The sequence below is a fragment of the Parasteatoda tepidariorum genome, chromosome 3 (genome assembly GCF_982258835.1).
Source record: "Parasteatoda tepidariorum strain Cologne lab strain chromosome 3, Ptep-v5.0, whole genome shotgun sequence".
NCBI classification, from domain to species: domain Eukaryota; kingdom Metazoa; phylum Arthropoda; class Arachnida; order Araneae; family Theridiidae; genus Parasteatoda; species Parasteatoda tepidariorum.
The window spans coordinates 87,125,043-87,269,221 of NC_141757.1; the positions used below are offsets into that span (position 1 = coordinate 87,125,043).

At 28.8% G+C, this 144,179-nt stretch overlaps 4 protein-coding genes across 7 annotated transcripts in view; 2 read left to right on the forward strand and 2 right to left on the reverse strand.

Annotated features, from left to right (window-relative positions):
* The first annotated feature begins 9,205 nt into the window (after positions 1-9,205).
* Positions 9,206-15,081, forward strand: Nup160 (nuclear pore complex protein Nup160). Its single transcript, XM_016054127.4, has one exon. It carries the CDS (start codon positions 9,343-9,345, stop codon positions 13,537-13,539), a length of 4,197 nt encoding a protein of 1,398 aa, XP_015909613.1. The 5' UTR covers positions 9,206-9,342; the 3' UTR covers positions 13,540-15,081.
* Positions 15,082-18,851: 3,770 nt separating this feature from the next.
* On the reverse strand, positions 18,852-52,037 carry mys (position-specific antigen beta subunit myospheroid). The gene is made up of 21 exons (XM_087159766.1): positions 51,802-52,037; positions 50,658-50,717; positions 49,145-49,278; positions 48,178-48,285; positions 47,037-47,121; positions 46,193-46,421; positions 39,774-39,945; positions 38,129-38,212; positions 36,339-36,602; positions 34,965-35,041; positions 32,807-32,858; positions 31,872-32,027; positions 31,652-31,794; positions 30,662-30,734; positions 30,377-30,458; positions 27,531-27,640; positions 26,159-26,257; positions 25,942-26,071; positions 23,580-23,699; positions 22,856-23,022; positions 18,852-21,862 (listed from the first exon to the last, which is right to left on the reverse strand). Exons 2-21 carry the CDS (start codon positions 50,707-50,709, stop codon positions 21,794-21,796), a joined length of 2,406 nt encoding a protein of 801 aa, XP_087015892.1. The 5' UTR covers positions 50,710-50,717; positions 51,802-52,037; the 3' UTR covers positions 18,852-21,793.
* A 2,831-nt stretch (positions 52,038-54,868) lies between these two features.
* Positions 54,869-87,877, forward strand: LOC107441002 (uncharacterized). Its single transcript, XM_087159765.1, has 9 exons — positions 54,869-54,978; positions 57,395-57,486; positions 59,221-59,740; positions 67,385-67,695; positions 74,334-74,540; positions 78,185-78,298; positions 80,951-81,016; positions 81,305-81,370; positions 85,051-87,877. Exons 2-9 carry the CDS (start codon positions 57,403-57,405, stop codon positions 87,346-87,348), a joined length of 3,666 nt encoding a protein of 1,221 aa, XP_087015891.1. The 5' UTR covers positions 54,869-54,978; positions 57,395-57,402; the 3' UTR covers positions 87,349-87,877.
* Positions 87,878-93,756: 5,879 nt separating this feature from the next.
* LOC107441008 (uncharacterized protein ZK1073.1) overlaps positions 93,757-144,179 on the reverse strand; it is a 128,720-nt gene continuing 78,297 nt past the window's right edge. For 3 of the 4 annotated variants that reach the window (XM_043043899.3, XM_043043911.3, XM_043043918.3), the window contains exons 2-13: positions 143,773-143,823; positions 119,291-119,354; positions 117,631-117,748; positions 117,363-117,425; positions 115,615-115,675; positions 112,253-112,339; positions 111,205-111,282; positions 103,052-103,161; positions 102,057-102,095; positions 100,514-100,649; positions 99,269-99,320; positions 96,437-98,169 (exon numbers count right to left, since the gene is read on the reverse strand). In XM_043043899.3, the coding sequence (XP_042899833.1) occupies positions 98,012-98,169; positions 99,269-99,320; positions 100,514-100,649; positions 102,057-102,095; positions 103,052-103,161; positions 111,205-111,282; positions 112,253-112,339; positions 115,615-115,675; positions 117,363-117,425; positions 117,631-117,748; positions 119,291-119,354; positions 143,773-143,823 (1,017 nt within the window). In that variant the 3' untranslated portion in view covers positions 96,437-98,011. Of the gene's footprint in view, positions 98,170-99,268; positions 99,321-100,513; positions 100,650-102,056; positions 102,096-103,051; positions 103,162-111,204; positions 111,283-112,252; positions 112,340-115,614; positions 115,676-117,362; positions 117,426-117,630; positions 117,749-119,290; positions 119,355-143,772; positions 143,824-144,179 lie in introns of all 4 variants that reach the window. The other variant, XM_043043903.3, reaches the window with a different exon arrangement.

Sequence of the window (144,179 nt, forward strand, 5' to 3'; positions counted from 1 at the left end):
TGCGAGATATTCTAAGACATTTGTTATTTTCTATAATGATTTTCCTCAGTTTTTGCAGTGAATTTACCAGAATTTAAAACTATCATCGAAATGCCAGTTTGCGAGATTGCAACTTGCAAAAATTCTGATACAAAAACAAAAGGAAAAAATATAATTTTCCGCGTCTTCCCTAAAGTAAATGAACAACTATGTAAAGAATGGATTTCGAAATGACGCAGTTAATATTTAGCAGCAATACGTTTATTCGGTCGTTAAAAACTTTTATAAAAATTCATTATCTAAATAGAAACCGCCTCGTTACTTCAAAAAAAAAAAAAAAGACAAGTGAAAAGAATTAAAAAATGGATAAAGTCAAAGAAAATTAAAATGTAAATAAAAAGTATAAATAAAATATATAATATACAGTTGAAATTCTCCTAATTTCATAACATATTTTTTAATATAGTTATTCTAAATATTTATGATTTTTTTTAAAAATTATATTCTCTTCAATTTAAATATCTATAAATCATATCATCGTAAATTTAAATATCTATAAACAATTGTAAAATTTTTAATGTCATTATGAACCTAAATTATTATTTTGTTTCAGTAATTAGCGTTTAAGGTTGATGTTTCCTAATGATTAAGTATGAACAAATTGCTATTAACGACATATTTTAAAATCAGGGATTCTAAATTTAACTCAATTTATCGTTATAAAAGAATGTATAGATAAAAAAAGTGTCGATATATGCTTTCTTTTTTCTTAATAATTAAAGTTAAAACTGAACTTTTCAAAATAAAGTATTTATAATGTCATTTTCGCCAACTAGTAAAACATTTTTATAAGTTTAAAATGGGTTTTTTTTTAATATAATAACCAAGAAAGTATTTTTGAACTATGTTTATGAACGGAAATAATGTGTTAATTACGTAAAGTTTGAAAGCTAATAACCAGAAAAAGTCTAACTTATTTTTACAAAGAGAAAGATGCAAAGTTATCATAATATCTTTGCTTGCGATCGCCGAGATCTGTGGACACAGTGACGTCATGAGGAGGGAAATCGTAGCTTCAGCTCTAAGAGCGGAGTGAACTAGCCCTTCTATTCTCTTTAGCCCTGCTATTCTCAGTTCTATAGGAATGTACTACGTTTTCCCTTTTCTTAATATTTTTAGCATTTACCTTTCAAAAATATTTTTTTTAATTTCCGCAATTTTTTTTCTTTTAAAACTATGTTTAAAGTAGTTTTAAGTTCCATATAGTTTCCTAACTTCAAAGTTTTATGACTCTCCACACATTAACGGTGAAAGCATATGTGAAGTGTTACCATATGTAGAGAGTTCTGCTCCCGGCTACTATTTATTAAGTTTCTATTCAGTTCCACCAGAATAAGTGCATAGGCAGGGCATGTTTTTTCCACCCACCAGCAAATCGAAAGCAAAATTTCTAAAAGCTGAAGTGAAACAATAGTAAAAAGCTGAAGAACTTGACAAAGTGATCTAGAACATCGATAAATCTTTTTGAAACAGGACGCAAACATTTCAGGAGCATTTCTATCGTAACTGTTTTCCTTACGAACTTCCAACATCGCTTCGGTGAGCTGAAAACTTTCGATTTATGATCGCATACTATCACGGATATTTATTATGGTAAAATAAAATTTTGAATGTTCAATTCATTGTAAATTAAAATAAAGAAAGTCCCTTGTCTACTTCATTTCTACGAATAAATGTGGTTTAAGAACGTGCAGAACTGAAACAGTTCTTGAACATTCTTTTTCTTTATGAAATAGTATATATTTCTAAATATATAAATTTCGGAAAACAACAGAAAAGGATTATTATATTTAGTTGAAATAGCACATTTGCGTTGATTATTAATGAACTTTTTCTCGGTAAGTATTTTTTTAATTTCGAGAATTATCTATTTCAACTAGAATTCAACTATTCTGTTTTTAAGTTACATATTGAAATTCACATTGAGACCAACAATTGTAAAATTGTTGTACAATTGTAAAATTTTATATTAAGGTATGTCATCTCAAAGTTATGAAGTGATAATCTATGTATGTTTTATTTTAGAATTTTTTTTTAAAATGAAGAACATCTTTTTTGGGGGACTTAGAAAGCAGGTAAAAGTCATGATTTTAAAATAAAAAATTTACTTGTAAATAATTTTTTCTCTAATTTGATGATAGTTTTATACCGAATGGTTTTCTGCGTCAGATTAAGAACTTTAAGATTAATAAGAGATCAATATTGTCACCTGCATAAGAAGGAATATTTTTCCAAATTTAATAAGCCACAATAAAGAAGGGACGTAACCACTGACGTAACACGAAAAGGATGTAAGGCCTAACCCTGCTGTACGCGATTGACAATTGATCGACGGTGCCAACGGCAAGCATTCATTCACAGGTACCAGGATTTCGGCAACAGACCTTTTTCGAATATGGATTTTCCTATTGTTCGCATCCGCCAAGCACCTTCAGTGTGAAGAATCCACATTCCGCAAAACTTTGATGAACCCGAGCGATTATTTGATGATGGTTGGCGTCTCGTTGGATATCTTTCCCTATACAACCGAGCAGCAGCGCGTATATTTCCGTTGGCTAGTTCGTAGATGAAATGGATTTCCGCCAGCCCGGTGTTTGTAAAACTGTTCCTGTTGAGCTCTGGCAATCGGTATATGCAATGATGAAGATACGTGAGTCAACTATGAGAGCTTGCGTAGATCATCACCTGTTTATTTCCGCCTATGCTCTCCTATGTAATTATAACGATGTTCTTTACCTCTTTTCTAAGTTTGCACACGGCATTCTGGGGCACCCTGTATAAGCAATTGCAAGCTTTATTTTGCACTACTCATTATTTTTCTTTATTTAGATAGAATGAAAAAAAATTAAAGAAATTATGATAAGTGAATTCAGCAAATGAGAGTAACTGGGCAATTTTCAGAAACTTGACAGCCCTGAGATAACGAAAGATTTCATGTACAGAACTATCAGATGGTATAATAATCTGCCCTCAGTCAATGGCAGAGGAGGATCAGATAGACAGTGGTCTGTTCGGATAAAAGCTACAATGAAAAGGGTCAGGGAAATGATACGGTTAAACGGAAAAGATCTGTTAGAAAGCTAGCTCGAGATATCAAAATATCGAGGAACCAATGTTAAAAATTGCGAGAAAGAACCAAGGATTTTTCATTCCAAGCATTCGATCAGTATTGCGAAGTTGCAATCTATTCTTACTAAGAAGACACTATACCGCAGGAGAAACTTTTCATTGCAAATTCTCTTTCACCTCCATAAGTAATTTGAAATTCAAATTAGTTCGGACAAACGTGAAGTAGGCCATTACATTTTAAATACTGAAAAGAAGTGATGAGACGATAACTTAGGATTACGCAATGGGAAAGTTTTCTTCGAATAATTTGTTTGCATTTTTTTTTCAGCAATTGAATTTTTATGGCTTACTCTAGGTTTACCTTTAAATTTTAACGTAGTTATGGAGGTGAAATGGGATGTTGCGATGAGAAACTGCTCTCGCGGAACAGTGTCATTTTAATGCTTTGAAGACGCTTCGCATATTTTTATGCTACGAACCCTTAAAAAGTTTCCATTGGAATTAGATCTGGGAAAAAATCTGGCCAATTTATAACTTCAACTTTATTTTATTTGTGCCAGCTACTATCACTGGATTACAGTGTATTTATGCTTCGTCTTATTTGAAAACTAGTTTAGATTCCTCATGCCTACGCATTTTTAAAAAAAGTCTGAGTTACTCCTGTAGAACTATTTAATTGTTCATACTATTCAATTTATGTGAAGTAAACGCTAAATTAGGTTTACCTTGTTTACTGTCTTTGGGATGGAAGGAGAAATTATGTGATTGGCATACGTCGTTCTCCATTGCAGCCTAGTAAATACATATAATTAATCTATTACAAATATAAATATGGATTGAATAATCTTATTCAATCTATATTTATATTTGTAATGAATCAATTGCTACTTTTTCGGAAATTATTTTATAGCTAAGAAACGAAAACGTTCACTTATAGTCGAGTTTAAGATGAACAAACTATAATTTTTACATTTTGGGTTAATATTTAATCAGCCAGCACAGTTTTGCTAGCTCTCTATATGGGTTAGAGATCCTTTGATGGAACTAATATATGACTCATGTAACAAAAATAAATATAGAACAAACTTTTTTTTCCAAATATATTTTATATGTTTTTTCAAATGAAAAATCTGCCCTTATCAGCTGATTTTGTCTTGTGTCCCTGCAGGATGGCGTACTATTCAGTTTTTGAAAAGGGAAAAAGAAATTGATCCACCCCGGTTATCATTAATAGCTATTTTATTAATTATGTTCTGAAATTGTAACGAGCAAGACACATAATAGTAAAATATTCTTATCTCCACCCATAAACTTCTAATATTCTTGATATGCACAGTGGTTTCAATTAACATCATTCCTGTTTATTTTTACTTGAAAGCATCCCCTATATCCGAATAATATCCCAGTTTACCTCTATCACCTACAGTTTTCAGTGGAAATCCCTCCTTATGTTAATCACTTTTCAATGACTTTATAGCAGTAAAAACAGTTTTCGTCTTCTTTTTATGAGAAAGGAAAAAGTATTGTTTTCACTGTTAAATTTCTTTAGGTGAACAGTTCTAAAATATAACGAGAATGAACAGGGAAGATAAGTATTACTCCGTAAATAATAATTTTAAAAAAAATTTTGCTGGATAATTAAAATTATAGTTTCTTTGGACTTTTCGCAATTTTTACAATATTTTCTGCATATTTCAGCCTTCAGCCCACTTTTATTTTTCTCAACATCTCTAATAACAAAATACTTAGCCACACTTTTGGCTGAAAGCAGCTGAGAGGGTAACCTCTCCAAGAGGGAAAAATTATTATCATAAACAGTTAAATTTCTTCTAATGGGGTAGAAAGGTGAATATTTCGAAAATCTCTAATGCATGAACAATTAAATAAAGTAGAATGATTTGGAAGCATTTAGGGTATTAAATTTTTAAAAAAAAATGAGTTTTCTCATTTTTTTTATTTATTTTTTAAAAGGTGAAAAGTTTCCAAAGCTCTCAAGAACTAGTTTGGAAAACTTACAGAACGAAAACTTCCTCATCTTTAACCAACATTAACGCTGAAAGGTATATATTCTTTGGGGGAAGAAAAAGGGGTTAGAAGCTTAAAAATCTGGAAAATATGTTAACAATTGCGAAATAACTAGAAAATTTGATACATTTTATTGATTTTTTATAATTTTTGAGGGAGGGATAAATTACCCCAGAATCTTTTTCTTTTCTGAAACAGTTCATGTATAACAACTTTGGACATCTTTATCCCCTTCATAATAAATGTAACATTAAAAAGATCACCCCCGGGAAAATTTCGAGACAGTGGAGAGAAAATTTGAAAGATTCACTGTATGAGGACTTTCTGAACTGGATTTGAAGCAATAGTATGTAGAAAATGTTGAGGAAAAACTGTAATCGATCTTTTTTGAAGCAGATACGTCCGCATGATGTCAGAATGCTCGCTGATTGGACGTTAAGTTTGAGCCCAAGAAAGCTATAAATACAAGTAACTCTGTTTCTCTGATGTTCTAACCGGGACGGCCGGGTCACTATAATAACAGAGGTATACTAAATATGTACATATCGACTAATTATATTCATATTCTAACCCTGTATATACATGTAAATAATTATTTGTGTAAATAGTCCACTATACTGTATTCAATTTATTCGCGCTCGTCATTATGTGCATTACTCGTTATTAATTGATCTTGACAATGGAGTTTTCTCCAACTTCTCCTTTTATCTAAATTGTTTGATTTAATTATGCCTTCCCAACTTATGCCAACACAATTCCGATGAATCGGTGAGTGGCGCTTCGCGCCAATATGCCGAGATGATACATATTCATAGCTCATAGCTCTCTGATGTTCTTTTCTATTTCTCCTGTCCCAGTGTAAGTTCCATATGTGTAACTCTCTGTGTAGTGTTCTAATAAACATGCCATTCTTCGATCCACTTATCTCAGAATTTCATTACAATACCGGAAAAAATATATAAAATGATGAAAAAACTCGAAGAAACATTATCATCTAACAAATTAAAGAGGAAAAATTCTACTCTATTTAAATGTCTATGCTTTAGAAACGTTCACCTCACCAACATAATAGGGGCATGGGTGACCCCCAGTCAGGGCCGGATTTAAGCTCGGTGGGGCCCTAAGCTACTGAAAATGATGGGGCCCTCATAAGTTCAATTCCATTTCTGCACACCTAAAGTAAACTGTCATTATTTTTTATTGTTGAGTGTTAACATAATATTATTAAAAAATTTGATAATATTACTTGATTGTTAAATATATTAATTGTGATGAGACTATAATGTAGAACCTTTCTTTTATTGCACATATTTTTTGAACGAGGAAAAAAAGTTACAACAGAAACGCATTTTAAGCACAGAGTAAAAATTTGGCGTGCTGGAAGGGCCACTATATATTTAACAGAGTTTTTTTTTTTTTAAATTCATTTTGAATATAGTATTTTATTTGCAATTTTTAATGATTTTTTGCGAATTTTTTTTTAATTGTTTTTTCTTTACGTTACATTTTGCTTTGCTGCTCAAAATCTTAGAAGTATGAAATTTTGAATCAGTGAAGAAAATATGCAAAGAGTTAAAAATAATACAAGAAAATACAATTTGATTATTAGTTTTATTTTTTTAAATAACCGCCGTTAAACAACCGACTCAATTTTGAGTTTACGTCTACCGTAGCCTTGTAATTTTGAACCCAATCCATAAGACAAGGGAACTGCTGGATCAGTACCCAGAAGTATTTATCTATTATGAGAACTTGGAGGACTTTGTAACCTCGATAGATTTAACTTGCTTCAGTAACAATTTTACACATGGGTATTCTTCTGCTTTCTGGATTCAAAATCCCATTCTCACGAACACGAGTCCAACGCCCTATCAACCAGGCTATCCCGGCCAAATTTATTAGTTTATTTCATAACAGTCATTGCACAGCCGACCCAATTTCAAGTTTACGAATACTAATATTCAACACCGTAGTCTTGTCATTTTGAACCTAATCCAGCAGTCCCTACACCCTAAAGCAGGTGAGGGTCGTTATATTAATACAGTTTGCAAAAATAAAAATAACATTTCGTAAGCTGATATTATTTAATTGATGCTTTTATAAAAAATATTTCTTCATTATTTTTGCTTTCTTTTTAATTGTTTTAAGTACATTTGTTAAATTTTAGTGCAGGAATAAAAATTGTCATTATTTATGTAAATTTTTGGCTTATATTTTTAAGGATGCATTAAAGCAGGGGTCTGTCCAGACATTTTGCGAAAGGCCCGTTTTTGTAAAATTGTGAAAAAATTGCTCGTAATTTGCGAATATAAAATAAACGTTAAGTCACATTCTTTCAACCAGGGTCCGCTTTTGTGAATTTGGGCAAATACGGTCCGTTATTGAAAAAAAACTTTTTCAAGGAGTTTTTAAATTGTAAAGACATACAAGATTATGCTCAACACTGTAGAATTATAGTTAAAGAAATTAAATTTTAAAAAATAAACAGCAATTGCAGCTACTAAATTAGCGATTCAACATATAAATATTTGGTATTTAGTCTATACTGCTGAACGCAGAATATTAATTTCGGATGAATAAAGGAAGAAGCGTCTGCCGAAGACAAAATTTAGTTCGATTACATCTGTCTTTCTCTCTCTCCCCCCCCCCACCTGGGAAGGGTTTATTCGATTAACAAAACAATAATGAAGATAAACAAATTCGTGAAGGGTCCGATTAAAAGATAAATTATTTTGTGAAGGGTCCGTTTTCAAGTTAAAACATTTTGTGAAGGGTCCGTTTTTAAGTTAAAATATTTTGTGAACGGTCCGTTTTTATGAAAAGATATTTTGTGAAGGGTCCGTTAACGGACCCAAATTTCTTCTGAACCCTGATTGAAGGGTCTATTAAATATCAGCGAGAATAAATATGATACGGGTTTCGGGCATCTAGCCAAAGCGAGCATTCAACATAGCAATGTTACACAATCAATTATCTTTAGATAATTACAATTGTAGAACAATTATTTTATTATGGAATGAAATGTTTCAAAAGACAAATATGTTTAATATTTAATCAATGAAGAAACAGAACCAATACTGAAATCTAACGAATTTATTATTTTTAATTACTGATAAATTTTGTGACAGAAAAAAAATTAAAGCCTGATAGATTTCACAATTTTAGAAACATCTTCTAGTTTTACTGTTCAATCAAATAGGTTTCGATGTCTTTCATCCCGCCTGTCTCATAAGCGATTCAACATTTTTCAATATCATTTTTCTTTCGTTCGTACTTAATATTAATTTGTTTGCGACAGTTAATTTGTATACCTTTTTTACTACATTTTTCGAGGAGTTTAAAAATATAATATTGAGGATTTTAACCGAAATGAAATTTGCTTTCCGACAAGCGTCCGACAATGTAAAAAAGAAAAAAAAATGCATTTTGGGCTTCAGAGGGCCTCAGTTCCGAATAAAACTTTAAAAAAAGAAGGGGAAAAAGAAGGATTTGGGGGCCCTTATCATCTCGGGGCCCCAAGCTACAGCTTATTTAGCTGATACGTAAATCCGGCATTGCCCCCAGTAAACGATAAGTGATGGGAGAAACCGGGCTGCTTCTCTATTTCGATGTATTGTATTACTTTTGTTTTGTTTATTTTGTTTTCACAGCATTTCGTTTTAATTTCTTTCCCGGTAAATTACACATGAGACATGAAATTTATTTTAGTTTTTCTAATATTATTACATAAATACTACCACATTTTTCTAGTAGTTGATCGAAGAGATTTGTTGTTCAATTTAATTTGGATGAAACAGAAAACTTTTTCTAACCTGGTAATATTTCAAGATTGGACATTTTTTTTGAGAGAAAGTTTTGCTGCATATCAATGATTTCTAATGGTTTGTGGAAATTAAGGAATGTATTATGTAGTAACAAGTTATACTTTTTTTTCATTTAGAAGCATTATGCAGACAATGTTTAGGGTAGTATCACGTGACAATTTTTAGTAGTGACATCTAGTGCTGAAATAATTTTTTATTTTCCTTCCAGTGACATATTTATTTTTTTGTTTATTAACTGTAACTTTATTCATATTAGTTAAATGCTTGATTTTGGTGTGTTTGTTAAACCCGCCAACGGTATTTATAAATTAATATTTAATAATGAACATTGAATATTAAGCGTTACGTTTAATCCATATGAAAGAAAGACCAATCATTCATCAAAATGTGCTCGCTTGCGTTCAGAGAAGTTACACCTTATGCAGATATTGATGAACAATGGAATGATATTACAATTAACGCCGGTGCTTCTCAAAGTACCTTGCAAGACATAAAATTACCTGAAGTAGCTGGATGTTTTACCTATCAAGACAGTCGAGATTTAACATCTATCTGTAGCAACAGGTTTATTTATTGGCGCACCAATCATGATGTTATTGAGCTTGTCGAAGTATCTCTCGACGTTAATTTACAAAGCAATCGATTGCGTCTAAGATTTCAAAACACCCCGATTTTACGAGGAACTAGTATCCATGAGCACAATGATCATGTTGTGTTATTGGTTGCTACAGTCAGTGCTATTCATAAACTTGTATTTCCTCATCCCAAATCATTAGAGAGTGATAACTTTTTAACGAATTCGAAATATTATCTATCACCATCCATATTTTTTGATACTACGAGTCTTGCATTGCGAAATAGAAGTTGTAACTTTGTTTTAAATAATGTGTCCATCGGAATTCCATTGCCTCATACATCTTGCTCATGGCTTAATTCAAATGGTAGCGCAACTTTCATTTTGGCTAACAGTGCAGGATCTGTTTTAATGGTTGTTATGTCTAATAAACAAGAAGTTGAAATCACCACTACTGAATTGATGAAGACAGGATCTATCTCTCGATGGATTAACGGCCTAGTGCCTACTGTTATGCGAAACAATAAAACTGAAGTTGCATTGAGTATAGTTTGCCACGATAATAAAGATATGTCTGATGTCTTGATATTTTCCCTATTTAGTGATCTGCAAATACGAATTTGGTCTAATAAAAAACAAGATTGCATTTTAGCTGATTCAATTTTGAATTATGGTAGTGATAATAAAGTTTTAGCTGGAAATTTTACAGCCCATCAGTGCCATCTAAGAAAATCTGCCGCCAACATAAGAGGAAACTTCTATTTAGGCGTCTATGTTCCAATTCCTCATCAAAAAATATTTTATGTTTTTCAACCAATATTTGATAACGATCGTTGTAAGTTGTCCTTAGTCACAATTTTACATCAAACCAATCACGATTTAGTAGATTTTTGCATTGGAGAAAAATGCATATGGACCTTGTGGCTTAGCTGTGAAAATCAACCTATAGTATTAACTGCACTTTTTGACAGTGAAAATAAATCAGAGCATAGATTGAGCTGGTTACCAGTAAGTCTTGAACCTAGAGTTTCAAGCCAGGTTGATTGTGGCTCTTTGAATATTCAAGATCAATATTTGAAAGAAATATTTAAAGTTGGAAGATTTTTGCCATCTACCATCAGCAAAGCTATTTCTATATTTAGCTCTTCTAGAAATCTTAATGAATCAATGCACACTTTTAGAAAATCTGAAGAGTTGAAGAAGCAAGTTATTGAAACTGTTATGTCTGAAATAATGATGATTGCTGGTGAAACTGAGATTGGTGATGAAATATTTGTAAAGATATCTAAAGATAGTTGGTCTCGTTTCTTTTCTTACTGTATTCAATATCACGAAGTAGGCATGAAACCATTGGGTATATCACTTGACCCTAAAACTGGCTCTGTGGTTATTGTCAAGAAAAATTTCTTCTCTTTACTTTGTCCTTGTGACTCACTAGATATACTCATGATTCCAAGTTTAAGATCATCTTCTTATTTTATGGACTTGTTAGAAGAAGATGATAAAAGAATATATTCAGCATTAATGAGTGTCTTAAGTGGTATAGATTTAGTGGAAGAAAATTTTGATCCTAAACAGCTCCAGCGGTTCAATGATCGAAAGATTGCATTGGAGTCGACATTACAGTACGCATTAGAAATTTGTGAATCTTTAGACTTGGAACATGATAGTAGACTTTGTCAAGATTTGCAATCATTGGTACCTTCTGGTATTGATGCAGTGCTTTGTCTCCAATTCTTGTTAAAAAAATTGGACCTTTCATCAGAGATAGGTGAGTTATCAGATGCTACGCAATTTTCTACTTTTGCTGGTAGCACTTATGGAATTGGTGCTCTTTGTGCTGGCTTATCTCATTTTGCCAAACAGCGTTTTGACTTCTGTAGAAATATGCTTCTCTTTACCATTGCGCTTTGGAGATCAGATAACTTAGATTGTGAACATTTAGATGGGGATGCCATGAAGTATCAAATTGTACCTACCATTGAAAATCTCTTACGGTCTTATTATATTGTTTGGTGGTCTACTGTAAGTGAGTGTTCACCCGTATCTGCTTCGATTCAGGATGCAGCTTTCAAACAGTTCTGTGTCTTAGAATTGCCAGAATTTATCGATGCTGACTTGAAAAATATTAAATCGGGACAAACAGTCTGTTATTTATTTTTTCAAGAAGAAGGAGGTGTTACAGTTAGAAAACTCATGGAATCTAGACTATCTCCTCTGTATTTTGAAGATGGGTGGAAGTACCTGTTTCCTTCCCTTGTGATTTCTGCAGCTAATCTTCTTTGGCCCGGTGACAGAAATGTGGCATTTCCAGAATTTTTATTCACACGATGTCAATATATCCCGCTGCTAGAGTATGATAGTCTTCTGCAAGTTTGGTCACCATTAAACAAACAGTTTTTAAACTTTCTTGTTGCAACTAGCTGTTTAATATTAGGGGACTCCCAAAAAGCTTTGAAAATATTCTTTGAAGTTTCAAAGAAAATAGAGGATGATACATATTTCTGCAATAAATGGATTAAAAGGAATTACAGCTCAGCATCTTCTGTTACGAGCCAAGTTTGCATGCGAGTAGTTCGAATGTTAGAGCAGTTTTCTTTATCCGAGTGTATAGTAAATTTTACTGGTACAGCTGTTAATGAAATTAGCAAGAATGATCCTAACATTCCTATATTTTACTCTATACTCTTTAAACACAATTTGAATCTAAATCGAACTGAAGAAGCATTTGTTACCCTCATTAATAATCCAGATCCTTCGAGGCGTAAAGATTGCTTACGACAGTTAGTGGTGCGGCTTTGTGAAACGAAACAGTTTCAAAAAATAATTGAGTTGTCTTATGAAGAAGAGATAGTTTCTATATTGGAATCAAGAGCAAGGTGTTCAGATCTCTGCCATAATACATCATTTTATGGTGTATTGTATGCTTTGCATATTGACAATCATAAGTTCAGAAAAGCAGCAACTGTTATGTATGAATTAGCTATGAGATATAGCAGAGAAGTTGTAAGCTTAAAAGGATTGAAAAAGCAAGTATCATGCTATTTAGCAGTCATTAACTGTCTGCATTTAGCTGAGCCTCAGTATGCTTGGATTGTAAAGCCAGCTATTAATGTCGACATTTTTGATGAAGATCCCAGAAGTTCTCCTAAAAGAAATTCTGAGGGATGTGAAGTATTACAGTCTACTCGTCCTGTTAAAGTTGAGGTGTTAGGTCTTCCAGATATTGTAAGAGAATATAACTTAGTTCAAGCTCGTCTCACCTATGTTCGAAAGTATGGAGCCTGTTCAAGTTTTGCAATAACTCCATTGACTGCTGAAGACACGGTGGCATTACTTTTAGATGGTTGTCTTTTTGAACAGGCTATTCTCTTGTCCAAATCTTTTTCGCTTTCGCTGGTTCCTGTGTTCGAAGCTTTAACTTATAGGTGTATCAGCTCCATGTTACAATCAGATACATACAATAATGACGAATTTGGAAAAGATATTTTTAGTAAAGCTTCTTCAACCAATGTTGAGGTTTTGTCTCAACGGATTAAAGTTCAACAGCACATTTGGGACGATTTGCAACAGTATCTTTTAGAAAATGAATTGGATGGTAAAACTGAGCTTCATAGATGTGTTACTGAAAAACTTCTTGCTAATGGCGCAACTGTACCAGCCTGGCTAAAGTTGTCGTATCAGAAACTCAACTTTACTGAGATGTTGGCTTTATATATTACATACGGTTTTCTTGAAGAATCTGTCATTCTTTTGACTAAATATATAAAAGCTGTACTTGGTGTAAGAAGAGAGGATTTTAATATGAAATTTTCTTTACATGTTACATCTCCTGCTGTTTGGTTACCTCATACATATATTGATATTTTACTTGATGTTATTAGTTCTGGTAAAAGTGAACATTTTAAAGACATTTGCGAAGAGTTCAACAACACTTTAGAAGAATATAATAGACACATAGAGTTGATTTCTTCAACAAAATTATCAAATTGTATGACTTATGCATGAGAGTGATTTTGTAACATAGTTCCCCATTCATGTTGATAAGAAAGTTTTATTTTTTATTTGGTTGCATTTTTTCCTCAGTTAAGGCTTTATTTTAATATTTTTTTTTAGTTTGTCAAAAATATTTTGATAGTGTTTTATGTCTACAAAATATGTATCTAATTAAATGACTTTTAATTTAACTTGTGTTTTGAATTAAACATGTTCTTTATACTGCCAATTTCTATATGTATTTATTTGATTAATTTTTTCAATTTATAATTTAACTCAAGTTTAATGATATAAATTTGTATATTTCTTAATAAAATTAAACAGCTTTTAGCTAATTTTATCTTGTTTTTTACTTAATTCATTTAAATAATAGTTTAATAGAATTTTTTAGACTACTTTTATGAATTTTTACAACTTTTTTCAGTTATAAGATCTTTATGTGATAGCCAAATTTAAGGAAATAAGATTTTTGCTTTTTTATTAATATTTAAAAAGAAATAAAAGAATTTATTTCTTTTTAGAATTACTTAACTATATTTGCTTTGCTAGTTTCAAACATAAAAAATCACATTATTTGCTTCCACAAATTTAAGAGATTTAGTGAAACTAAACTATGAAATATTTCATTACACAATTCTTTCATATCATAGCTTAAATTTTTTAATGTTTTGAAATGGTCTCGTATCGACATGAAACTTTCATTTCAACCTGCATTCTATTCCCCTTAGAAAAAATCTCATGTTTCATCATCATTTAGGGAAATATTTTTATATTTCCTCTACCTATGAAATAATCAAAGAGAAAAATCCCTTAACACAATGAGCTCAGATTAAAGGAATGAAGTAGAAATTTCGATCTGAGCATCATTATTTCTATTTTATACAAATTTGCTTGTTAATTAAGAAAAAAGGAAATATTTAAATTCTTGAAACTATGAAGTTTAAATTTACAGCTTCTAGAACTTTAAGTTCATTAAAAATTGTTTATTAGTTAAAAATAAATGTTTTATAATAACAGTGTAATACTCGAGCAAATCCATTAACACAAAATATGTACTACCCATGTTCAATATTATTTTCAGCATACAAAGTTGAAATTTTTTGCTTTTGGAGTAATAAAATATTAAAACAAAAGTGATTGTACATTAGTTCTATAGTTTGCTTTTACCCTTTTTTGAGTTTTATTTTAAACAAGTTTTTCATGTGTTATATATTATCTGAAGGAGAAAGGATGTATCATAAGAGCATTGTTACCATTTAAAAATTTAAGTTATTCTGTTCATTTGTACATGATTGTTAAAATCAGCTGTGGAGAGAATAATTAAAATGTTACACACCTGTCGATAGCTTGATTCTGACTTGTATTCTATAAGAAGTTTTACTGAATCCCAAGAAAAACATGTTATATTTGCATTATCTTTTTAATTAATTTTGTAATAATTATTCAGGGGTCTGTCCAGACATTTTGTGAAAGGTCCGTTTTTGTTAAATTGTGAAAAAATTACTTGTAATTTGTGAATATAAAATAAACGTTAAGTCACATTCTTTCAACCAGGATCCGCTTTTGTGAATTTGTGCAATTAGGGTCCGTTATTGCAAAAAAAAACTTTTTCAAGGAGTTTTTAAATTGTAAAGGCATACAAGATAATGCTCAACACTGTAAAATTATAATTAAAAAAATTTAATTTAAAAAAATAAACAGCAATTGCAGCTACTAAATTAGCGATGCAACATATAAATATTTGGTATTTAACCTATACTGCTGAACGCAGAATATTCATTTCGGACCAATAAAGGAAGAAGTGTCCGTCGAAGACAAAATTTAGTTCGTTTACATCTTTCTTTCTCCCCCCCCCCTTCGTGGGAAGGGTTTATTTGATTAACAAAACAATAATGAAGAAAAACAAATTTGTGAAGGGTCCGATTAAAAGATAAATTTTGTGAAGGGTCCGTTTTTAAGTTAAAATATTTTGTGAAGGGTCCGTTTTTATGAAAAGATATTTTGTGAAGGGTCCGTTGATGGACCCAAATTTCTTCTAAACAGACCCCTGTTATTTGTAAAATAGTTCTCATACTTACAAATATTAGTATAAATAATTTTTCTGGAGATCAATAACTTGTTAGACCTAACTTTCAATTAACTAAATTTTGAGTCAAATTTTTTCGGCTTGCAAAATTATCTCAAATTCCAATTGAACATTCCTAATTAAAATAGCATTAGAAATGTTTTTAACATAAAATTTACCTTGAAGTGCATATAACTATGTAAAACACAGCAGTAATATTTTAAATAGATTAGAAGATAAATTTCTGGTAGTATCCTTTTTTCATCTTTAATTTTGAATACCGTACATATTTGTTTCTCTAGGGCATTCTAATCGTAAAGTAATGGAACAAAAATAGTCTTGGGAACTTTTAAATTAGTGCCTTACAGAGAGACACATGTTAAGTACAATAAAATATTACCTTTTAAAGACTTCCCTTGGGCTGCAAAAAAAAAACTTCAAAAAAAAAATTTCCCAGAAAAAAGAAAATCAGGGAGACCCGAAATCATTCCGTTTTTACAGACAAAATTTAAGAAGGAAGAAACAAGGCATTAAAATTACATGTTCTGATCATTGATTGAAATTTTTTTTCTTTGGTAATAACCAAATTTTTATTTCTTCAGACCAAAATAATATAAGCAAGTACATGTTGAAAAATTACACAATATATTTAGGCTGAGGGTCAGTAGGATTGCGTTTCGTATTTTCATATCTTAGATCGCGTTTCGTATTCACGTGATTTAAAAGCCTCTATTATGATTTGTGTTCAAGTGACTTAAACATTATACAATTTTAAAATCAATCTTCGAAATTCGCATTCACGTGATTTTAAAATCAAATATAGAGATTCGTATTCATGTGATTCTTAAAATCAAACTTCGAGATTCGCATTGACGCAGTCTTAAATTCAAAAAATCGAGATTTGTATTCACCCGATTTTAGAGTCAAATATCAAAGTTAGTATTCTTGCGATTATAGAATTAAATAGCGAGATATGTATTCACAAGGTTTTAAAATCAAGATTCATATTAATGTGGTTTTAATATCAAACATCGAGATTCGTAGTTACGCGATTTTAGAATTAAATGTCTAGATTCGTATTTGCGTGATTTAAAAATTGCACATATTCATATTTACACAATTTAAATAAATAAATAAAATCTTGCATCAATGTTTTTATTAAAATGCTGATAACATTCTGTGGATAAATTCCTCCTACATAGTTTTTTCTTGTTTAAATTTTAGATATTTTTTCAGTTATTTAAAAAGTGTTTTTGCACATGACATTTTTGGATTTATATTTTCAGCTTTTTTACCAAACTCATCCCTGTGGTGATTTACAAACAAATTTCGTCAAAATATGGTAGCGACGAAAGAGTTGTAATTACTTACAAGAATTAATAAATGCATGCGGAAAGCTTTTTAGTTGAGATTTTGTGTTCACAGAGAGTTTTTTTTCTGTCCAAGTCTGGTGGGTTTTTATCCTAAATTAGACTTGTGAGGATTAACGAATCCAACATGATAATTACCTATGTTCAGTATAAGAACGAAACATTCAGATTGGACAAGGATGAATTACCAAAAACACCAAACTTTGAAAACTACGGTTTCTTAGAACCCAAGACTCAAATTTTGTTTGGGTGCCTTTAACAAAAAGCAGGTCCCTAATTAGAATATAAGTTTCCCACATCTTTAATATTCATAAATAAGTCTTAATATTTTATCTATTGATAAACAAAACAAAAAATTTCAAAGCAAGAAAAAATTCTGTTTGAAGAATCAAAGATTTTAATTATGAGTTATTGCACACGTGCATCAAGGAAAACCAATAATGCAATATGATATTATAATTATCTTTGAATGAAGAATTTTTTTATATACTTGAAGTTATAATTTTGCTTACACGCTATTTTTTGTTAGTACTAGCAAGTTAGGCATCCCCTGGTACATGTAATCATTTATTTTTTTATTCCCTTCTACAATTTTTAGTATATTTGACATGATATAGCACAAAGGCAGAATCGCTGAAAACTCGCTTCATTAAAAGAAGCTTTGGTGGTATAGCACAAAAACGGTATATGTATTATGATTTCATGAAATCTGGCTCATTAATTACAGATAAAATATACTGTGACGAAATGGTGCAAAAGAAAAACAGCCTAGATAAGTCAACTGATCAACTCCTACAGAATGCTAGATCACCAACTGCACAAACAATTGTATAAAAACTAAAGAAATTAGAAATTCATCGTTCTCCATATTCACCTAACCTAGCTCCCAATAACTATTACTTCTTTCTCAATTTAGACAACTTTTTTTAGGAGAACAATTTAATTCGGACTATGCAGTAAAACTGGCATTCTAAGAATTCATTGAAAGTTTTCCGCTAGTGTTTTACAATACCAGCCTGAACAACCCGTCATTTGAATGGCTAACAGACAGACAATATGGGTAAATATTTTGATGAATAAAATAATTCCTTACATTTTATATTAGTAAGCTATCAACTAACTAAAGTCATTTTTTCCCAACAAATTTCATCTATGAGGACGTGATATATATATATATTAGATTCTGTTTTATATAACAAGTATTTTAGAATTAGATATATCTTTTTAAAACTTGCAATTCCACTTAATGGAACAAATGAACAGAAACATCTCATTGCATACTTTGACAGATCTTTTTCCATAGTGTTGCAGATCAAAATAGAGGTTTTGGCTACTGGCAACTTACATGTTGTAGAATACGGAAGTGAAACCTTCATTTAGTGATATTCAAAAACTAAAATGTTTAAAAAGCATACTCAATTAAAAACGTTCTTTTTTTTTGTTGCAAATTATTTATATAAATAATAACAAAGATGTAGTAGTCGAGCTTTTTGTTGATACTTTCATGACAAAGTATATGGTTTCTTTTTTCTGAAATTTAGTGAAGAATTGAAATTTCACTTTGGAAAACGATTTTTACAATTCCATAAATCATATTTCTGTTTATCGATTTACTTTTTCCCCTTTAAAAATACATTGTTTTCTAAATTACTAATCTATTTTTATTATTAGGCGGCAGTTTAAAAAAGAAATTAAATATATAACCAAAAAGAACAGTACACAACATTTTCCTATCCCATTAAAAATGTTACACAATCATGAATTATTTCTCGTAATTAAAAGAATGTTTAAGGTTTATTGGATTTTGACCTTTTTGCAAATTTAAAACTTTATGAAACTTTGTCTTATTTTACTCTACACAATGAAATTTTTTGTAATCATGACAACTGTTTCTTGTATTTTAAAAACTTTTATTTCAAGATCTAGTTAATAAATACAATTTTTGTAAATAAGATTAACAGCTGCCATCTAAGTAATCTGAAAATTATAAATATTCACTAAACAGATCAAATTTAAATTTATACATATTTGAAAAATATCATTGTTTACAAAACACTAAAGTAAAAAAAAAAAAACTTATAAGAGATTTTGTTGGAAAATAGTAAAATATTCATGCCATTGTTATATGAACAAAAAAAGTTAAAGTATCAAATTAACAACCACAATTCTTTTCTTAATATAGTAAAATAAGATTTGATTTCTAAATATATCAGAAAAAAACTTAAGCGAGTTCATGTAGGATGTCAAATACCATTCAAAAATAGTATTTTCAACATGTAATGAAATAAGCTGTCATTATTAATGTTTTTTAAAATAGAAATGAAACTAACATTGAACAATAAAGTGAGATTCTTTTTCATATATCACAAACTAGTAAAAAATAATAAATGAACCAATCTATATTTGAAAGTTTTAAAACACTTAATGAGAACATATCAGATCAAAAATTTAATATTTATCATAACATTAACATAATTCCATTCCAAAATAAATTTTTAAAAAATGACAAGCAAAATATTGATAGCTTTTCCAAAAGTGTAGTGCAGGAATATTATCATTACTGATAAATATTATTTTGTATAAGTACATTCCAATTTTTTATATATAAAAAAAATAAGTACATTAAAAAAAAAAATGTATTTAACATGTTTTGAATATGTATAGAATTTAAAATAAACTCAACATTTGCTAATAGCACTTCTGATGTATTTTAAAGCTCAGTTTAGAGTTATACATTGGTAAACATTAGCAGTAAGGTCACTAAGATATTAAAATCCAACAAGTATCTCTGAGTATATATATATTTAAAACATACAGTGAAGAAAATGTTTAATTTAATGTTATTTAAAAATGTTAATGAATTTTTTTTTTTTTAGTCATAGTGTACTAAAACGTTTTAAATATCTGCAGTCAGTTGAAAAAATTCAACATTGTCAACTTTATTATAAGCAATGGAATATAATATTGCTTTTATTAAATTTATATAAATTGTTATATAAAAATATAGCAGATGAGATTAAATGCCCTATAAAGTCAGTTCATTAAAAAAATCTATATGATATATTATCTTGAACAGTTAGTTTATTTTATAATCAATATCATTTAAAAAGTAATGAAGTTGACATTTTCGAAAACTATGTCAAAAAAGTATCAAAGAAAATTATGGCACGTTTAACAATAAGAGGAGAGAAATGTAAGTACGACAAATGCACAGTGAGTATCAGATCTAAGACAATAAAAGAAAGAAATTTGGATACACTGTTCATCCGTTAGAATAAAAATCAGAAGCTCATTATACACATAAAATAATCACATAAAAATATCCTTAAAATGTAAAAATTCAAGCCCGAATATTATTACTTGAAAAAAAGTCCAAAATCTAAATAGTTCACTAAAATAAAATAAAGTATTAAAAATAAAACTATTATGTTCCATTGTGGTAACTCACATATGCTATCAAATATTTAGTTGATAATAAATATTCAGTGAAAATGGTGCCAAATGAAATAAACAAAGCCAAATTAAATAAATTTGACATGATAAAAGAAAAAAATAAACAATGTTGAAATAATCATGAAAGTAGGGATTGTATGCATATTTAAATTAAAACAATTTTTAAAAAAAATTTAAAGTCTGCACTTAAAAATGGCACTTCTAAAACACTATATATTATGAAATTACTTGTTTATAAATTAGATTTTTATCTGATTAAAAAAAAAAAGCAACAATTAAACACATTATGAAACATTTTTCAAAACGACAAAAACGAGATTCATTATATAACAATAGTTAGATTATATTTAACTCTTTCTAAATTATTAGTGATATAATTAGCCAGCAAGTGTACCAATTATTTCAATAATGTTACTGGGACACACATATCAGAAAAAAAAGTGAACTAACAAAATTTAAAAGAAAAAAGTTTGAATTATGTCACATTTGTATATCAATTATTTCATACTTTATGTCATCTATGAAAGTTCAAAACTGATAGTAATATATCGTATTTGTGAATAAATTTCATATTTCATAAATTTAAAAACTATATTACTAAGTAAGAAAAAAGTAGTTAAGAGCCTAATATTATAACTGATGGAAACATACAAAATTTAAGAACACATATCGGTGTTGTTATAAGAAATGTAGACTGTAGAAATAATGTTAAAAGAAAACACGAAATATTAAAAAAATAAACTTTTTATATGATTGAGATTGATAAGTTACCCTGTTTAAACACACACATACATTACTTGAAAGAGTAGTAAAATTAAGGAATTCATCACATATCATTTAAATTTTAAGAACATTTAACTGTTTGCATGATTAATAGCTTATGTACTCCAAATAGTTAAAACTGATTTAAATGTCGAATATAGGTGAATCATTGTAGTATAAACAGTCCCTAAAGTAAGAATAAAGCAGCAGTGACAATAAAAGCTTTAAAATAAACATTAGTATAAATACAACCCAAAATACAACATTTAAGATATTGCAAGTTAAGAAAATAGATTAATAAATATAGTAGAGAAAACAGATCTAACATACTATAACATTAATTATAAATCTACACACAAACAATTGGCACATACAAATGAAAATTTTACAGGTAATGTCAGAACAAGCTAACAAATCTAAAAGTTTAAGTATGACGGATAAATTCATAGATTTCCTTCTTGCATGATGCTAACAGATCATATTTTTTAATGAAGAAAACTGCCTTTTAGACAACAGATGCATCAAGTAGCAAAAATAGATCCATCATTTAAAAGTCACAAATGCAAATGACTGCCTTTTTGTAGCACCAAACACACTCATTAAAAAAATTTATAAATCACTGTTTTCCACTGTACATAGGATTCTTGAATGTTGAAGTTGCTTGTTTATAAATTGGATTTTCACCCTGATTAAAAAACATCACAATTAATTAAACACACTAGGAAATATTTGATAACAGTCATAAAACTAACAATTAATTCTGTAAACGTGCTAATTCTGAAGTTAGTTTTGATTAGAATTATCTATTATTTTCTGCCCCACAAATCTGTTTTTCTTTAAGTTACTCAATGAATAATACATTCAATAATTGACAGAATTTTTAACAGGAATTTTTGTAAATACTTAATTAGTTTGGCAATGAAAGTGCGTAATTGATGAAAGTTCAACTATAATATTAAGTGTATAATGAGTTATATTTTACAGAAGTAGAAAATTTGAGCTGTATTGGCTTAGGTTTTCTGTCTTTCATCTTTAAAATAAAATACTATTTCTATTTGATTAAGAATCTGAATTAGTAGTCTAGATAAGATTAGTCCTTTAAGGACCAGTCGGAGAAAAAAAACTGCCCCTCTTACTTGTGACAATATAAACTATTAAAATTGTTATAGTTTTTTATCTTTAAACTCGGCTGGTTTTAATCAACCCCTTTAAACTTTGAAAAATTAAAAGAAAGCAGATGTGCATTTAATAACCAAAGTTCTTTTAGTTCAGCTGGACTAAAATTTTGGTTTAAATTTCTCTGCCCCACAAGGAAGGGTTAAAATCTAAGAAATAATTTTAAGCAATTTGCAAAAAAAAAAAAAGTTTACTTGCAATGACCTACATTTGAAATTCAAATTAACATTTAACAATTTTAAACGAATTATAGCAGAATTACAGTTAAGAGCAATTACAGTTTAGATTTTAGTATTATATACTTTGAATCAATGGCTCATAACTGATAAGGCTTTTTAAAATCAGAAATTTTTTGACATCAGTCGAAATGTATTGTTGGATAAATTTCTAGTGATCTATAAAAACCAAAATTGAATTCCCGTTAACATAATTTAAGCTTTTTTTTTTACATAAGGTTTTTTGCCCTCTCATGATAAGCAAATGAAAACAGAGTGTAATTTACCGTATCCCATCGAGCCATTTGTCTTTCTTTTTCGAATTTGGCAAGTTCCCTTCTATCATGAATTGTTGTCAATAGTTTCCAAATCAGCAGAAGTGCAAGACCAATTGCTATAATTCCACCAATCACACCAAGTACAATAGCGAGTATGTTAACAGGTTCAGGACAATCTAAATAGTGAAACAAATAAATATCTTATAACTACGCAAGCTGAAAATATTTTTAAAAAATGCTGTGAAATAAAATATTAAAGTTGTAAACTTTTTTGCACAATAATTTAATCATTTTTTATTTCCTCTAATGGTATATTTCTAGCCATAAATAGTATTGAACAGTTAAATAGTATTAAAACAGTTTAAAATGTTTATTTTATATTAGACCTCGGTTTGAGAAATTATAAAAACTAATATATTATTAACAAATGTAAATTAATTTAATTTGTAACATTTTTATAGAACAAAACTATTATCATGTAATAAAAATTCAATGACTACAAAGTATAATTCAGAATTTTGTAAAAATAAATATAAAACAATAACAATATTTATTCAAAAATATTGTAAACAATGCAGAATTTTAAAATCTTAAAATTAAAAGAAAATAGTTTTGAATGGAATGAAATTGCATTGATATACTTTTACTAACATGGTAAAAATTATAGAACATATTATTAATTATAGAACAATACAATGAAAAGAAAACTTGAAAAAAATAAATGAAAACTAACCTTTAGTTCTTTGGGCGTGAACAATAGGCTGATCTTCTTCATCTAGCTTATACTTGAAAATAAATTGACAATCCTTATCATCTCGAAACACACACAATTTCTCATTTTCTTCTTCTTTCACTAAACCATTGATAAACATATAATTAAATAAATTAAAAGAATCAACCACATCATACAAGGCATCTTTAAAACAAATATATTCATAAACAATCAAAATACTTCAAAAAGTTAATAATAAATAAACAACTGCTTTTAATTCAAAATTAAATGCTTGATAATGATAAAAAAAACTTCACAAAACTATAAAAAGAAAAAAATATATCAAACAAAAGTACTATTTTATAAATTAACAATACATAATACAAAAAAGTTATTTGTACAAAAAAGCATGCAGCGACATGGCAACTGTTTATTGCAGTATAACAAAGACAGCAAGCCAGAGAGTCATTAAGTTCAATTTTAAAGAAATGGGAATTGAGACAATCGTGTCCTGTTAAAATATAAAAAGTAGCAGCAGCAGAGTTTCATGGAAGGTCATGGATAGACAATCCATTACCATAAAGATGTTCGCTGCCCTTTTCCATAACTAATGCATTTACCATAGCCATCCATTTTAATTTAAGCAGAATGAAATGACAAAAGATGATAGGGTCTCTGCAAAACAGTGGTACCTTTCTTAGCAAGGTAATAAGCTCTTTTACTACCTTCCATCCCACTGTGGGAGAGAATCTAATGTAACACAACGAAATCAGCAATCCAAAAGAGACCTACATTCATAAAGGCATTTATAATTGCATCCTTTATTATTGAAGATTGCGTGGACAGCAGACTTGGAACTCAGACAGCATAACTACAATAATGAATTTTGGCTTCAATCCCATAATTTGTTTCAAGGCAATAAAAACAGCCTCCTATTCTGAATTGAAACTTTGCTAACTAAAGTAAATTGTTCACATTAAACTCCAGCATATCTCTGAAGCATTGAATTGTCTGTATAGAGGTAAGTCCAATAATTTACAGGATATCTATTTCCAAAAGTAGAAAGTGCTATAGCACGAATTTGAGAAATATATACGTTTTGATTATCAATCCGCAAGTCTAAATCATTAAAATAATGTACGTCAAAATAATAAATGCCAAAAAAGTACCACTTGAAACCAAAAAAAGTCGTGATGATAAACTAAATCTTTAACTAAACTATAATAACAAAAAAAATTTAATGGTCAATATAAATTGAAGAGTATTTTTTACAGAAGTTAAAAATTTAGTGGGCAATATTTTAAGAATTAAGAAAAATAGTATAATTAGTCCACCAACAGAAAAGCTTCAGGCAGGAGATACGGTAGAAATAGTTTTCAAAATAGGTTATTTAATGGAATCATAGGTAAGACAGAAGATGACTGTCTATAAGAGCTGGTTGATATTAGAATTTTAATGTTGCAATACATTATTAGAAAATATCCATATTTTCAACAAAAAAATTATTTTGCTTATTTTAACAATGATCAATTTTCATTTTTCAAACGAAATTAATCATCACTCTCAACAACATCGGATTCAATAGTTATTGTTACCAGTAATTCCATGATGATAAGACATAGTGGTGGTAGGTCATCAGGGGTCTGTTTAGAAGAAATTTGGGTCCGTTCTTCACAAAATATCTTTTCATAAAAACGGACCCTTCACAAATTTGTTTTACACAACTGTTTCACAAATTTGTTCAAATCTTTACATTACTGTTTTGTTAATCGAATAAACCCTTTCCAGGAATAGGTGGGGGGAGAAAGACAGATACCAAATATTTGCATGTTTTATAGCTTAATTTAGTAGCAGCAATTGCTGTTTACTTTTTAAAATAATTTTTTTTTAATTATAATTTTACAGTGTTGAGTATAATCTTGTATGTCTTTACAATTTAAAAACTCTTTTAAAAAGTTTTTCGCAATAACAGGACCTATTTGCACAAATTCACAAAAGCGGGACCCTGGTTGAAAGAATGTGACTTAACATTTATTTTATATTCATAAATTACGAGTAATTTTTTCACAATTTTACAAAAAAGGACCTTTATCAAAATGTCTGGACAGACCCCTGGTCATATTATACCTGAAACATCATATTTCAATATCGCAATGCTTAAAAGAAACTTGATATCCCACGATCTGCAACCCAGCTCTATTGTGTTTCCATTTAAGACTCTTTATTTGCTAAATGAACTTCTGTCATACCGACAATATTGTGAAATAACGTATTTCCATAGCGTCTTCCAAATAACAAGTCTGTTACTTAAGAGTTCCTCTTTTGCTGGTCAAACAGCATACCTACATGCGAAAAATAAACAAAAAAGGAAACTATTGGTTACCTTCTACTTTATCAACACCTATTGTGATGAATGAACAAGCTGTACAGTTCTCAGGAGGAACATCATTATCATCAGGGAATATTTGACATTCAACACAATCTCTAAAAGCATCACATTTCAGAGGACAAGTCTTTTGCATAAAAAAAAAATACTTATATTAACAAGGAAAAACATTAAAAGTAAGCACTTGTAATAAAAAAATTTTAAAAATAGTTACCGGACATCGCTCACAAAACGTTCCACTATATCGACCTTCTTCCAAATCATAGCACTTGCAAGCACCACATTCACAATCACCATGTCCGCTGCATATTTTCTATAAATAGAAACGAAGAGAAAAGAAATAAATAGAGAGCAATGAAACAATTTAATAGCCATGTTACAAAAATGTAAACGAAACACTACCAATGATTAAAACACTCAGTTTAAAAAGCCAAATCTGAATCAGTCTTGAATTTTGAGATAAATGTAGGACAGTTTAGTTTTATCATCTATATGCTTAAGAATCAAATTGGCTCATGACTATAACTCCTGTACTCCATCATCGAAAGTTCTTCTGCCATACACGTCTTAACATTTTAAGGTCATTATGATCTGCTGTTTTTGTTCCAAGATCCTCAATTCATTTATATTTTACTTTATGATAAACATTCTGTAAATGTTTCAGCATAGAATAAAATGCAGCACAATGATAAGTTGTATGAATTTTACAAAGCAGTGCTCTTCAAAATAATTTACTTGAAGGACCAGTAAATTATTTCAGCATTCTATCACAGACAGGTAAGGCTAGAAATTTGGATTCTTAGCATAATTTTTACCAAAGAAAAATTGTGACTTAATCAGTTTTTCTTTTCTGATTCATTCTGATCATTCACATACTCTCTACAATTAAAAAAAAAAATTTGAGCCTAGACCTATTTAAATATAAATAAAATTTAAAATAATTCTAACTAAAATATTTATTTTGCTACTCAAATAACAAAATAGCAAAAACAAATTATGGAACCATGTAAAGGTAGAAAAGAATACAAGTAAATATGAGACAAATAAGAAAGAAAATTTTTCTGTTTATAAGTAAAGTAGAAATGTCTTTTTTTGTATTTTAAAATCTCCCAAAAAATAAAAAAGGGCAAAGTGATTTTGCAAAAACCTTAGTCTGGAAGGGCACTAATCTTATTAATCACATCAATTATATCCAACTAGATTAGTGATCTTTAACACAAATTAAAAATACTCAGATATGAGAAATAATATTTTAAATTAACTTAGCCTAAATATAATTTGCAGTAATTATGGTATCCTGAAGTTCCTGATTTCTGTTGCTGCAATCTCTTTTCTTAAAATAAAAAAGGAGCATTTTTTTTCTGAATAAAAAAGGAACAACATTTTTACAAAAAGGCAGACAAGGTGGACCACCCTTCTAAAAACATTGTATTTAACATAAAATAAATAAATTAAAGGTAATAGTGTTTGTGAACTGGCAATTGAGAACTAGTGTTATAAAGTATTATTAAGATAAATCAATTCACATAGTACTTTTTCCATTAAAGAAATAATACAGTTCAGTTGAAGAGCAACATTTGACTTACTCCATTTGGTGCCATACAAGTTTCATTTGTATCCCTGCATCCGCAGTCGGAGCCTGTCCAACCTTGTTTACATTTGCATTTACCACAATCACAAACTCCATGTTCAGGGCCTATAGATTGAATGGATATTATCAAATACATAGTTATTTGAAACAACATATGCAAATAATAACATGTATTACAATAGGTCATAAAATATAAGGTACATAATTACTTTTTTTAATACAAAAATAACTAAATATGAGTTTTTGTAAATCGATTAACAAAAATGTATGGAAATGAAAAATTAGCTATCTCTGTACCATTCTGTAATGGAAATAAAAGCAATTATATAAAATGAACAGCATTTTTTTAAGTTCTTGTCATAATCACTATCTCAATCAAAATACTTATTATATTTTTAGCAAAAGTTTCTTTGACTATTCAACCAAAATACTGAATAATTTTTATAATATTTTATATGCCTAGATTATCATAGTGTCGAGTTTACACAGTCCTTTTTTAAAAATTCATGAAAGCAAAAGGTAACTACAACTTTTTCTCATTTTTTTTTCCTTCATCATCTTTAGAAACAATACAACTTACAGGGATGGAGCAGCACCAAAATCCTTTTGGAGCAGGAAATATTGTGTTTTAAAGCAAATAAAAAATTTTTTTTGGAGCAGATTCATGCAAATAGTCTTTATGTTCAGAGCAACACAAAATAAACAACACACATTTTTGGACAAACATCAAAATACAGATTAACTGATTCAGTATTTCGCACATTGCAGTTGCTCAAGGCCAACTCATGATAGCCAAAATTTACCAATTTCTATCTACTATTTACATGCTTTTAAGAATTCTGGTACTTTCCAGAGGCCATAAAAATGCATTTCTCTAATAATAAAGCTGAACAGTATTGATGCAGTTTTAATAGATACCAAATATGCTATTATAATATTTTGTACCTATATTAAAAGATTTGCTACATATTGAGACTACACCAGTTACTACAATACCTATAGTTGTGCATCATGCATCATTGGCGACAATAATAGCATGTTGATGTTTTACATCTCACTTAAACCAATTAGTACCATTTCTCCATTAACTTTGCTTTTTTGTACATATTTTTTTTTTATTTCCATGGTGAGCAGTACCTTTTCTCCATTGAGTTTTTTTAGAACATATACATAGACTTTTGCATAGGATGTCTGGCTACCAAATCGCTACAATTACTACTTAATTAATCATCATTAGTGTAAATAATAGTTTGTCAATTTTATACTTTCCTCCTAACGAATTAATACCATTTAACCATTAATTTTGCTTTTCCATACGTAACTTGCTTTTTTAAATTCAACTTAAGTTGATTTTAAGTAATTTAGTATGACAGAAACACATTTTAAAAGTAACACTACAAAATAAATACATGGTTTCAAATGAATTATTTTATGAATGTGGTTACATAGTATGCCTTAACTATCACATTCAAAATGATAAAATAGTTTCCCTGATATAATGACTAAAAATTGTTAAATATTAAAGAAACTAAAGAATATTAATATACTAAATATCAAAGAAAGCAATAAACTCTATTTACTATGTATCCCTTTTACAATAGAGCTATTAACTAGCAAACACCATTGATGCTAAGTTTAAAACGTTTGAAAAAATAGAATAGTCTATAATTTAATTAAAATGATGCTAATGCTTAACCAATAGGAAAATTCCATAACTTAACTGAAAAAATTTACTTAATGAGTTTCCTTCAGAAATAGTCTTTTTAGAATTTATTTTTACAGGCTTTTATAATATTTAAATAAATATGCATTTGAAATAATTAAATATATGAAATATCCAAACATTTCAAACTAAATAAAATTCGCTCTTAACATTAAACTTATTTACCACTACCGATAAAAACACATTATCATTATCAATAATATATAAAACCTTCAATGCAGAATTAATTCTAGAAGAGAATATTGCAGCGAGTCTCATCCTGTTTGTCGTTTCTCCTCATTGCAATATGGTTTTTCGAACTACGATTATCTTTAATATGGTGTTATTACAATACTAGAATCTTGAATTCCAGTTATCACTTTTTGAACAGCTGGATTTGCAACAATACCATCATAAATCCACATCATTTTCTAATTGTTCTTTACACATTTTAATAGTTTCTCCTTTCCTGATATTTTTAATTACATATAAAACTCTATATAGCTTAGGATTTACTAGAAAATCACTTAGTGACACACATGATTTCACAGTAATTTTCTGTTTTACAATTAATTTTTTCGGCCACTTCCACTTATTTTTTTCGAACTTCAATATTTTCAATCGATGTTATTACAATATAAGTATGTCAAATTTTAAGGCACTACTTCTGGTTGTGATCTATCTGCACTGATTCTATAGTAAATCCTATCATTTAGATATTTTGTCAACCTATTGAACACAGCATTTTCAATTCCAATATTTAATATGTTCTTATCATAACAAGTGAAATTTGTCCATTTAGTAAAATATTACATTTTTAATGCTCTCAATGGGAGGAAGGGAACTGTCTTAAATAAACAATTAGATGAAAAACAAAAATTGTGTGCTGTTTTGGAGCAACAAAACTGAATTTTTATGCACAAACTGGGCACTAAAGTTGCACCTTTTGCTCAACTGATGTTATTAGAGATTAAAATTAATATTTGATTGTAAATGATTTTTCTTCAGTGCAGCAATAAAAGGAGAGCAAACAGCATCAAATAAATAAAGTATATAACTTAGATTAGTATGTGATTCTACATTTCGAGAAAGTTTAGACTTCCCAAAGAAATATTATATAAACTCTAACTTATACTTACCACTACATATTTTACCATCAGATCTATCACAGGAATAATTATCACACTCACAAAATTTACCAGTGACCTTTTCTTCTGCATTCTAAATAGAAAAATTATGTAAATGTATGTATCAACATAGAAAAGAGAAAAAGCTAATGAATATAGCCCACATTTTATATTTAGTACATTTACAGTAAGTTACAGAATTTGTTAAATACTTCATAAATATTTAGATAAGCAACACAATTTTTAGTAGCATACAATTAAGTAAAAGCTGTTTTCATTATAAGAAAATAAACTTACAGGTCGCTTGTAACATTCACATTCACCACAACGACAAACACCTCGACCAGAACATGGCTTAGTATCATTTCCACTAAAAATAAATAAATATATATATTAATAAAGGTATTCCTTCCTTAAACTATTTATTCTCTAACAGAATTTGAATATTTACACTAGGTTCTTACATAATTTTCATTACAAGATGGGCAGAAAAATAAAGTTTAAGGTAATATTAGGCACTTAAATTAAATATAAATGTTCACATAAAATTTAACTCTCCAAGCAGAGTGCCTCTTGACAAAAATATATAAGGCACTACTTTCGCATTAAACACAGAGGGTACATGATAAGGTTCTCCATAGCTGGAAAGTCAGTTCATAAAAAATTGCAACTAATGATCAGGGGGCAGAAGAAAAGGTATGAATTATATAAAACTTAAAGCCAAGTACAGTTAAGGTAGGAAACAGAACACAATAAAAAATAAAAATTTCAACATTAAGAAAAAGGACTTTTTAAAAGATCTTATATTTAAGAAAGGATTGTAAAAGAATTTGCAACAAATTCAGTTAAAAAGAACTTTTATTATTAGAAAATTAATTATATTTAAAAAATTTTATTATTCGAAATTTATAATAAACATATGTCACTTAAATCTAGGATATTAAAGAAATTAAGAGCTTTTATACCTATTCAATGCAATAATTTTTTACCCTAATAATACAACCCTATTTAGGGGTATTAGTCGCTCCATAATATAATTCAACAACTCAATTTATGTATCGTTCAAACAGAACATGAAAATTGACAGATCTGGAAAATAGCAAAAGCCTATTCACAGATTAATAAAGTTTTACCAGTATAGAGTCTGTTATAAGGTGTAATTTGGTAACTCATAATTTTTCATGAATGATTTATTGCTAACATTTACAGATGAATGGACATTCATTTAGCAAGGAATTTTTAATTAACTTGAGAGAGATGTAGAAGATAATATTTGTCAATACTTACAAATAGCAACCAATATCATCAGTTGCCTGGTCACTGTCTTTAGCATCACATTCACATTCTCGCCCATACCTGTTATTGTAACAGCTGCAGACACCACACTCATAAGTGCCATTACCAGCACTACATTTACCACTGTTTTTTTCCTGAAAAGGAGTAAATATTATAAGTAAAAATGACATCTCTAATTAAAAGATAAAAGTGCAGTATCATTAGAATTTACTTCATTCCAAGGTTTTTCACAATCACACTCGCATATCATTTCCAAATGGATTGTTAAAGCTTCATTCAAGCCTACAGGATAGATTTGAAATGTTTGGTTCCACTCTTTTGGATCTTTCGGACACTTTGTGACTTCAATATTAGCTTCAAATGTAACCTAACAAAGAAAAATATATAAGTATTTTTAAAAATTTTAGAAAGTTATTGTTGGTTTTACATACATATTTTTTTTCTTAACCAACATACGTGTTTCTCTTTAATTGATTGAGGGTTTATATTTCGGCAAGTTTGTAAAACAATTTCTCCACAAAACCGAAAGAAAACTAGTTTTCCAGTAAGAAAAACAACAGATGTAAGGACTTTCTTTAAGTGTTGCAAGTTATAAATTTGTTTAAAAAACAGGGGGGGGGGGATACAAATGCTTTAAAGCATACTGTTTTAGGTATGTAAAATGCCCACACAATACCTGTTGCCTGCTAAAAACAATAGGTAATCATAAAAACTATCTTTTGATGCATGAATTTCCATAATTTAGATATATATATAGAAATAGTTTTTTATTTTCTAAATTGTACATGAAAAAGGTGAACATTAAAATAAAAGACAAATATTCTAATAGTTAGTATTAAAATTGGTGAACTTAAAAACTGGATCAGCAAAATCTAATAGATACCTGAAATTACTGGTTAAAAAAAAAAGAAACAACAACAACATAAAACGAAAGTTATTTAATACTTAAAATAATAGTTCTCAAAAGTTAATTAATTAAACATAAATAATGATAAAAACAAATTAGATTTCTGTTTTCCTTCTTAAATTCTGAGAAATAACTAAGAGATTTAATAATGCTTCTGTTATAAATATTAATCTAATTGTTTAAAAAACAGTTATAGTATAAAGCATGCAACATTTAAGAAATAATTAGTTTATACTCACATTTGTACCCACTTTCAACCCTTTGCAGATATTAGTGTTTTCACGCTTTGTTCTACAGAAAAAGAAAATAATCTGGTAAATGTGTAATTGTGGTAAGTAGCTATTGATTGAACAAATAGAGAAATAAAAAACACAAAACTATCAAGAAAAATGTCTTTGTGATTTTTCTGCTTAATAAATAAACAAATATAATAGAACAAAGGATGCTATAGTTGAAACCAAAATATTAGATTGGAGCCTTGTGATAACCCCTCTCACCAATTGATATATAAGATTAAACTATATTCTTTTGCAGTTTACTGCTTTAACATATAATAATATAAGCAAATTAGTGCACATTAATAAAATCAAATATAAAAAATATTTTAAACCTCCCTCACTACAAATGAATTATTTTGCGGAAACTTCTCACGAAAACACACAATTCAAATTATAAACAAGTTAATAAAATGAACAACTGATGCATTCTAAAAGCTTTTTTGGGCCTCAAATTTAGCAACTATCCAAATTTATGAGAAAATATAATTTCTTAGAATTCTATTTGAAATTTAATACAGTGAACCGTCTGCGGACTCAGTAATGTGTCCACTATAACCGATGGTTCACTATATCCAAATTTTTTGAAGAATATTTTTTGCATAAGGCAGTTGAATGATTGAAAATTGGCTTTGCAATTTTGTATAAGTTATTTAAAAAATTATTAACTAATTAACAGATAATAAAGCAAAAATTGATGGAAAAAGTAATTACGTCGCTAAATATTAGTTTTATTTTCACTTTTCATGAAAAAAATTTGTGATTTTTGATTGAACACAATTTGATTTTAAATTGAGTTCATCAATTTTCTTATCTACAATGTGCAAAGAATGCAAGATTTTTACATTTTGAACAAGATTTTGAACCATCTTAACAAAGCATCTTCTACGTTTTCTCTTTCAGCTCCACGCAGTTTTTTCGATGAAACCATGTTTTTGTCGTATGCCGCAAGAATTGCATTTCGATTTTTCCAAATGTTTGAAACTGTAGATTTTGACAAGGAAAATTCCTTACACAGTGTCAATTGATTGGTTCCATCATCAATACGCTTTACAATTTTAACTTTGTCCTCTATCGAAAACGCTTTTCTCTATAGAGAATTTGCCATTTTCACTGCTTTTGAAATAAAAATCTTGTCTGAAATAGATAATGTAAGAATATGAAGAGAGCAGCTGTAGAATGAGTTAAATTGTTGCCCTTCTTGATTGTTAAGGGGTGATTTGTAAAGAATATGGTTTGAACAGATAAGAAAATTCCAAAAATTCAGCAGGTGGCCAAGTTAACTAGTTGTAGAGCAAGCTTGGGGAAAAGAGATAAAGCAAGGCTTGGCAGGGTGGGAGGAGTATAAGATAAATGATCTGTTTGACATTTATTACAGTATAGTTAAAAGTGATAAGCATAAAGGAGAGTAATATGACACATTTTATAGGAATGCATTCATTTTCAGTCCCAACACCTACAAGTTTAAAGATGGAGGACTGAAAAAGATATTTAAAGAAATGAAATTTGAGTCCACTATAACCGAGTTTCCAAGTTCTAAGCTGTTCACTATAAGCGTTAAAAATAACATTATTTAAATAGGAATACGGACGGGATCGCTAAAAAAGTTCACTACATCGGAGTGTTCACCATATCCCAGGTTCACTATAGTAATAAATAGACTGTTCGACTGTAGTAATAAATAGAATTTAATAGAAATTCTTCAAATTTTACTGTTCTTTGTTAAATTTATTTTGGGATATTCAGTGAAATATAGGTAGACAATACACAGAAAATAATGTAAATACATCATACTACCCATTTAGCTTTTAATATGACTATTTGAATTTTGCATAATAATTGGAAGGGTTGTTCATGATAAGTTGATTATTTTTTTTATCTTCTCTTACCTCATAAAATTAATTGATTAGCATATATTTAAAGAAAAAGTAATTATGAAATGACATTTAAATATAAAAATATGTACATAAATTTAAGACTCAGAGACAAAATTAAAATAAGGTAGGAAGGTGTTGTTATCGTCTTGTTTACTTCACAGGTATAAGTTTCTAAAAATGTATATAAATGTCAGTGTGTATAAACTGATGAGAGTGTAATAAGATCTAAGTTTAAAATTACTTACCCTAAGCATGTTGAATAATAATTAACTTGAATATTACTTCCAGCATTATCTTTAATTTCCACAGCTGATGTTATTTTCTACAATTAAAAAAACATTTTAAGACAAATTTATGTGACAGACATATTCGTTGCTTTATTGATGAATAATTAAAGGAGTAAGGTGATACAGAGTGGCCACTATCTAAATAAATCTAAATCGTAAAGATCTTTAGGAAAAAAAATTTGAAAAATATCACAGACTTTATATATATATACAGTACAGAACCCGTTATCCGGAAATCAGAAAACCAAACAACCGGAATGAAATTCAATAAATTTTCCCGCCATTTTTAAAAATTTTTTTTTTTCCTCATAAAATTTTAGGATTTTTCTTTCTTTTTTAAAAGATGTTTACCTGACCACCATTTTGGAAATAATCATTAGAGTATTACTTCATCGTTTTTTCTTTTTTTTAAGATTATTTCCAAATTTTTTTTTTTTAGTTGTGTTTAACAATAATAATAAAAAAAAAAACGGCTTTTTGTAGCGATTCAGAAAACCGGAAAAATCAGTTATCCGGAATAGCGATGGTCCCGATCGTTCCGGATAATCGATTCCCTACTGTATATATATATATAATAATACATTTTAAATTAAAGAAGTAAATAAAATATATTTATAAAATATCAATTAAGAAATTTCCTAGAATTAAAATTGTTCATTGTTTCATACTTAATGGTTAACATACATTAAACAAAAAAATTCCAACTTCATCAACTAAATACTTAAAACTCAAGATATGAATTTCAAAAAATAAGAAATAAAAGAGATGCTTTCTTAATATAAAGTAAAAATAACAAAAATAGTAAGTTTGTATTAATCAAAATAGCATTGATGACAAAAACAAGAAGTGAATAGTACCAATGGTTAAGTTCTTACAATGTATGATTCATTCTATGGAAAAAAAAGTTTTAATGACTAATAATAGGTTATAACACACACATAACATGATAAATTATGTATGTGCATTCCAATGCTAATACTCTAAGAATTTCCGGAATAGATAATAACAAAGGTTCTGCATAAAATTAATTTGTAATAAATAAACTTTTACCTATTAAATTATTCATATTTTTTTTAAAAAATTGAATGGATTAATTTTATTTTTCAAATTAAAATTAAATAAAAAAACCTAATTGATAAAATATCTAAAAATTACAACATAATAAAACAAAAATCACCACACAACCCTACACACTCCACTCAACCAACAAAAATCACCCTTCAATTGTTCTGCAAAGTATTTAACAGTTAAGAGCATTTTCTGTTTCAACTGTGAAGTACTTTGTCTTACATGAATTTTTTAGAGGTAAGGATGAGGAAACTAATTGCTTACATCATATTGATTCCGTACAAGATCAACCACATTTGAAGAATCATTAGCTAATTTTCCAGCACTAGAGCCTTCCAATAAACTACTTAGGCGCTCGTAAACAGGCACTTGGTTTGCTGTAACTGCAAATATAATATTGACCTTATGTTCTTGAATTTTATGATTGATCTGACTTAAGGAAGGGTAATCTTGGTGGATACTTTCAGTGTAATATCCATCATCATCTAAATGGCAATGTCCATCATTTGGTTTTACAATACCACCAAGCTAAAAGAATATATATATATATATATGAAGACAATTAGCTTAAAATTAAAACACATAGAATGTTAAAAAGAAGTTTAAATGCAACAAACATATAAGCACACTCTTTGATAAAAATAAAAATAACAATTCATTATTTATACAAACTACAAGAAGAGAAAAGATTTTGTAAGCATGAAAAAATTACAAAATGAATTTAAATCTAGTAACTCTTATGAATGCACCTTGTATTTATACTTTTTGAAAATTTCATTATAATGATTCATTCATTTTGAATGAATGTCACACCTAGAATCTCTTTTGAAAGAAAGAAGAGTTACATAACCCACTAAATTCATATTTTAAGTTTTATGTAGCCTTAATTTATGGTCATTCATAATCTGTGTAACTTTCCTTTGAAAGGATACAAGAAATTGTACACTTTTTTTACAATTTTTTGTTGTTTAAAATATGTTTTTATTCTTTTTGTGAAAAGTCAGTTCTGTTGCGCAATTCATTTTAAAGTTAAAATATGCAGGCTTTGCAGTTACCTTGATATATGTCATCGAAAAGGGCAGCTCTCACACCAGCAAATTATTTTTCACCCATGAAGTAATATTTCAACCCCTTAACGATCAGTTGATTTTCAAGAAAACGGTCATAAAACTGACTATTTTTTATACACGAATATTATACAAACATTTGATTAGTGCTGACATCTAGTTTAATATAAACTATCTACACCTTAAAAATATCCTGGTACTGCCATCTGGTGTGTAAAATGAGAAATAAAATCTTTTCCGGGCAAAAGAAATGAATTAGTTTTATATATATTGGCGCGTTACTACAGAACACTCCAGCCTGGGAATATCACGGGAGCGAGAAATAGAGGGCGAAACCTCACCCGGTCATTTTCACGGGAGTGAGAAGGAAGGGGTTAAAGCATTCTTTTGCTTACATATTAATATCAAAAAATAGTTGAGTAATTACCAATTTTTTTGTGAATCACTAAATTCTTTTTAAAGGAAAACGTTGCTTTGTTAAAATTTATCTAGTATTTTTTTTACAATGGGCAATTACTTACAGTATTTTTGTGCAATCATGGCATAACATCCCCACATTATAATGTCGGTTTTTGGACAGAAAACGAGGGTTCTACTATATATCTATTTCAAATGTAGGGTTAGCAAAAATTTTAATGTATAGACACAACTGTTTAAAATTTTCAACTACAATTAGTTGGATATTGCATAGTTTTGTCATCAATGTGTTGCTTTCTTTTTTCTATAATATTTTAAAGATGTATAGATTAAATAATTTAGGAGAATTTTTATAATAGAATAAATTATATTTATAAGTACAAAAAAATAATTACTAACATCATTAAAAAGAGAGGGATTTTCAAATTAATATGGTTTAGTTCTATTGCATTATTTATCAGTTGAGATAAATAACAGTATAAAACAGCCTAAATTGAACATGTCAATAATAATTTATTTCAAAGTAAATGTTAAAGTATGTCTTAAACAATCAAGTTGTTGGATACTTACTTTTCCATCACCAGCATAATGAAAACCACTGTCAGAAGAGAACACAAGCATTTTTCTCGACTTTCCTCTCCATCCTATTTCTTCCTAAAGTTCAAGATTTTTTATTTGTATGAACATAATGTAATACTACAACTTCCACAGATAAATGCGATTTTTATTGTGCCTTATAGCTCATATTTTTAGAGAAGAAAAAAATTAAAGATGTGTTAATACTGAGGTACACTGTAAACAAAGCAATTAGCTTTTAAACTGAAAAAACAAAAAAAAATTTTTCTTCCATTTTTAAAATCTATCAAGTTTACTATTCTTCTGTATTCACTAAACAAGTCTTCTAATAACATCATTGCAGCTTTTAAATGGAATTCATTGAATCGTGCATCTGTTACTGATTTCATAAAATACATTCAAAGTCTGTCCACTGTTACATTCTAACTGAAAGTGCTTTTAAGATTTTTTATGAGGCAATTGCCTTTATTTTAGTTAAACCAAAACACTGAAGCCAAATTCATCATACAAATGATTTCTTTTAATTAATTGATAATTCCATGATCAGAATAAACATACAATTCATGAGTGTTGTTGAACAATTTATGACATTAAATGCATCCAACAATGCATCCAAATGCAAAAAAAAATATTGTTAAATAGCTGGGACTGAAGTACTTTAATGTTATAATGATGTACTGTTTTATGATGGTGGAACAAGCTCTATGAAACATTAAAAAAATTTTGTACAGTGAAATCTCTCGGAGGGACCACTCTCTGTTCCACAGTAAAATGGTTGTTAATGAAGGTCGGTCGTTCTTAGAGGTTACCATCTTTGAACTTAAAATGTTATGGAAGGTGCATGATTTTTCGCAAACAACTTTAATTTTACTCAGTGTCATTTTCTTGGTGCAGAAATGCCCCATGTATTGGCATTATGAAAACCGGATTGATGAATAAAATTTAGCTCCAATAAAAAATGGCCTTTACGAACAATTATGTGCAAAAACAAATTTACCAATTATGAATGAGAGAACTATTTTAAATAAATAAACAATTATGTTTAAGTTTGCATTTAATTTTATATCATAAAAATCAATAAGTTTTAAAAAAGAAGAGGTTCGTTTGTTTGAGATGCTTAATTTTTTCTAAAATTACTACTTTTCTTCCTAATTTCACTTTCACTTTTAAAAATGAATCATAGATTGCATCATCTTTCTGCAACATGAGTTAGTCAATCTCTTTAAGAGATCTTCAAAAAGAGCTCTCTAAATAAGAGCCACTCACACATAATTTGATTTGACTTTTTCAATATTTGGTGCAGAGGTTTGCCATATCGCTGGGGAAGGTTTTGACGGTCTCTCTTACAGGTTTTCTTCAACACTAAGTTTATGGAAAAAATTACATGCCTCCCAAAAGTGGTCGCAAATAGAGGAGGTCACTACACAGAGATGGTCTTTCCTGGAGGTTTCACTGTAGTTAGAAAAAAAAATTTAAAACATTGTGAAATAACAATATGCTCTAGAACTCAAAATATTTTTAAAACAGCATGTAAGAAAACTTTCTTTCTAAAATTTCTCAGTTCGTAAAATAGGTTAGGAAATTGGTACAGGTTAGTTGTTAGGTACCAGAGTTTTTGGGAATGAATAGAAATAAGTACCTGGCAAACAACTGCTTGCATTATAGCATCAAAACCACCTTCTGGTGCATCTAAATTTCCAGATACTTGAGCTTCTCGTACTAATCGAGCAAATGTCTCAGTTTCAGTTGTTAATGGCATGTGGTTCAAAAATCCATAAGGTGCAGCACAGCCAGTACAAGGTTCTCTTAACCTGTTAGAATTTTCTAAATTTAATACACTTTCAGGAAGAAAAAAATTATGAAGTACATAGATATGTGCAAGAAATTTTTTTCCCCATATATCTTAATGTAACATAATAATTCATTCCTGAGTAAAAATGGTACTTTCAGTAGGAAAATAAACATTTTTTTATTAGACACAAAAAATCTTATCAGTTTAAGATGCATTTAATAAAAGGCAATTTTCGTAAAGTTATAAAAAAAAAATTAGGTCACATTTATAAGGTACTTAGAATTTGGTAAATTGAGTTTTATAAGCATTAAAGCAAATTACCAATTAAAGTTTGAAGAATAAATTTTAATTTAAACATAATTAATTACAAATAAATACAGAAAGTTAAAAATGAAATTAGGATCATTGTACAGCCATGCTTCACCGACCGTGCCACGAGCTAAAATGTGGATATCGTCGGTTGCTTGTAGAAAAACTGGTTTTACGTCACTCCTGCAAGTTGAAGTAAAAGTTCGTTTTTTTTGCATCACCAAGTGAAGGTGAGATTACAGGGCCAGGGCACCGCCGCAGTACTCCCCCTCCAGCAAATACTACAAGTATTTGGGATTAAATCGAACTCTCCGGCCAGATCGTGTCGTTGTCTGCGGAGGTTCAGTAAATTGTGTGGTCGTTGGAGTTATCGCAGCATGAGGTAATTTTGATATCACAGTTCGCTCAATGTCTTTGAGGAGGAAAGCCGGTTTTAGACGGTCAACACTGATCACTGAAGCTTTTCCAGAAATGTCCAGACAAAAAGTTTTTTCTGAACGACTGAGTACTCTATATGGTCCATCATAAGGAGCTTGAAGGGGTTTCTTTACACTGTCACGTCTCACAAACACATGAGAGCATGATTCAAGAGTTGGGTGGATGAAAACTTTTACGTTTGCATGTGATGAAGTTGGAATTGGTTTCAGTTCTGACATGCAGGTTCGAAGTTTTTGAAGGAACTCGTGTGGATCAACATTTGAAGTTGACGGATCGAAGAACTCCGCTGGTAGTCGTAGGGGGGTTCCATAGACGAGTTCAGCACTGGTGCATCCTAGGTCCTCTTTTACGGCAGATCTTAGTCCAAGAAGTACAATGGGAAGGGATTCAGTCCATTTTATATTGGGGTGGCATTTGAGACCTTGTTTAAGGGCTCTGTGAAAGCATTCGACGAGACCATTGCTAGAAGGATGGTACGGTGTTGTACGCACTCTAGTTGCTCCGATCATTCGAGACAGTTGAAGAAAAAGGTTACTCTCGAACTGACGGCCTTGGTCTGTTGTGATTACAGAAGGAATGCCGAACCTAGAAAACCAATTGTTCACGAGTGCTCGGGCTACCGTTTCGGCAGTAATCTCTGGGATGGGGATAGCTTCAGGCCACCTTGAGAATCTGTCAATGCACGTCAAGAGATACTGGTATCCATCAGAAGGAGGGAGCGGTCCGACAAGGTCGATGTGGATATGATCGAACCGTCGAGATGGTAACTCAAATGGTTGCAGAGGAGACCGTGTGTGTCGGATCACTTTGTTTTTCTGACAGCTGACACAGGAACGAGACCATTCTACAACATCTTTGGCTATGGATGGCCATACAAATCGAGAAAGAACAAGCTTCTTCGAAGCACGGATTCCAGGATGTGTCAAATTGTGAAGAGACATAAAAATACTTTTTCGAAATTCTTTTGGCACGTATGGACGAACTCTGTCATTGCTGGTGTCACAATATAAGGGGTATGGGCCGTCCAATTTCATAGTTTGCAACCTCAAAGTCATTGTAGAGTTTTCGCATTCAGTGAGTAGTTTCTTTAGTTCCTCATCAGCTCTTTGGGCATCAGCGATTTTAAGAAAATCAATTGGTGGAAGCTTTATTGAGTTTAATCGTGAGAGTGTGTCGGCTACTACATTATCACTTCCAGAAACATGGCGAATTTCAGTACTGAATTGAGCTATAAAATCTAATTGTCGAAGCTGGCGCGGTGAGCATGAATCTGAATTTTTTTTAAAGGAATAAATTAAGGGACGATGGTCGGTAAATATTATGAAATTTTGCGCTTCAAGATTATGGCGAAAGTGTTTAATAGCTGCATACATGGCAAGTAATTCGCGATCATAGGTACTGTATTTTTTTTCAGTTAATGAAAGTTTACGGGAAAAGAAACCGAGGGGCTTTGGTCCACTAGGAGTATCAGTATTTAAAACAGCGCCAATAGAGGTATCGGAAGCATCTACCATTAACGAAAGTTGCTGATTAGGTGTTTGATAACTAAGAATAGCAAAATTAGCTAATTCTTGTTTGCATTTTTCAAATGCCGAAATTGCTGCGCCTGTCCACTGGATCAAGCGTTTGTCGTTTTTCTTCGAATCTCTCAAATATTCAGTTAGAGGAGCTTGTGTGGCTGCGGCATTTTTTAAAAAACGGCGATAAAAATTTATCATAGCTAGAAAACGTTTAAGTTGGACAACTGTCTCAGGTTTGGGGAAATCAACTATGGCTTGTACTTTTTCAGGTAAAGGTTGAACACCCTCTGAAGAAATCAGACAACCGAGAAATTTAACGGATGATTTTCCCAACACGCACTTTGATGGGTTAAGTTTAAGGCCGTAATGAGAAAAACGGGTAAATATTTCTTGAAGATGTTGGATGTGTTCGTCTTCATTAGCTGAAGCTATGAACACGTCGTCAAAGTATGGTATGCAAAAGTCTAAGCCTGTTAAAACTTGGTGCATAAACCTTTGGAAAGTTTGACCAGAGTTTTTTAAACCGAAAGGCATGTAAACGTATTCGAATAGTCCGAATGGAGTGGTGACTGCTGTTTTGGGAATATCCGGAGGATTCACCGGAATTTGATGATACGCTCTCGTGAGATCGACAGTTGAAAAAATCTTCTTACCGTAAAATAATTGAGTGCAGTCCTGAATATGTGGAACTGGGTATCTGTCAGGAACTGTTATGGAATTAAGTTTTCGGTAATCTCCGCAGGGACGCCAATTACCATTCGACTTCCTAACTACGTGTAGTGGGCTAGCCCAAGGGCTTTTTGATGGTCTTATAATCCCTTGAGTTAAAAGAAAATCAAATTCTTCCCTGGTCGCTTTCATAATTTCGGGCGATAAACGCCTTGGCTTTGAAAATACAGGCGGTCCTGTAGTTTCTAAAAAATGGTAAACGGTCGAAGGAGTAGGCGTAGGATTTGCATGAGATGGGTTTGTCAATTCCCGAAAGCGGGACAATACCCTATCAAATTTTGAGTCTCCTAAGTGAATAGTTAAACTACTTGGAAAATCAATATTAGCAATCTTTCCTCGTGATGTTAGTTTAGTTAGATTATCGATTAATCGGCTATTTTTTACATCAACTAATAAATCGAAATGTCTCAGAAAATCGACACCAATAATTGGTTGTTTAACATCGGCAACAACAAAACGCCAAGTGAAAGGCCTACGAAGGTTAAAATCCAAAGTTAAAATTTTTGTTCCGTATGTTAAAATTTTAGTACCGTTTGCTGCGAATAATACTAAATCATCAGAAACTTTAGTATCAGATGCATAACGCTTTGGCAAGACAGACAAATCAGCGCCAGTATCAATAAGCAAATTAAGGTTACTTTTTTGATCGGCCAATAAAATACGATTAATGTGGCGATCGGTATGGCCTTCGTGCGATCGCCTGTTTAGTTTTCCGAGTAATTGCATGGAGAATTACATTTTTTAGCGCGATTACCAAAATTTGTATGATAAAAACAATATCCGTTTTCAGGTTCTTTATATTTTCTGCGAGCTCTAGAATTGCTGCGATGTTGAGAATTCTTTCTTTCTCTGTTCGGGTTTCGAGACTGTCTCACATAAGAAGTGAGTTCGCTTACTTGTTTAGTGAGCTGAGCGACTTGCAATTCGAGTGCAGACGTTTTATCAGCGGCGACAGTGTTTACGTGTTGATGCGAGGTGAGATCATTGATTTTGTCAGCAACTGAAGCTAGCTGGTCTAATTCATCATTGAGGGCTGCCAAAATAGTTTGTACGTTGTTAGGGAGTCTACCAAGCCACAAAGATTTTAAGAGAGGAGTGCCCACATTATCACCTGCGAGTGCTCTCATTCGTGTTAATAATTGGGAAGGTCGCTGGTCACCTAATTCCAGCCCTTGAAGAAGGGTCCGAATTTTTGATTCCTCACTCTCGGAATGCAGCTCAATTAATCGTTTTTTGATAGCTTCGTATTTCTCAGTGTTAGGAGGTTTTAAAACAATATCGCTAATCGAACTTAAAACATCTGAGTCGACCGCTGCAAGTACGTAATTAAACTTTGTATCATCGGTGGAAATTTTAGCCAAACTGAATTGTGCTTCTAGCCGGACAAACCACAAGGCGGGATTTGATTTCCAAAACGGAGGTGGTTTGACTGCCACGTGAGCAATTTGATTTTCGTCTAGAGTTTCGTTAGGCATTGCGGAATGTTTAAACAAATTAAAAGAAAATTCTCAAATAAGTCGTGAATTTAGTTAACAAATTTGATTATTGATTATTATTAAAAATAATGTAAAAATTGAAGAACGCGAACATTGCTATAACAAAAATGCCATGTTTAGTGAGAAGTAAAAATAACTATTAAATTAGACGGTAATAAAAAATAAAAAAAGCCACACAAGAAAATAAAAGTTACCGCGTGATACCCCTAGTGGAAACCAATTTAAAAAAATAAACTTACTGAAATTGTTGAAGCGCCATATCCTGAGTTGATGTTGAACGCGTGTTCGAAAAAAGGGTCACCAATTTGGTAAATTGAGTTTTATAAGCATTAAAGCAAATTACCAATTAAAGTTTGAAGAATAAATTTTAATTTAAACATAATTAATTACAAATAAATACAGAAAGTTAAAAATGAAATTAGGATCATTGTACAGCCATGCTTCACCGACCGTGCCACGAGCTAAAATGTGGATATCGTCGGTTGCTTGTAGAAAAACTGGTTTTACGTCACTCCTGCAAGTTGAAGTAAAAGTTCGTTTTTTTTGCATCACCAAGTGAAGGTGAGATTACAGGGCCAGGGCACCGCCGCAGGTACTTAGAATTTTAAATATATATATGTAAAATTCTAAATTATAAAATTCTCGTCATCAAAGGAAAACACACACATGTATATATATATATATATATATATATATATATATATATATATATATATATATATATATATATATATATATATATATATATATATATATTGATGAGGTCAAATGGAGTAAAATTGTAAACTGCATTTTGAAATAACTAGGAATGCAATAAAATAAAGTTTCTAAAATGCCAAATTCATATGTTCAGTGTTTTCACTACAGCGCGAGAATCTCGCATATTTTTTCTTTTCTCTCATTTAACAATGATTACCGCGAGTAATTCGCGCATTCTATAAATTAATTTCAAAATTCGCAAATTTCTCGCATTTTGGAAAAACATTAGAATTACCACACTTAGAATAAAGTCCGTTTCACTTTTCTTCCTTGATCTTTCAACATCTGACCCGTTATCTAGCTTCCCCATTTACCAGTATTGTTCAGAACCTTTTCTAACAACAGAAAACAACCCCTTTCAGAACACATTTCTCTGCAACCACATGTTTACCGTAAGGTTTCTTCACGTAAGACGTTCAAATTTTTAAATAATTAATGCACTAATGTAAAAATACCTTGTAACAGCAAAATCTTCTATGATGATGCAGCAAAAATATTCAATGCTTTTAAAAACAGAAGACGTTAAAAATGTGTTATAATTAAAGAAATGATTTTTTTTCCAAGAGTTTTTGTGTTTTTTTAGTTTTTAGAAATCTCACTTAACTTTTTGAAATCTCACCCTGTTTCTGAGAAAGGGTGAGAAATTCTCTCTCTTCAAAAAATGGGTGAGAAATTCTCATCCATTTTTTTTTCTATGATGAAAACACTGTATGTTGCAATTATTATAAAAAAATTATATTTCATAATAACTTTCATTTAATAGGTAAATTCATTTATTTATTTTGAGTCTACAAAATTATTTCAAGATTAATATTAGATTACATACATGTGATTGTTGTGCAAGGAATTTCACTCATTTTTTCAAATTATCTATCCAATATATTACTAAGCATAACCATATAACAATTTATCATCAGTTATATTAATAAGATATTTAAAAAAAAAAAGATTTTATGATTATATGGAGAAAGACTATTTTAACATAAATTGATTGCATATTTTTTTAATGACATACTTTTCAGGCACAGTACTGACATAAGGCATGACAACTTTGTCCACAAATGATCCAAAACCAAGCCGAAAATTACTGGTAATGTTCCCCATTTCTCCAGATAGTTTATTGCCAAGTTCTGCTAATTTTTCTTTATCATCTTTCATAGAATTGGAAAGATCCATTAAGTAGTACAAATCAACTGGGTAATCTTCTGCTTGACGAAATTCAACCACAAGAGGGAATGGAGAATCTTAAACAAATAAATAAATGAAATAAATCAAATTTTTTTCATTTTTTTTTTACTTGAAATAGTTTTTAAAATTAACACCTAACAAGAAGTTTATAAGCAATGTCTGCAAAAAAAATTATAAGTATCAATTAAATTAAAATAAAGCAAAGGGTCAAAATCAGGCTAAATTTTCAAGTAATTTTTACATAAATTTCATATTTAAAATTTTTTATACTAAGATTCTGCTTGCAATGATTGATTTTGAAAAAGAAATAATTCACAGTTCCTATCTCTGCTCAAACAACCACTCATTTGTACCTTGATCTTGAGGAAAATATTTTAGATATAGATCTTGTAGCAAGATCTATATCTAAAAAGAAATACAGAAAACTATATAACTAGCTACTATTTAAAATGAGAAAGAAATATCAACCATAAAAAAACTTTAAGGCAAAAATAAAGTGCAACATTTCATAAATGTTGAATATAATTTATTCATTAGATGCTTTTTTCTTTAACAAAAGGGACACATAAAGGAAATTGGTTAAAAAGTCTAGTTCTGATTAAAGCCTTCATGATTAAAATAAGATTAAAGATTAAAATTAATTACATTTTTCAGTACCTCATTATACTTACTTGGTCTTAACTTTAAAGTAATTTCTTGAGGTTTTATTTGAATTGCTTCCCCTTCTTTCACACCCTTATTGCTAAGTTCATGGTCCTGTAATAAAATTAAAATTCAGTAAACAAAAGTATATTTAATAGAAATTATATTACATTTTAATCCTGTTAAATAATTCCCTTATATCTTGAGATTAAACAGGGGTTTTAGGCTCAAGTGATTTGAAGTGATTTCTTAATCTATAGTGACAATTGTTTGCAGTATTTAATCTGTTACTTATTTCAATTTAGATATAATTATTTCTTGTTGTGAATGAGCCTAGATATTAGAACTGTCCAACATTTTCAAACCTGTAGTCTCCAATAATCATTGGCTGTAAAGGGTGCATAAAAAAAAAGAATAACTATTGATCAAATGATCAGATTTTCCCATTCAAGGACTTATTTTTTAAAGTTTCAGGTGATCTCAAATAGGCTAATTAATTAGTGGAGACAATATTTAAAATTACAGAATCAGACACAAAAACGCACTTTCTCAGTTTTTTTAAAATTTATAATTCTCACCCAAAATATAGGGAGTAGCCGTTATTTGGGAAATATGGTCCCAACCCCTTAATAATAATTTTACTTTAGGTTTCTTTGGGGGGAGGACGGGCTAATATTTTAGGGTTTTGCCCTAATGAGCATCTTACATATTCTATCATTTACAGATTTAAAGTTGATGAATTTATTTCACAAATTTGTGCTTATTATTAATTCAATTGACATGTAGTGGCTCTTTTTCTTGGCAACTATAGTAAAAGCTACACGTTCTTTCATTTAAATTTCCATGTCTAAGCTATCTTATTTCTTGAATAGTCAGGACATCTATTTCGTATTTGTTAACTACATCAGTTGGATTCTTTAACACTCCTCCTTTACATAAAGTGCCTGTTTTAATTTCCTTTCTCATTCCAAGTCACCTGGATGCGTTCCATTCAGTTTATACTTTTTGAGATTTTTGAACACATTACATACAGGATGAAGTCGTTAGTCTCATGCTCAACCCCTAACCTGGAGAGACAGGTTGTAGCATTTTTTCTGTTGTCTTACCACAAATTACCCAAGACAAGGTAGTAACTAAGTAAAATCAAAAAACAAAAACCTTAATAGCTACCTTAAGTTTTTGCATACTTTGACCAGGCATTACAATGTGATCATCCTTACATCTACCTCTAAGATTACCAGTGTAGTCACATCTTCTACTACCATCTTGAGTAAAATCCTACAGTAAGAGACATTTCAAGTATAATTTCTTTTATAAACAATCCTAATAATTCAGTTTATTTTACAATTAAACTGTAAATTAACTATAAATAGTTACTTTTCACATGAATAATAAAGATAAGTGTGAATTCATAACTAGTGCTTATATCAATATTACTTAATCAAAAAATTCCTTAAAAAAAGAAAGAAAAAATGTAACGGCATTCTTAAAAGACTTAACCAACAATATTATATAATTTCCGTTATAATAATTAAAGAAAGTAGCTGGAAATTTTAATTTAGTATAAGTCGGAATCAGAATCAAGCTCTCTGAAAAGTGTGGAGTAAGACTCGAATTCGAACATTTTAACTACAGACTTCACTGCTTTAATCGTCAATACGGAATCGAGCAAAAAACTGAAAGACACAATAACTAGAGTAAAATCTTTACCATGGTTTTATTTATTGCCTTTCTTTACACAGTGGCTTCCTGTTCTAAAATTAATAGTAAAATATTTTTGAAATTTTTCTCATGAAAATAAAAATTGTAATTAGTATTATTTGGCATGATGCTATTCTTCAAGGCCATCTCAAGATAGACAAAATTTATCACAATCAAGCAATTTTCTAAAGTAAGTACTTATACCTTTCAGAAAACCGTAAGAAACCTATTTCCTCAGTACAGTAGTATATTTGGTAGCGATTAAAAACTGCACCAATTACCATAGTACAAGCAGTACTAATTACCAAAATTACTTAATCATTATTGGCATTAAATAGTTAATAGCATATAATATTATTAATATTTCAACTTCAGGTTCCATATAAACCCCAAAATTAATTATTCATAAATAAATAACAAAAAAAATATTACATACCTCTTGAGAACACCATGCACATTCAGGATCAGCTGTAATGCAATCTCCACATGTTTCTCTAGAAATGCATGGATTTCCAGTAAGCCTTTCAGGTGTTGGAAAGGCTTCAAATTCAGAGTGAGAAGAACCTTTGCCTAGAACAAAGAAATATAGTTTACATTTTCATGAAATGATAATGCGGACCCACCATTAGGTAGGTGCCCAGCGACTCATCTTATTCAGCATATATAATTTGGAGTTAAACATAAATGAAGAAACCTTAAAATTATTTTCAATATACCTATCAATATATTGAATATAGTCACACAGGGCTCAGAATTAATGGCGGATCAACATCACTAAAATCTTACACAAACCACGCTAAAATAACACCGAATGGTCTTGCATACCAGCTACTTACAAAACAGTATACTTCATAATTATGAATATTACACATTATGTGTATTTTTTTCTATCATTTAATTTCATTTTAAAAACATTTTAAAAATATTTAACACAACTATCTACTTATGGTAAAAATGCAATACTTAACTCGTTTAATAAAACATTGACTTATATAAAGCTTCATTAAAATTTTTATAAAATTTGTTTTAGGTAAACTAAGTAATTTTGAAAAATAATAACAAGAAACAATTAAAAAATAAGAACTATTATCAAATTAAAATAGAATTTTCCTACAACATACAAAAACTAAGAAACTTTTATTCTTTTATTTCAGAAAACATTTACAATTAAAAATATTAATTTATAATTTTAAATGTTAATATTAAAATTTCACTCAAAAACACATCATTTCACAATATGTCTCATCTGCTGATATCACAGTAACATCTAATAAATAGGTATTTATTTTTAAATTGTTAGCAGTAGCATAGCCTTGAATACCCCTGGTTTCAAGAACATTTCATAATACAGTTGGTTTTTATCATCATTAATTTAATTCATTTATTTACACCATTTTTCCTTCTTATATTTTTAGTATTCGTTTGTTTTACTGTATTAACTGAAGTAAAAATAGTCTAAAAGTCTTTTTATTCATCTACTAATATTTCCTACATTTGTTGACTATTTTTCTTCTTCTTTGGAGTGAAAATATTTATGAATTTAACATAGTAATAGGTGTCTAATCTTGTCGTCATTCAAAAATATACAAGTAAATTCAAAAGGATACAATACTTTATGAGGCATATGATGAACCGAAATAAGAGTTTATAAAATTTTAACAGCTTAATTAATAAAATTATGTATTAAACAAGGCTAGTTAAAGTAGTTTCAATTTTACTTTCATCAGTTTTTCATACTTTAATCTTTTTGTACATTTTTATTAATATTAATATAAAAACATTATTTTGTCATAATGATGTCCATACTACACTGAAATTTCTGACTATGCTTCTGATTTTAAACATTGATAAAATTAATGTTTTTTAAAAAAGACAGAAAATATGAATATTTTTTTAAAGGAACGAATAACATGTAAAATATAGTTAACTAATGAAACAGGTGAACTTACTTTGGGCTAAGCAAAATTTGATTAAAACAGAAAGTAATATATAAGGCACCATTGTTACTTCTAAAAAGAAAAAGGTTTAGTTATAAAACATATTTTTTTAATAAAGTAAGCATAATAATTCAAGAAAACAACACAAAGTTGCAATTTATTTAAAAAAACAGTATTTGAGTTTAGGTTTTGCTACGAGTTTTATCTTTTCATTTAGCAACTTTCTGATATGTATTTTTAGTTTCTTATAGACCACTGCCTGGTAATTATCAAAACCTGGCGATCATTCTGGTGTAGATATTTACAAATACAGAAATCTTTCTGAAACTTTTAAATAAATTGTAAGTTAAAATCAAAAACAGGCTTGTTATGATCCATGATCATACTTTGATTACTTTTTAATATTTAATACTTTTTTGGGCTACTTGTGGATTTTAATATATTTTTAAAAGATTTAATTAAAAATAATGATTATCGAAAAAATAACTTACGAAATACAAATAACATATACCTTGACTTTTTTTCTTAAAAAAAAAACAATCATTAAAATAAACGATACTAATTAAGATAATTTTCAATTATGTCAAACTAAATATGTGACTTTGCTATGTTATGGAAACAGAAAATATTACAAACAAATATAAAAAAGTCACCGTTGGTTTTTAAGAAATTATTATGGGGTGTGACGGGCGTTGGCTTCAGAGTTCCCTCACTGTATTAGTTTGTCAATGTAATAAACTTTTAAAATGCTTATAAATAAGAAATCGAAACATTTTAATTACAGTAAATATTTATAAATTGTAGCCTTGTGGCACATTTAAAATAAGACCATATCATGAGAATGTTAAATCTAAATCACAGATTGCAGTAAAAACGCTTAAATTAAAAAGAAATTGGACAAACTATAAAATTTAACACATGGAAATTAATATTTGATAAGAAAATCATTAAATACATGGGATTAGATGTTGAAAAAATCAATATTAATATTAGAAAAATAAAATAATTAAAACATATAGAGCAAGTTCGAAATTTTAGAAACCAAGAAAAGAAACACTTCGCAAAAAATGAAGTAAAATAATTTAGTCTAATTTCATGAAATTGAATAAATTAAAGAAAGTTTTTAATAAAAACTACAATTGAAGACAACACTTACTGATGATATTGTTTACACGAAAAGCAAGCTTTGTCTATTTATGGTTTTTCATGTCGCGATGAAAGAGTGTCACTCAGATCCTGAAATATGACGTCACCGGAAGAGGGTGAGGCATAAGTGCCCACCACATTTTTTCTCATTTTATCCCTAGAAGAGAAGAAAAAGGATTAAAATAGGGAAAAATAAACTTTTCGTCGCAGTCAGGGAATAAGAACTCTCTATACTCTCTCTTTTTTAATACTTATGGCCCGTGGCCTTTTTAATACTTATTTTCGTTGCCAAGCGTATGGCAACACTTCGAATGTTTTTGTTGTATCTGTTTTGCCATGGACATCTGCGATTTGAATAGGGTCTACAATTTATGGTTTATGATCTACATCTGATAAATTTTATTTTTATTTAGACTCTGGGTTTTGGTAAGATGTTCAAAATGTTTTTTATTATATGCTTGTGCCGCGTGTTAAATGTCTTTGCATAGTTTTTTGAATCTTAATTGATATGATATAGGGGGATATTCCCGTATGATAAGTGTTATATACATTTGTTAACTAATTAGTTTGCATTGGATTTGGCGGGATTTGCCAAGGCCAGTAAAAATCTTTCATATGACTATTATAACTAGCTATTGCCCGATCTACAGATTCTGAAATGTCTAATATGACTTAAGTAAGCTTGAAAATTTTAATAATTTAAATATTTCAGAAAGATGTTTTGATCTGATTATTCCCAGTTATTCTTTTTTTGTGCTCATGTTGATTTCTATCTCTCCTTTGACAGAGATATTAATGTATCACTAAATGTTTGCTCCAACTAAAATTGTCCTGGTTGCTAAAGAGATTTTGTAATTATTCTGCCATAGATCATGTTTAAAAATTCATGTCTGGAGGGTAATTATTAGTGATGTAACGAATAGTGATGGGGTCGAATACCGAATATTAAGTTTCACTTTTGAAATTTTAATTTTGTAATTAAATAATTTTTAAATTAAAAATGAAATAAATATTAACAAATTTGCTTTTTTAAACTTTCTATATTTTAAAAAAAATTAAACAACTTGATAACAAATTTGCAACAAGAAAACGTTTTTATTTATGTAACATTCTTGAATACACTTATGTATTATACAACTTAAATTGTGTAAATGTTAGATTTTCTAATAATTAATGCAGTGAAATGTAACTCTGCAATATTCACGATTAAATATATTTAAAAGCACATTTAAAAAAATATCTTTCTTTATTATTATGAATTTATTCAGCCAAATATCTAATAATATTCATATTAGGCCGAAAAAAATTCAGTATTCGCCTAGGCCGAATATTCGTCAAAAGGGCCGAATACCGAATAGTGACCGAATATTCGTTACATCCCTAGTAATTATGAATTATACCTTTCTAGTTGGTCTCCATGTGTGATATATTTTTTTAAAATTTCTTCTGGGCCATTGCCTGGAAGTTGCCTAAATTTGATGATTTTTTTTTAGCTTAGGTACTGATGGAAAATTTCATTTAGTTTAAAATATTAGATGGAAAATATCATTTTAAACAATGTATATGTTTACAGAAATAATGTAATTTTTACAGTAATAAATATAAAACAATGACTTTCATTTTTGAGAGTGGGGTGACAGACTTTCTATTGAATTGCTTTTTTAAATAATAGTTTAATTCAGTACTGAGAAAACAAAGCCAACTAAATAAAATAACCATTAAATAAAAGTGAAGGAAAAATTAACATTTAGTTAAATTTTAAAAAAATAAAATATATAATTTTAAGTTAATCAAGTTACTGTACAGGGAAAGAAAAGATTGATATATATATATATATACAGGGATCTGTCCAGGCCAAATTTACTACCGTTGAGTGGTACCTTAAAAAATTCAACTTTAGGAAAAAACGGTAGTTTCACACAATACTTTTTCTTCAAATTTTATTTTTGTATCCCGTAAGAAACGATAAATCCATATTTTTGTGTTGATTTTTTTAATATAATTCTTAATTTTTCACAAATTATGTCTAAATTTTCACAAAATAGGTACCTCTCAAAAAAACCTAGACAGACCCCTGATATATATATATCGATTCACAGTACCCTTATGGTGTGTAATTCCTGAATAAATTTTGTTTTCAATTTAATTTCTAAAAATCAGTTTTGATGGTTCATAGTGTTGTTGTTGATACAACTTTATACTTCAAATTGATATAAAAACTTTATTATAACTAATATTAACAGACCTGACCCTCAGGCTTTAAACCTGGGTATCGGCTTTTATGTCGAACCTCATAGGACAATATTTTCTCTGGAATTTCTCTCTGTAAAAACATGATTTATTCTACTGTCACACAACCAATAAAATTGTATTAAGTCCAGATAATGTGTAAATAGAGAGATTATATAAGAATGAGGCAAACTGCCATAAGATGCAGTAGATTAAGTAGTAGTCAAATGTATATTATTATTCAACTATTTTTGAAGAAAATATGTTATCTCATATACATACTGTATTTTCTCATTTACATTAATGATTAATGTATTACATTAATGAGAATGTTGCTTCAGGTTTATCCTTATATTGCTGCTCTAGTCTAAGAAGTCCCAACCTATTTCTTTTCCTCAAAGGTGATAAAACAATATCTACATTTTTTCAACCTCTCTCCCACATTCATTGCTCATTTACTCCTCAACTGTAAAAAGACTCCTGATTAAAATTTAATTAAATAATTCAATTTGTAGTAAATTTGTATTTTGATTTTAAGTTTTCTATGGGAAAAAAAATTAATCATAAAAATTTTGTTTGGCTACGGATTTTTAAATTTGGCTAATACATTTGATATTTGGTTAATTCACTGTTTTCACTACAGAGCGAGAACGCAAGAATCTCGCATATTTTTTCTTTTCTCGCAATAAAAAATGATTAATGCGAGAAGTTCGCGCACTCTATTAATCAATTTCAAAATGAGCGAATTTTGGAAAAAATTTCGTCTTTTGCCATTTTGAATAAAATTCTTTCACTTTTCTTCCTTGATCTTTCATTATTTTGAACATTGGTCCTTGTTATCTAGTTTCCCTATTTACTAGTATTGCTCAGAACCGGTGCAAACAGCAGAACACCCTCCCCCCTGAACCACGGAACCCCTTTCATGACACATTTCTCTGCAACCACGTGCTCACCATAGGTAAGGTTTCTTCGTGTAAGACATTTATATTTTTTGTGCATGAATGTAAGATGGACAAATACCTTGTTAAGGCGACATCTTCTACTTCGTAACGGACAAATGAAAATGAAACAAATGTTGGTAGAAAAGAAACGATCAAAACGAAACAAATATGGATATTTTTCAGCCAAATAAATATAATAGCTGATGAAAAAGTAGATATAGAACATTTTCCATATGATGATGCAGCAAAAATATTCAATTAGAAGATGTTAAAAATGTATTATAATTAAAGAATTTTTTTTCCCAAGTCTATTTTCCAAGTCTATTATTTTTTAATTTTTAGAAATCTCACTTAACTTTTTGAAATCTCACCCTGTTTTTGAGAAAGGATGAGAAATTCTCTCCCATTTTTTTTCTGTAATGAAAACAATGGTTAATTTATTGGCTAATAATTTGAAGTCCTGAGTATGGGCCCTTCATTTGCATTCCTGAAAGTTATTAATTACCATTAAAATTAATGAAAATTCATACAAAAGTCATAATTTTCAATTTATTGTGCTAAGTTTATCACACATAAGCTATAAACATGTTTAATTTTAGAATTAGCTTAATAAAATAAGTGTACCCTATCACTTTCTACATGTTTTTCAGATCAGAAATGGCTTTCAAGTTACTTACTAATTTTTGATGATCATTGTAACATGTGTCATATCATCCATTCTACCTGCCCTATACCTTGTACATTATTATTATTAAAGAAGAAGTACAGAATTATCTGATAACTTATGCTTAAGTATTAGTCCTTATAATTCTGAATAAAACAAGTCTCAAAATACTATGAAATCAATTAAAATTTATATAGCAATCACATTCACCTTTAAAATAAATTTAAAATCTTTGACTCATAATAACAATAATATTTTAAAATGGTTTAAAATATAATTTTCAGTTACAAGCAGGTGACTTATTTTAAATTGAAGTCTACTTTCAAATAAAGTTGTACGATTTTAATTGATGATTTAAATGAAAAACTTTTTCCTTGTTTGTATTGACTAGTTTTATCATTTTCAGTGATTTCTATTTGAAGGGTTTTTGTTGTTGTCCTGATTTTTATCGTTTTATCCTGATATTCCTTATTTTCTTTGTTTCTTCAAAGAGGACTAACTTGTGATTTGAAAAGAATCAAAATTAATTTTAAAAGAAAAGAATTTTTTTTTATTTCAGTAGGAAAAATATAAGAAAAAGTAGACAATATTAAGGTCAAAACAAGCAATTTTTTATTTTTTTATTATTTTTTTAAAATAAAAATATGGAATCTAAAATCTATTAAATGAAAAGGAGTTAACAGGAAGAATGAAATCCCTACTATCTTTATCACCCCCTTTCTTTTTCTTCCGAAGAACTAATTATTGCTGAATCAAAAACAAAATGATTTTCTACCATGTTTTCCTATAAGACAGTCACAGAATAGCATTACCTTTTTAGAGTTCTACCAATAATGAATTTAATTTTATGATTTATTAAAAATCAAGAGAAGTTTAATGATATCTTAAAAGTAGTGAGATTAGTGCAATTATTTATTATATCAAAGAATAGAAGAGGAATAAAAGGGTAAAGAGAAATTGTTGTAAAAAACACTTAAAAAAAACTTGCAGTCCATTTTAAAGAAATAGTAAGCCATTCTTCCATGTTACAATTTCATAATTTTTAATAAAAGAATCTATTTAAGTAGCTACGTGCTTTGCTGAATTCTAAAATATGCCTGATATAAAAGTTAAATACTACTACGAGGATCTTGTCGCAGCTGTATTCTGTAAAATATTTCACTTTTGTGACTAAACTATTATTTTGTACCAAAAATTATTTGTGACTATTGAAGCTGTTTCAGAGACTCCTTATGTATTATTTTGGTTTCTTTAAGTACGTTTTGTTATTTTATCATGATGAACTGAAAATTGTTCCCTGATCTGAGGGAACATGCAAGGGTGCCACTCTTACGTCTGAGTGAAAACTTCAGTCTTATTAGTTAGATTCTTTTAATTTTGAGTAACTTTTGTTTAAAATAAAAATTCATCATTTTCACTTTGAGTTTTCATTATCTAAAATTATGAAGTAATGTCATATTGCATTTTTTTAAAGTGTTTGTTTTGATACACTACAAATCTTAGTTGTTTTGGAGTAAGTGTAGCCTACATTTTTTTTTTTTTTAAATAAAAGGGTTAACCTATTTTTACCTAAGGATTTACCTAGAGTGTTAGAACACTTCAATTAACAAAAAAAAAAGAAAAAAGCTTGAAGAAATGTGTTGCACCAAAGAAAATATTTAAGATTTGGTTTGTTCAATTTTTTTTAGTTGTTCGTTTTTTCTTCTTAAAAATAGTTAACTATTTTCTGTATGTTTCTCTATTATTAATTATATTATATTTTTTTGTAGGTAAGATCATGTCTGATTCTGATGACTCTAGTGAATGTTTGCCAGATTTTTATTTACAGATTTCATCTGAATGCTCTAAATCTTCCAGAAAAGTAAGACTTTTATAATGATCATTCTGCTATGTTATGTTTTTTTCTTTATGTTTTGTTGACATGAAACATATGCAAATCAAAGCTACACTGCACAACCACGTTATACATGGTTAAAACTTTTTCATGTCTAAAAGTTTTAAGTTGTGCTTATATATGTAAGTTTTAATTATTTCCTTAAAATTTTTGTTTGCATTTTATTATGATCCTTAAATTATAGGGCTCATTATGAAATAGTTGTATATAAATAAATGGTGTTGTTATTTCACAGTATGGTATTTAGTTTGTCTGAATCAGGAAATTTTTATCTTATAGCTCAGGGGTTTCCAACTTACATGAGACCGGGGGCCACAATTAAAAACGCATATCAACTGGCTGGCCGAAACTTTATCAAAATTTTATGTAGGACTCTTTTATACTTGAAGGAACATTAAATATTACTGTCAGATTTTTACCAAGTTGTACAAAACAAAAGTATTGAATTACAAATTAAAATAAGAAGTAGATTTTAAAAAATATTTAATTGCATATTAAAAAATTCGGGCTACAATAACTTTAATGTGCATCCATGTATTAAACAATTAATGTGCAACAGATATCTAAATGTTAAGATATAAAACTTTAAAAAGGTTGGTATTAAAACTTACATAGTTTCACACAAAATGTTCAATGACAAAATTGAGTTTTGTCTGCTGCAACCATCAGAGAATAAATATTTACATTTAAAATTTTGGATGCAAACCCAGAGAAATAAATTTTTTTGCACCGTTGGTATGTTAAATTTCACAGAAACGAAGAAATTATGTTTTTTTTTTTAAACGAAAGAAAAGTATTTTAAACCCATAGTGATTTTTTACTAAAATTGTCCGCAAAAAATGACAAATAATATATTTTAGTTCGCGGGCTATCGCATGGCATTACAGACAATTTTCTGTATCAACAACTACAGAATCAAAATGTATAGCAGCATCTACAGCTGTGAAAGAAATTATGTGGCTTAGCTAATTGTTATGTGTCATGGGTGAAACATCAATGCATGATACAGAGGGTGTTTCTTTGAATATTGATAATCAAAGTACAATAAAATGAATAAAAAATCCTGTAAATCATAAGTACACCAAACACATCAATATTAGTTATCAATTATGAAAATTGCACACATCCTTGATATGCTCACTGAAGTCTTACCTAGAGACAGATTTTAAAAACCTACAATTTTCTTAAACTGTCTTGCTAGATTACAATTTTTTTTAAAGATTATTTTACTTTTTTGACAATTTAAAACTTTGGGGTGTTAAATATAACTCTCTTGTCTGCATCATTTATTTAACCTAAATTGGTTATTTGTTTACTTGTATCTGTGATTATTTTTGTTTTGTACTTTTGCAATTTCTTTTCATATTCATTTTTTTTATTAGTAAGAAATAAACCTTATCTTTCTTTGAAAAAAAAAATAGAATGCGTTACTGAATAATAATAATTAGTATTTTTTGTTGCTTAAAAGCCTCCCGCTTAAAGATTGGAAAGAAGTATTGGAAGTGATAAGCATTTATTGGGAAAGTCAGCTATTTGTTTTTATATTATTCATGGTAAAAACTTTTACATATCAAAAACTGTAAGGTTTTTTTTCCCTTTAGTACTATGTTAAGAAAAATTTCTATTTAATGTTTACTCTTTTAAAATATTTTAAGTGCTGTTCATAATTTTTTTTAAATCTAAATTTTTTTATTTCAATAGTCTGTTGCAGACTTACTTAATGAAACACAGGCAATGATCCAAGAATGTGAGAGTGCTGCTGCAGTAAAACAGAAAGAACAAGAATTGGCTAACTTCATAATTGACAGCAGTTCCCCAGAGCTAGAAGAAGATACAAATGAAAATGAAGTTTTTAAAGAAAGCGTAAAGATTTTTAATTTCCACAGTTCATTTGTTTTCTTCTGTTTAAATGATGTAACACTGGAAAGTTCAGGTCACTTGGATGATTTAACTAAATTTGAACACATTTTTACATCAAAGCGACCTTCTGTATTAGAACATGTTTTGTCTTCGGTGTTGTCAATTTTTACTTCAAATTTAGCAATTGAAACTTCTGTCAGTCAGACTAAAACATTTATAAACTTTTTGTTAAAAACTATGTGCACTCATAATGATGAAGGAACTGTTCAAGGCTGTTATAATGTAATAGAGCAAGTCATCAGAACTCAGTCTGAAGTGAAGTTTTCCAGTGAAGAGATATTTACATTTCTTTTCAATTATGGTAAAAAAAAATTTAAATTATTTTTATAAAAATGTTTGTGTTAATGAAATTCATGGAAAAGGCTTATTTCATTTAAAATCACATATAGTTTTTTGGTACACTTAAAAGATTTTTTTTATAGTTTAAAATTACAGGAGTTGAGCAAAATAATGGAAACACTTCCATGCTAAAACATTTTTTGATCTTTCTTAAAAAATACTTAGAGAATTTTTTTATAAATATAGAAATGTTTATGATATGCAATTTCTCATACTTACATTCAAAGTAGTTAAGAGCTTTCTGAGGTTTGAGGGACCAACAATAAATAAAAAAAGAAAAATAGTATTATTGAACACCCTATGCCAAGCAGTTAATTTGTTACTAGTAACAATTATTTTGGATAGTATATGCAATAATTGCACAAAATTTTTTAAACCTAGCGTGAATATTTACGGAGATGTTGACATTTTTATAATTATACAGCAAAAAGTCCCATATTCAGGCATCCGTTTAACTGGGTCTCTTTCTCCGGACACTTTTTAACGATGACACTTTTATATATAAACTAATTTTTTTGCTATAACTTTAAAAATATTCAATAAAATTAAGCGAAAAATTTGAAGCTGTTTTAAATTAATTGCAAAATTGTTGCTTTAAAATTTGAGAAATTTTTTTTTAAAACTGTGCAAAATATGAGTAATTAGAGTAGTTCTTTTATACTGTTCATTCGTGGGAAAACTATCTAATTATCTTCTATTAATTTTATCGTCTCTTAATTAATTAATTTATCTCTTAATTTTAATGATGAATTTTTTTTGCAATTAATAAAAAAATATGATTTGAATATCTTAAAAATTTCAAAGTTTCAAGCAATTTTTTAAGTAGTTTTTGTACTTTTTAATAGAAACTCAAAATAAGGGATTTTCTATAAAGATTGTTTTGTATAGTAAGACATAATACCTTACAATAAACATTAAGTACGAAAACTACCTAAAAAATTGCTTGAAACTTTGAAATTTTTCGAAATTATTCGACTTTTTTCATTAATTGCTAAATACGCTACGAAATTATGAAAAATTTTTTGTGCCCGTACGCAGTATAAAACACCTACTTTAACTACTCATATCTTGCACACTTTTCAAAAAATTTTTTTAACATTTTGAAGCAAAAATTTTGTAATTAAGTTTAAATTGCTCTGAAAATTTTGTTTACATTTATTGAATATTTTTAAAGTTATAGCAAAAACGTAAGATTAAAAAATGAGTTTTTTTAAATTTTTTTTTAAAAATAAAAATGCCGATATGTCCATTAATTTTTAAGCTAGGCTTACAAAACTTTGTGCAATTATGGCATATAATAACCAAAGTAATTCTTAGAAGCTTCAAATTTATTGCTACATATTTTGGCATACGGTGTTCCAAAGCACTATTTCCCATTTGTAATTTATTGTCAGTCCCTCAAACCTCTGAAAGCTTTAAACTTCATTGATAAGTATAAGAAATCGCATGATGTAAACACTTCCGAAGTTATAAAATGATTCTTTAAGTATTTCTTGAGAATAAAAAATGTAATAGGATAGCAATTGTATATGGGTCATTCTCACAAAAACAGTCATTTTTATGTCCCCAGTATATTTTATGTTTGTTTTACAGCTTACGAAAAAAAAAATTCAGGGAAAGTGTCCTTCGAAATGCAAGCTAACAAAAGAATAAAAATAAAATTATCAATTTTTATTTTTTATTTATTTTAGGTAATTAAAATATACCAATATGTCATTCCCTCACTTGTCCCCACTGCTGATTTAAAAAAAGAAAATTTTTTTTTCTGAAATAAATTTTTTTTTTTTTTACAAATTCGTGTTTTTTATTTCAGAATACTGAAATATAGAATTCAGAAAATCACTTTTATATTTAATTTCTGATAAAAATATCAACACAGCACTATTTTAAACTTTGTCCCCAGTGTTTCTCGTCATTCCCTCATAACAATGTTCTTATCACCTGCAATCTTCTTAGAATAAAAATATTTTAATAAAAACTTCAGAAGTTAACAACTGGCATCATAGAACAAAATTGCAGTATGTTTCCATCTTCAACTTAAAGAAGCTTTGCTGTGGAATAAATTTTAATGAATCAAACCAGGTAAAATTTTTTACATTTGTCATTCCCTCATGTCATTTTTTAGAGTAAAATAAAATACAACTTCATCGAGAAAGTGGATAATTATATGTTGCTTTCTTGTATGAATATAATTGTATGTGATTGACTTCAGAAACTAATTAGGCCTAACTGTTATTTTTAAATTTTATTGAATTCGTCATTCCCTCACTAGTGTATAAAGTGAGGGAATGACGCTGAAGTGAGGGAATGATTCAAGATGAGTATATTATAAAAAAAATTTTTGTTCAATCGTGCCAGCTAATTTTATTTCCCAAACCTGTAAAAACTATTAAATATATAGGACTAAATTATAATAAATATTAGATATACTTAGCATGTTATCATTTTCAAACTTTAGGTAGATGTAACTTAGATAAAAACATGTATTAAAATAAAATATCATTCCCTCACTATTAGTGTCATTCCCTCACTTTTTAAATAGTGAAAATAATTAATTTACTTATTAATTAATTTGAAAAATAAATTAAAAAATTAATTTATTAAATTAATTAATTTATTTATTAAATTAATTAATTAATTATTAATTATTATAAATTAATTAATTATATATTAATTATTTAAAAAATAATTAATTTAAATATTAAGTATAATTTATAGGATATATACTTTCTTTATAATGCCATTACATATTTCTATTAATATAAAAAGTTTCAGAGCTTTTTATTCACTTTACTTTTTTGGGATTTTATGAACTGAAAAATGACAGTTTTTGTGAGAATGACCCATATAATAATTCCATTATTTTGCCCACCCCCTTTGTTAATAAAATTGATATTAGTATAAAAGTGAAATGTTATTGGCTGTTATATATTTCTACGTATTTGTAAAAAATGGGTTACGCACCACTATTTTAACTTAATTTCAAAAACTTTTATTTATTTTTTTATAGAAAGAAAACTTATTTAAGCAAATTTTTTACAAATAAGTATGCTATTTGTTCACTAAACATGTCAATTTTACAGTTTTATGTGGACTTAGTTGTTTACTCTACAATTTGAACAAAATATTATTGAAATCGGGATATATGAGGGGATATTCTACATATCCTCTATAGCAGTGTTCCCCAAAGTGTGGTACGTGTACTCCCAGGGGTATGGGAACAGTTTAGCGGGGGGTACGCGTTCTTATGCGAAATATCTTGCAACAAACGGATATTTCATTTAAAAACGCAGCTAGCCATGAAAATTTATGATTACGTATTTTTCTATTGGCTATTTTTTGCAGAGTTAACAGTTAATAATTAGTGGTGTCAACAGCCAGTTGTGATTTTAAACTTTTGTGCAATTTTTTATAGCTAAAAAGACATAATTTCTTTTATTAGTGGTACACAGTATTACGAAAAATTTAGAAAGGGTACGCAAAAGTCATAAGTTTGGGAAACACTGCTCTATAGTATAATTTGCACAGATTATTATTTCACTAAGTGTCTTAATTTAAACTTGTTTGCAGAAAGATTTTCTGCAGTGATAGTGCAAGAAATGTTTGCTAAGAAATTATCGAAAAATCTTTAGCATAGTTATAATTTGAAATAATATGGAATATTTGGCAGAATAATTTGACAAAACAATGTGCTTTGTCATAAGTCTCTGTTTTGACTACTCAGTAACTAAAAGTGAAATACTTCTAATTTTTGCTTCTTACATTGTGACTCGGAACAAGAATGCCTTTTGGGATGATGCCTGATACTTTTTATCTTGTTCATTCGTAACACATTTCAGAGTTTCATTTGCTATAAATGAGATCCAAACAAATCTTTCCTAAATTTCTTATTTCTTATTTAAGATAAGCTTCATCTCATAGTGTTGTAGTAAGAAAAAGAAAATAAGCTGTTCAGACTTCCCTAAAGTAATGAGGCTCAGGGGAGCGCTTGCCTCCCAATAACTGACCCAGGTGCAAATCTCAATGATTTCTGTTCGATACAATTTTTGTACCTTGCTTGTACCAACCATTGCTGAGGAAAAAAGATATCCCGAAACTGACACTGTCACAGGCAGGGATGCAGAAAATTCTCAAAGCTTAATATTTCTCCAAAATGCAGTTTTTATTATTATTATTTTTATTTAAACCTTCCTTTAAAATATACTGTCTTTTCTTTTTAGGTTACATTAATACTTTTCAAAATATTTTTAGAAAGTAAAGTTTGTATATTGTTACTAAGTTTTAAAAAGTTTTTTAACAAAGAAAAAAATTAATTTGATTTTTCACAATTCTTGTATAAAGTAGCATATGTGTTAAGAATATGAGATGTAAAAATATATTAAATAATAATAATTTGTGCAACTAAATTTTAAGGTCTCACTTATTAACTTTAGGAATTCAAACTAATAAATAAATGCATAAAGTTATTTGTGTTATAACATAACATATGAACAGATTTAGCATATCAGGCAATCATTCCATTCTATCTCAAAAGAGAAAATGTTTCTGAGTAGGCATGTGTGGCGAGGAGGGGGGGGGGGAAGCAAAGCGCTGAGAAGCTTTAGGAATAATTCTCCATTTAATTTTTTTTAAAAATTAGACCAAAAATTTCCACGGGGTTGCTTAATTTTCCTCTGGAAATGCATTCACATGAAAGGACTCATTCTGTACCCCTGTTATTAAATAGACATCAGATGAATACCCTTATATAAATGAATCATGTATTAATCTCTTAGCTGTCAGGCTAACCGTGAGTGTTTTTCATGGTTTTTTACTTGATCTGAAGCAAATGTGGTTTATTGCGGTTACACAGTCCTCCACGAAGCCTAGATTGTCCCAATGGTTAATCCAGAAGTTCCCTTATGTTTGGGATTGGGTTCAAAATTACAAGGCTAGTCATAAACTAAAAAATAGTTCATTTATTCAACATCAGTTATTATAAAATAAAATGTATCAAGCAAAAAAATTGCAAGTAATACTATGTTTTGCTTTCTTTGAAGATTGATAGAAGCTATCAGCAACTTCGTTTTTTAAAAATTTTTTTTTTTTTTCAATTACGTCCATCATTTGCTCTCTTGAGCATGAGAAGTCTTGCAGTCCAATATAACAAAGAATTATCTCCAGGGGCGGAGAGCGTCTTGAAACTAGAAGAATTACGGGCCTCATGGAGGGCATAGCAGTTCCATCGATGCCCGCCATTCATAGGGACCCTATTTGTACATAGAGTACAGTTAGGAGAGTCAGAAAGACCAACACCGTGCAAGTGCGCCTGTAAGTAATCCTGTCCCGTCAACAATCGGAAAGATTAATAAAATATGAAACTCATTTGATGTGCATCGGTTTTATAATTAGTCCTACTTGATAAAATGCTTTGAACTTCTAATCTAAATGAATAGTATCTGCTTTAAAAGTATCTAAAGTTAAATTTTGCACAAGTTAGTTTTTTTGAATATGAATAAAATTATTTGGGATGAAGATATTTTAGGCATGAATACATAGTTGCAAAATATTATTTTTGATTAATATTTTAGTTCATTCCATGTTTCACTAGTGAAACAAAATTATGGAATCACCCCATTAAAAATTATGAAATTATGTCTAAGACTTTAAAAGGGAATATGAACATTCTCAACAAAAAAACACTATTAAAGCTTTATCATTGAAAGGAAAACAAATTTCAGAACTAGTCCTAGTTAAAATTTTATATTATTTAGAGAAATATTTATCTTCTTTAAAATAAGCCCCTGCTTTGGCAATTTTTTTCACCTAGATGAAAGTTATTAAAATCAATGAACAATTCTTGCACATTTTTATTAACTTCTGCAATGCAGCATTGGAATAACTTAGCACAAAATTATAACTTTTTATCATATTGAAATGTTTATCCTTTTACAAACTTAGCATTAAAGGGCATAGGCTGAAGATAGATAAATTGTAGCCTAACAGTAATGAACAGCTGCTACTACACTCAACACAATGAGATTTTCATAATTAGGTAGCGTAAGTTGGCATAGGCTAAATATGGATAAAACCTAACCTAACAGTAATGAATAACTTTTTATGGGCTTTTTCTCGTTACAAGGGTCATTTAATTCAATGAAGAACAGTTATTAAAAAAATATACAAAATCTTTATGCATTAACTTAAATAAACATTGATTCCTCTAATTTAAGTAATAAAAAATAATATTTTTTTTTTTTTTTTATGAAAACAGACTTAAATATCTCATTTTTTTAAAAAAAAATTCTCCATGTTATAAAAAATGGAGTAATGGGAAATTTTTGTAAACCTTTAGTATTCATATAAAGAATTTTATTGCTAAAAAGTCAGAAAGTACTATAGAAAAATTTAAGAACTCTAAACTTAATTTGAAATTTAAGGAAAATAAAATAACTCAATACTTAATACAAAGGAGATAAAGTAACTCAAACACTTGCAATGATATTTTCTTATAAAAAAAGTTCCGAAAACATTTCTAAAATTATTATTTCCAGCTGTCCTTCCATCGTAGAATGGACCTCTTTGGATGTCTTTTAACCTTTTCTGAAACTTCAAATTTTGATTGTCAGGCAACACATTAGCAAGTGCGACCTTTGAGAGTGCATTCTAGGTGAAATGACACAACTTAGCTTTTTGTCTAAAGTGATTGTAAAAATTTATTGAGCATTTGGAAGCAAATAGTTTCACATTTCTTGAGGTTTGTAATATCTTTAGAATTAGTGTTGCTAGACTGCGCACACTGCTCCAGAATGTGTTAAATGTTTACATCGTATGTGTTTTATTTTATCACCTTTGTTGAACATCCGAACTAATTTTGAGTTTACGACTACCAATCTTCAACCTCTTAGCCTTGTAATTTTGAATTGAAATCCAGAAGACAAGAGAACTCCTGGATCAAGTATTGAGCAAAATTTGCCTTTGTGGAGGACTTTTTGCTAGAACTAATCCATATTTGCTTTACAAGGAGAGGAAAACCATGAAAATTTCCCAAAAAGGGCAAGGGAGCTTTAATCTAGGGTCCGGGTGCAGAATTTGTAGTGCTGGGATTCGGACCCGGGTTACCTCGTTGGGAGGTGAGCGTTCTTTCCCCATAGCCATCATGGCTCATATCCCATCCTGTGTACATATCCTATCCTATTCCTCATATCCTATCCTAAGTACATTTTTAACAGTTTTATTTTAATTGTCTTCCTATGATAGATTTGTTGAAAGCCCTCTAATCTTTGCAACTTTTGAGTTTATTCCATTATGTTTAATTAATAAACTATATATGCACAAGTTTAAATTCTTGAAGGTCATTTGCAAGTTATCAGTTTTACAATGGCATCCAGTAACTTGTGAAATTTTCTAAAACTGAATGTTTGGCTCTTAGATCTCTTTAATGTCTCATACTCCGTAGCCTCTTAAATTGTTAATTAATCTAAAGAATGTATTTAAATTTTTTTTATTGGATGAAAATATTAGCTGAAATTCATTTGTCCCATATCAAGATATTATGCGTACTTTTATAGAATCTGTTCTGTTGAATTCAAAATGTTTAATTCAAAAATAAAACTTTTTTAAATAGGTGCTGATATTGACTCTTGGATGCTTTTAGATGTGCTACCAGGAGACTTAAGAAAACCTACATTTTGCAAATCAAGACACAATGGAATCATTGATGCATGGAAGGGCAATTTGAGAACATTTTTAAATATTCTGGAGTACATAGTGTTCTACTCATGTATTCCTGATGAGGACTTGTGTGATATCATTAAATATCTTTTATTTTCTTTTCTTGATGAACACATTCAAGAGGAGTATAATGTAGAAAGGCAATTTAAACAATGCATTGGTATCGTCTTAGAGGCAATACCAGAAGAAATCTGGCAATATGCTGTAAGTATATGTTTTTTCTTTTGTAATCTAAATTATTTTTCTAGTGTTTCTTCTTTCTGTTATTAAATCAATACTAGCTGTTGTAGCATTGAAGGGATATGAAGGAAAAAAAAAGCATTACCAACCAAACAATTTGCATTAAAAGTAAACTATTCTCGAAAAAAAAGTATTTGTAGTGTTACTATTATGTAAAAAAAATAGATAAATAAAAAATTTGAGCAAAGCAATATAGATACCCTTTTTATTTTAATCGTCCATGCATTTTCTTACTTTATTACAATGTAGTAATTTTATATTTGACCTATGACTTTACATTTTTATATTTGTAAGAAAAATGTTAGAAAGGTTATCACTAAAAAATGTGTTGTTGCATGAAATTTTCGCAATACTTAATTGTAACACTTTAGATTCACTACAATTTTAATTTTTGAGCATACTAAATAGTAATGTTAATATTTTTGTAATAATTTTTAACAATTCAAGCATCAGAATAGTTAAAATTTTTTTATGTATTATTTTTATTTTTAAATCTGCTACTTATTAGGTATTGTATGTACAGTACAGAACTCATTATCCGGAAATCTGAAAACCGGAAAGCCAAAAAACCGGAATAAAATTCAATAAATTTTCCCGCCATTTTTAAAACAAATAATTTTTTTCCTTATAAGATTTTAGGATTTTTCTTTCTTTTTTTTTAAAGATGTTTACCTTACCATCATTTTGGAAATAATCATTAGTGCATTACTCCATCGTTTTTTCTTCTTTTTAAGATTATTTCCAAAAAAATTTTTTTTTATAGTTTGGTTTAGCAATAAAAAAACGGTTTTTTGTAGCGATTCAGAAAACCGTAAAAATCAGTTATCTGGAATAGCGATGGTCCCAATCGTTCCGGATAATCGGTTCCCTACTGTACTATAAAATTTCCAAGGTTTTGTTATGCTTCTTGGTGACTACATTTTTAAATCTATGTTCATAACTAATGTTGTTAAATTTTTTATAATAATTTTTGGAGATCTATAAGCATCAAGGCACCTACAAATTTCTTCTTCTGTTTTAGCGTGTAACTAATCCCCAATACAGACGTGCCAACTCTCCCGCATTTTGCGGGAGTCTCCCGAATTTTGAGTTATTCTCCCGCCCTCCGGAATTGATTTGAAAAACTCCCGAATTTTACTGCGATCGACGGCCAAACTCAAAATTACCTAATTTTTCCGCGAGTGCGAAGGTAAGTTTTTCTTTCAGCTTGAATTCCATCCCCTCTTATCAAACTACCATCTGCCTGAAGCGTAGCTGAACATGCTTTATTTTCCCCCCTCTTCAACGTTACCTCTAAAAACACTCCTATTTCACCCGCCCCCTTACACTGGGGGCGGGTGAAATCTTCCTCTTCTTTCGTGTGGAGTTGAATGCAATGACGTCACATGTCGTTATCGAGTGACGTCCGTTCAGGAGTCGGGAAACTCGTACTCTCGATAGTTGGAATTGATATTGTATCTTGCTGTTTTTATAGTTTTTAATGCGTATTTTTCCACGGTTGGCAACAAGCTCGTAAACTAGCAACGTGATATCAATTATTCGTTTAGTCTTCGTATATTTAAAAAAAATAAAAAAATTCAAGGATGTCTTAAGTCGAAACGGAAGTATGGATCAATTTCAACAAATCATGTACCAATGACTTTAGCAAGACTTAATTGCGGAGAGCTAAGTCTGCAACTCTTTTTTTCATGCATACAGTAGAGAACCATTTATCTGGTATCCAGATAATCCGGAAAAAAAATTTGCTCGGTTCTCCCGCCATTTTGAACTAAAACGATATGAAAAAAAAAAAGCGGAAACTGGACTAATCCTTGAAGTTGAGTAGAGGAAAATGTGAGGAAGGGAAGAATTTTTTCCCCGTTTACCCAGAGAAACGTCATTTCTTCCGCGACCTTGAAGATTTTAGATCTTTATTCTCTTTTAGGTCGTTAAACTCAAAGGAGTGGCATGATGATTTCGTTTGCTAGTTTGATTTACGAGGGGGTGGGGAAAATGCATTGCACATGCATATCAGTGAACAGAAGATGAAAGAGAAAAATATATTTATCTATTTGACATCGATTAATAAAAATAAAATGTTTTTCTTTTGAATAAATTCTGATTCTTTGGAAGTGCGGTATCATTCGCAAGTTTTTCTTGATGTGGAATCACACCTGCTTTAATTAAAAATCGCGTTTTTATAAAAAAAAAAAAAAAAAGGAGAATTGTTTATTAATTTAAGCATACAATTATTTTATGAAGCAGATTGCAGTTTCGTTTTTCTGATTCCACTACGTTTTTTTTTCTTTTTCATGATAAATTTTGCACTCAATAAAATTATTTGTATTACCAAATTTTTTCATTAGTTTTTTTTTTTTTTTTAAAGTCCGTTGATCTTGCCTTGTTCTAGGTTTTAATATTTATGCTAGTGCCGTTTTTTAACTATCGTTTCGGTTCGATAATTTTCAAGTGTTGTTTTTATTTAGATTAATAGGTTTTCCTTTTATTTTCGCCCCCCATGAAATATATTGCGTTATTTAATCATTGGTTTTGTTTATTAGTTGATTTAGGAATCGTAATTATTTTTTAAACTTGTTTTTCTTGTCTAAACTTGCAAATTTTTTTATTCTTTTAAATTTTATTTTTCTACAATTTTTTTCCTTTTTAGATTTAGGAGTGCTTTTCTTTTTTCTCTTACTTTAAAATGTGTTTACATTTTTTCCTTGTAATTTGGGTTTGATAAAACATCGATTAACGACACTTTTTTGTCGATCCAGGAAACCGGGAAATTAAGACATCCGGGATAGCGATGGTCCCGAGCATCCCGGATAATTGGTTCTTTATTGTACAGACATTAGTATTGAATTGGTTTTTTAAAATAAAATACTTATTCAATTTGTTTATTTTTTAAAAGTTTTTGTGTATTTTTATTACAGTGTCGGGTTTTTGAATAATGTTTTATTAAGGAAATGGTATTTATTTAAAGAGTATCTACCTAATATAGTTTTGTGTTGCTAAATCTGTGTTTAATTATTTTATTTCCATTTAATATTTTTAAACAATTATTGCTCTATTAGTGTGTAAAATTTCTTGCATTCTTATATTTAATAAATTTTTTACTTAAAATTCCTTAGAAGTGCCAAATGTTGCATACCATGCACCTTTTTTTACCCCTCCTGAAATCTCCTGAATTCTTGTTAGGGAAACTCCTGAATGTTAATTTTGCTAGGTTGGCACGTCTGCCAATAATTGCACTTAGCATACAATTTCCATATTTTTGTTATGCTTCTTGATGACTTTACTTTTTTATAATACAATTTTGAGGTTAACTATACACAGCAGGGGTGGGCAAACTACGGCCCGCGGGTCAACTGTGGCCCGCCGGAAGCTTTTATCCGGCCCGCGGACAGAATTTAACTTGCCGATCCGTGGCGAATATAAACATTATACATTATATATCCATTTTCTTGTCTACTTTGTTTAGAGCTATTTTTGTTCTTTCTTTTTTATCAAAGTACTGATGACCTTTTTACTTTCTCCATTTTTATTCTACAAAACATAAATTGATGGAAATAGTTAGCTTCACACAGACAGCTTCAATTGGTAAAATGTTGAAAGCAGAAGTTCATTGTAGAATAGCCGTAAATTGGCTCCAATGAGCATTTGTCTTTTTCGAGGACAGACACATGGAATCTAATACAGTAGGGAACCGATTATCCGGAACGGTCGGGACCATCGCTATTCCGGATAACTAATTTTTCCGGTTTTTCTGAATCACTACAAAAAGCCGTTTTTTTATAGTTAAACCCAACTAAAAATAAAAAAAATTGGAAATAATCTTAAAAATAAGAAAAAACGATGAAGTAATACACTAATGATAATTTCCAAAATGATGGTAATAAAAACAAGAAAGAAAAATCGTAAAATCTTATGAGGAAAAAAAAAATTTAAAAAAAAAAAAACGGCGAGAGAATTTATTGAATTTTGTTCCGGTTTTTTGGTTTTCCGGTTTTCTGATTTCCGGATAATGGGTTCTGCACTGTATAGGCGAATTGTACTTCACATGTTGCAGACAGCGCATTTTAAGCTCCAACGAGCGGATTTTTCTACCGGCTTGAGTTCTAACATCACTTACTGCGTATGGAAAGATTGCACACAAACAACGTCATTGTAAATAATGGTGAAATTATTAAATGCATAAAATGGCTATTGCTTTTTTGAGTTATTGGTAACTTTTTTTCCCCCAAAATGGCAACTAAAAGGTGCAAAGTTGATGTAGAGTGCCATGCGTTCAATGATGAATTGACTTAATTTTATTTTAGAAGTTAGAATTTTTATTTTAGAAGGTTTTACTCGCCCCACCAAGCTTTTTTTTCTCGATTTTTGGCCCTCGACCAAAAAAAGTTAGCCCATCCCTGATACACAGTATTATTCAGCAATAAAATTGATATGAGTTTGCTTTTTGTTAGTATACAACTTCAATTTAAATTTTTTTATTTTCCGTTAAACTTGTGACGCACTTATGGTGAAGTGTAGAATTGGCTCTCTACACATTTTCTCAAAAATTGTGAAATAACCACATCTTGTGAGGATAGTACACTCTTCTTCCACAAGAAGATAGTACTTCCACAAAAAGATTTCAAAAGGTTCATCTGCTGGCAACGAATACGATATTATGAATAACATCAAGACTTAGCACCAAATAGACAATTTATCAAATATGACGATGGAAGACAAACAAGACACTCACAGCGATAAGTAAAAACAATGATGATAGAAACAACTTAGCATGAGTGACAAATTAATTTAAATTCATCTTAATTTGTAAGAAGCTTACCAATACAGTCTAACAAAATTTGAACTACAGTAGAAAGTCCCATTTTGCATTCCCCGATTTTTGCGTTCTCTAAAATTGAGGTTGATTGTGATGATTCTTGGCGATAATAATTTTATGCAAAACGTGAGAAATAATATACTGTAGTTAAAGGCGAATTTTAATTCCGTGATATCAAATCGTTTTTCATATTATAGTAAAAATCGAATTAAAATCAAATAAAAATCAGAAATTGGCTAAAATTCGTAAAGAAGCGGAAAAGTGGAGGAACTTTTTTCCTTGCATACTTTTTATAACGGTTCGCAAATGTAAGAATAAAAAGTGTTTTTTGTAAGGCAAAAGAGTTTTGTTTAATTTGATCGTTAAAAAGTGTCCGGAAAAAGAGACTCAGTTAAATGGATGCCTGCATATGGGACTTTTTGCTGTATTATTATTATATCTAAATTTAAAATACATTGTGACTGTAACTGAAATTGTTATAATGAAAAAATAAAAGACGTAAAATCAAATAGGCAATTTATAACATTAATATGAGGATGGATAGAAGACAGATAAGATATTCACAACTACAAAAAATATTGGTAATCAAAACAGCATAGCTGTATGAGTGACAAATTTATATAAATCCATTTGAATTTGCATGAGGTCTTCCGACACAGTCTAACAAAATTAAGCTATTAAGTTTATCACTAAATTTAAAGTGCATTGTGAATGTAATTGAAAGTAATAATAGCTGTTATTAATCACCATTAATAAAATGCCATGACCATTAACAGAATGTCATGTCTAATTCACAACTATTTCATTCAGAAGTGACTAAACAAGTAATGTAAGCTTTTAAAATAGCAAAGTAATGACTGATCATAGTAGTGCAATAAAGTCTGCAAGGATTTTTTTGTTATAAAAAAAATTATTGCCTTTTAAATTGTTAAAGTTGTTAGCAAACACATCTAAATTAATTCAATTTGTATATTTTAAGATATTTTTGAATGCAATTTTATTTTGTATATTCCAGTCTCCCTCTATTTTTTTGTTACAAGATAGCAGATTTCTGGTGTTTCGGGTGCAGAAGTTGATTGCTGATCGCTAAATTTTTTACATTTAAAAAACTTTCAAAAGAGTCTCCAGTTAATCTCAAATCAAAATTTCAAGTTTTAAATATTTCAGTGTGTTCTCTCTGGATATAATAAACATATTTGCCTTCAGATAAAGATGCTGAATGTTATTGAATCTGACATGAATCATGTTCTGGAATCTTTAAATTTTTAGCTTTATGGTACGCTTTAAAAGTTTTGATTGTGTGTGTGTGTGTGTTTTTTTTTTTTTTTTTTTTTTACATAATCTTGAATACATTAACTTTTCTTATTCTTAGTTTTTTTTTAGTATCGTTTGAACAATATATATATATATATATATATATATATATATATATATATATATATATATATATATATATATATATATATATATATATATATTGATTAATCATGAAAGAAAATACAAAATTAATTGTATACATATTAAAAATAGTTTTTGTAAAAGGTAAATTCATACATAGTTATTCAGATCTATCTCATTGTATATAATGCATCGATATTTCATGATTAACTGATGTTCAACTTTATTACAAGTGTATAAGACAATCTCCTCATTCTTGTAAAATTTTGGTGGTTTGTTAAGTTGACTTATACATCAAAATATTTGGTATTTAATTTTTAAATGTTGCTGTTTAGTTAAAATTTGTTTCTTTTATGTTTTGATAATGTTTTTTTTTCTTTTCTAAATTTAGTTTTCAGTTATATTTAGTTTCATCATGTCTATCGGAAAGATTTCTTCTCTAGGCAGTTGGAATAATGTTTGTCTTCTTTGTAAAGTAATGCCCAAGTACTCTGAGAGAGGAATGATTTTACAAAAAGCAGTTGCAATCAGCTGTTTAAGAAAACTATCAGGTATCACAGATAATATTGAGCCAAATCTGGAAGCAGCAGAGTATTCAGTGAGTATAATTAATCTTTTTTTTTTTTCTTTCCACAGTGTGATATTCATCAATTTATGTAAGATTTTAATTATTGAAAAGTAGAGTGAATGAATAATATGAGTGGCATTTTAGTGAATTTGAGTAAACTAGCTTTAAAGTCTATATGTTACTGTGTTTCTTGTTGCTTTGCTATATCTCTTTGTTAATTGTTCATTTGTGTAGGCATGACACAAAATGTTTTGGCCTTAACTCTATAATAAGATATGATGTTGAATGTTTTTTATAACTTAAGTTCTCTTACTTTTCTTAGAAAATTCACGGATTTATTTTAATGGATAAATTTTGTTTTGAAGGTTAAAAAAAAATCTCTCATTCAGGCTTGTATTCTCAAAATACAACCTTAGTTTCTAAATTTTTTTTTCATTTTATCTGGTCTTATTTGTTTAAATACTCTTAATCTTTTTATGCTGAATTTTTATTAAATATATTTTTAAACTTTTTTTTTGTATTAATTTTATTATGAAATACAGGATTGGAACATCGTAGGATTGGTGCTTTTTTCTGCTTTAAAAGTAGAATCTTCTGAATACAGCTAAATTCCAGACAATTTTTGAAGTTTGCACTTATTTGTAGTTGTTTAGATCTAAGATAAATTGTTTTCATTTTTGCAATTTCTTTAATTTACTAAATCAATTGTTAATAAATAAATTTTTGAATATGAATAAAGAAAATTTTTTTTCAGGCTACTTTTTTTTGGATTTTATATTTTAATACCAATATAATTCTGATAATCAAGCAGATTTTTTACAAAATTATTAGTCTGTTTTTTTATAATTAAAAAATTCCAAAATGTATTTTTGCTTATAATAAAAGTGTCTTAATAATAATATATAAAGGGAACCAGTGTACCATCTGTGACAAAGGGTTTGAAAATAATTTAAACTCAGGAGTTGCTGAAAAGTCATTTTGCCACGATTTATTTATTGCTTAAATTGGCAAGAATTTGATATCTATTATTATTTTTTTAAAAAAAAATTTTCTTTGAAATACCACCAATTTCAGGAAAAAAAGTTATTCCAATACAATCAGAGATACAACAAAGATAGAATAGTTTTTTTTATGACTTTCTTTTTCTTAACTAGCTGATAACTATTGGTTTAAAGCTGGATGGACTTTAAGACTTTTTTCTACGTTGTCTTTCGGATTAAAACGTCCGTCATAACGACAGTTTAAGTGCCTTGGCTATTAAACCATTGTGGCCTTATTTATGATACTAGTACAATTTAAAAACGCTATTATTAAAAGTCAGTGGCAAATTTCTCAGCTTCTAAACTAAGCTCAGCGGCGCTACAGCCCATAGAGGGCCAAGGCCTACTGTGCCCATCTCAGTTTTCTTGACCTTGGGCTCTGAGGAGGCTTGCAGGAGCAGCCTTGGGCTTGCAGGAGCAGATGTTCCGGTCAGGTGGTCAACCGAACGCGGAACCCCCAGTGTTTAGTTCCCAAGCATGCTTGGTACTAATTTATCGACCCACTGAAGGGATGAAAGGCTGAGTCAACCTTGCCCGGCCCGAGGATCGAACCAGGGACCTGTGGCACGGCAGCGTGAAGCGCTACCACTCAGCCACCGGGCGTCTTTTTCAGCTTCTATATATTTTATTTCTTATAAATTTTGTTTCTTATCATTCAGCAATTTTTTTTTCATACATTATTTATCAATTTTCCTTTCTGATTTAAATTCGATTTTTCACAATTGACCAAAGACTAACTTTTAAAGTGAGTAATCAGTACATAAAATTTAGGAATTTGCTATTTCTTAATATTTTCTTTTTTGTTCAAATTTATCAGTTTCTATATTTGTATTTTAATTGGATTTTATCTAATTTTCATTTCTTATCCTTCAGCAACATTTTTCTTTTATACATGATCAAGAAGTTTTTTTTTTTCTGATTTAAATTTGATTTTTTTACAGTTGTCCAAAGATCAACTTTTAGAGTGAATTATCGATACGTAAAATTATGGAGGTCACTGTTTGCTAATTAAATTCTATTTTGTTCAATTAAGCTATAAAGTATGAACTAGTTTTCATTAATAGTTACTATATCCTGTTAGAATCACTGATTTTAAGTAATTGTTCTGGTGACTGGAGTTCTCACTGCAAATCAATACTTTAAATCATCTTGGTCTGATAACTACTAAGTATGAACTAGTTTTGATGAGCGATAAAGTATGAACTAGTTTTTATTAATAGTTACTATATTCTGTTAGAATTACTGATTGATAACTGGAGTTCTCACTGCAAATCAATACTTTAAATCATCTTGGTCTGATAGCTACTAAGTATGAACTAGTTTTGATGAGCGATCAATTATAAACTTGTTTTTATTAATAGTTACTATATTCTGTTAAAATTACTGATTTTAAGTAATTGTTCTGGTGACTGGAGTTCTCACTGCAAATCAATACTTTAAATCATCTTGGTCTGATGGCTACATGAACTAGTTTTGATGAGCGACAAAGTATAAACTTGTTTTCATTAATAGTTACTATATCCTGTTAAAATTACTGATTTTAAGTAATTGTTCTGGTGACTGGAGTTCTCACTGCAAATCAATACTTTAAATCATATTGATCTGATAGCTGCTATCCTGACTAGAAGGCTCGTGATTTTTCATATTAATTAAAAATTATTGTAGGACTGTAAGATATTATTAATAAATGAAAGAAAACGTATTTTTAAAATGTTGCTTATTTAGATTGATAGGGTAGGGAGGCATAATTCCTTAATATCCTATTTTACCCTAATACCCTATTTTTTGTAAATATCCTATTTTTTAAATAGCAGTATCTTTATTGATAATGCCTTTAATAATAATAAAAAAATAATAATAGTACATTTGCATTTAAGTTAAGTTAAGCAGGAAAGAATGAGACAAAAACAGAGCTTGATGTTGAAATATGTGAAATGTGATTTCGATAATTATATAAACAAAAAAATATAAATAATTATCTGTTTCATGTAATTGAGTAAATTAGAGTTTGTTGATTTTTTTTAATGTAAATGTAAATAATAAAAATTTTATGATTTTTTCTATGACATTTATTATAGTTATAAAAGGTCATTGATTCTTTTGATGCTAATGTGAGATTTTTTTAAGGCGCCATTTATTTGTCACATTTATAGTAATTATTTAAAGTTAGTGAGGCTGTATTACATTTTGCCTAATCTATTTTAAAACTATCATAAGCTGATTAACATATTTTTTCTAAATTTTAAGTGTTATAAGTTTTCATCAGAAACAAAATATTTTCTAGTTGATCTTAAGAAAGGAAATAAAGTTTTTATTTTTAATTGTAAATGATATTAATGCATGTCGTTTTGCACATTTTTAATTGAATTGCATATTAATGAAAAAAATTATTTTATTTACAGACAGAATATTAGTTAATTATTATGATTTATTTTTCTCAAGAATTACTTAAATTATGATATTCTCATTTTTAACTGCTATGTGATTTATATATATATTGTTAAAGAATATGAGCATTAGTACTTAATTTTCCATTCTGTGCCTTTCTTGTCATATTGATATTCAATTGCCTTCAGTTATGATTTGATAGTCATAGTATTCATTTTAATTTTACATCCACGTGTCTATTCTTAGGTTTTAGATTTAAAAGATATATTGGAAAACCTTGGTGAATTGGAATCTCAGCTCTGCAGCACAGCTGTTACCTTGATCGATATTTGCATTAGTTACCTTCAAATAAGTTTAAAAGTAAGTATCTAAAAATTTAAGCTTTTAAGAAGTAATTTAAGCTTTTAGCAACTCTTTGTGTAACAACCATTGTCAACTTGGAAGATTTAAATATTTCAAAATTTTTTGCTAAGTTTTTGAAGTATTTTTTGTACAGTAGGAAACTGATTATCCGGGACGATCGGGACCATCGCTATTCCGGATAACTGATTTTTCTGGTTTTCTGAATCGCTACAAAAAGCCATTTTTTTTATTGTTAAACCCAACTGAAAGAAAAAAATATTTGGAAATAATCTTTAAAAAAAGAAAAAATGAGGAAGTAATACACTAATGATTATTTCTAAAATGATAGTAAGATAAACAAATATCTTTCGGAAAAAAAAAAATCTTATAATCTTATGAGGACAAAAATTTTTTAAAAACAAATGGCAGGAAAATGTAATAAATTTCGTTCCGGTTTTTTGTTTTTCCGGTTTTTTGTTTTTCCGGTTTTCTTATTTTCCGGTTTTCTGATTTTCGGATAAGGGGTTCTGTACTGTAATTTGCTAATTGCATTTAAGATGTGGTTGCAAAGTGAACATTTATGACAAAATCTGTTTAAAGAAATATGAAGGTTTATGTTTTGAACCCTCCAAAATAGATGCCCATTATCAAGGCTCACCAGATGTGAATGTCACGAGACCATACACATTTGTCGAGTCTTGAGAATGGGCTCTATTTTGAGAGATCAAAATATATAAACTTCCATTTTCATATTTTTTTAAGCTAATGAAGTGTTTTTTAATATCAATTATATCTTTCCATGTGAGTGTCTTGGGATTATTTTTTCACATCTTGTCTGTTTCATCCTAGCTGTGCAAACTGTTCTTTCAGTAAATACTTTTGAGATATCTTGTGAGTAGTAAAAGTAAGACAACCATGCCTTATTTAGAAGCTTCACTATTATAATTGATAGGATTTACGTTGTTGAACTTGCATTTTGATATTTGGCTGTCGTAAAAATTTTAAAAAATGAGATTTGATGATGATATAAATTTCTATAACAGATGTTTAACATCAAAATTAAAAAAAAAGCTTAATATGTAGTTTTTATTGTAGAATCTGAAAAGAAGGAAAAAGATAAAATCTTAGTGCTGGGTTCCTACTTGTCTTAAAAAAGCAGCTTAAAGGTGTTTGATTTTGTTTACATAAAATAAGCTCTCTTAAGAGTGCATACTTTCAGTATGAGGTGCTTAAAAATGTTGATTTTTTGCTTCAAGCAGGAGTGATTGTATTCCGGGTTTTTCGTTTCTTTCTTCCTGGTCTAATAACAAGAAGTAAGGCTTTTAATTTTTCCGTAAATATTCATTGGTTCGTGGTCTTCCGCAAATCAATTACTTATAATCCAGACAAAATTTTGAAACTTTTGCCAAATCCTATTGACATAACGTTTACATACAGGTGATTCTTCTGCCAATTTGATTATTTTGATTTGGCGGTTTTTCACCATTTTGAATACTTCAGGGGTGATTGTGCTCCGGAAAAAATCCGGATTTCCGGAATTTTTGCTAACAGTGATCTGGAAGTTTCCGCAGATCGAAGGTCCAGGCGTTTTAAAATATCATTTATCACAGAAGTTTCCGGAAATCAAATTTTCGAAGGTGCAACTTAAAAACACAGTTTATTTTGTTTGTTTGTAAGGGAGAGCCAGAGAGATACTTTATAAGCTTATATTCATGATTAATATTCATTTTTTATCAGTAAATAGTTGTTATAATCATAAACTCAAGAAAGAAAGACATATTTGTAAATTTTAATTACTTCTCCAGGTCATCATAGCTATGTGTAAATGGTATAGGTATGTGTAAAATTTTAAATATATTTTAAGTAAACTAAGAAAAAACCTTGTTTAAATTTTTTTCAATTTAAACTGCTTTTTGTTTTTTTTTAACTCAAGAAATTTTCCGAAATTTTGACTTGGGCTCACAATCACCCCTGATACTTGGAAGTGTGCTGAAATCTGCAAATATTGTGATTCTTGTTCCTCCAATTTTAATTTTAAACATAAATTTTTGTATTTACTTTTTTTTTAAGGTTATGCATTGAAAGGTTTGATTATAAGGTTTGATTCGTATTCATGCAATTTAAAAACGTTCATCATGATTTCTATTCGTGCGATTTAAAAATCCATTAACACGATTTATATTTACTTGTTTTTAAAATCTAATATTGCAATTCGTTTTCACATGTTTTTAAAATCCAATATTACAATTCCTATTCTTGTTGCAATATCAATTATTATTTTTATTTATAAGCTGGTCATTAATAAAATCTTTCTTAGAATCTTTTTAAAATAATAATAGTTTCAATAAAATAACTAACTTTTATCTCTAAAATAAAATAAGTATAACATTTATGAGTGGTATAAAATTTATGTTGACCATATTCTTGTAGCTCTGATAAATCCTGAAAAAAATATCATTAATAATAATATTTTTATAGCTTAATAATCTTGTATCATTTATGACAGAAGCAATGATTGGTAAAATGTTACTAGATTTCCTCTACGAAAACGTTAAGTTAGGTATAAAAGTGCAATAGTTCCTGTATTTTTTTCTGTATAATCTTTAATCAGTGTTAGAAGTTATCAGTAATATCTCACTAAAATGGATAAATTTCCTTTTTTTCCCCCAGACAGATTATGACAGTCTTTTGGATTCTTTGAGGTCTTGCGGAGACAGACTAAAGGATATCACTTCTGTGAGTATTTTAAGCCAACTGTATGTATATTTATGGTATTTGAATTAGCGTTTAAATTTGTTGAAATATGTTATGCTACATAAATTAAAAAAAAATTTAAAAAATTGTCAGTCTTAAGTTTACTGTTTTATATTTTTACAAAAAAAAAACAACTTAGTTTGCAAAATTTATTTTTACTGAATATTTTTTAAGTGTAAAGAAAATGATAATCTTCTATATCTATGTTTTTGTTTAAATAGTGTTCCACTTGTTTTCATAGTCAGAAAAACAATTGTTTTATTTTTGTAGCCTTTATCAATGGATAATTGTGAACATATGGCAAGGATATTCTCAGAACTTCAAATAGTTCAACCTGTAAGTAAAAATGTTTCTTATTTTTTATAACTAATAAGTTTGATTATAAAATTTGTTTTAAAATTTTTATTTATTTTTATTTATACGAATAAAGAGTACCTAACTTATTATACGGGATGTTCTCTCTGTTCCCTAAGCATACTTTTTTCAAATCCGTGAGAAAAAAATGAATAACCTGCTATAATATTTAATTGTGAAATTCAGAATCTAAAGAATAATATTTCTTTACGATAAATGTAAAAATTTTCGTCTTTTATTATTTTAACAAAAGTCCCCCAAAATCTATTCTATATTGCCTAAAAAATAACTTGTATTTGTCCTTTAGAAATGTTTAAAAAAGTTGGAAAAAAACCCCCCCCCCAATTAGATATAAAAAAATAAGTGTGCAGATTTATGCAGTAACATAACTGTTTCAAACACTGGCCTAGTTGTGCATGTATTCTTTGAGAACAAAACATTAATAGAGACGTGTTATTATTCTATTTTTTCATCATATCTACGAACAAGTTTTGTAAAATTTATTTGAAAGCAAAAGAATGTGATGTAGAAAAAAGTCCTGATTTTAAATTTGAAAAAAAAATTGGAAAATTATCAATCCTGTTAAAAATAGAAGTGAAAAATGTGTAGAACAGCTTTTAAATTTGACAGAAATTAAAGAGGTGCCAATCGTCGTGGAAAAAGAATGAAACAAACAAATACTTTAAGATGAACTAACAGAATTCTGTATAATGTTTTTTGGAAGAAGATACTAAAAAGAAACTTTAAAATCCATTAAGCATCAAGGCTTTTAGCTAGCAAGGGCAGTTTATTCCTCAAGAACAATATTGCTTAGATTGTAATTCATCCTGCTTGAGAAAACTTTATGGGATATTTCCTTGTTTATTGCAACATACAACTGTGTAGTGTATATGATACTGTGGCTTGCAAGGCAACTGCAAAAGCACCTAAATAAGATCTCCTAATTTTTTAATCTTTAAAATCCTACGAAAGAAGTTATGAAACTATTTCAGGAGCAGAATTGAAGAAATATTAGACATATATTATCATTTTTAAGTGAGCCATGGTCCCTTGCCCTCCACCGGGCTTATTTAGGATTCTCTGATGTTACTGATTTGTGGCTGGGTGGCGCAGTTGGTTTGTCGTCGGCCTTCTAAGCCCAAGTCTGCGGGTTCGATCCCCGGCCCAGACACCGGATTTTCAGGATGCAGAAAATCCTCATCGGCCATGTCGTATGATTATACGGCATGTATGATTATACGGCATGTACGGCATCCCTGGAGTGCCTTATTGGCTCTTGGCATTTCTGGCAAAATTAAATTCCTAGTGTACTTTAGCATCCAAATAGAGTCTCGGTGCTGCCATCTAGTGTGGCAGAAACTAGACGTCCAAATTAACATGACCAATGGTATCTCACCCATTGTGGTGGTCCTGAAAGAGTGGATACCACCTCTGGAGAACGCACTAGGTCTGCTCATCGGCAAGACCGATTGTGCAGCTCATTGGAAATAAAAAAAAATGTTACTGATTAAGTTTATTCAATGCAGTTTGAAATGGCCTCAGAAGAAAACGAGAAGATCGTTGTTCATCTGCTGCTGTTACCAAAAGTACAAACATGAATAAGTAAAAACCTAAAATAGCAATTGATAAAATTAAAAAGATACGGCAGATGAAAAGAGAGTCTGAGCAAAGAAGAGATAGAATTCAAGAAAATCCTGTATTATATTAAGAACATAAAAGGAAAAATAGATTAAGATATAAGGCAAGATCTGAATATGGAAAAACTTAGGAATATGGAGTTGAACCAAGTATACGTGTTTCATGTGTCAAATATCCCCTAGATGGCGCTAAAGAGTTTCTTGCATGAAATAGCATTGTGATTATGCTCTTGGACAGATATATCCCACTAGTATTCTTCATTGGCACAGATATATCCCACTTGTATTCTTCATTGGGACTGTTATGTCCCTTCATATTTTATTCGTATTTTCTCAAATGAACATGGAAAAAAGAACAAATATGAGTTGTTCAATGTGTAATGTCAGGTTATGCAAAGATTGCTTCACCCTGTATCATACCTTGTAAAAAAAAAGTCCACATAATAAATTTTACCGGAATGATAGATGTGCTTGTAGTAAGTCGATCACTACAGGTGAGATATATGTATCCCACCATTAAGTACGGCTGGGACATATATGTCCCAGCCTCTAAATCGATAACGGCCTGTCAGAAAAATTCCAAACAATACATTTGCATTATTTGTGATCTATTTTGTCCTTTTGAATAATAAACCGGACAATTAAAAAAAAATCATTATTTAAAATTCAAATTTAAAGGGTTAAGTTGGTTTTTCTTGATGTTTATTGTGCCAGAGTTCGAATTCAGTAACTTTTTCGAAGGTAATGCTAATGCATAGAGGAGCACTGTGATTTATAGTTCAGAGCACAGATTCCATACATTCTGTTTTAATCTTCATTGATAGTGAGGCTAGTCTTTGTGTTAAACGTTTCAGGAGCTTGAAATGCCTCTCACAGCTCTTTCTGACCTTCCAATGATAACTATATCATCAGCATAGGCCAGTAACTGAATTGAAGGAGCATTCCTTAGAATGGGTCACAGCAGATTTGCTGTTTTAAAGTTTTTTTAAAAATAAGTTCAAGTATCTTAAAATGATGTACTTAAATGAATTCCATTCTCTATGGTAATTTTAAGTTTCTTTTTCCAGTTTGATGTATTAGATAATTTGTGTTTATACTCTTTGAGAATACGGTGATCCTTTAGTTCATCAATATCTGATTTAAAATTGGTGTTTTCTTTCAGACAATATAATTTTTTACACAATCTAAGTCTAACTTTAGAGATAACGAAGTAATATAAATTATAAATATGGATCTCCTGTAAATTAATTATTTTTATTTAAGTGGATCCCACATAAATTACTATCTGCACAATAGATTTTTTTATGCATGATATATTAAATAAATAATATATTTAGATCCAAAATATGATCTTGCTTTGATCTATGTAAATATCTTCTTCCTAATAAACTGAAACTTAGAAAAGTTAGTAGATTAAATTCAATGGCTAAATCTATGAAATAAATATAGTTTATTAACTGGATTGTGTCTAAAACTATATTAACTTCCATTATTGAATATAGTTTTGCAATCTCCTTCTTCAATAATCATCACTTTAACAATTTCTATCATAGCATACATTTGCAATCTGTTGTTACTGTTGAAATACCACACAGTTCTGAACTATGTTTATTCAAGCATACAGCTTAAACAAGAATACTAAACTACTATATTTTAGTATTTGGTTTGGTAAATTCCTAGTTGATAAGAAGTTTAAGATAAATACATAAATTATGTGGTTTTTTATTATATACATGATTACTACATTATGTTATGACTCAATTACACATTTTTTTATATTCTTCGTTTTTGAGAAAATTTATAAGTTATAATTTAATTCTGAAGTTTATAATTATTTATTTTTCTTTTTATGTTATATTTGTTATATTTTTCTATTGCAAATTGTTATATATATTTATAAATATTTGCCCTTTGAGAATACATAATAAAAATCGAAATAAGCATTATATTTATTGAGTTTGGTTTGTGTTGTAATTTTGTTTTTCTTTGTTACCTACATAATTAAATCTTTTTTGTTTTTCTCAGATGCAAGGTTTAAAATATGAATTTTCTGATGAATATGACTATGAAAATATTGATCCAGTGTCACATATTTTAACACCTAATTTTGAATCGACTACAGTGGAGACGTCAATAAAACAAGAACTGGTAACACCAGAAAAACCTCTTCATTTACCTCAGTTTACCGAAAGCACTGGTAAAGGAGTTTCCACTCCCCCCTTGACTAATACATCCGTTAAAATCAGTCAGAATTTCGGTGAATTGAATATTTCAACTAAAATTACATATACTCCCAAATATGCTGATTGCCCATGCCATGAAAATGATTCAAAAGAAATGCATTCTAATGCTAGTTGTCCTATTATTAATTCTAGTTTGCATAATAACGTAAGCATTGATTTAGAAGATGTCACTAATAATTTAAATATTACTCATCATGTTGAGAAAATTGATAAAACTTGTATGAACACTTTTCGCATGCCTGAAACTTTTTTAAATGAAACACCTGTTAAAACTGTCTTGAAGAAAATTGATAATAATAGTCAGACATGTTCCACTTCTGCCTATTCCCAAATTACACCGAATTCTCAAGATATTATTCATAATGTTAATCACAAGGAAATGGTTAATAAGAGTTTGGCTGATAATGAATGTGTCAGATTTCCAGATATTAAAAGTGATGTTGATGAGGATTTTGTAAATGCAGTTTTTGAGCCTAAAAATGTTTTAAATGAAACACTTGTTAGACCTGTCTCAGATAAAATTAATAATAATAATGAGGCATATTCCACTTCTGCTAATACCTTGAATTCTCGAGAAATTATTCATCATGTTAACCATATTAATCACAAGAAAATTGTGAATAAGAGTTCTGCTGTTCAAGAAGGCGTTAGATCTTCTGAGATTAAAAATAATGTCAATGAGAGTTCTGTAAATACATTTTATGGACCTAAAAAAATTAAGAATGAAATGCCTGTAAGTACATTTTGTGGACATAAACAAATTGTGAATGAAACACCTGTTAGAGTTCGCTCAAGGAATACTACTACTAATAATAATCAGACATATTACACTGCTCCTTCTCCCTGTATTACACCAAATTCTCAAGACATCATACATAATGTTAGTAATATTAATCAGAAGAAAATTGTAAATATGAGTTCTGCTGCTCAAGAAAGTGTCAAATCTGAAATGAACAATGATGTTAATGAGACTTCTATAAATACACTTTGTGTGCCTAAAAAAACTGATTTAAGAACTTTTTTCTTTGCTAAAGACTCTGATGAAAAAATTTCTAGTCATCCAGTTTCTAGGAATGAAATTGTTAATAATAACCCTATTTGTTCTAATTCATTAACTGCTCGTGAAATTAGACGTGACGTTAATAAAAATCATTGTGAAAAAGTTGTAAATGAAAGTTCTTCTAAGCAACAATCTGTTGAACGTTTGGAAATTAAAAGTGCAGTTAATGGAGCTTATGCAAATGACTCAAGTGTGCCTGTAAAAATTTTAAAAAATAATTCAGAAGTGATTACAATTGATGATGACAGCCCCGATGATAGAAATCATCCAGTTCTTTTTAAAGATGTTGTTAACGATAATCCTGTTTGCTCTACTTCTTGTCACCCATATAAGGCAGTGAATGCTCATGAAATTCATAGTAATATAAATAAAATTCATCATAATAAAGTTATAAATAAAAGTTTTGCTAATCAAGAATATGCTAATCATTTGAAAAATAAAAGTAAAATTGATATGGTATCTGTAAATAACATTAGTGTGTCAGCAAAAAAATTTAAAACTGTTTCAGAAGTGGTTATAATTGATGATGATGACCCTGGTGTTAAAAGTTTAAGTAATCCGGTTTTTCCGAGGGAAATTGTCAATAATAATCCTGTATGTTCCACTACTGTTTTACCCAATCTTACAAGGACTGCTCAAGCATGTGTTGATGGGGCAAATGTGAGAACAAGTACTGTAAATGTAACTAAATCAAAAGAAATAATTGCCATTGATGATAGTGATGATGAAATTCAAATTTTAAATCACTCCGTGAAGCGTACAAAAATACACAATGTGTTTAGTAAGCGTACTAAATTGGATAAATCTTCTCACCTAGCTAAAAAACCTACGGAAACCTCTCATAAAAAATCATCCATCTGTCTAAAGAAGCCAACTGAGAGTTCTGGCATTCGAAGTTTATTCAATTTTCCTAATACTGCCTCTTCTAATTCATTACCAAGACCTCCTGAAGTTTTACCCATCTTAAGTGATGATGACTGCCAAATAATATCTGATGATGAGATTATCTGTTTAAATTGATTATCTTGTGAGAAAAAATGTTTTGTTTTTAGCAATATGGTTACTGTTTTGTTTTGTTTTAAGTTTATTTCATGTAGTTTGGGTAAAAGAAGTGCTTATTATTTTTGGTACCATGAAGTATCAAAAGTATACCTAAGTATCAAAATTATATTTTAAAACATAAGAATTGAAAAATTTGTTTTGTCTTTATAATGTTTTGTCTTTTTTTTAGAAACCTTATTTGTCTGTAACAAAAATTCATCATTTCATAATTAATCATTGGTAGCCACATGAATAAAATTTGCCATTTGCATATTGCAATAAATAACTATAAAAAAATGACCATTCTGTCAATAACTGTGCAAATAATGCCTGACAGATATGCATATATCTCTTCAGTTTTTGGTTTAATATATGCAGTAAAGTGTAAACAGCAAAATTTTATTGGTTTTATAATAATATTATTTTATTAATTAATTGATTTTGGCTTAATATTATTAAACCTTTCCAATGTCTTGGTATTTGTCATTGAAAAATATTAATTTAAAAAAAAAAATTTGAATAATGTTAAAAAAAAATTAACCATATTTTTTTAATTTCTTGAAAATGTCTTTGTGACACAAGAACACTCTTGGTTGCAATAGAATTAAATTCAAAATGGTTAAATATAAATCAAATAAGTTAATATTCCTGTCTTCAATTTTAAAATTATTATAATTTTAAAAGAGGATATTTTTTTTTTAATAAAAGGTACTTTCTTTTTTACTGCTTTAAAGAATAGAATGAGTAAAATATGCATATATTGGTCTGAAATTGTGACATCACATTATGATATATGTCTTCATTTGTTATGTGATAAATAGATTTATTAAGAATTTTTTTTTAAGGTAGAAATTTTTTGTTGTTGTTGTTGTGTCCAATCCTTCAGGATCTAGCGACAGCTAGATCAAATCCAAGAGACCGTGGACCCTAGCAAAATCAAGCACCAGAAGTCGGCTATCACGGATGTCCGCAAGACCGAGCCCCAAGCAGTCGAGGATATGATCGGAGGAGGCCGGCATCATATGGCACTTGGTGTACGTTGGAAAGACTTTGCGGCCGCATTCAAAGGTCATGCTTTAGCAATTTTCTCATCAGACAAAGCAATTGTTTTAAAGATAAAGATAATTAATAATTGATTATTGATAATGATAATTTGTCTTCAAAAAATAGATTTCCTAAAAATTAAAAAACTCAAATTTTCAATCAACTGAGAATTAGTGAATTTAAATTTAATTGAAAGAGGCTGTTAAAATATTTTCTGATGTTAAAATATTTTCAAAATTATGTTAAAATATTTGTTCTGATATTTTCAAAGCTATTGAGGTTACTATAAATTGCCAAGTGATCAAAGATGCCTCACTAAAGTACAGCAAAGTAATATACTTGGGGGAAAAAACTTCTGATGTTTAGTCACATTGTTTTAGTCAGTCTTGTTATTTCCATCCTAGATGGTTATTTTGATATAAGTCAGTCTGATATTGTAAGCAACTTGTTTAAGACCCTTAAAAACAGCTTACTTTTTGGGTCAGAAAATATGAATATATTTGATATTTTTGGTCTATCAATGTGTTGATTACTTACAAAGAATTCTTATTTTTGAATCTCAATTTGAAAAATCTATTTTATTTGTAATCGAACCCTGTTATAGTGAACTGTTTGGATCTAGTAATAAGTCCACTAACATATCCTAATTCTTTGAAAAATTATTTTTAGTATATAACAATAGTGTTGTTAGAAATAGTGATTACATTATTTGTATTATTTACTGATAAAATATATTATATAGCAAATAACATTCTATGGAAGTAATTAGTACGTTTCAAAAAAATACAATTAGATTTTAAGTAAGATTTTACCATTTTTCGTATCAACAATTAGTAAAGAATTCAGTATTTTCTAGTCCTCATATTCTCCTGGGGAAAAAAATCAGAACTTAAATACCAAGTTCACTTCTGAGGTAAAAGTTGTAGAAATTTCTTATCTTTCTTCAACATAGGGAAAGGATCATAAGAATAGGGATGTGCAACTTAACTATTTGTTTGCTTTAGTGCAAAAGCAGAGAGCATGCAAGAGTAAGATATGACATAATGTAATGAAATGTCGTCATTTGCAATAGCAACTCCTTCAAATTTAAATTGGAGAAATAAAAAATCTGAATAAATATAAGAGTCCACTATAAACTAACTACCAAATTTTCAGCTCTCCACGACAAGCATATAAAATAACATTAGTCAATTTGAGTTCAGAAGAGACCTCTGTAAAAGTTTGCAATAACCGAGTATTCGCTTTTTTTCTTTTCTTTTCTCCAAGCTTTGGACATGTGTCATTATGGACCCTTTACCATATAGCCCAAAGCTTGGCTACTGGTCCGGTTCCACACCACCCTAGGAACGAGTCCAGTCAGCAAGAATTTATTGATAATTTAGATATGTACAAAGTCACAATGTTTAAAAAAATAAAAAAAATTAAATATAGTACAAGTTAATAACACATAATAGCAAAAATAAAGAAAGAAAAACAAAATTAACTTAAAGGCCGTAAACTGTTAGTTATTGCCTAAACTAAATAAACAATTTTGAAAAAGATTCCCCCTTCCTTTTTTTGCTTTTTTTTTTATACAGAAACCGAGGCTGAAAACAACATCAAAAAAAGTTTAAGAGGTAATAAACACTTTCAAGACATACTTAAAAAGTCAGGTTTGATTAAAATTTTAATAAGGAGTCGTTTTCTGTTAGAAAGTTAGAAAGTTTGTTACGTTAATTAATTTAGAGTTTAATGTTTTATTTGTAAAAAAGTTTTTGTGCCAAATATACAGGGTGATTCTAAAAAGATGGGCAAAATTTTAGGAAGTGATAGTACACACCCAAGCAAAGAATTTTTAACAAAGAATGCATGGTCGAAAGCAAAACTACTAGAGGGCGTCAAAGTTTATGTTCTTATATGAAGCAAAAACACACAAAGAACGATGAAGTTAAGTTATAAAAGCAAATTTAATGGCATGTGATTACAATAAGTGTTCAAAACAGTGGCCAGCAGCGGCTATGCACGCAGTACAACGACGAAGAAAAGATAGGCGAACATTCTGAAACACACCAGGCATATCACGAACTTTCTCTGCAGCGGTCGAAAGCTTGGCGACAAGTAACGCAGCGCAGTAACTCGCAACAGGAATGGAGCTTTCACGTTAGCATCAAACAACTTTCCAAATGTGCCAGCACCTTTGCGTTTTGTTTTCGACTATGCATTCTTTGATTAAAATTGTTTGCTTGGGTGTGTACTATCGCTTCCTAAAATTTTGCCCATCTTTTTAGAATCTCCCTGTATAAATTATTAATGTTTGGAAGGCGTGTATGCCATGATATTGTGTAAAGACAAGTTGATAAGTAATGCTCAGGTGTACCTGAATGACCACAGGTACAAAGGTTTTTATCCGACCGAGTATTCACTATATACCAGGTTTATTATAGCAGGGTTCGTCTATATTTATGTATGTTTATATGCATGATTCTACAAAATTGCTATATTTTTACGAGCCAACATGTTTTAGAATGGGAAGTAATGTAACAGCTTTTTATTTTTATGTTAAATGTTGCTAAAATATTAGGTGGTAGCTATAATTTCTTATGCAAAATACAGAGTGTTCTAGGTCTGTAGACCTCTCCCTATATATTACTAGCTTAGATTTTATTTTATGTATTCTTCCATGCTAGTCTCATAAATTTGTTCAAACTTTATATTGCTGTGTTATGTGCTTGAGATTTTTGTGTTCTGCAGATAAAGAAAAATTTAAATACATTTAAAGTATTTGTTTAAATAATAAACATATAAGTGCTAGTTTCTTATTCAAGATGTGACTCAGTATTATTTACAAAATATTAATGGAATATTATGAAAGCATTGAAGTAATTTTGCCATATTTTTTTCTTTAATGTACAATTGTTTAAAATTATTTTTTCCTGTTGAAATGCTATGGATGTTTTTTTCCCCTATAATATTTTTAATAGTTAATATTCTCTTCCTTTAATGATATCAATCTGAAGATATAAGTTGATACATATTAAAATCTTTTTTCCTATTCCATAATACTTTTTACTATGGTATCTTTACTATAGTTTTTTTTTCTATTCCTATACCATAATAATTTTGCTGAAATTAATTTTGTGTTTTAAATAACATAAATTTTTTTTAAATAACTAAAATGGAGAAAGAAGTTTAATAAAATAGGATCTAGTCATGTTAGTAAAACTTATATTTTTATTTTGTTATGGAAATTTTAAAATAAAATCTGATGAAGCCAACAGATTTCAGATAGAAAATTCTGGAAATGTTTAAATCTTAATCATGATAAACATTTACACCTGATTACAATCTATTATATTTATGTATCTATAATTCTAGTATGTATGAGATATATCTGTGAAATTGTTTTACTTTTGTTGTTTTATCAGAATCATTTGTGCATTGTATTTTTTTACTACAATCTAAAGACTGTTATAGGGCTCATTTGATACATGTATATAGCATAATTTTGTGAATACAAATCATTGTTCATTGTTTTTATTATATCAAGATTTTTAAATGTTGCAGAAATAAAGAATTTTTAAATTTGGAATCTATCTGGGCATAAAATGTTTTCAAAATATTACAACTTCAGGGCTGTCGAGCAAGTGATATCTTTTTTGAAGTAAACCTTTCAGTATGATATCTATATTTCAAGATAGTTAAAAAATTTAATTGAGGTGCAGCTATGTTTATTTCCAAGCATTTTTATTTGATGGTTCAATGAATAAGTTTTAGAAGTAATGTTTATATTAATGACAGTTTGGAAAAATCTCCATTAAACTTATTATTATTGGATCCTAGCATGTACAGTAATATTGTATGTTAAAATCAAAATTTTAGATTTGCTACAATAACTATTTTTTTTAAATTAATGATTGATTAAAGAGCTTTTGTAACCTAATGTTTAACTTCAGATAATTTTTTTTATAGAAACACAATTTATGATCTGTTATTGTTAAGTTATTTCTCATAAAGCAGTCATTTATAGAAGTGATTTATTTTTCTTCAGAAAATCGGTATCTTTTTAAATGAATTAAGATCTATCCAAATTGTTTTTAGGTTGCATTGTAAATTCTGGATATTTTAAAAACCAGTTTCAATATACTCCGTATGAATTCAAAGTTTTATGTTTTTACTATTAGGAAACAGATTTTACGTCTGAGCGGCAAAGTTTTTATATCACGCATCCATATATTCTTAGTTCTAAAATAGGTACAAGAATGTGACTTCAATTAAATTCGAGCCAGCCTGAGAACAATAGGATGATTTGGTGCTCAAGCCCACCAGAGTCCGAGATATAATATGTCAAATAAAGGCTTAAAATTTGTGAAAAGGCTAAATAAAATATATTATTCAGATTATTCTTTTACCGATCAAGTGATACACAAAAATTAAGCGCAAAATTATATTTATAGTTTAAAATCAATTAGAATGTAATGTATGATATATTGTATATTATGTATATACAGTCAAACCCCGCTATAGTGAACACTGCTTATAGTGAACTCTCGGATATAGTGAACGAAATGCTCGGTCCCGTGCCTTGCTATACTCGTATAATGTTATTTTTAGTGGATATAGTGAACCAAAAAAGTGAGGAAGTTGGATATAATGAACTTTTTTCTGTCTTCGACTGATTCCCCTCCCCCATTTTCTTTGTAATAATTTTGAAATTTGTACTTCAAAATAAATACATATGCCGATTTTTAAAATCATCTATAGAAACTACTTTTATATGCTCGAATGGCAGGTTAGACATGTTTAAAAAACGGAATAGCAGAAATTCAGGAAAAATTATCTGAGAGTCGGGAAGTGTTTCCATATCTGATGTTGAGAATTGCTCATCAGCTAAAGATTACTAATTTTTATTTGTACGCAACACGAAGAGTGATGAAAAATAACACATTTTTTGCTACTTCATAATATTTTTCACTCATTTGTATGAATATAATGTAATAAAAGGGAGGAGTTTGGGAACCATTAGTTAAATTGCCTGCGCAACGGATATAGTGAACTCCCGGTTATAGTGAACCGAAATTTCGGTCCGTTGAAGGTTCGCTATACTATATACTTTTACTGTATTATATTTGAGAGTTTAATTTTGAGTCTGAAGACTTTGCTTTTGTGCACATGTTGGGTTCTGACTTTCGTGTTTGGCTTGTGATCTCTATTTAAATGGAGTTGGGTACTGATTCAAATCACCCATCCGAATTAGTAATTCTAAACCCTTAATTGAACCGATTCTATTGATTCAAATCACCTAGATTACTTGTTTTGCCAACTCTAGGTTTTCATAATTCCACATAGAAAAAAAGTAAATAAACATTTTGCACAACTTAGCAACTTTTATTTTCCTTCTCTGTGCCATATACAGTAAATTTATATAAAGACTGCAATAACAGTAGCAGATTGTAACACTGAGAACAATCTTCAATGGTATTTTTTTCCATTACAACAACTGTTAACTGCAAAAAAATGTGCATTGTATATGGTACATAAATTTGTAAAATTTTTCGATAAAACGAATAAATTGCATGTTGATTATTTAAAAGGTAAATAAGTTACAAAATATAAAAGAAATATTTTGATAAAATTTCCATGTTAACCCTGAACAGTTTTATTTGTATGTACTATGTATAAAATTTTTTTTTCATTTTTAAAAACAATTTTGCATTTTTCAAGATATTAATGCTATGTGCTCTTTAACAATTATAGGACACGAACATTTTTTCAAGTTTTCTTAAAACGTTTGAGTTATAAACTTTAATAATGGGCATAAACATATAAAAAATAAATCTAAAAATTCCTAATATTAGCAAAAAGAGCAGGCAACTTACTAAGGAAATTTATGACTAAAATGTCTTAAAAGTATAAAATAGTTTATTAGTAATACAAGGCAATATACAAGATTTCGAAATAAACTATTATTAGCTAGAATATTTTAAAATTCAATCTTATAATAAGCATATAATATGGCGAGAAAAAGTTAGATTTTTTTCTCTGTTCTATTAGCTTGTGTATAAATTTTGACTCCTGTTTTAGTTTTTTCTTATCTGAAAACATTGTATCAAACAACTGCTTATTTCGTTTAATGTATTTATTTTTTAAGTTTTTTGATTTTGTAAAAATTAGCGATTCCTCCTCCTATCAATACAAGCATTTTGTTTGATTTGGAAAAATAATTACGTAAAACAAAAATAATTTAAAAAATAATTCTTTTTAATTATATAATTAGCAATTTTAAAACTTAACAACTTAACCCTTCCATTCAATTCTTCCTCAAAGAATTTTTTTTAAATAGTACTGTGGTAATAGGTAAAAGTATTAAAATTATTAACTCTAAAGGCTTCAGGGCTAACATGGTTTTGGTGATTAACATCATATAGGTGCTTAGCTTTTAACAATGTATATTGTATTGCTTCACAGTTAAATCACATGTTAATGTTGCTGTACACATATTTTCTTTTATCATAGTGTGCATTCTTAGTATCTAGAAATGCTTAAATATAAGAATAGGCTACATCTTTAACAGCAGGGTATACAGAATACTGGAAGTCTGGAAATAAATTCACTACTTTAAAAATATACTTGAAGCATTTCTTTTTAACAAATATCACTTTCTAACCAGATATTACTAGCCAGTTCAGTTTTGCATAGCTAAAATGAGTAATAAAACAGTACCTTGAACTGGGAAAGATATCTGTACCCGAAAGAGCAGAAGCTTTGCTATTAAGCCTGCTTTAGCTTTAGATCATAATTGCATAATTACTTCAACACACACAGTACATTCAGTGAAACAATTAAAATTTATGAAATAGTTTGTCTTTAAACGAGATGGTCAAAGTTTTTCTAGTTTCAACTTTTAAATCTTTTCTATATCACCCAAATCTAGCATCTGATTAATTATGATACAGCAGTTGTAATCCTTAAACAAGCAACATTGATTTAAAATCTCAAATTACCAATAAAAAGCGTTAAATGTGAAGAATACATAAAAGTGAGATATAATATTAGGAAAAAAATATTCAGTTATTGCAGAATATTTAAAAGAAAAAAAAATTATACATTTATACAGTAGTAACATTTCTGTTATTACAATTTGTAAATTTTATAGTCTAAAATATTAATTTTTGATTTCAGAAGAATTTTAAAGATCAACGCATTATAAAATTTTTATTTTCCAAAAATAACTTGTGATTTTCGAATTAAGGCAATGCGTAAATAAAAAGAAATTGCTAACAATATCTGAAAGTGAATTCCTGCAAAATTTCATGTATTGAATTTAAGTTATTTATTGCTTTAGGGTAATACATTTCATTTCTTATTTATCATTTTCAATGGGTAGATATTTTTGAAAACTAAATGTTAATTATTCTAAACGCTATTTTTGGCTTAAAAATTCATAGTCTCCATCCTTCAACAGCTGAATTAAATAATTGAAATGGAAAGAGGTAATTAATTTACTCAAGGCTAAAGCGTAATTTCACAATTCCTTTTTTTCATTCTTTTTTTATTTATATTTGAAAATTCTTGAGAATGCTATTTTTTAACGCAATCGTGTATGTGACAAACATTGAACATTTATATAATGAAACTAAAATATTTTTTTTCCAAATTTTAAATATACTTCAGTACCTTTTTATTTACATAAACTTTTAATTTCATAAAAAAGAATGTCATTTGAAAGTTATATTTTGGAAATCCAACTTTTGTTTCCTTTCACTACTTGTTTCATCAGTAATATGAATAAAATCGTATATAAAGATTTTTGAGAAATCTTCAGCCTTTTTACAATTCAATAATAAATAGAAAATTCATCAATTAGTATTATAAAGCTGTTTAATTAACGTAGTTTCAAATTAAGTGCATAAAATGAAGCAAGACAAAAATAATTAAAGAAAGAACTTATTGATTGTTTAAATACTGTGAGTCAATATTTAGAATCTTAAGTAAATGTATATGTAAATTTGTTTTTCTTATGCAGGATAAATAATCATATCAAAAATGGTGTGTAAAAAATGTTAAAGTTTAATAAAATGTTAATTACAAAAATCATTAAAAGTTAAACTTTAATTATTATTTAGAAAGTAATAAAATCCAATAAATTTTCTTTAAATATATATCAAAACTTTAAAACGTATAACACACATTAGTCAATGCATTTTGTGACAGAAAAATCTATAGTAAAAGTGTTATTAATCAAATTGCATAAATATTTTTTTCCAAATTCAAGTACAATAACTAAAATACCATTAATTATTTATATCTTTAAAGAAGAATTAATAATTATTGTTAAGTTCATAATTGTTAGCATATATAAATTGAAGTTTATATCTCTGCACTTTATGCAGCTAAATTTTCATTACTGTGCTTTTCTCATGAGCTGTAAAAATATTCTATTTTTACAGTTCATAAAATAAGACCACATAGATGATTCAAACAAAATTAATCTTGTAAAGAAAATTTAAGACATCTTTAAAATGAACAAAAGAGCCTAAGGATTTTGTATCACTGAATGACACAATAGAGTTGATTCCTTTCTGTAAAATTGTTAGCTGCACATAGTTAGAAATATTACAAGTGCTAAATCTGCCACCTGAAATCTACGCTACATATCTCCATTAAAGTCATCTCTTACTACACAAATACGATGAGGGACACTGACTACATTAAAAATTTAGAAATATGTGGCTTCGTTTATGATTACACAAGCAAATAATGAAACACATGAATTTCTCTAAAATATACAATGAACTCTATTGCAATGAATTAAAGTAGCTCTGATGTATTGAGTTAAGGTGTTTTGCATTGGAAAAGCACTTGGGATAATAGAATGCAAAAGCTTTCTGTACATATAAGTTTAAACTTTTACATAAATTTAATAAACTCATTTGTACAGATAAAATACAGCAGGTGTCAACATTAATCAAAATTATGCTTTGCACTGACAAATACTTCAAAAGCAAGGGCATAACATTTTCTTTTTCATTAAATCAAGTGCAAGTATTTAATATACAGTAAAAAAGTTACATACTAAGACGCGCACAAATTATATGAACTCACATAACATTTTTAACTTCGAAAAAAAAAGACAGCAGAAAATGTGCTAAGAGTAAATGTCGTGTATAACATTTAAAAATAAAAACTTAAAACGTTTTCATTAACAATATATTTTTTTTCATAAAGGGAAAAATATAAGAGGTCCCTTTACAATTCACGAATGTACAAACCACTAACTTCAAATAAAGGGTATAAGCTAATTCTATATTAGCTAGTGGCATGTACACACATATTTTTTCCGAACCTCTCTTTATTATTCTATGTATATATGTACAACTGTATGACCCAAATGAATTGGATCCCAAGACTTACCTAGAACGGGTTTAGCTTAACAATCAATTAGAGACAGCGTGCCCGAAAAGGAAACCTTTTAATAGAGATATAACGCTGCCTACTTATTCAAAAAGCTTCCTGGTGAAACATTTTTTTTTCCAGTTTAATTGCAATCATGTACACAAAAGAAAGTTTTTGTCGCCCTCTGTACAGAGGGGGTTGACACAATGTCCACTCTTTACGAATTTCACTTTTGCGGGATGGTGAGGGAAAGTCGTCTTGGCCGGGGCATGTCGTACTCCTCCATGGAAAGAGTGCGCCGTCGACCAATGGCTCCCAGAGACTTTGGATCACCCCCTGAGAATGTCCTCTGTCGCTCAACTCCTGGCATTGTTACCGATGTCACTAGAAATGATAATTAAACGAATTTTGAATAAAATACTCAACTACAGTGATGTAGAACAGAAAAATAGTCACTCCGAACAAATTTTATGAAAGTTACCATTTTAGGGAATTAAGATTTAGGTGGGCCCAAGGCCTGATTATAGCCTAGGCCCAACAGGCATGGGACTAGGGCCCACAATTTCTGAGGGGCCTCAAAAATTAGTAAAAAGTCTGATCAACGGTGGGCTAGCTATGTGTTGGTTTAAGTACTAAATAAAAAATAATTCAGCTGATCGGTGACTTTTAGCAAAAATCACTGATTTCAAATGTTTGTGGTCACCAAACTATTTTTATTTTGACATAACATTGCTTTGTTGTTTCATATTTTACTTTAATTTATACATACGTAAACTTTATCTTAGAAAAATAATCTTCAATTGTTTGCTTTCAAAATTTCTTAGAATGTTTCTCTTGAATCATGCAGTTCAATTGATTCTTTTTCATTATTAGGACTACTCTTCAGTAATTTAATTTCAAAACATTTCGTAAGGGGCCCAGATAATTTGGTGGGCCTTGGGGCTTAATTTGTCCTTAATTGTAATCGGTCCCTGGGTGGGCCATGGTAGCTCTGTGGTTAGATAATTGAATTCCGAATCGGAGGGCCTGGTGTTCGATCCTCGACTTCCCACAAAGTACATGCAATAAGTATACTCCTGAAATTTATGGAATTAAAAGTCCTCCTGTTGGTCGCTGCGTAGTACCATGGGTACAGGGATCTGTATAAAATTTCCCTCCTTACTTCGATGATGAAATCATATTCTGATTAAAAATCTCGATGGATCTGTGGATGGTTGGGATCGCCTAAAATTTGAGTATGAAGGAGTGCTTATGCTTATTATCCTAATCAAAAATTTTAATAGATCCGGCAAATTTGTTTTATTTTGGTGTTATGGATGTTACCCTGTCTTCTAAAATACGTCTTTTTGAATTATGACTTTCAAGTCGACTTAAAATGAAATAGATATAATCAACTGGAAACACATGCCACCGATTCTTAGTAATGTATACAAAAAGGAATTTAAAGCATTTTGCATAGAAACTTATACAAAAATTTACTTACAATATCCAAGTCCTTTAACAAACAGCAGTAAGCTTTGGGATAATTTTTCGGGCTGAAAGAGAAAGAGAAAATAATCACTTTTTATTTGGTAAAAGCTATTTTATTTTAGACCTTTATACAGTATTGATGATCAACACAAATATTTACATTAATCACAGCTCGTTAAAAAAATACTAAAACGATTCCAAAAATTGAAGAAGAAAGAAATTAAGTATACACGTATTTCAAATTTAAATTTTTATTTTATTTATTTTAGAAAAATTTAATTGCTGTTCAAAATTTGTAAGTCTTAGAAGCTTGAAATTACGAAAGTATGTAAAAATATTTAAAAGGAGTTTGACGGAATAAAAAAAAAATTACGATTCGATTAATCGAAAATTATTAGCTGTTAAATTTGTAGTAAAGAAAAACATGTTAGTCGATTTACAACTGTCCTCTGAAATGTAAGTAGTTTTTTAGTTAGAGTAGTTTTGCGTTTGAGTAGATGTCAGTCAAAAATAGAGAGAGATTCTAGATAAAAATCTTAACATTCTCAGTGGTGGACGGATCATAGGTTAGAGTCCCAATTTTGTCATGCTGAACATGGGACGCTTTCGTGGTTTTCCTCTCCATGTAACGCAAATGCAGGTTAGTTCCATCTTCCACAGAGGCAAATTTCTCTCAATAATCTTCTGGATTGAGTATTAAATTACAAGATTACTGAGTTGAACATTGGTAATCGTAAACCCATAAATGCGTCGGCTGTTCAACGACGGTTATAAATTACCCGATTATAAGCCGCCGTGGCTCAGGGAATAGAGCGTTCGCTTCCCAATAAGGTGGTCCAGGTTCGAACCCCACTTATGACTGGTTTATACGAATTCTGCTCCCGACGCGCAGTAACCACGATGTTGACGTAAAGTATCCTCAGTGATAGATGGATCACGAGTTAAAATCCCCTTGCCGTCTGGCCAACCTTGGGAGAAAGTCGTGGTTTTCCTCTCTATATAGCGCAAATGCGCTTTAATTCCATCTAAAAGTCCACCACGAAAGCTAGTTTGTTCCAATGTCTGATCTAGGAGTTGCCTCATCTTTTGGATTGGACTCAAAATTATACAAGGCTGTGGAGTTGAACATTGATTGTCGTAAACTCAGAATTCAAGGCCAGTTATAAAATAAAGTAGATTAGTGATAAAATAAAATAAACAGATTATTTATGCTCCTATTTGTGACTGTGGTATGTAAGAGGAAAAATAGAATAGTTACTGCTTGTGCAAAGACGTCTCCTACGCTATCCAGTTTCAGGAATGAAGTCTTTTGTTTATCCATACGACCATAAAGACTCTGGACGGCCTGTAGATGTGCAGCTCTTCCACCACTCACCAACAGCACATCCATGGTTCTATTAGAAGAGATAACATAGTGAATGCTTCGACAAAATTTTAAGATTTGATTATTTTTAGAATTTACAAAATAACTAGTATTATTGTAGAATTCACTATACAATTGGATACCTGCATGCGACATAATCGCGGGTTAATTGTGGCATTCGTTTATGACACTATTCGAAAGCCAATCAGGTTCGAGACACACACGTGAACGCTTACTGGTATTCAATTTAATCTGGTCCGAAAATTGATTACTAAGCCTAATTGCTATAATGTTAATCCCCAATCACAACCACGTGATTAGGTCCAAGCATGTAATTTAAATACCACATGGGTGATCATAATTACGTATTTTTCTTCTCGAGTTGCAAGTACCCAATTATTATAGTAGAATTTATTATCTTTATAAACCTGTTATTCAAACTATCAACTTATCTTAATTACGCTCAAAAAATTTCACATGAAATAATCATTTAAATGAAATAAATCGTTTGCTTTTATCAATCTAATTTAAGATCGAATTATTATTGTAGAATTTATTATAGAATTTTTGAGATTTATTATGGATTTTTTTAATATTTTTTTAGAATTAATTATTTTTTTACACAAATTATTCAAACAATCAATTTATCTTAATTTCTTCCCTAAAATATCATCTGAAATATTTAGTAAAATAAAATTAATTTTGAGCTTTTATCTATTTAGTTTATTATAGAATCGCTATTGTAGAATTTTTTGTGTATTGAAAATTAGCCTTGATGTTTTGTGCTAGATATATGTTTAAATAATCTCACAAATTTTGACCAACTTATAATCTACAGTTGTTCAAAAATAATTACGGACCCAAAACATCGTCTTATTTGGTATTGTTTCTTATAAAATTAACATTTTATGGTTATAAAACAATACAACATTTTGAGGAAATAATTTTATAAATTATGAATTTTTAGAATTAATCCATTTTTATTTCGATTTTACTTGCCGCTTTTTCTTTAAAAAGTTTTATTACAGGTATAAGTGAGAACTTATATAAATGCGACAAAAAATCGTTATAATTTTTAAAAAAATATGCATAAAAATGAAATTGTGAGATTTCTTTATATTTAGAATCTTGTTATAATTCAGAAGATTGTATATTAGAACTTGAAAAAAGATATTTCACGCAGTGAATTTTATTTTCCTTTTTTAAGAGAATATTAAGCACACAAAAATTCATTAGGTTTAAATTTCTTTCTTTATAGCTCTAGTTAGAAGCTAGTATCAAATTGGTGATAGAGCATAACTTAAACTAATCACATCGAAAAATGCATTTACTTATAAAAGCAAAACAGCAATTTCAAATTATATTGTATAAAAAGCATATTTTTATATAATATTTAAATATTCTTTTATTAATATGATAAACTATACTCAGTACTTACTTAAGATTAGTTTCTATGGCACTTGTAATATCTTTTCGGCTGAAATAAAAATTGTAATTGTTACTACACAGAAATATAATTAATTTAAAGCAAAAGTTTATATAATATTAGATTTTTTAAATTTTGTCTCTGTATTCAGAGGTAATAGGTTTAAATGACATTTATTTACAGGGAATATGCTGGGAATTTAAATACTCCATTAGTCAGGAAAAATTAATTCGAGTTGGAGGTTTTACATCATTTTAAAGAACGTAACTTTAAATGGCAAAATACAAAATTTGAGCGAAATCGGTCGAATAGTTTCTGAGAAATAAAATTTTGAAAAGTATCTTTGGAATTCAATTTTTAAGAATATGTTTAAGAATAAGGCATAGTTGAAATATATTGATAATATAAAATTAATTTCATTGGTTGCAAAAATTAGGGAAATTCGTCAAAGATGGGAGAAATTTGATAAAAAATCACTGAATTTTTTTTCTTAGTGCTTGTGGCCCTTCTGAAAACGCATTTTGGCTTAAAATTATCTTTTTAACTTTGCTTGCAATAAGAGATGAAATAAATGAGATAGCTAAATTCTATTTATTGGCGTGTCAGTGTTTCAACATTTAGCATGAACAATTAATTAAACATTTTTCCCAGAAGCACTCCAACATATTCTAAGGGACTACTTGTACGTTCAACTAAGCTTTACTGTGCTAGACAGGACATTGGCCCGTGACGCAAGAGCCTACTTAATGCTCACAAGCATAAACTAATACCATAAAACCTTGAGAAAAAATTTCCATGCCAAAAGATTCCGGATAGTTAGACCTAAAATTCAAACATGCTTTAGCTCCATTTTCCCTTAACAAAAAGGAGCGTTCGCTCGAGACTATTGCAAGTAACACAATTTATGCACACCAGAGTTTGAAAAATGATTTTAAATCACCCTGAGATTTGTTTTTTATATTCAAAAATTATTTAGATTTCTTAATTTATTATTTTTTTAAACTTACTTCATGTAAGATTCAACATATCGACGCAAATTCTTGGCATTAATTTTATTTTTTAACTTTTCTGTGTAATCTTGGATCAAAGTTTCTTTGTTTTCCACACTTTCCAGTTGCTGGAAAAGAAATTATTTGACTGTTTAAAAAAAGGAAGAAAAATGAAAAAAAGTGCTACGAAATACAAAATGTAGTGCTTATACGTTTTAAAATAAAATTTCAAAACAAAAACTATCTAGTAAAAGAAAAAAAGATTGCTGAAAAAAAAGTAAGTTTTATATTGTGCTAGATATCTTACTAGATAGTTTTTCTATGATTTCTGTTTATTTAAGATTCAATCAGAAAATTTTCACTTATTTCTAGTGAAGTTGAAATTTATTTTAACCTCCAAATATATTACGCACAGCATTAAAAAAAAATCTACATTTTTTTAATACTTATTTTTTATAGATAGTTTAAAATTTACTTGCTGGATCAAAAAGTTACATAATTTAATACATTGTATATTTAGAAAAAAATCATTTCATGAAAACAAAGTTAGCATTTAATCGAAAATTACTAAATATTATTAACTACTTTTTAATAATAATTATTTAACGCTGACACATATTTTTTTTTTTAAAAGAAAACTACGGAAAAGATTTTATCCTTTTTTTCTAATTAATGTTATCCTAGAACAATGAGCTAGGACTATGAGTAAATTAACATAGAACTATGAGTAAATTAATAACTGATAGTTTGACCTTGTTAACATCAAATATATTTAAGAATTTATCAGCTTTTTGATTAACATAATATGAATAGTTAAAAAGATTTTAAAAAAAGGAATAAAAAACTATGCTTTGATAACTTTAAAAAATTATGCAAGGAAATTAAAGAAGACCATTATTCAGGGTTAATAAACCTAAAGTACAAACTTAAATTATGTAATAAACCACATTACCATTTAAGTTCTAAATTATATGAATTAATATTGTTTTGAACATAATATACCATTTTTTACTAAGAATTCCTAACACCAATAAATTGAGAGTTTTTGATGTAAATAGTCTTAAAAAATGAAGTTTTTTTCATCTTAAAATTAAAAACATGCTTACATCAATATCATCATCATCAATGTTATTTAAATGCAAATTTAATGCTATATAAAATCTGTTAGGATTTTATAACATAAAGATTTAAATACACATTTTCAAACATTCTATTTAATATTAAATGTACAATAATGCATGCAAATCAACTAACTCTCAATATCTACTTAGTAATAAAATAGCATACGCAAGAAACAAAAATGTTAAAAAAGTGCTTAAATAAATTGACATTCACAGAGCACAATTTTATTACGAAATAAAAATATTAGTGTATTAGTTATTTATTTACATACAGTATCGATCAACGGTTCCCAATTTTTTAAGACTACGGAACCCTAAATGATCGAGCATCTTTTGATGGAACCCCAAATAAACATATAAAATTCATTAACCACTAACAGCCATGCGTTTCGACTAAAAAAAAAAGGCTTATTATTTTGATAACATTGAATGTGAAGAATGAAATTTTTTTCAATTATTGTTTTATCAACGAAACTCTAAAAATAAGTTATGTCAAACCGTTAAATTTGCAGGCCTGTAATAGTATCTAGTTTAGTTCTGAATTCGTTTCTAGTGATTACATTAGTTTAAAATGAATAAAATAAGCTGAATTATAGTTTCGAAAAACAACTCTTTTAAACTTTGAGAATAGTTATGAAAAACTTAATTCGTTATTCTTGAATTTGATATCAACGAAATTATAATTTATTGTTTTGTTATAAATATAATTGCAAGTTTCAAAAACAATTACTGATTTAATAAATTTAAACTCTTGGAACTTCAGTGACCCTCTCACGGAACCACAGGGTTCCGCAGAACACCGTTTGGGAACCGCTGTTATAGATCATCAGAATGACAACCGATTTGCATTATTTTAAAGAGTGAAATATTATGCGTAATTGTGAGCATGCAAGTATGTAAACAATAAAATGGTGCGGATTGGTTAAATTTCTCCTATATATATCTATATATATAGTTAAATAAGCTTATGTATTTCAGAACAAATGGCTTTCATCTTTTATACAAGGAACTCAAATCAGATTTGAAAAATATTTTGGCTCGTTTGTTTCTTGCATTGTATGTTATTCACTGCTGCTCATGATTAGATAGATCCTGGTGATAGAAACTCAAAGGATAGATCTTGAGTCAAAATTCCATTGTTTTGTTGAGCTACTCCTATTTCCGCAACAGCTTGCTGTGAGTCAAGGAGGGGGAGGGGGAGGTATGAGTAATGGAGGTATGAGCCTTCATAATTTTGAAGCCAACAGCATCATTGTAGTAATGCAGTCAGCATTACGCACAGACAGCCTATATTTCCCCGACAAGCTGGTACCTATCGACCTATGCTTTAAGACATTACATAGGATTGAATCCTAATCCTTGAAAGATTTATGTCATCAGTCTCACTTGCAGATATGCGTATAAAATTTCTTTGGAAAAATTGGTAATATGTTGTAATGTACTTGAACAGTTTGTTAAATAACTTTATTTTTAATCCTATATTAAAAATAATAATTTACAGATTCAAATTGCTGTAATTCATGAGCCAATAGAAGTTTTTCTCAGTGTTCTCTTTTTCATATTATTTCTATTTATTCTTCAAATAAGTCACTTGGTTACTAAGTTATCGCTTTTGTGCCAGTTTTTTCACCAGTTTAAAACTGCAATGATATTCCCCAGATGAGTAGACAAATATGTGGATGAAGTACGTCAATTCATAAAATAAAGTAAGATTGGGAGGTGAAGATATTTTCATTGAAATCGGTAAGGCGCCTTAATTTCTTAAACGGAATTTGTTTATCAAAATGAGGAAAAGTTGAAAAAAAATATGTATTCGCTTGTTAAGGGTTGAAGTTTTATCTTTCGTATTTCTCTTATTCTCTTATTTTTATTTTTGGGTATCGCCAAAAAAATTAAATTGAAAATAGCCAAAAATTTGGCGATTATTTTTGGGAAGATATCAATACGGAAACCTTACGAAATAAAATATGTTTCAGTTACGTGGTATTAAGACACATCACTTAACACATTAAGAGCCAACATTCCCAGTAATATTTTTCTTAAAGATAGACAGGTAACTAAATTGTATCTGTAAGGTAAATTTCAAGAATGAAACAAGACATTCGTATGTGTTTACCATAATAAATTAACATAAATTTCGATATTTTAAATTAAAATTAGGTGACTGTAATATTTTAATATTAAAGTGGTAACTAACAATCGAAAATTTCAACTTAAAGTAAAATGCTCTGCCACTTATTTAATAAAGTTACTTTGCATCACTGTAAAATATTGTGTTTTTGTAACACCAGTCTAAAATAGTTTTTGCATTTGATTTTACCCCTTTTATATTTTTGCTACAGAATATTCAATTTTTCTTTTTTGAATTTTTTTAAATGCAAACTTTGATGTCTTATAATTTGCTTTGACTTCTAAAATATTTCAAACTCACGAAAACTAATGACAGATACAGATGAAATTTATAAATTATACAGTTTATTTCTTGTTATTTTAAAAGATAAAAAATTTTTAGGAGTAAAAACCTACAATAAATGCATGAATACTCAAAATTTATTTAAATATAATCAAATGTTAGGCAATATAAAATCAAGCGTGAAAATATTTTTGTTCTACAAAAATGGAATGTTATATGTTTGAAAATTTATTAAACTAAAAATTGGTTAAGCTTTAAAGATATATTTTTGCTGCATCAAAATTAGTAGGCTTCTGTAATTTTCGTTTTAATAATCACTAGGCTTCAACTATGTAACATTCCTCAATCGCATAAATTACAAAACATAAAATACAACTTTCTATTCGTTTTTACTTATTTACAACAATAATTAGATACCGTCAAGTGACGTCACCATAAGTAAATCGTGTCATTTATCAATTCAGAAGCCAATCAAGTTCGACACACACTAGTGACGTTGCTTGCAGGTATCCAATGAAATCTGATTTAAATCACATGGTTAGGCATAATCACTTCACTTCTTCTCGAGTTACAAGTATCCAATATCAGAATGAGAATTGTTAAAGTGCAATTCATTCTAATTTACAATATATATTTGTGCAGTGGAGATGCAGATTTCGGGTGAAAAACAGAACGAAACCATGCAAGCACTAAAAAATAACTCTAATAAATTTAAATGCATGCAGTTGCGAAATAATCTTTACCTCCTGATTGTTTTCACAAGTCACGACAGATGTTGAGAAGCCGCAATACAGAAGAGGGAATGATTTTAAAAAGAACAGAACCAACAGTAAAAGATAAGTTACAGGCCCAAGTACTTACATAAAGGCAACATTTATAAAGTTTCCAGGGTAATATGGGAACAACACGTAAATATCAAATGAATATTAAATACACAATAAGCAATTTGTTTTAGCATATGTATTCATGCTACTATGCCACAAGTAAAACACATTAATAAGGCCATCGTTAAAAGCAGTTACAAGAAGATATTTATAAAAATTCTTATTTTTTTAATACAATCATGCAGATGGACATTTTTTAAATGAAATACTTAAGTTTATTTTACACAAATAAATAACGTATCCTTATAAAAGTTTCGTAACAATATTTGTTATTTATGTAAATAGTATTTGTATGTTTGATGGCCTACCTTTTGTTTTCCAGCTATTAAATATAAAATGTAATAAACATGAATACAAAATAGTTCTTTTTTGTTTAAAAAGAACATAAGATTTGAATGCATAGTACAATTTAATATTTTACAGTATAACATTCCAGGAATAGTTATGTTTTGAAGGGTTCATCAGGCGGTTTAACCACACCATTATGTATTATATATCTGGGGCAGAATAGCCATTAACGATGACAAGTAAATTAATTCAAATGCTGTTAAATGAATGAATATTTCATACCAATTAAGCTGTTTAACCACACACTTTTTTTCTTCTAGTACCTGTACAGAATAGCCATTAAAGATGACGAGTTATTCAAATGAATGAACAATTCAAGTTTTGTCAATTGAATGAATATTTATCCTCAATTTTAAGCTTTTTAACCACATATTTTTGTCCTATGTAGAAAATAGCCATTAAAGATGGCAAGTAAATGAATTATTCAAATAAATGAACAATCAAATGAGTGATGAAAAATATTGGAAGATAATATAAATTTATTGAAACGGTCGAATTAAATCAAATGAATGAACTTTTTTAATGATGTAAAATAAATAAATATTGACGTAATATTGAGTGAATGATCAATTCTTCAATCCAATGAAAGAATTAATATCAAATGTGAGTAGAGAACAGAATTCACGCGTTTTAGTAACTCTCTGACTTAGTCTTATCGATCCTTTCTTTTCTTTTCAAAACTATCTAAGTTGAATGCAACTACTACTACTCGTGGTATTCACTAGATTGAGTTCATTGAATTACTCTTCATTAGAAGGGATGTGTAGTTAAATTGCATAAGAGTTAAATGCGGTTATACTGCTCTGAATTCCATGAAATGAAAGCCCCTGAAAGACGAAGTATTCTGGGAGTTAGCAGGGTAGCCAATCCATTGACTGGTTTTTTTCCCAAAAAATATTAAAAATAAGAAAAAATTTAAACTGAAAGAAAAATTACCAGAAAATAACTTAGAGATCCAATCTGTCAATTTCTCATAAGTAATTTATAAGAAATTTCCTTTACTCTAAGAAAGTGAAGAAAATTTATAGTAGTCATTCCTGGACTACTCTTGAAACATTCGTTTTTTTTATTATTTTGCTTGCTTTACTTTTCTACTAATTATAGCTTATTTCACAAATTTATTGCCAAAATCACACGCTTCTATTTGAAATAAAAAACCTAGTTATTTATTACAGATTGAACAGATTATACTAAGTTTTATAGACACAAAAGTATTTTTTAAGCATTTTTTGCTTCGTTCCTCAGAACTTTTTTTTTAAAAAAAGAAGAAAAAAACACTAGGTTTGTTAATATTTATGTTAACTGAAAAAATAAAATACAGAGTGCAAACTTAAGTCCGCATTCTATTCTTAACTTCTGGGCCCTGCAGCTAAGAATTGCAGCTTTGGCTATAAAAAGAATGTCTTGGTTTAGTAAAGTGGTAATGCCATTCAAATTAAAACAACCTACAGCTTCATCTTTGCTGAAAACTGCACAGTTATAGAAAAAGTGACTAACAAAAAATTTATCCCCATTTTCGATTTAGTATCGTGTGAGCATTAATGATTAGAAACACGCTTATAACAAGCAAATGTTTATTCACCATTTCATACACTGTAATGGGATGAAACAATCTTATAAAATGGAAGAAATAGTTCTTTTTTCATTCTAAAATTGTTCCGTCATGTCAAGTAGAAACAATTGTTCCCTTTAAGCAAATGTGTATCTAATGTATAACGGGATTAAATCGATGGTACTGAATAATTTTGTAATTCACCTTTTTCTCTCATCTCTTACAGTTTTTGAGATCGGAAAGCTTACTTCTGCAATTTTTTCTTTCTAGAAGGCGCTTAATACGCTGGATGCTAGGTAGCGCACCCTGCAGAGCATAGCCACTTTAATATACCTAGATATCCGTGCTCCAAATGTAGCTGATTGAAGGTTAAAAGGAAGACGAACTTTAGTAAGCACCCTGTGTAACTATTCTTTAAAAAAAAACAATATTTAATTTTCCTTAACTGCAATACCATAATAACTTATCTGCTGTTTTGTAACAAAAACAGCAGATAAGACATATATTTTTTTAGTATTAAAAACAAGTGTTTAACATTTCATTTCATTTTGTTGTGGACTAAACGTGTTTACGAATACTCCTTTTTTAATAACATGTCATTTAAAACACATATTCATGAACTTCTTTAAAAATGTTTTTGATATATCTAAAAATAATTTCGTTTGTATTCAGGAATGATCCGTTATGTGTTTAATGTACAGGTGACATCAAAATGCTGGCTATAAATAAATCATCTCATCAAAACATTAATGTTACAGATTGAAATATAAAATTATACACTTTTTCATAAATGATTCATCTTATTTATTACTGCTTATTTCATTAATTAAATATTAACAAAGAATTTATGTTTAATATTCTTGAGTTTTTAACTTAAGTTAAATAAAATAATTATGAACTATGCATGTTTATTTCTAAAAACAATAATAGAGTAATTGAACAGGCAGATCTAAATAGGTTTTCTAAACAATTTTAGTGTACTGCTTAACTATTGTACTTGTTTGTTATTCTACTGTTTAACTATTGTACTTGTTTGTTATTCTAAATACCTTCATCTGCCAGCTCTACAAATATCTCAACGTTGAACATAAAGCACTATAATCAGGAATCAAAAGATCAAATTAAGAGAATTCAACTTTTAGTTCGGTAACGAATTCTTGATCCAAATTTTTAAGGATATATTTGTTTTGGTATTTGCTTGATTTGGTAGGATAACAAAGAATTGAAAATTACATAAAAAATTGTTCCAGTAAACAGTAGAGAATTTCCAGTAAACTTAGATAATTTTGGAATTAACCTTAAGGAGTATAAAATAAGCATTATAAAAAAAGTTATAGAACATTACTGCCACATTGCAAAAATAATTTAAATAAATAATCAATAAAGAACAGTTTTTAAAATTATAAAATACAAACATCAAAACCTATTTTTATACGACTGTTATATAATGAATAAAACATATTACACGAAATAATTGATAATTTTTAGTTTTTTTTAAATAATATAATAAAATCAGTTTAAATCGAATTAAAAGTAGAAAAACTATTCGATGCTACAAACGAACACTTTATACCATTTAATAAAGAGAAATTAAATCTGATTCTATCAATTTTTTTAAAGAATATAACTACTAAAAAGTTAGCAAAAAGCATTTATTCATTATAAAAATAAAAGGTATAATTAAAAAATATTTTTTTATAACTAGAAAGATTATATTTCTCAAATAAGGTTTTTTATTCGCAATAAAGATTCAAGAAAGAAATAATTCACAAATTGGTGTCAATTGGTTGACAATATTTAAAAAAAAAAAAAAAAAAAAAAAAAAAAAAAAACAGTAGCATATTTTAACTTACCGCTCCAAATTTATGCAGCACAAGATATTGTTCAGTAGAAGGATTCATGCCAACATTTGAAAGTTTCCAATTCATAAACTAAAAGTTAAAAAAAAGTTGTTTTACTATTACAGTTAAATTAGCTTTGCAATAAATTGTCTTTTGTTAAAACTGATCTAAATTGAAAAAAAGTGTCCATAGAGTTTAGAAAATATAGCACAATATTTAAAAAAACGTTCGCAAGTTCATAGATTTCTTTTTAAAAAAATATTTAGCTTTATTACTAAAGAAATGCAACTTAACTACAAAATTTGACAGACACTGTTTTCTGTTGACATTCTCTTACATAGTAAAACTCTTAAAATTTACATTCATTTTTTAGGGTGAATACAATATTAAAAGAGTCATTGACCTTCGTTCATTCAAAAAAGTAATTATGCAAATTCAATTCAATGCTTGAATGAGGGATTTGTTTTTAATTTCTGAATAGGGGATAAACTGGCTTTAGAACTAAAATGATTTTTAACCCTTTGACGCAGATAGGACACCGGGGTCTCTAATATATTTTTTAATGACGCTCTAATTACAAGCAAAATTTTATTTTGGCAGTTTTAAAGTGCAAAAACAGTATAATAGTTACTAAAAGAATCTTTTAAATTACCAGAATTATATTAGTACTAAAATTTAAAATCCCAAAAAGTAGTTAGAAATTTTTTTTCCATTCATATTTAAAAATTTATCAATAATTGATTTTGCAAAGTACAGAAATTTCAACAATGACTGATTGTTTCTCATAGATCTAAATAACTGGAAATATGCGCAAATTTGAAAAATTGTTTGGATGTAAAACTTGTTTGAAAGATTTTACCTTTAACGTAGATAAAAACACTGGTGTGTCAAGCTTATGAAAAGTTATTATGTGTCAAGCTTAATAAAAAATAATGAAAAATATCTTTAGTGAAGATTCTGCGTCAAAGTGATAGACAACTAAATCTTAAGTCTGGAACATAAAACCAGAAGTATATTCAGGAGAAAATATAATGTTTTACAAGAAATAAATAATGTATACCTTATCTTTAAAATATTCCATCATTCCTACACCAGTTGATACACAGTGAATGAGAACTAATCCTAATACTCTGGAAGGATGAGCGAGCTGAAATTACATAAAAAAATAGTTAGTACGATATTTTATAGTTGTTTAATTTACAATTTTCATAAAATTAAACTAATAAATTTCATAAGATGCAGAAAAAATGTTTCAATTTTTAAATAAACAACGATGTACAGTGCTCAAAAGAAGAAAAAAAAAACGGACCATCCTAAATAACTTTCGATTGGATCATCACGTTTCCAGGACTCAATCTTAAGGGTTCGAGGGGTGACTTCAAACATGCTAATTAATTAGTACAGATGATATTTTATGTTAACAAAATTAGACTCAAAAGCGTATTTTCTCTTGAATAAACATGTCTCTTTATTACGAATTTGGGGGTTTTCACATTCAAAACATGGAGGGCAGCCGCAATCAGGAAAATATGGTCCCAACAGTTTGATCAGGAAAGCGGTACAAAATATGACCCTCTTAATGTTTATTTTACTTTTTGCGCATTTCGCCATACATTAAGTATTTTTTTTTAAGCAAATTAAAAACTTTTTGCACACAATTGTAACATTTAGTCAAAGATAATTCCAAGCTAAAAAATAAGTATTATAGTTTTTATTAAGTAATAGCCGTAAAAATTTGGAATTCTAAGGTATATAAATTTTTTAAATCATTTTAAAGAATGCAATTTTACGTAACAAAATACAAAACTTCGACAAAATCGGTTGAATAGTTCCTGACAAATTGAATTAAAAAAAAAAAGATTTTTTAAAAAATTCGATTTTTTAGGAACTATTCGACCAATTTCTCTCATATTTCGTATTTTGCCACGCAAAACTATATTCTTTTAAAAGATGTAAAAAATTGTTTACATTATAATAGTCAAAACAATTTTTGAATTTAATAAAATAAAAAATTTCTAAAATTTATATTTTGCATGGAATAACTAATGATAAATTAATGTCAAATATCTAACGTTTTATGCAGTTGTCAAATCAAATTGATTTTGATAACTTAAATTTTTTTCAATATCTAATTACAAAAAAAAAAAAAAATATTTAGACACCGAGGAAATTACGGAACTATATATTCATTTCTGTACCACCTTTATTTGAGCCTTATTTCCGTGGTATTGTTTCATTTATACGTACAGTGCGAAAAAATAAATAAATGGACCACCCTGAATTATTTTTGATCTAATGATCGAACGTTCTAGGATTCAATTAAAATGTTTCAAAGGGGTGACCTCAAATATGCTAATTAATTAGTGCAGACGATATTTTAAGTCACGAAATCAAACATAAAATGATAAATATTTACTAAAAGTTATTTTTTGCATGGAATTATCTTTGGATAAAGAATTGTATGCAAAACGTTTTCAATTTGCTGAAAAAGTTCTAGAGATGTGGCGAAATACGCAAAAAAGTAAAATTAATATTAAGGGATCCAAACTTTGGACCGCCTATCTGACCAAACTACTGTGATCATATATTTTATAGTTTGCGGTTACCCCCTATTTTTTTGGGGGGGGGGCAGAAATCCTAATTTGTTGAAAAAGAGGTATGCTCATGCAGAGGAAGTACGTTTTTGTCTGATTTTGTAACTTAAAATATCGTTTGCATTAATTAATGAGTATTTTACTACACCCTAGAATCATTACACCCTAGAATCATTAAGATTAAGTCCTAGAACGTGAAAATCCGAGCATTAGGATCAAAAGCTATTCAGCGAGCATTATCTGGGGACTGTTTAGAAGAAATTTGGGTCCGTTAACGGACCCTTCACAAAATATCTTCACAAAAACGGACCCTTCAAAAAATATTTTAACTTAACAACGGACCCTTCACAAAATAATTTATCTTTTAATCGGACCCTTCACAGATTTGTTAATCTTCATTGTTTTCCTAATCAAATTAAACCTTCCGGGGGAGGGGGAGAGAAAGACAGATGTAAGCAAACTAAGTTTTGTCTTCGGCAGACGCTTCTTCCTTTATTCGTCCGAAATAAATATTCTGCGTTCAGCAGTAAAATCTAAATACGAAATATTTGTATGTTGCCCCTCTCATTTAGTTGCAGCAATTGCTGTTTATTTTTGAAAATTTAATTTTTTTTATTTATTATAATTTTACAGTGTTAAGCATAATCTTGTTTGTCTTAACAATTTAAAAACTCCTTGAAAAAGTTTTTTTTGCAATAACGGACCCTATTTGCACAAATTCACAAAAGCGGACCCTGGTTGAAAGAATGTGACTTAACGTTTATTTTATATTCACAAATTACGAGTAATTTTTTCACAATGTTACAAAAACGGACCTTTCATAAAATGTCTGGACAGACCCCTGATTATTATATCAAAGGTTTACGTTCAATATTATTTAGGGCCGTATTGTAATATTTCAAATAAAATGAAGTTTACATTTTACATAGTTGAATATTTATTTTTAGTTTGAAAATAATAAAATACAATTTTGTTTAGTTGCTGACTTGATTTGCAAAGCTGAAAAATGCTGTTAGAGATTTGTTAAAAGAAATTGTGGTGTGAAATCAATTTTGGCTACGATTCATAGACTGAAAATAAAATTAAATCGAAACGTTGGCACAAGGTTAGTAAATAACGCCAGAGCCAAAACATTTAAGTTAAAACACTTCGCATTGCTAACGTGATGTAATGATTTAACATTGAACTTTGCTGCGGGTATAAAAAGAAAATGCTTTTAATAAAAGTATTTCGCTTTTTGACATCTCGTTTTTCTAGCAAACAAAACTAGATTACCGGTACAAATTTATTTTTGGTGCGTATTTTATACAAAGAAGCCAATCCTAGAAATTATATGCAATTAAAAATATCAATCTAAGGCAGTCGATGTGCAAAATGCAATTAAAAATATCAATCTAAGGCAATCGTTGTGCAAAAAGCAAGGCATTAAGGCGTCTGAAAGCAAGCAAGGAATTACGGAGATGGTGCCAGAAAAAAAAATCATGTTCCTGTTCAATTTTTGACCACAACAATAATTAAAATAGAATCATAACAAAGTATATTTTGTAATACTTGTAATGAAATATTTATTATGGTTGTAGCGTTTATGTAATAATGTAAAAATCAATTTCGAAAATTTTATTTATCACTATGAGACAATGTTGAAACTTTATTTAAATTATGACAAGTTATTTTTCATTTTTTGAGAACTGGGGAAATTTAGTTTATGTTAAATAATGCCTTTTGTTTTGAAATTTTAGCAATATTTTATTATTGCTGCATTTTTCTGTAATATGTGTGTAGCAAATAAAATAAAATAAACTATTGAATTTTATGTTGTCCTACTTACAGCAAATCTAACTAATATGTTTGCTCCGGCTCCTTCTCCAAATCCCACAACTAATTTAACCCTGTAATAAAGATTATATCATTAAGAATCTCCTATAATCCATTCAAACATGAAATGCTCTCATTTGAACATACGCTAATTTAACATTAAACAAAGGCATTGGACATATCTCGAATGAATAACGAACGCAAATTTAACATAAAACAAAGGCATTGAACATATCTCGAATGAATAACATAGTGATTAAATAGTTATGAAAACTCTTCAAAACAAGTCTTTAAAAATTCTTGTAAGTATACCATTATAAATAGTCTTTTGTCATTATAAGATCTAGATAAAAGCTTGAGATCAATTACTTATTAAACATTCATTTTCAAAAATAAAAGAAACTTTAAAAGTTAAAATTTTTTTAAATATTTTTTGATGTATGGTGCTACATAAAAAAAGAAAACGTAAAATTTTCACAAATATTTATCTGAACACAATTTTATATTCACATGCAAATTACAATATATGATTAAAGAGAAAAGAAAAAAATTGTGAAAGTACTATAAGTTGTTGATCCTCATTTTGTTCATCTCATTTTTGTCGCTATGTAAAATGAATAAAAATACACACTAAAAATATTTTACAATAAGTATAATTTGTTTAAGCTTAGAACGTATAATTCCTTTTTTTAAAAATCTTTTTCACAAAAATGCTAAAAATTTTTTTTTTATTACTCGATTACTTTAATTTAAGTACTTTTTAGACAAAATATATTGCATTATATTGTAAGAAGAGTTTCGAAATTCAGAAGTTTTAAATATAAATCTCATACTACAAAATCTTAAAAAATCGTAGCTATTATAAAAGTATAATCAAAGTATTTTAATATATAATGCCAAAAAAGGGTATATATTTTTAAAAAAAATATCATGTTAAACGGAATTCATGTATACATTTCAAATTTAAATAATTGAAATTGTTATGAAATCTGAAATAATGCCAAAAAAAAGGAGACTTTTTTTCGATGCAATTTAAACTTACTACACTGTAAGAACTGAGGAGTAATAACAATCCGAATTCTGTGTTGAAAAATTACAAAAATTGTGAGAATGAATACTTTATTTCAAGTTAATACCAAATCGAGAATTCATGCACATTTGAAAGGATTAGTTTAAATCTTAGCATCAGTAATTACTATAGCTTACACCAAGTTCATATGCATTTACTTCATTTACAGAACATTTCATAGAAGCAGAAGTAAACTGCTAAAAGATTTCAGTCGTATAATGATGAAAAAGTTCTCACGAGAAGATTTACATGAATTTGTCAATTGTATTAAATAATTCTATGATATTCAATTTCTATCCACTTTGGTTTTGCTTAGCTTTGTTTGAATTCATATTAACATTTTCTTTGCGTTGTGTGTATGTTTTATGAACAAACGAAGTTAAATTTACGAAATATTCTATATATATACACATCCTGAATTAATGATTCTTACTTTAGATTGTATCGATCATAAAAATGACTTAATTGATTCCTATGTGTATCATATCTTACTGTAATTATAATTTTCAGTGTTACTGAATAACGAAAAGGGTGGCGAATACTTTACACCGAGTAGTGAAAAAAAATTCTTGCTGTAGTTAAACATCTAGATTCAAAAGTTATGTGAGATGTTTTACTTCACCGATTTGGTATAAAGTAGTTGAAATCATTTTTGGTGATGAGATATACTGAAATGGTTTAAAGTTGCTTACTTCAATTGATCTAAAACACAGACAAGATCTTCACCCATCTGTTGAATTGTAGGAAACTGAAAACTGAAATAAAAAATTTATATTAGAAGTCTCATTGTTAGACAATAGTTTTGCTTTTAAATATTTATCTGGGATTTAATTTTTATAAATGAAATAAAAAATAATTTGAATTGTAATAAATTTTGTAAACGTTTGAAATCAATAGCGTTTAAGCCAAAGCTAAAAAATATTTTTAAAGAATCAATGAAGGAATAAAAATACTACTAACTCATTGGGAAGGTCATCGGCATTGTCATCTTGACCAGGCACATCGATATGAATGAACACAGATCTGGGTTTGATTTCGGACATACAGGGGTGCTCCACAAAATCTTGGAAAGTGGAATCTGGAATATTTAAGACAAGTGCTTAACATAAAAATCATTACAAAACACATTCGGAAAATTTAGAAAAATTAATTTTTCTTTCTTTAAGTAATTTTGGGTCATAAGACTGTTGTTCTAAAAAGATTTAGAGATCTGTGAGCTCTTTTATTTAATTATTAATTATTACGTTTTTAATTCTTAAAGCGTACTTTTTTAAGAGGAAAAATAGTGCCTTTTATGAAATATTTTATGAAAAATAATTATCAAAAATATTTAAGAACCTGATTTATTTAACATTTGTCGACTAATTCAAGCTTTGCCTTGATGTAATATAACATATATGATATAAGTAAAGGCTCAACTACTGATATTTATTTTATGAAAAAATTGAAATGTATTTTGTGACTTGTAAACGAATTTAACTTAGTCGTCATTCTGTTTTAAATATTAACCTCATGCTTTTTCTTAATTTTAAGATTTAAAAAAATACTTCCATTTATTTTGTAGTACCTTCATAATTATATAGCGAGAAAGTTTTTGAACTTCTTCCCTAGCCTTTTTAAACTGATATATACATTTTACTTTCTTCTTATTCTCTCATGGCTTTTGACATTTTAGTTGTTTGCTTTAAAAAAATGTGACACATAATAACATTCTACTGTAAACATTTTGTTCTAAAGAAGAAAAAAACGAGTAAACTAAAAAATGAAAACCTGAATTGTATAATGCTGCGGGCTGATTTTAGCTTTAATATCGAAGTGAGAGAAATGAATTAAGTTTTTTTTGTTTGCTATTACATTTTATATACTTTGAACAATATCACGATAGTTATAAATAAATAGAAAAAGTACACAATATATAAATTAGTTATTATTTGGTTTTATTATTCACATAGCTTATTATTTGCACAATTATTTTCCTATTAATATTCTTTTTATGTTAAGTTTTGCCCTAAAAATGCTCAAAACACTAATTTAAACTATGAAATTCTTTAATTTTAATCACTGAGTTTATGTTAAGCAAAAAGATTTAAATAATCCCAAATTATATGACAAGAAGTATTAAGTTTTAAATATTATTTGTATTTTAATTAATAAACTAATTATATTCCTCAAATGATTTTGTTAAAAAAATGTTCAGTTTTAAAACAAAGATTAATGCTGCAATTTTTTTTTTATCAAAATGAATCAGAAACAATTTTTTACTTAAAACATGACTAACTAACTAAATTGAATTAATTTTGTATTTAAAAATTTCCTCGTGTTCGTAAAAAATAGCTATCATATATTTTAAGATAAACCGTCTAGATGTTTTAATAAAAGATACTCAATCTATACCAGATTTTTTTTCTGAAATGATTTATTTCGTTTAAACGATTGTTTATAGAAGTGCTAATTAAGTTTAAAAAAATACTAGTAGATAGTTTAATTAGTCAAAGATTTAATGACTATTTTTAAAACAGTCCATTTTTCATAAGTTAATTTTATGTGCTTAGATTTATAAGACTTCTTTTCATATAGACAGTACAAATGTTTATTATTGTAAAGAAAAATATTGACTTACGATTACTTCCTATATCGTGAACAGTTAAAAATATGGCTTTTTTCTCAACATTGTTGAGATCACCCTGCAAAAGAATCAAAATTAGATATTTTAATCTGTTTAATTTGTACACAATTTTATTCAGACATTTATAAAAGGAAATTCATTTATTTACGAAGGTATTTGTCGATTTTAAATGTATTCAACTCATTTAATAAAATTAGGCAGTTCGTGCTGTTTGTTGAAATAGGTTTTGGTGCCATTTCCACTTACTCAAACTTTAATTTATTTTTAGAGATTTTAAATATTTAAAAAATTTAAAACTAGCTGTAATGTACTGTGTTATGTCAGCAAACCTTTGTTTTATATCTTTTAAACTAATTAAAGTTACTAAAAATTGGAGTACGTGTAAATAACAGCAAGAGCTATTTTATTAGAACTGCTTCATTTTTTTAAAAAAAATCATATTATATGATGTCAAACTTAGTAAATATAATTTTTATAAAATGGTGGAATAACCCATAATGCATTTCACACAGAAAATATAAAATCACATCACCATCACATCAAATTCGATAGTGGAATAACTAAGGGAATTATTTCACTATTGGATTGAAAAAGTTTATTATGATTTCGACTGACGGTTACAATGGTAGAATAATTTTTTTTTATTACTATCACCTTTAATCCGACAATGGAATAGCTATGCAAGTTATTTCGCAATCTGATTAGAGGTGTAAATTTCGACCAAACTGTGCAACGGTTGTATAAAATATTTTCACCATTACATCAAATTTGACAGTGGAATAACTAAGAGAATTATTTCACTATTGGATTAAAAACGTATATTTCGACATACAGTTCAATGGTAGAATAAAATTTTTACATTATCATCTCTGATCCAATGATGGAATACTATGCGAGTTATTTCATAGTCTGATTTGAAGCGTGTATTTTGAGAAACGGTACAATGGTAGTATAAAAAAATTTCACTATTCCCTACTTTCTGGTAATAGAATAACTCCGGTATGACGGTAGTATAAAAATAGTTAGTCTACTTTTAATAATCATATAATACCATTAAACTTACAGCAATACAAATGCTAGTACGTTCAGCAAACCGTGGTAGATTATAAAGCCAATGTAACTGTTGAGAAATTAACCGTTTCCCCTTAAAATCTCTAATTATATTCTTTCATCAATACCTGCGAGTCGTTAAAAAATGCAACCGATATATCAGTTTGTGAAGAGAGATCAAAACGGAGTCAATGTGGTCTTTTCCACTTATAGTGTACTGAACTGAAGTATTTATGGAAGGACACAAAAAAGTTCATAATAACTCGATGCGTTATGCCTTATCTGTATACTTAATCTAATATTAGATTAAGTATACAGGGTGTTACATAATGACTGCCCTCAAGGCATATTTTTAGAGTTTTTTTTAAAACGTGAATGAAAAAAAAACTATGCTGCCGTGTAATTGAAAATATAACATAAGTGCTTTACGATTGATTTCGAGAAAGTGGCTTAACATCTAATTTTTTTTCTCCATTGTTAATGCTATAAACGCTAAAATAGAATTTCAGGAAACTGATAAAATAAAATTTTCGAAAATTGATTTTGCAATGTCATACGAAGATGCCAAATATATAAATATCTTAGTTATGAATTTTTAGTCGTCTACGTTGATTTTTCTTTTGCACGGCAACATATAGATTAGGGGTCTTAAATTAATAAAGAAAAAAAACATCTAGAAAAGTTTATTATTTGGGCTGAAAAGAAAAAAAGCACTATTTTATAGTTTGGAGTCTGAAGAAGAACCGAGTAAAATATTTGTGTGAAGATTTAACAGTAACAACATACATAATATACATAAAAACTTTTAACAAGAAAAATATTTTTCAAAATTTTTTTATTTATTGAACAGTATCATTTCAAAAATAATCTTAACGTCTTTAGGAATTATTTGAAAGTTGCACAATAAAAGTTATTTATAACCTTCGAATATATTTATGACATAATTCAAGCAGTAACAAACACAGAACCATTAACAGCTGAGGAAATAAATAACGAAAAGTAGGTCATAAATCTCTAAATACTTATTTGATTTCATTATAGGATTTATCTGTGCAAGACAATCCTAAATATTTAAAGAAATCTGAAAGACAAAACTGGAAACCCATACTTTGTTCCAAAATAACACCAGCAAACATAAGCCGATGAAAATATATAGAACAAAGAAAGAAAAGAAAAAGAAGAAAGTTATGAATACATTATAGCCAACCACCCCTTTTCTCTGCCAGAGTTCGCTTTATAAATAATAAACAAACCCTTTTATCACTTTCTAAAATGCATCCCTTTTGCCGGGGCTTTCATTTCATTTCGATGCGCCCCTCTCATTATTTCAACCCTTCGGTGGAAGCCGAATCTTAGAGAAACAAAAGGATTTATCTTTGGAATGCATAAGGGACTTTTCTCCCTTTTCCCTTTTAAACGAGTGGACGGGGCCCGGTGATTGAACTCGAAAGATCCTTTGCTCTTCCTCTTCTTCACTCACCATCTCAGATGGTGATTGCGCATGCGCATCAGCATCTTCCGTGACATTTGAGAAAGAATCAGTTTGATTTCTCGTTTCCAGGTACGACCTCGTGTCTTCCGGACGGGGGTAAAAAAAAGTATGACAAATAAATAGAGAACGTAAAGGCTTATAATACCTGTCACACCCATAAAAGCAATATATGTATTTATTTTTCATGGTAGACGTCTTCTTCCAATAAAAAATCTGTAGGAGATTGCTCTATTTAATATTTCTTGCTGCTTATTCCGAAATGCTGTTCTTCACGGAATACAATACGAAGTATAAAAATCAAGTTTAAAACAAAGCATAATTTTTTTTTATTACCGTTTCATTAATCATGGAAATCAAAATCTAATTCGGAAGTTATCTTTGTCTCTGAGTTGGACTCAATAATATCTAATTTCTTTACGAAAATTCTACGAAAAATTAACTTCATTATTTATAAAATATTATAAATAATTGCATTCATAAATAAAAAGTTAAAAAAAAATGTAAGAAAAAAGAGGTAAGATGTTCTTTTTGCATAAGTAATATAAATTTATTAAAACTATATGATTAAGTACATTTGAAGCTAGTAGATTATATTTTATAATTTACTTTAAACTATAGGCTCTATATGCTTTAGAAGTTTATTAATGAGTAAAGTCACTGGTGTATTTCAGAATAGTACATATTGTATTCTCCAACATATAATACCCCAAGGTAAATAAAATGGTTTATTTTCACTCAATTTTCATCAAAAGTAATTTTGTCTCGATATCTAAGGCTCAATATCTATATATTATTTGTCTTCTGAGTTGGATTAAAATAATGATATCTAATTTGTTTTCAGAAATTCTACGAAATATTAATTTTATTATTTATATACTATTATAAATAATTGCATTCACAAATAAAAAGTTTAAAAATGTAAAAAACGATTAAAGATGTTCTTTTCACGACATAAGTAATATAAATTTATTAAATATAAAACTATTTGATTAAGTTTTTTTGAAGCTCTTAGAATATATTTTATAACTTACTTTGAACAACGCGCTCTAAAATATTATGCTTCAAAAGTTTATAAATGGGCCAAGTAATTGGTGTATTTCGGAATAGTACATATTGTATTCTTCCAACATATTACAATACCTACAGGAAAACAAATATGGTTTATTTTCGCTAAATTTTCTTTAAAAGTAAATTTATCCGAATATCTAATTCAGAAGCTATATTTCTGAATAAAATTAAAATAATATTTAATTGTTTGAGAAAGTTCTACGAAAATTAACTTCAATATACAATCTTAAAAGTCGTTTTCACAAATAGAAAAAAAAAGTTTAAAATATGCAAAAAACGAGAAAGGATGTTCTTTTTTAACATAGGTAATAAAAACTTAGTATTAAAACTATATGATACAGTATATTTAAAATTCTTAAATAATACTTTATAATTTACATTTGATTACGAACTAAATACTTATACTTTAAAAGTTCATAAATATGTAAAGTAACTAGTGTATTTCAGAATAATACATATTGTAATCATCCAACATATTATAGTACCCAAAGGAAATATGCTTTATTTTCACTCTAAATTTTCTTTAAAGGTCCCGATATCTATTTAAAAGGTAATCTTTGAGTAGGATTGAATGCTATAAGGTCACAGAGATGAGAGGTTGTTACACCGAATGTTATGTATTGTAATTTAATGTGTATTTGTGATGTTATGTGTCATCAAATGTTATGTAAATTTATTTAAGTAGACTATTATCGGTAGAGTATAGTAATGCTCTTGATAACAGTCTAAATGCAAAATTAAAGTAAACTTTAAACTGTTATCACACTTATATTCAATTCTATATTTTAAATTTTTAATTAAATTAGAAATGTACCTAAACGTTTACATAAAGATTTAAAAATATTTAATATTTCTCAACTTTACTATGCTTAAAAAGAAATTTATAATGTGTTGTCCAGAAAGTTTATTTCAATATTTTAAGGTGGTGTATAGACAGGCTTGAATGATTAGAAGTAAATTTTATCCACACATATTTTAAAAGAAGACCAAGTTACAGGAATTTGAGACAGAAAATGAACAAAAGCGACAAAAAAAAGAAAGATATTTGAGAACCCAGAAATAGTTGTATAAGTTTGGAAGGGATGTTCTACCTCATCCCTCATATTTACAAGGCTCCGCGCCCTTATCTTCAGTTATTTCGATTGTTTATAAAATTTTCTTGATGAAAAAACTACTCTGAGGAAACTTTAGTCGATATAAAAGGCAAGTAGGAAAGAATTTTGCTGAAAAACTTGCGAGTTCCTGAAAAGGACGCAACAGAATGAAAAGTTCTGGAACAGAATGGACTTATATAATTGAATAAACGTTTTCCAAAAATTAAATGTGTTGTGTTTAAATATTTTTAGAAATCGGCATGATCTAAGTAACAAAATAAAATGTGTTTTTTTCGTAAAAGGTTCAGGTTTTCATGTTTTTTTCTCCCCGACACAAATTTACGAGAAACACCAAAATCAACCAATTAAATAACGTTATACAAATAGAGTCACGAAATGGTATTGACTTCTTGATCTGCAGTAGGAAAAATATATCATAAATAGATAAAAGAATGATGATTGATCAATGCCTATCATAATCAACTAATCATTATGTACTGTCTAGACATTTATATTTAGAAAATAATTTCCCTCCACAAAATACAAGGCGTATAAAAAAGGCTGACATCTTTAGTACTTACAAAATAAATTATAGCAGCTGAACTGATATAATTGTCGTAAAAAATATTGCAACCATTGAGACTCCGATAACCTAATGGTTTGTTTTCCCATATGAGACTTACAAGGAAAAATAATTCTTTAAGCATGGTAAAAATCCATAATATTTCCAACGGAAAATTTAGAATGCTAATGCTCATCTTTATTTTAAAATATTTCAAAAATTTGTCATAAAATATCAATTTGATTTTATCAGTATCAATGAAGCTATGCGGGGTTTTTAAAAAAAAAATAATAATTCAGGATTGAAAGTGTTTGTCCAAAATATGCGAGTTTTAATTTTACGTTTTGATTTAATTACGTTATACGTTAGTTAAGCATTGCGTTTAATTTTCCTACGTTCTATGGTTATTAGTCCAAATGTAAAAAAAAAAGTTGTAAAAAGGAAAGGAATACTGCCTTTGTAATAATTGCAGAATAAACAAAATATTGTTTAAAATTTAATTAATAAAAACAGTATTTAGTGGTGTTAAAGTTACATTTCCTGAGCACTACTTTATCAGATAACTGAGCAATATATAAAATCGTTCATTGGAAATATCTACTGAAAAAAAAGAAGGAATTATTTAATGGAATTGTTTGGGGGCTAATTTTAATTTATACAATTACTGAAATCTATGTTATAATGTTCGTAAAAATATACGAAAACATTGACAAATTTTCTTTAAATTTGAGCTACGAAATTTTTTTCAAAGTACAAATTTTTTTTCTTTGAAGCTTATCGTCAACTGTGTGCAGCAAAAAGTTTATTAAAAAGTCGAAATTTTAAACATGCCAGACTAATTGCTGAGACTCGTTAAACGAAGCATATTGAGTGTTTCGTAAATACCACCTTTATTACATGCTTTTAAAATAAAGACACAAAACCATACTCATTGGGGCAGCAAATTACTGTCAAAGAGAGAAAAAATAAAAACACATTCGAAATTTGACAAATCACAGTTGAGAAAGGTAAGTTTGTGTTGAAAACCTGTTTGACAGCAGGAGAAATAGGGAGAAAAGAATGGTAATTAGAAACTTATTGCAATCTTCAAGTTTTCATGTTCTGTACCCTCCTTTTTATTTGTCAGACTGCGCTTTTGTTTTCTCCCCGTTTAAATATTATTTCACGATCCTTTCATTAATTTTTGAAAATTAATATAAAAACACATTAAGGGTTGTTATTATGGCACACCATGGATAAAAATTTAAGAGAATATTAAAATTCTCTAAATAACATATTTTAAGAAAGTTTTCCAACTAAGATGTTTGAAACTTAAAAATATAAGTATGATGAAATATCTTATCAAAAACTCTAATATTAGTTTCATTCAAAAGTAGTTTTTAATTTCAATTAAGTTTTTACAAGGAAAGAGTTCAATATTTATCGTAAAATATTTTAAATACAATATCTTTTGAACAAAAACTTATAAATATGACTATACTTTACCATGGCTGTATTCTAAAATATATTGTTATGAATTTCGTTAATAAAACCGTTAAAATTTTTTAACTCCAAATAATCTGTTCAAATACTAAAACCTCAAAAAATTATCAATGCAATTTAGTGCTGTTCCCCAAATATTTCAATGAAAAAATATATTAGAGCGAGAAATTCATTTATCGCTAACTTTTTACATGAAAAAAAAAAGTATTGGCTTCTTGGAATATTTAAAGTATTGAATGAAAAAGAAATTCACCAAGGCAATTTTGTAACTCCAGTAATTGAAATCAAGGAAGAAAAAAAAAATTAAGATTCGATAAAATCGAAACGTAGTTTCATTACACACGCTGAAATAAAGACGATCAGAAGTATTTAATTTCAACTCGTCACTCAAAATCTTTTTCTATACCAACATTTAATAAAAATGGAAACTTCAAATAAACTGAAGTAATTAACTGCTTAAAATAGATCTGTATGTATTTAAAGGAAAGTGCAAGTCTTTAAATATGGTATTCAAATATAGCATTTATTTTAAAAACATATGATAGGACAAAGATGGTTCAGACAAATAAGATTTTAAACTTCTTTTTGTTCAATAAAAAAATTAAATCTTAATGATTTTATTAACAATTATTGATTAATAATTTATTTAACAAGCTAAAGATGGATTTAGATTTTCCGAGTACACCCCGAGTGCTTGTAGAGCAAGAGTGCATAAATGTTGAATTAGTTTTAACACGAATATTTGAAAATATAATTGCATTATTTTTCCCTGATTCAATTTTGAAAGTGATATTTTATTAATCTGTTCATTTTTATTTATTTATTTTTATTTTATCAACTTATTAAGAAAGAGATAAAGAGCTTTGTCTTAAATCAATATTAAGACTGCCTGAAGGCTCTGAAGTAGCATGAAATGATGCTTTTTTGCTAATAATATGCTATTTTCGTAACTGATGAGAATTTGCAATAGTTGTTTTTATGACTGTTATGTCAAGTTTAGCTAATCTATAGCCAGCGCACGCAAAACGTCTATATGGAAAAAAGCCACAGTTTTCGAGAAAATGAAAAACGTTTGCGGTTTAATTTTTTCTTATTCCAATGCATTATCTTGTCTCATAAAAAGTTGGAAAGGAAACAAAAGTGAGAATAAAAGCATTGGCTTTGAATTTTCCTCTAGGTGGAAAAATGTAGCCAAATTGGCAATTTTTAAGAAAGTTGAGTAACTTTTAAAATATTTTAGTAATATGTCACTTCTAAAGCCCATATAATTCTTTACAGGAAGATGGCTTATGCAGTTTAAGATTATATCTTTGCTTTTCCTTCTCTCTCCCAAGAGTGTAAGGTACTTAAACTGCGATTTTTTAAAATTACTTTCCTTGGCAACAGAGCTTCGAAAAACCATGTTAAGTGAGGAACTCAGACAAGATCTAGTGCACTGTTAAGTTATGGTGTACTATTTCCTTGAATTCGATGCTGAACAACCCAATAATTGTGAAGAAACAAATTTTTCTCAAGTTAACACCAAATCGAGCATTTATATACAATTTAAAAGGCATAGCTCAATCTATAACATTTATAATGGAAAATATTTATACCAAGTCGCTCGCAATCCCACCATACTTTAAATATTTTCGCTACCGAAAACATCAAGGTTGGCACACTTTTTAATATCTCCCGTAGAATGTTTTAATCGATTCCGATTTGGCGTGAAATTGTCCAAGTTTTTCACACTACTATACATCTACGTAAACAAAAGTTCCCCCTTACAAAACGTATGTATGTTTTTAGTTGTGTAATAAAGAAATTTATATTTTCAAGTGTCTGTAAACTGTAATGAATAATTTCCTAAGGTATAACTTCTATCCGCTTCTGTTCTGTTAAGCCTAGTTCGAATTCGTTTTAATATTATCTCTTTGCAAAGCGTATGTTTAATTTACAAACTAATTTTATTTTAAGAATTAGCGTACGCATGCAAATTAACGATTTTTATTATATAATGTATCATAAAAATAACTTTTCTGACTCATATGAATCGTAATTGACTGCAAGCCTGTAATTTACTGTACAGAGCTCGATCAATCTCCGATCCAGTACCCCCATCCCCAGAGATATTTATTTTTAATGGGAAGTTGGAGGACTTTGTGATCCCGGCAGATTTAGCGAGCACCAGTCACTATTTTGTACATGGGGAGACTTCGGATGGCGGGAAGGAAACTCACACCCTACAAACCAGGCTATCCCGGCCCAAAATAATTCATGAATGGAATAAATGCAGCTGATCTTGGTGTGAGCTTTCTAATTCTTTGGAGTTTAGATCTAATTACACCCTTTAATGGGTGTGTATGATTCCTCAGTTCGGTATTAAGTTGAAATACACAATTTTTAGAGTTTTTCAACACCAAATTCGAATAGGTATTACACAAGTTTTTATAGTCAGTAATAGGACTGGGCTATAAATCGATATATCGCGACATATCGATTTAACGCCTATATCGGCAAACCGATACAGCGACTTTCATTCCAAGCGATGCATCAGAAATTTGATTTAAGCCGTCGAGTGAAGAAGACGATATAACGATATAGCGATATAGCGATACACGCAAGGACTTTCTCTTACGTTCCGATGCCAACTCGCGCTGTGGAAGACGATATTGTTTCGTTATGTTGAGACGGCCTTGACTGATGAGTGGTAGAATCAGAATCACTTTTGAGACCTTATATCGTTATATCACATGTTCGTTTTCGCAACTTCGCGATTTGAAATCGTTTCTTGTAGATTATTTTCAATGAGATTAACTTCGTGATCGCCGTCGTAACCTTGTTCTGAACGCAATCTATTATTGAAAAGAATTTATAAAGAAAAGTTTCTTCATTAATTAGGTAAGTTTTTTATTTATTTTCTAACGAAATGTTTTTTATATTTTTAAATGTGAAAATTATCGGAAATCTAATTTAAGGCACCCATAAGGAATTAAATTACAAAGTAAATAAATTTGTTAGGTTATTTTTTTACTTTCTTTTAATTTATTAAAAACCTTTCGGATAAAACTTCTAATAATTTTATGGGCTTCTATTACTGATTTTAAATTTATAAATCTTGAGTTGTTTTTATTTTTAGAAATAAAGTTAAAACAAAACTTATTTTTTGGACATAAGTCAATAAACTTTATTTGTTCAAAAGAATTTGAAAAGTTTGCGAATTTTATTCATTTCTTTTTTTTTTTTTAATCAATTACTACTTCGTTTTATTAGAGAGTAAAGTCATTATTTTTTTTAACTTTCGTTTTATATTATTAGTTAATTAGCTAAATATATTACCGAATATCACAATTCTTTTGTTTTTATTTTTAAGAATTTAATTAAGAAACTTTGCCTTACTTTGTTTTTCGTTCATAATTCGGTCATTATTTAATTTAATTATTTATATGAAATAATAATAAAAATAGTGTTTGAGAAGCATTTTTTTTTCTAAAATTTATTTAGCTCTTTGTTTTAAGCATACAAATAATTTTTTAACGAACTTATTTTTTAAATTTTGTTCCTATGCTGTTAGGTAAATATATTGATAAATTTCACTTTTATTTATTTTTTTATTTTTAAACTAAGAAATCTTTTGTTATTTGCGTGATCATTTTTAGAAAATACAGTCGGACTTCTATTTAACGAACTTCCATTTTGCGAATTTCTCTATTTTGCAAAGTTTTTCGAGGAACCAAGAACATTTTGGAAATTTCTTCTTAAAATAACTTTTGAATAACGAAGTGAATTTTCTATTTAACGAACTTTTCTTTGAGATCCACATTCCCTATTTCCCAAAATATTTCGAAGCATTTCAAACTTGTTAACGCATTCTATAGGAGAAATGGCTTTGAAATAATTTTCGAAGCCACTTTTCGCTTTTTGTTTGCATTTCAAACGAAAAACTCAGACAAAATTAACAGATTTTATTAGCAATTAAACTTAAGAACCCATGTGGTAATGTATTTGAAATTACTTTTAAAATAAATGCAGCTATAACTTTATACATAAATTTAGCTCTTTTTTTTCGTTGAAAATATATGTAGCGTGATAGTGTAACACTGGATAATGTTTTGCTCTATTCTTGCTTTCCATGCAGATTTCTTTTGCGGTTAAGATTTATAAAATAAATGGTAGATACTAGTCTACAAGATAAAGGTGTATCAATTGCTATTTCAATTATATCTTATGTTTAGGAATTTAAAGTCTGTTTTGTGTTAAGTATTTCTAAAGTGATTTTCTGTTTAACGAATTTTCCATATAACGAACTCATTATCAGGATTTAACGACTTCGTTAAACAGAGGTCCGACTGTATAACAAAACTTGTGTTTACTTCTTCATTAAGAATTTGAACATTACGATCGAACTTAATAATTCTGTAATTATTTACGCATAATAGTACAAGCAAATATTGATTTGTTAAAAAAAGTTTCTTTTTTTAAAAAAAAAATTTTTTTTAACACTTTGTTTTAAGTGTATAATGAATTTCTTAACAAGCTTTTTTTTTAATTTTTTAAATTTTCTTTCAATAATTTCAGATAGATATCTTTATAAAATTCCCTTTTTATTTTTAAACTGAGAAATCTTTCAGAGAACGAAAATTTTAAGAAATTATTACAAATCTTATGTTTACTTTTTAGTTTAAAATTCGAACACTTTTAATTTTAAACTTCGGCTTTTAGTCAATCTAACTTTTATTTTAGTTAAAATATATTTTGAAATTTTAAAATCAGCTTTTGTTTAATAACAATATTTTTTTTCATTAAGGGTGTTTTAGGGGTTAACTTAAATTAAGACTGCTTATACCTTATAAACGATAAAGAAGTGCAAATATTTCATTCTGTATCTACACACATTTTTTCAATAAATATTTTAAGTAAGATTTGTACATCTTAGTCAATTTATTTAATATCTTTCTTTAGCAAAACATATATATTTTCAAATTTATAAATTGATTTAAATCAATATGCGTATGAAGTCTTGATAGAAATCTGACTTTCTGTGCCTTAAAGTAAATGAAATTCAAAAATACTATATCGCGATACATCGCTATATCGCGATGCAAAACTGACGATATATCACGATATATAATTTCTAATATCGCCCAGTCCTAGTCAGTAATCCTGTCCTGTAAAGTACTTATCTGGAAACAATATATTAACAGTTTTCTGTCAAAACGATATATTTGGAAAAATTGTGGCTTGTCAATATAATGATCCAATGTTTTTAATTCGAAACATAACTTTTTTTAAGAATTTTTTCTCTTATTTCGATTTTTTTCCGCACTTAAATTCACTTCCTTAAAATATAGTAAAGATGCTAAACATTCTGAAGTTTAATTATGAAAGCTAAGATTGTTTTCTTTCATCGTGTTTTCTCGCTATCAGAGAGTAATTCAAGGGTGAGATTTTAATGCATTATAAAATAATTTATACGAATTATATCAATTGTTTTAAAAGCATATTAATTTAATAAATTTCACATAATCCGAGTTTTTTTTTTACAATAAGTCGAATTAACGAATTTTTTTTTCAAATTAAAAATCTGATATGATTTTGCTTTCACTAAAATTAAACTAGGTTGAAGGTTTTAACTTGTTTCTGTAATAAAAAATTAAAAGAATTGACGTTTTCGTGAAACTTCCATTAAAAATGAACTGATGGTGGAACTATTTAAAATATTTAAAGCGATTAAAAATTAGAGAATCGTTTGGCTGTTATCAGTCTCAACACATTATTTGCCGGAAATATTTTGAAGATATTTTTCCTCATTCGTTTCCTGAACTTAACTAAAAATAGTTTTCATTTTATTGCAAAGCATTTTGTGGAATCTAAAAAGCCAACGATGATTTGGAGACGAAATTTTTATTGTGAATTTTCATTTTGCATTTGAAAGTATTCGATATTTTCACACCAGCGAGAAAAGGTTTCTTTTCAAAGCGAGGGAAAATAAAGCTGAAACTTTCGCTCCCGCGAACGAAGTCATAAAAATGTTTGTCTTTTTTATGATTTTTCTAATTTGATTTAGTGTGACGGTAGAATTCGAGCTATATAGTAAAGAGAGCAATCAAAAAGTCAAATTTTGCATTTTTGTATTGCGATACATCATCAGGTGATGAAGATATTGATGATTTATCACGATGTTTTTTTTAAATACACATTTTAACATTGGTCTATAATTTCGTTACCCAGATCAAATTTATTAACGATCACGATAATGTCGAATTTAATAGTTATGGTAATAACTAATATTCACAATATATCGTGACAATGCTTTTTAAAATTATTGTTATAATAATTTTAAAAATAATGACATTCCATCATATATTGACATATCACCCAGCTTTAATAGAAAATATTTCATAGATTTTTAACACTTATAATTCCAGACTATGTTGAATTTGAAAAAAGAATTGAAATTTCAATAAATATAAGTTGTAATGGCTATTCCTTAAAAATTGGATGGCTAAGGTTTTTTTAAAAATCAGTTTTGAGGTTAAAAAATTTGATTCAAAAATGCATGAAATCTAAATGCTCTCAATCTTCCGTGTGCCAGAGTAATAAAGCACAACTTATCTTAAGCCAAAACAAAGGTGAATATGCATTTTTAAAATATGCTTATTATACATCTGTAATGAGAACTTTTTCCTTAAAGTTTTAAAATAGATATATAATGATGGTTTTTGCTTTTATTTGCTTGATAAAACTTTTTTAAAATATGTAAGAATTTTCATTCAAAATGTTTAAGTTCTTAATACGGATAGAAAAATCAGAATCTATGCGATTTGAACAAATACATTTTATCATAGACAGGGTTTTAGATATGATTAACATTTTTCACAATTTTTAAAAATGCTACTTGGAATTTTTTTTACTAGAAAATTGCTGTTGTAATTAAAAATATATAAAACAACTAATCATTTTAATATTTACAAGCTCAATGTTCCCGAACTTAGTTTTTTCCAATGCTATTTTTTAAAAAGTCCGGCTTTTAAACTTTAAATCGTCATAATTTTATAAAATTTTCATAAGAATAAAAGAAAAATTAATAGTAGAAATGCGACTTTATTTACGAAAATGGCCTAGTAAAAAATTGTTTTTTGAAACACTTGCAAACATACAAATATTTTATCAAAAATTCATAAAAAATAAGTTTTTTTGTCCATTAACATTTAAAGCAATTTAAAATATCTTCGTTAAAATGTTTTGGAGTTCAAGAAAAACGCTTAGAGTGCATTTTTATATTATTTGAGAACAATTTCAGTGATGCTGTACCAACAATTAGTAGACTTCTTAAAAATGATTGTTTGAAAAGCATGTTCACTAGCAGTGTAAATGAGACAATAGTTTAAGTTTATCAGAGTCAAACAGGAACTTATACGTATTCATCAAGAATTTTGGAACATGAGTACAAAAAACTATCAAAAACAGTTCGAATGCACAGTTTTTATTTTAGATAAAATTTCATGTTTATGAAAAGTTTTGAAGAAATAATTTTTTCTTTCTTTTACACTTTAAAAACTGCGGTGTACTATTTGTCAAAACTTTATGTTGAATAACCCGGAAAATTGTGTGAAGAAACATTTTATTTGAAGTTAACACGAAATCGAACTTTCATGTACAATTTAAAGGGTGAAATTTAAATTTTTATTTATTAAATTTATTTAATTAAATTTATTTTTATTTATTAAATTTAAATTTAGAGAAGCTTACACCAAGTTCAGGCGCTTTTACACCATAAGTGAATTATTTTCGCTTCCCAAAAAGCAATGTTAGCGCAAAGCATATCTTCAGTAGATGGTCTACTTTTCTAATAAGAGTTGGCGTGGCTTTATAGTGGTCTTCCATGCTACTATGCATCTACAGAAAAAGCTCGTCGTTGAAATATGTATGTTAGTTTTTAGTTGTGTAACAAGGTTATTTATTAAGCCTTATTATTAAGGTTTAATTTTTAAATCTTTGTGAACAGTATTTAAATAAGTTTATAATTTTTATACGCCTCAGTTCTAAATTTTATTTTCAATAACACATTGAATTAATAAGTTAAAGTATCTGCACTTCAAAAAATTTAAGTATTTTTCCTTCTCTTTTTTCAGTTCAATATAAAAGAACTAAATTTAAGAATAAAGAATTAAGTTTCTGTGATAACTATTCTCAGCGTTTAAAGCAGTTCTTTTTTGAAAATAATTCAGTTTATTTTATTCATTTTCAACATATGCATACACCAAGAACAAAATCATATTAAGTATTTCTTTCTTAATAAATATTTTTGGAAAAATTAGTAGCATTAGTAGCAATGCCGCCAAGAGAAGCTCGATGATTTTAGGTTCCATATTAACTAAGGTTGTATAGAGTTGTCGCATAGAACATAAAGCTGCATAGAAAAGCTGCTCTGTGACATGCGTATATTTGATTTACAAACTAATTTTATTTTAGGAATTAGAGTATATATGCATCATAAAGTAATGATTCTTTCTTTATATTTGATCTTAAAAATAACTTTACCGATTGGTATGCATATCTTATCTTACAGTTTATAAATTTTAGTGTTATTGAATATCAGAAATGGTGCAACTACTTTACACCAAGATTAAAGGACATTTAGTGTTTTCACTACACCAGGAAATATCGTTAGTGCTTGGTGTAGTGAAACACCACATTGTAATGTAGTTGTCACCATTTTTAGTGTTAAGATACACTATCATTTTTTACATCGTAATTACCAATTTTCCCTTTCATCAATATTTAATATTTTAGAAAAGTTAAAAGCATTTTTTGCGAAAAATTATATTTGGAATTATTTTGAGAAAAGAGACCTATTTTAGAAACTGTGGGAGCAGTTAATGAAGATGGCAATTTTTAGAGAATTTAAATTACTAATTAATAAAAACTGCATTCATATATTAAGTATTGTAATCAAGAAAATAAAGTAACAGTTATGAAGAAGGCATGTATTTACAATAAAGGATGTAGATAATCGCTTACAGATGGGATTTTAATTATAAAATTAGCAACCCGTCGTTAGGAAGATGGAAATAATTATATTTAAAAGCTTTACAGGTCATCATAGATCGAGACTTCGATACAAAGAGTTAAGCAGTTAAATTTATCAATGACTTTTTTTCTTCATACTTCCAGGAAGGGAACAAGAGAAAGCACTTAAAGATAACGAAGAGGATGGAATAAACGGCTACCATCACAATTTTTAGAAAACGAGATTCACTCGCGAAGAAAGAACATTTTCAGAAAATGGCAATTTGTTATCAACTAAACAGTGAAATGTGTTTTCTTAAAATGAAGTGTATTTTAGTTTCCTTTATCTCCTGAATTTTTTTTTTGAATTTAGGATCATTGTATTTTTTTAAAACCAACTTTTAAGCTTATTTAGAACTATGAATATGAGCTTCCTTGGCTTCAGCTGTGTGCATCGCATATAGAGATATTTAAGCTGACGTCACTTTACATACTTGTCCACTGGCAATCCACCAATGATCAATGAGTTACAGATAGCAACCAATAGGAATAAGTTTCTGTTGTGATGTGAATTTGAGTCGTCCAATAGGAAATGGAACAAACGATAATTAAATGACTTAATCCACTTAGTGATATTTAACCTATGACTTGGGCATCTCTATTTAACCAAGAGTTGTCAAGTGGAGTGATGTCTTATTTTATAGCGACACAGAGAACTTAAAAACGATTAATTTTCTATTTAGGGACAACCTTGACATGTAAGGTATTGTTTCTGAGGTAATTTTTTTACACTAAATTAAATGAAATCAATTCTGAGAAGATCAGACTAACATTTTAGAAGTTATAAGCGTTTTATTTACCCAAGTAGACGAAAAAAGACAACGCTCGCAAATTCTGAACTATTTGTTCGATTGGTTAATGTATAGTTTTATTTGATTCAGCTTAAAAATTACATAGGAAATAATTCATCACTGTTTAGATAAATATATCAGATAAGTAAATAAGCGGATGTAAAAATTCGTACTTTTTGTACCTGAAATCAAAATAAGGCAAGGGGACTCTAACCCATGATCCGTCAACTACTTAGGATATTTTTCGTCAGCACTGTGGTAGGTGAGAACCGGGGGCCGAATTCGTATTGAACAGCCATGACTGGGATTCGAACCCGGGTCACATTATTGGAAGACGAACCCTCTATGCCTGAGCCATCACGACTCTAAGAGCTGTTTGCCTACAAATGACTCAAACACACACAATGATGACATAGTTTTACATATTTCAGTTCTCAATTTCAGTCACTTGCAAATCATTACAGCATAAAAGTTTCTTCACTAAGCATTGTTTAGTTAAAATTTGATTTAAAAAATTTAGGAATGAAACAAGAAAAAGATGTTTTGAAAAAGATGTTAGGGTGAACAATTTTTTCTTAAATGTAACAGATTGTACGTTTTAAAAGTTTATTTTTTTCATTTCCAATGAGCTGCATAATCAGTCTTCCCGATGAGCAGACCAAGTGCGTTCTCCAGAAGTGGTATCCACTCTTTCAGGACCACCACAATGAGTGAGATACCGTTAGTCAAGTTAATTTGGACGTCTAGTTTCTGCCTCACTAGATGGCAGCACCGAAACTTTATTTGGATGCTAAAGTGCACTAGGAATTTAATTTTGCCGGAAATGCCAAGAGCCAATAAGGCACTCCAGGGATCTTTTACATGCCGCATAATCATACGACATGGTCGCTGAGGATTTCTGTATCCCGAAAATCCGGTGTCTGGGCCGGGGATGGAACCCGCAGACTTGGGCTCAGAAGGCCGACGACAAACCAACTACTCCACCCAGTCACAATTTTCAAAAGTAAATACAATAAAAATGTTTTTTAAATTATATCATACAGTAACAAAGCAGCAAAATTAAAAACACTGCTTTTAAGCCCCCCTTAAATCAACCCGATCCCGTAACTTCTATATTTCCTAAAAAATTCAAAAAGAAAAGTACCACATAAATCTAATATTATTTGACCTATTTTTTTAAAGCTAAAATCATATCTAATATCTTCAACTGAAAGATCAAGTTATTCAACGAGCTCCCACTCATTCAATTATTTACATCGGATAAATAAATCGAATAAAATGATCTAATTATTGGCTTTTATTGAATGAGACATTAAATAAAATATTTAATAAAATAATTTCTAGAAAACATTAACTTCGGAAAGTCACTAGGTCAAATGATAGCGCTAAATTTATCGCTGTTATTCTCATGTAAGGAAAAGTTTTTATGTAAGATACATCATCATCACAATATAAAAATCTTTTCTTATCAATCAGAAGGTCAACTACATTTTAGTACATAGGTTTCGAGAAACTTAATTTTTTCGATATTTTGATACGTAATCGGGAAAGAAGGTAGAGAGAAAAGTACGGAATATTCTGAATTAATTTTATTTTATTTTATAACAGGCGTTGAACAGCAGTCCCAATTCTACGTTTACGACTATCAATATTCAACTTTTCAGCCTTGTAATTTTGAACCAAAACCAGAAGACAAGGAAACTCCTAGATCAAGTATTGCGCAAACTGGCCCGAACTTGGAGGAAAATAACCCACATTTGAGTTGCATGGAGAGGAAAAATCGCAAAAACTTCCCACAGTTGCCCGACAGTAAGGGGATTCAAACCCATGATCCGTCTACCACCGAGGGAGGATATTTAACATCAGCAACCGGGAGCAGAATTCGTATCAACCAACCACCGCTGGGAACCTGGATCGCTTTAAAGGAAGGCGAGAGCTCTATCTCATGAGCCACCACGGCTCTCTGAATTACTTTTGATTGTTAGATTTCTCCCTATAATTTGCATGATGGCGAAAAAAATATACATAAAAATTAAAATTACAGGGTGTTTCGTTACCACTGTCCATAATATATATTGTAAGAATCCTTGTCAAAAAAGGTCACTTACTTTTGCGCAGGTCACAAAGTAAAATTTAAGGGAAAAAAAACTATATAGACGAGTAATAATAAAATCTAATGTACAATATACTAAAACAAAGAAGTGAGATATTACAACCTAGTACAAGCTGTACTTTAACGGGTGTAATGCATTAATACAGGGTCACAAATACTGCAATATGAAAAAAATGACACAACGAAAGAAATGATGGTACATATACCTTCACTTTAAGTGGATACTTTCTTCTTTTAGCTATCAATTTAACTTAAAAAAAGACCTGTGAGTTGCCTTTAGATTCGAATATAAATATTTATATCATTAATATGCTTGAGCAGCATGCCTGTAAAATAAATACTATTAACAAAACACTTCCGTTACCACTTTACTCTTTTGATAAAAGGAACCGTCTTTTTAAGACAATATTTATCCAAATGGGTTCAACAATTTATCCCTAACATACATTTTTAGCCTTGTTAACGATGAAACTACTTAGGCGTGTGTAACATTTGAATGATTGAAACTTCATCCACCCAAAACCCACTCTACCCTTAAATACAAATCTCACTTCTTCTGGTCGTGATAATCCTCTTGGCATATTGTAGCTTATGCAGTACAATATCAACAATACCATCGAATTTCGGCTTGGTACCAGAGAGGGCAAAATGTTCATTTGCCTCTCCAACCGTGGACGAAGGGACGCCAAGGATTATCGATCCGTATTTTCAGTTTCTCGCTCAAAGCGACTAGAAGTTAATAAGCCGATTCTCATCATTCTCTGGGCACTTCAATGATTTTCCCAGATTGATACTAACAGCTGTTTACGAGAATATAAAATTTTCATGTGAAGATTAAGTTCATACTAAGGAATTGTGATTCAAACTAAGTTCAGGACCATAGTTAAGAAATCAGAGGCACATAAAAAGACTGAAGAATGAAATAAAGAAATAAACGGGTTTGAAGAACTAAAATAAGAAAACATAGGGTGTTTCTGTAAGAGGAAGGCAAACTTTCACGATTAATGGAATATCATAAAAAAAAATTTTTTTTGCTATAGAGCTCAACTTGTTTTCGACTGTGGAATGATCGAATTTTTTAGGCGATAACCCAAAATTTTTATTATTAACAAGGCGATAACCCAAAATTAACAGATAAATTACCGCTTTATTTTGAAATACTAACATAATAAGATGGATCCATGGTTCAAGGGAAATAGCGCACCAAGTTCGGATCCCAGTGATGGCTGGTGGATACGAACCGGTGGATACGGCTCGCACCGACCACAGTGTTGACGCAAAATCGTGGTTTTTCAATGGTTGACGGATCATGGGATAGAGTCCCCTTGTCGTCGGGCTACCTGTGGAGGTTTTCGTGGTTTTCCTCTCTTGGTAAAGAAAATGAGAGTTAGTTCCATCAAAAAGTCTCCACGATGTCACATTTCTCCCAATACTTGATATAGGAGTTTCCTTCTCTTCTGCATTGGGTTCAAAATTACAATTCTATGGAGTTCAACATTGGTAGTCCTTAACTCAAAATTTAAACTACTTTTCAACGATGAAATAATATGATAAAGTTTTTTCATCATTTTATTGTTAATAACCTTGATTTTATGTTCGACAGTTAATTTTACAGTCCTGGAACTGAAGCTAGGTTAGTTATGAAGTTCTTTTTTGTTTTAGTAAAATAAACCGAATTATTTTCTTTAAAATGAAAATTAAAAAGAAGTGGTATAAATGTTGAACATAGTAGTTACAGAAGCATATTTATTTACTAGCGAATTCGGCTATTTCATTTTGATTTGAAAAGCGCGGTAGGAAATATTAATACAATATTTAATAAATGCATGCCCTTTTAATCATTTATTCAACCTTTTAATCATTTGTTAAATGTATTGTTACTAGAAAAATTAATATTAAAATATACTATTTTTTTCCATTAACAATTTACTTTAAATGATTTCATACAGGCAACTGAAATATAAATAAATGATAGCTATTGATTGGATCTAACTGTAATTAAAGGTTTCAAAAATAAATCATTATTGGTAAAAAAAAGATCCTAACTAACGGAACCCACTTAACTCTTCCACGGAACCCTAAGACTCCACGGAACTCCATTTGAGAAGCGCTACTATAGAGCATGGGATTGCAAATGAAAAGAGCGGTTGTACTATGCTAATCAATCAAACAAAAGATTAAATGGAAAAAAAGAAATCAGCAAAAAAAAAATTACATTTATAGTATTAAAATTGTTTTAAACACGTATATCAACGTCAATTTAAAGCAAAATTAAAGTAAATTGGTTGAGTAAATTAAATTGGTAAAGTAAATTGGTTGAATTGGTTAATTCAAAGTAAATTGGTTGAGCAGTGATTTGAGGGAAAAATAATCACTTTTAAAAATCTTTCACTCCTGAAAATGTTTCAAAGGATTTGCTACAAATTTTGTATTTTATGAAAAAAATTACTTAGATATACATATTTTATTTTATAACCGTATTTTGAGTTTATGAGCACTAGCCTTGCAATTTTTAACCCAATCCAGAAGTAAAAGGAACTCCTGGATTAAGTATTGAGAGAAATTTGTCTTCGTGGAGGACTTCTAAATGGAACTAACCCGCATTTGCGTTACATGAAGAGGAAAACAATGAAAACCTCCCACGATTTACCTGACAAAAAGAGGACTCTAACCCATGATCCGTCTACCACTATGGTCTGTGTGAGGTGGGTGCAGAATTCGCATCGACCAGCCATCGCTGGGATTTGAACCTGGCTCACCTCATTGGGATTATTTTCCATTACTTAATGTATTATTTTCCCATAATTATTTCCATTATTTTGTAGCAGTTGCTTTCTGCCTATACTGTAAAATACAGCATACGCAGATCTTTTTTTTTCAAAAATTGAAAAAATAAATTTTTTCAGCGAAAGGAAGATGATTTCCAAACATCGGATTGAGATTTAATTTTAAAAATTCATGTTCACATTCATTCACATATAGTAGGGAGAGTGATTTAAATATGAAAATCCAGGTTTAATTCACTATAGCTATTTATGTTGAAAAACGAGGGAATAAATTTTTTCCTCTAAAAGAAACTGATTTTTAAGGAATGGATAGTGATTTTAATAGGAAAATTCAGATCATAGGTTTGGAACAAGAACTTAATACACCTCGAATGAAAACTATTTATTGGTAAAATTAAATATGAATCACATTTTGATTTCAAAAGCAAAAATAGATTGTTAATAGATTCTTACAGTCATAAAATAATTTGAAATTCTCACAAAACAATGACAGTCTATGTTGTGAATATTTTATTTGTGTATTATTTTAACTCCTCTTTTAAATAAATATATTTATTCATTCATTCACTATTATTGATTTCTTTACCAATTTTCGATTATTTACTTAATTTCATTTTTTATGAAATTTTTTTGCTGAATCTGTGATTGTTTGTAAAAAGGTGATTAATAGCAGGAGTTTAATCCATGCAAAATTATCTCTGAAAAATAAGAAGCTGTTTCAATCGAAGTTTCCTTATAAAACTTTGTCTCCAAGCAAAAATCACATCTGTAAAATATTGCCGACCTTGTCAAGGCGTCAGCAGGTCTCGACTAAAGAATATGAAAAGAAATAGCACCTGTCTTGAAAAAGCACACATGTACTTTTGCAAACAGTATAACGTTAGTCTATTAAATATACAATAAAAGCTAGGGGCTTCTAGTTTTTTTCCTCAGATATTAATAAAAATGAAAACAAAAAATTACTATGATAAATACATTTACAAAACTTTAAATTTATTGTAATGTGAATGGGAATTGCAAATACTAAAGACATTTATCTAAGTGCTGTTAAAATGCTATCAGAATCATTTAAGTAATTATTTAAGAGTTTCTTTACGAAAGTTTTGAATAATAATAAAAAAAATTTTATTTGAAAAAATTAAGGTAATTCATTGCATATGTGAAGTTTTTTTAAATTTACTTTTGTATATACAAACATATTACTGCTTAGGAGTTGTACAATTATAAGCCACATTTTCAAATTGTTTTCTAGAGAGTATTTTGATTACTTGCTTTTGGTGAAAACATCACGATCTCAACATTTAGTCAATAAATATGCCGTGGAAGTATTGGAAAATTGCATCAAAACCAATTTGGAAACAATATTAAGGAAAACCTTATCCTTGGTTTCATAGTCATAAGTGTGGCTTATCACTATATTGCCTAAACCCTTTCATATTTTTTCCATATTTCTTTTTAAGTTTTGTATAATTTTGTAATGGGTTAGCTGTTATAAACGTAATGTAAACTATTCTAAAAATATAAATTCAAGGTTCCACTTAATAATAAAGACAAAAAGAAATTGGAAGTCTTGCAAAAAAATAATGGCGAAATGTTAAAACAATACTTTGAGTGTCTCATACTAACTTCAGATTTCTCTTAAAGTTTTGTTTAAATCTTATTTTCTTGGTAACAATTAAAGGAAATAAATCAGATAGCATTGTCAATGGAAAAACTTCATTAGCTTTAAAAATTAAGCTGTAAAAAAACAAAACTTTCAAAACAAGGTGCCATAAGTTTTGTTTTGTGTATTCGAACACACATGGGTTTTGATAATGGGCGCCTTATGCTGAGCGCTCGAAACATGTTGACTTTTTACTCCCAATTTTTGAAGCTTATGAGGGTTTTTATTGACAAGTATATCTTTCCACTTCCGTTTCTTTGAATTATTCATTTGAAACGGATATGACTTTATATAAAGGGTTAAATGGGTATTCGATTGCTATATCCGATACTGGTTATAGTTATTCTTGAATATTACGGTGCACAGCTTAAAAATATATTTCGAACAAAAATTAGTGAGCAAACAATCCGGAAATTTGATGTGGGGTTGCTCTAAATAAAAAACAATGGCAGTTTATTTTCTTTTTAAGCAAAAACTTTCAAATATTGCTGATACATAACACTCACTGCTTCAAATGCATTTCCTTTATTTTAAACTGTTTTTAAGAATAATTTATTGAAAACTTTGCATCAAAAATTAATATCTGAACTATGAGAACACAGGAAACTTTAAAGTTACAGATAAAAATACAGTTTACCCTCTTAAAACAAAAGGATAACATATTGAAATTTATATTCAATTTTACTTCGAGATACATTGATTCAATAATCTATATTTTTTAGAGTTAATTTCAAGAAGGCAGTTATTTTTTCCTTTAGGTTTTCTCAAACAAATATTTAAAAACTACTACTGAAAAATTTAGTTAGAGAAGCCTTTAATTTAGCCTTGTTAACAGAAACGAACCTTCATTTTTTTTGAGTAAATTAGTTAAAACTGCATTTAGTGATCTACGTTTTTTAAATTTGTTTAAAAATATAAATAAACAACTGCAAAAAGTTTGCTATTACAGAATTATTCAGAGATAGTTCGTAATATTATTATGAAGCAGGGTTAAAAAGAGTTTAAGCCAGCGTTGTTTATCAAAATGAAATTTCACTTTTTTTCGCTAAAATTGATTTTATAAGTAAACATTTCTTAAAATTTTTTGAAACTCATGAACTGTAAAAGGTTTGCTATCACAAGGCTTGTCAGATGTTATGAAGAGCTAAAAAAATTATTACAATTTAGCCTTGTTTTTTTATAAATTTTTTTAAAGAGCTTTCAATTACTTATAATTTGTAGAACTGCTTTTACAAGTATACATTTTTAAACAGCAGTTGTACTTATTGAGGCATTTAAAAAAGTGAAGCTAAAAAATTTTAGAAAGAAATTAAACAAAACTTACTTGAACATAAACATGAATTTTTCCACACTTATTTGTTTCTACTTCTACATGCTGAAACAAAAAGAAAAGCTAATTAGAAAACTAACTTAAAATTTCATTAAATATGTATGCATTGGTTACAAAGTATATGTATTCATTAATATAATGCTATGTACATATTAAAAATATATATCTGGTAAAAGTACATAAGCGTTTTGCACAATAAAAACGATTTTCAAATGGAATCAGCTTAAAATTTATATATGCAGGAAGTTGGAATACAAAATGTACGCAGAGTAAAATAGACTGAGAAAGTATGCAAAAATTAAAAAGTATGGGTTAGTATGAAAAAAAAACTGAATGAAACATGCGATCCATAAACAAAACTCAGTGGTGCGACAGCCTCTGAAAGGCCAAGGCTCTGTACC

Excerpts from the sequence above, each read along its gene's own strand:
- Nup160 (XM_016054127.4), top strand. The coding sequence starts at position 9,343 with ATGTGCTCGCTTGCGTTCAGAGAAGTTACACCTTATGCAGATATTGAT.
- mys (XM_087159766.1), bottom strand. The coding sequence starts at position 50,709 with ATGGTGCCTTATATATTACTTTCTGTTTTAATCAAATTTTGCTTAGCC. Across the intron at positions 49,279-50,657 it reads CAAATTTTGCTTAGCCCAAA|GCAAAGGTTCTTCTCACTCT; the intron begins GTAAGTTCACCT and ends TCTTTGTTCTAG. Across the intron at positions 27,641-30,376 it reads TGATGGTAAAATATGTAGTG|GCCCTGAACATGGAGTTTGT; the intron begins GTAAGTATAAGT and ends TTCAATCTATAG.
- LOC107441002 (XM_087159765.1), top strand. The coding sequence starts at position 57,403 with ATGTCTGATTCTGATGACTCTAGTGAATGTTTGCCAGATTTTTATTTA. Across the intron at positions 67,696-74,333 it reads AAGAAATCTGGCAATATGCT|TTTTCAGTTATATTTAGTTT; the intron begins GTAAGTATATGT and ends TTCTAAATTTAG. Across the intron at positions 78,299-80,950 it reads ACCTTCAAATAAGTTTAAAA|ACAGATTATGACAGTCTTTT; the intron begins GTAAGTATCTAA and ends TTTTTCCCCCAG.